Source organism: Populus nigra, chromosome 16, assembly GCF_951802175.1.
Source record: "Populus nigra chromosome 16, ddPopNigr1.1, whole genome shotgun sequence".
NCBI lineage: Eukaryota > Viridiplantae > Streptophyta > Magnoliopsida > Malpighiales > Salicaceae > Populus > Populus nigra.
The window spans coordinates 9800071-9924829 of NC_084867.1; the positions used below are offsets into that span (position 1 = coordinate 9800071).

At 33.1% G+C, this 124759-nt stretch overlaps 15 protein-coding genes, 1 long non-coding RNA gene and 1 pseudogene across 27 annotated transcripts; 12 read left to right on the forward strand and 5 right to left on the reverse strand.

The window, feature by feature from the left end:
• Positions 1-2045: 2045 nt before the first annotated feature.
• Positions 2046-7987, forward strand: LOC133675751 (probable boron transporter 2). Its single transcript, XM_062097228.1, has 12 exons — positions 2046-3423; positions 3606-3688; positions 3780-3972; positions 4063-4201; positions 4399-4564; positions 4940-5106; positions 5228-5401; positions 5527-5622; positions 6054-6191; positions 6277-6596; positions 6879-7149; positions 7473-7987. The coding sequence occupies exons 1-12, from the start codon at positions 3320-3322 to the stop codon at positions 7782-7784; spliced, it is 2163 nt and encodes a 720-aa protein (XP_061953212.1). The 5' UTR covers positions 2046-3319; the 3' UTR covers positions 7785-7987.
• Positions 7988-12471: 4484 nt separating this feature from the next.
• On the forward strand, positions 12472-14272 carry LOC133676071 (transcription factor MYB98-like). The gene is made up of 3 exons (XM_062097644.1): positions 12472-13037; positions 13149-13275; positions 13677-14272. The coding sequence occupies exons 1-3, from the start codon at positions 12472-12474 to the stop codon at positions 14265-14267; spliced, it is 1284 nt and encodes a 427-aa protein (XP_061953628.1). The 3' UTR covers positions 14268-14272.
• A 972-nt stretch (positions 14273-15244) lies between these two features.
• On the forward strand, positions 15245-15955 carry LOC133676072 (agamous-like MADS-box protein AGL103). Its single transcript, XM_062097645.1, has one exon. The coding sequence runs from the start codon at positions 15245-15247 to the stop codon at positions 15953-15955; it is 711 nt and encodes a 236-aa protein (XP_061953629.1).
• Positions 15956-16297: 342 nt separating this feature from the next.
• On the reverse strand, positions 16298-20170 carry LOC133676123 (phosphoenolpyruvate/phosphate translocator 1, chloroplastic-like). The gene is made up of 9 exons (XM_062097708.1): positions 19601-20170; positions 19237-19359; positions 18978-19130; positions 18729-18814; positions 18516-18600; positions 18219-18338; positions 18045-18113; positions 16940-17069; positions 16298-16824 (listed from the first exon to the last, which is right to left on the reverse strand). The coding sequence occupies exons 1-9, from the start codon at positions 20006-20008 to the stop codon at positions 16748-16750; spliced, it is 1251 nt and encodes a 416-aa protein (XP_061953692.1). The 5' UTR covers positions 20009-20170; the 3' UTR covers positions 16298-16747.
• A 5834-nt stretch (positions 20171-26004) lies between these two features.
• On the forward strand, positions 26005-28112 carry LOC133676331 (heat shock 70 kDa protein 10, mitochondrial-like). The gene is made up of 5 exons (XM_062097995.1): positions 26005-26170; positions 26665-26741; positions 26833-26911; positions 26997-27224; positions 27402-28112. The coding sequence occupies exons 1-5, from the start codon at positions 26096-26098 to the stop codon at positions 27789-27791; spliced, it is 849 nt and encodes a 282-aa protein (XP_061953979.1). The 5' UTR covers positions 26005-26095; the 3' UTR covers positions 27792-28112.
• A 3340-nt stretch (positions 28113-31452) lies between these two features.
• Positions 31453-35416, forward strand: LOC133675350 (uncharacterized). Its single transcript, XM_062096704.1, has 6 exons — positions 31453-31891; positions 32279-32392; positions 33460-33540; positions 34261-34433; positions 34589-34685; positions 35067-35416. Exons 1-6 carry the CDS (start codon positions 31610-31612, stop codon positions 35175-35177), a joined length of 858 nt encoding a protein of 285 aa, XP_061952688.1. The 5' UTR covers positions 31453-31609; the 3' UTR covers positions 35178-35416.
• Positions 35417-39934: 4518 nt separating this feature from the next.
• Positions 39935-43712, forward strand: LOC133675547 (uncharacterized). Its single transcript, XM_062096960.1, has 8 exons — positions 39935-41113; positions 41452-41485; positions 41595-41822; positions 42372-42461; positions 42656-42721; positions 42807-42898; positions 42985-43032; positions 43258-43712. Exons 1-8 carry the CDS (start codon positions 40746-40748, stop codon positions 43373-43375), a joined length of 1044 nt encoding a protein of 347 aa, XP_061952944.1. The 5' UTR covers positions 39935-40745; the 3' UTR covers positions 43376-43712.
• Positions 43713-47507: 3795 nt separating this feature from the next.
• Positions 47508-53402, reverse strand: LOC133675864 (uncharacterized). 2 transcript variants are annotated; one of them, XM_062097386.1, is made up of 5 exons: positions 51517-53401; positions 49776-50753; positions 49063-49288; positions 48220-48362; positions 47508-48006 (listed from the first exon to the last, which is right to left on the reverse strand). In XM_062097386.1, the coding sequence occupies exons 1-5, from the start codon at positions 53092-53094 to the stop codon at positions 47734-47736; spliced, it is 3198 nt and encodes a 1065-aa protein (XP_061953370.1). In that variant the 5' UTR covers positions 53095-53401; the 3' UTR covers positions 47508-47733. The 2 variants fall into 2 exon arrangements, with proteins under 2 accessions (XP_061953370.1, XP_061953371.1); XM_062097387.1 differs by having other exon boundaries at positions 47865-48006; positions 48255-48362; positions 51517-53402.
• Positions 53403-59975: 6573 nt separating this feature from the next.
• Positions 59976-61716, reverse strand: LOC133675158 (uncharacterized). 3 transcript variants are annotated; one of them, XR_009835354.1, is made up of 5 exons: positions 61579-61716; positions 61298-61438; positions 61090-61145; positions 60478-60561; positions 59976-60343 (listed from the first exon to the last, which is right to left on the reverse strand). It is a non-coding gene; the product is annotated as an uncharacterized LOC133675158 (long non-coding RNA). The 3 variants fall into 3 exon arrangements; XR_009835353.1 differs by lacking the exon at positions 61579-61716 and having other exon boundaries at positions 61090-61169; positions 61298-61568; XR_009835355.1 differs by lacking the exon at positions 61579-61716 and having other exon boundaries at positions 61090-61193; positions 61298-61568.
• Positions 61717-64656: 2940 nt separating this feature from the next.
• LOC133676364 (M phase phosphoprotein 10-like) lies at positions 64657-69730 on the forward strand. Its single transcript, XM_062098035.1, has 13 exons — positions 64657-65470; positions 65822-65877; positions 66247-66349; positions 66486-66596; positions 66753-66890; positions 67802-67870; positions 67972-68013; positions 68162-68230; positions 68415-68486; positions 68583-68636; positions 68716-68857; positions 69062-69124; positions 69221-69730. The coding sequence occupies exons 1-13, from the start codon at positions 64769-64771 to the stop codon at positions 69235-69237; spliced, it is 1638 nt and encodes a 545-aa protein (XP_061954019.1). The 5' UTR covers positions 64657-64768; the 3' UTR covers positions 69238-69730.
• Positions 69731-71423: 1693 nt separating this feature from the next.
• Positions 71424-74186, forward strand: LOC133675445 (uncharacterized). Of its 2 annotated transcripts, none has more exons than XM_062096815.1 (5): positions 71424-71638; positions 71903-72010; positions 72905-73160; positions 73364-73441; positions 73784-74186. In XM_062096815.1, exons 1-5 carry the CDS (start codon positions 71609-71611, stop codon positions 73906-73908), a joined length of 597 nt encoding a protein of 198 aa, XP_061952799.1. In that variant the 5' UTR covers positions 71424-71608; the 3' UTR covers positions 73909-74186. The 2 variants fall into 2 exon arrangements, with proteins under 2 accessions (XP_061952799.1, XP_061952800.1); XM_062096816.1 differs by having other exon boundaries at positions 71906-72010.
• Positions 74187-77285: 3099 nt separating this feature from the next.
• Positions 77286-79788, forward strand: LOC133675725 (uncharacterized). The gene is made up of 3 exons (XM_062097186.1): positions 77286-78310; positions 78552-78605; positions 79427-79788. Exons 1-3 carry the CDS (start codon positions 77494-77496, stop codon positions 79456-79458), a joined length of 903 nt encoding a protein of 300 aa, XP_061953170.1. The 5' UTR covers positions 77286-77493; the 3' UTR covers positions 79459-79788.
• A 2096-nt stretch (positions 79789-81884) lies between these two features.
• LOC133675726 (anthranilate phosphoribosyltransferase, chloroplastic-like) lies at positions 81885-84069 on the forward strand. 3 transcript variants are annotated; one of them, XM_062097188.1, is made up of 4 exons: positions 81885-83054; positions 83248-83495; positions 83593-83822; positions 83910-84069. In XM_062097188.1, exons 2-4 carry the CDS (start codon positions 83256-83258, stop codon positions 83920-83922), a joined length of 483 nt encoding a protein of 160 aa, XP_061953172.1. In that variant the 5' UTR covers positions 81885-83054; positions 83248-83255; the 3' UTR covers positions 83923-84069. The 3 variants fall into 3 exon arrangements, with proteins under 3 accessions (XP_061953172.1, XP_061953171.1, XP_061953173.1); XM_062097187.1 differs by having other exon boundaries at positions 81888-83137; XM_062097189.1 differs by having other exon boundaries at positions 81888-83137; positions 83593-83735.
• Positions 83925-87175, forward strand: LOC133676073 (anthranilate phosphoribosyltransferase, chloroplastic-like; annotated as a pseudogene).
• A 231-nt stretch (positions 87176-87406) lies between these two features.
• On the reverse strand, positions 87407-88516 carry LOC133675727 (glutaredoxin-C1). The gene is made up of 4 exons (XM_062097190.1): positions 88262-88516; positions 87971-88059; positions 87749-87847; positions 87407-87625 (listed from the first exon to the last, which is right to left on the reverse strand). The coding sequence occupies exons 1-4, from the start codon at positions 88366-88368 to the stop codon at positions 87540-87542; spliced, it is 381 nt and encodes a 126-aa protein (XP_061953174.1). The 5' UTR covers positions 88369-88516; the 3' UTR covers positions 87407-87539.
• A 4064-nt stretch (positions 88517-92580) lies between these two features.
• Positions 92581-100089, reverse strand: LOC133675283 (uncharacterized). Of its 6 annotated transcripts, none has more exons than XM_062096616.1 (13): positions 99530-100089; positions 98923-99058; positions 98477-98610; positions 97636-97837; positions 97059-97297; positions 96835-96946; positions 96483-96627; positions 96176-96318; positions 95877-96046; positions 95202-95504; positions 95067-95122; positions 94603-94817; positions 92581-93864 (listed from the first exon to the last, which is right to left on the reverse strand). In XM_062096616.1, exons 1-13 carry the CDS (start codon positions 99737-99739, stop codon positions 92687-92689), a joined length of 3243 nt encoding a protein of 1080 aa, XP_061952600.1. In that variant the 5' UTR covers positions 99740-100089; the 3' UTR covers positions 92581-92686. The 6 variants fall into 6 exon arrangements, with proteins under 6 accessions (XP_061952600.1, XP_061952601.1, XP_061952605.1 ...); XM_062096617.1 differs by having other exon boundaries at positions 97636-97742; positions 98978-99058; positions 99530-99571; XM_062096621.1 differs by lacking the exon at positions 98923-99058 and having other exon boundaries at positions 97636-97742; positions 99530-99653.
• Positions 100090-110426: 10337 nt separating this feature from the next.
• On the forward strand, positions 110427-118356 carry LOC133675515 (homeobox protein knotted-1-like 6). The gene is made up of 5 exons (XM_062096920.1): positions 110427-111335; positions 111928-112053; positions 112381-112516; positions 117595-117833; positions 117974-118356. Exons 1-5 carry the CDS (start codon positions 110952-110954, stop codon positions 118130-118132), a joined length of 1044 nt encoding a protein of 347 aa, XP_061952904.1. The 5' UTR covers positions 110427-110951; the 3' UTR covers positions 118133-118356.
• Positions 118357-124759: the final 6403 nt, after the last annotated feature.

Sequence of the window (124759 nt, forward strand, 5' to 3'; positions counted from 1 at the left end):
ATAAAAAAAAATAGTCCAAGATGGAATGTATTTGTTTTTTATTGTGATGATAACTTAATTATTCCACATTAAAGTCAGAACAACCGGTCTTCTCATGTTAAATTTTGTTTAGGATTGCGGCTCAAATAGAACCCGGTTAAAATTCAAGTTTTTTTAAAAAAATAATTTTTTTAATATTTTTTATTGTTTTAATATGTTAATATTAAAAATAAATTTTAAAAAATAGATATATTTATAAGAAAAAACACTTTTAAAACCAACAACTACGGTACTCTAAAAAAAAAACTCCTTGAAGAAGATGATGGATGAATAAAAATATATATATTGAGTATCCTTGGTCATGAACATAATGAAGTAGGTAAAGCTGATTAAAGAATCTAAATTGAGCTCTGCAGTTGATGAATGGGCATGGTGATAATACTAAATAAAGCTAGGAGTACGTATTATATATGCAGATCAGTGAGGATGTTGCAACTTTTTACCTGAAAGGATTTCCTTCCTTTTTCAGTAAAGGTTCCTTTCTCTTTCGTGAAAGTGTTCAGAACTCACGATACTGCGTTCTAAATGACCTTTTTTTTAAATTTTAATTTTTTTATTTAAAATTAATTTTTTAAAATTTATTTATAATTTTAATGTGTTGATGTTAGAAATAATTTTTAAAATATAAAAAAATAAAAATACTTTAATATATTTACAAATAAAAAATACTTTAAAAAACAATATATATCGGACTCTCGAGCAACATTCTCTTTCTCCCGGCAGTAAGGCTAGTTTTGGTATATCATCTTGACCAAGTTGATCCTTAATCCTGGTGTTTTCAGTCCTTTTTCTTGCTGGCAGATGCATCACTGTTTTGTCGTTCTTCAACCTCTCGAAATTTCACACCCAAGATTCAATTCTCACCTCTCATGCATGATGGCATGCAATAAGATATATATATATATATATATATATATATATATATATATATATATATATATATATTGCAGTCTGGGTGCTGTTCTTCAACCCAGTGGTAATTAACAAGGCATAACCATGCGTTGGTGTTTAGCTTTTCACTTGTCTCATTAGGGAAAAAGCAATGCGTGATGTTAGGATAATTGTAGTTTTGGAAAAATGATGGAATTGATGCTATTTTTAGCCACTACAAATCGCAGTGGAAATATGAGATTCATTAAAGAATTTATTTATTTTTTGGAAAGTTGATTTATGTGATGGAACCAAATTCACCTAAAAAAAATCTGAGAGTAGCCATGTTATGGATTGGGAGAAGAAAGTGTGGATGATTTATCATTCATCTAATTGTTTAGATGACAAGAGAGCAAAAGGATGAGAAAGGAATCCAAATTAAAAACATTGAAAATTACAAAAAAATAAAATAAAATGAAAGAATAGAAATCATTTAGGCCAATTTTGGATCGAAAACTACACGCAATGGAATGTTATTTTAATTTTATCGTGCTAGTTTGGTATTGAGATTGAACTTTTTTTGTTAAAATTTAAATTTTTATACTTTAAATTATTTTTTAGTGTTTTTAAATCATTTTGAAGTGCTGATATCAAAAATAAATTTTAAAAAATAAAAAATATATATTATTTTAATACATTTCAAAATAAAAGGCATTTTGAAAAACAATATCTACCACACTTTCAAACACATCCATCCTTTTCTCCAATTTCTATAGTAAAGATATCTACATTCTTAGTTATTAAAAAATAATATAAATCATATTTTAGTATCTCACCTAATAGTTTAAGGCTTTAAACTATAGGGTTGAGTTAATTATTTTATATGGTATCAGAGTTTTAATGATCAAATAGTTATAAGTTTGAATTTAATTATTTTTTTAATAAAAATTAAACACAAGATTGAGATTTAGAAAATTGGCATTATTCACGTCGATGTTGTTTTTTTATTATTCCAAATATTTCTCTCTTTATAATTATTTTTATTTGAAAATTAGGCCAACCGTTAGCGTTAAGACTTGAGAGTATTACTCTCTCTCTCTCTCTCTCTCCCTCTCTCTCTCTCCCCTACACAGTCTCTCTCCCTCTTACATAAGTCCCTCATATGTTTTTGTTTTATTGTGGAGGACCAGGAAAAAGAGGCTTCTATATTTATGCTTAGTCACCACACATTATCTCAAGTCTCAACTCATTCACCGCAGAGTCCTTCCATTGCTTCTTCACCTTCTCTGCTTGCTAAAACTCTCTCAGCTCTCTCTCACACACACACACGTCTGTTCATTTTACAGCCCTCATTTCTCTGTAGCTGTTCCCTCTGTCGTCGTTTTCTTCTTTTGCTCTCTCAGGTCATGTAACTGTACCCTGAAACTGCAATCTTTGAAAGAGTTTCCTTTGTTGCTTTAAAGGGTCTTTTTTTAATAATGTGATCTTGATTAAAGTCTTGTTCTTGGTTCTTTCCTTCTTTTGTTGATGTCCATTTGCTTACCGCTGTTCTAAATCAGTTTTCTTGTGATTTTAATCATGGGTTCTCGTTAGTACAATCTTTTCTTGTGTAGTCCATTTTCTTGGATTCTTAAGGTTGATGTCCCCTTCTGTTAATGCCCATTTGCCTTAAATTTGTTTTAAAAAGTTGAAAGATGCAGTATTTGGTCATGGGTTTTCGTTAGTTTGGTTGCTCTTGTTGTCTGAGCCCCTCACCATCTAAAATTTGTTTAGTTTTTCATAATTGTAACATGTAATTTGAATCTTTCAACTGCATTCTGTTATGTTAGTGTGCTTTTTGTTGGGACTTAGTTGATGAACAGGAAGCTTTTCTTGATAATGAAGTAAAGAAATCAGTGTTAATGCATCCAAATCTCATTAAAATCAAACGCTAAGAAGATCTGTGCATATGGAGAGTATCTGTTCTTTCCGTTAATTCAGAGTCTTTTTATTTCACTATGGATTCTGTTCGCTAGTATCATTGATTCTTAACTAACTAATTAGGTGATTTGACTCATTGCTAAACGATTCTTTTGTTCTTGATTGCAAATATACCAATATCATTCTTTCTATATTCCTAGAAATGTAAGAATCTTTTACTCTATATTTTACTTACAGAATTATATATACATACATATATATATCTCCAAAATGTTTAGTTCAGGATTATGTTCCTGCTTTTGTTACTTGTCTTTCTGCCCATAGGTTCTCATTTTTACCTTCTTCTATGCAAGTTTAGCTACTCATAGTGGCCTCTCGAGTAGTAAATCCAGATGGAGTCTTGTGTTTCGTGTTTTATCATAGATTAGTTAGTTGAACCAAAACTCAATCTATCTCACTGCTTTTATATTCACCAAAACTCTGAGTTGTCATGGAGGAGACATTTGTTCCTTTACGTGGAATAAAAAATGATCTTAGAGGAAGGCTTTTGTGCTACAAGCAAGACTGGAAAGGTGGTTTACGTGCGGGCATCAGGTTTGTGACTCTTATTACACATATTTAATCACACACATGAGATGCTATGGTTGTGATATTTACTAATAGAGTATTTATGTCAATATGAGCACAACAGAAGCTTTTGTCTTTGATCAATGTAACAGATGAAATCTTGAATCCTTTTTTAATCATAATCAACAATATTATGTCCTTCCATTTAGGATCCTTGCTCCAACAACATATATATTCTTTGCTTCGGCAATTCCTGTGATATCTTTTGGGGAACAGCTAGAAAGAGATACAGGTTGGCTGGCTTTTTTATATTGCCACTGTCCTCTTCCATGAGTATTTCAGTAGTCATCTGCTGAGACTTTATTTTTGGTTACATGTTACAGATGGAACATTGACTGCAGTGCAAACTCTTGTATCGACAGCGCTTTGTGGCATCATCCATTCGATTGTCGGAGGACAGCCCCTACTCATACTGGGGGTCGCTGAGCCAACAGTGTTGATGTATACATTTATGTTCGACTTTGCAAAGGACAGAAAGGATTTGGGGCCTAATCTCTTTTTAGCCTGGACTGGATGGTATATGACCAAAACAAACTTTCTTAGCTGATATGCGTGGTGGGATTTCTGGTGATATTCAAGAATTTCCTTCACTTTATGTGTTCTCAGGGTTTGTGTGTGGACAGCTTTGTTGCTCTTCTTGCTGGCAGTGTTGGGTGCATGCTCTATAATCAACAGGTTTACGCGTGTTGCTGGTGAATTGTTTGGCCTGCTTATTGCAATGCTCTTTATGCAGCAGGCCATAAAGGTGAACGCTCTTAATGAATTCACTTCGTTTTATCATAAATCCATTTAACTTCTGAATTAAATGTTTCCAAATGACTGTATATCGGATTTTTCAAGAAAAATTGATTTTTTGGAAGTTCTTATATTAGATAATTCAAAAATGTAGTAGAGTTTGCATAGACTGTCTTCTCATCATAACTTTGGGGTTTGATACTATAGGGAGTTGTTGAGGAGTTCCGCATACCCCAGAGGGAAAATCTTAAGCAGACTGCACTTCAACCTTCTTGGCGATTTGGCAATGGAATGTTTGCATTGGTTCTGTCCTTCGGCCTTCTTCTGACTGCATTAAGGAGCCGTAAGGCTAGATCCTGGCGCTATGGTACAGGTATGAAATAGAGGTCCAAAGGCAAATAAACTTTTGTTGCATCTTGTAGGTTGTGTTTTACAGCAGTCATCTTCAATTAAGAACTTGTAGTTTTATGGTTAGTTTACCTCTTTTCCATAAGTATCAGTATTAGTGGTACCCGTAATGGCCATAAGCCCTGCCCTCTTTCTCTCTCAAACCAAGGCCTCTTGAAAATAGTTTAAAAGGGGAGGGATTCATGTCTATCTTTCTATGCGTCTGAATTTTTTTTCCCTGTGGTGAATTTAACATGTCTATGAAGAAAAAGTTTCCACTGTCCCCATATACTCTCAAAGGTCACTACATGTGTCTCATAAACTTTACTAACAGCCCTTCTTCATTTATTTTTATTCAAAGGTTGGCTACGAGGATTCATTGCAGATTATGGAGTTCCACTTATGGTGCTTGTCTGGACAGCCATATCATACATACCAGTTAATAATGTTCCAAGAGGGATCCCAAGGCGGCTTTTTAGTCCAAATCCATGGTCTGCTGGTGCATACTCAAATTGGACAGTTATCAAGGTGAATCCTTGAACAAAACTTCCTTGAATATTAGATTTGCAATAACTTGATTCAGAGCTTCACCTGTGCAATAATTCCTCCAAGTCCTGGAATGGTACTGATACTTTGTTTACTGGTGCAGGAAATGGTGAATGTGCCTACTTTATATATAGTTGGAGCATTTATTCCTGCAACTATGATTGCTGTGCTTTACTACTTTGATCATAGTGTTGCATCACAACTTGCACAGCAAAAGGAGTTCAATTTGAAGAAACCATCTTCCTATCACTATGATCTTCTTCTTCTCGGGTTTTTGGTAGTGTGTTATTCAGAGACATCATTTTTTCTCATCATGATTCTGCTAAAATGGTTGAATCACAGCAAGCAGGAAGAAATGTAGGCACTTCTTTTTTACATTTCTGCTGAATTTGTTTTGGACAGGTTATATTGTGTGGTCTTATTGGCATTCCTCCTTCAAATGGTGTAATTCCACAATCTCCAATGCATACGAAAAGCTTAGCTACCCTGAAACATCAGGTAATAGCCTTTCAAGTTCTAAATTTGTATAATACATATCTGGTTTTGAGAATAGGAGTAATCCAAGTTCTTTACTCTAAATTTCTGAGTTTGGTGTTTAATGCTAAAAAATAACATGACTGAAGAACATATCACACCTGCTCCTTTGCATTAACGTGTACATACAAGATGAGTGTCCAACCATTTTTCCTTTTATGATCTGAATCATGGGCGAGGGGCTTAAATAATCAGTATTTCTAGAGGAGGAAGTTTATGAGAAACACTACTTACGTGTTATTGGCTTCCTTGCTTGTTTTCAAACTCCCTTTTGTTCAACACTGGATGTGCATTTAAATGCTTCTCTTTTTTTCCTTGACACTGATAAATGTCTCTAACTATGTATCATACACGCTGTTGATTCTCATCATCTTTGTTTCTTTGCTTTCACACAGCTTCTGCGAAATAAACTTGTTTCAACCGCCAGAAAAAGTATGGGTACAAATTCAAACCTGGGTCAATTATACCAAAGCATGCAAGAAGCATACAATGAAATGCAGACTCCATTAGTCTATCAACTGCCATCTGCCCTGGTAGATTAGCCTGCCTATGACTTTTTATTTACAAAATATTTGTTTAGTTTTCCTTTTCTTCTTTCCTTACCTTTACTTGAAACAGGGACTAAAAGAGCTGAAAGAATCTACAATACAGCTGTCCTCAAGTACTGGCTACATTGATGCCCCTGTTGATGAGACTGTTTTTGATGTGGATAAAGATATAGATGATCTTTTACCAGTTGAGGTCAAAGAACAACGTCTCAGCAATCTGCTTCAGGCATTGATGGTTGGTGGTTGTGTTGCTGCTATGCCTGTTCTGAAAAAGATCCCGTCCTCAGTACTTTGGGGTTACTTTGCTTTTATGGCCATCGAAAGCTTGCCAGGAAATCAATTTTGGGAGAGGATATTGTTGCTTTTTACTGCTCCAAGCAGAAGATACAAGTGAGTGCATGCTCGTACAGCCATATCCTGTTAACTAGGCACTCTTATATATTCTGTTAATTATCCTCATCTGCATCTCCCATTTTTTATTTGTTTTGTCACTGTGTTTTGACTTTTAACTTTTGCATATATTGATTTTGTGTTTTAAAATCTACTGGAAGAAGATAATTCTATAACTAATAAAACCATATTTAATAACCATATTATGATGATGATGATGATTTATATGCCATGGCAATCTTCAGAAGAATTTGACGTCTAATCCAGGTTTCTGTTTTCCAGGGTGTTGGAGGACTATCATGCTACCTTCATTGAGACGGTTCCCTTCAAAACAATTGCCACCTTCACTTTGTTCCAGACAGTTTACCTGCTTGTATGCTTTGGCTTAACATGGATTCCAATTGCTGGTGTCCTTTTCCCACTGTTGATCATGCTTCTTGTTCCAGTGCGGCAGTATGTCCTCCCTAAGTTTTTCAAAGGAGCCCATCTTCAAGACTTGGATGCTGCAGAATATGAGGAAGCTCCTGCTGTATCTTACAACATGACATTTGAAGTAAGTTCATCTCATTCGTTCTTCATTTCATTTTTCAGCTAGGCATGCATACAGCTCAGGTTTGGGCAAAAGCTGGTTTCCTGATTAATGATAAATTGTTCTGGATCTGCGCCATGCCAAATCCATTTGGATTTTGCAATTTGCTAGCAATTCACTAGGTCTAAATTATCACAGAGCTTATCAGACACAAATTATTCTGTGCATTCAAGTATTTGTCTTCCAGGATCCACTCTTCTTGGTGTCCGACTACATTGATATAAATTGGAGTTCAAATAGTCCTGAAGTTTGGGGTTCTAATATACAAAGCTTTATGTATCTGACAGGATCAGGATCCACAAGCCAGAACTACTAATATTGATGATGGGGAAATTCTTGATGAAATTATCACACGAAGCCGTGGCGAGATCCGCCGCACACAAAGCCCTAAAGTAACAAGTTCCACTCCAGGTTCAGTAGAGAATATGAAATCTTCATATAGTCCACGGCTTTCACAAAGGGCATACAGCCCACGTGTTAGTGAACCAAGGGTTGACCGGAGCCCTAGATTTACTGGTAAGGGAGCTGAATTAAAGCAAACTCCTAGTCCTGGGCTTTCTAACCTTGGTCATAGCAATCCTGGTTCGTCATCATGCTAAATTCATATTTCTGGTGAGTCTAGTTGTCAGTATGTCGCTCGAGAGGTCGTTTGTCAAATTTATGTAATTAAGTTTCATCTTATAGGTTTGTGTTTGTCTTCTTGGTTCTAACCATAGTATGTCTGTCAGTGTTCATTGTTCTCTATCTCCCAATAGGCTGGGCAGAAGACACATATGATAATTAAAAAATGTCATTTGCACTATTGTTTCTTGGCTAGAATCTTCCTCTTCCTCCCTTTTATTTTCAGTGTTGTTTACTGTTTTTTGTGTTGGCCGGGAAAGCATTTAGACGGTGTCGAAGTGGAAACTAAAGGAAATTATCTATCAAAAGAGCCTTGTTATGCATCAATAATTTGTGGGTAAATGCTTCAACCATGATCTAAAATGCCGGAAAAAGAATTAGAAAAGGTCATTGCCCAGTTGCAGGCCCGCAGAAGAGGGTTCTTGCAAGGGGGAATTCAGAGACAATTCTTTCAACATTTTTGCATGAAGTGACTTATCTACGAATTTGAACTTTCAACTTTGTGGTCAAAAGCACTAGACTTGAGAGAAAGCACTTAAGTTATGCATGTGAAAGTAAAACTTGAGCACGAAAAAGACTGTCCTGCTTTCTCTTTTAAGATTGCAATGGTTGTTAGAAATTACGCACTCCTTGCTTTGCATCATATACTTTCTTAGCAAGGAGACAACTTCTGCACCAATAAGGAAAAAAAAAAGAGGCTCTTCTAGTACCAGCATCCTTCATCTAATTACTGGGAATCCTTCTTTATTTTCTTTATGGAAGTGACTCCATTATTAGATTTGAATGTTTTATCTTTTCCAACCCGACGACCCCTTCACCACAGCAGTTAATATTGAATTGGTAAACGTGAGATTTGATTGCTTTGAGGGTCTTAACTAAAAACTTTTATGATCTAGTTTCAAATGAGCATCCTGATTAGCATCGTTTGACAGCATAACCATAGAGAACGGAGCATGTTCATGTAATAGGGCAACGCAAATATACAGGTGTTGGATTGTTTTGTTTGTGTGCTCTCTTTTTTACTTCCTTTTCCAGGTTGTCATCTAGGGTGTTAAAATCGTAGACTAGTGTAAAAAGCCATGCAGTATGAGTTTGTGATTCAGATGAACAGTTGTGGCCCGGGTGTTCATTTTACAGCTTCGGAATGGAAAACAGGTGCGTTGTCTTGAGACTAACTGCTTTACCGAGTAGTCTTTTTAAAGTGCTCCCCTTTTTTCCTAGAAAATAGTCTTCTCAGAGTAAGTTCTGACAGCTATACGGATTATGTTCATGTTTATCAAGATTCCACCAATGGTTCAAGAATTTGTTTGGGGGAATCTCATCCAATATATTCTCTCTAGCTGTAGAGGGGAAAATCGACTTTTGCATCATGCAACTTTGCGTTAACATTTACAACTTGTAATGGCTCAAGCCCATATATAACTAGGTGGGAGCTATCTTTTCCATCCCTTTCCATCTTTTCTAACTGATAACATTTTATAATCTTGGAATTGATCATTTCCAGATTATCATATTTTCCTCTTTGACCATTTCTTTTCGATTAGGTAATCTTTTGCTTTCGACTTGTGTAAGTCATAGGTGCTATCATCGTAGAACTATAATGTGACTCTAATAAATCAACTGAGTTCTTCTGCCCTAATTAGTTACTTTCTTAATTCTCAGCCATCATCTCTAATCAGTTCTAGTTAGCTGTAATTAGTTCTCTTCATCCTTTTATGTATGGTGCTTTATTATTAAGACTTCAGTAGTGTATGTCTCTTTGGATGTCACTAGATTTTAGCACTCATGTCCATCTGCCTCGATGCATCATTTACCTTGGGATACAGAATCAAGGGCCATTTAGATGGATTTCCTAGGACTTTCTGAATGATACTGCCTATGAGCTAGGGTACAAATGCTAGTGCTAAGCATATAATTTCTCCACTATATCTACTCTAAGCACAAGAGGGCCCAAATAATGCTTCTTTATTAGTCTTTTCAGTGTTTGTTTTCCTTTCTACTACACAAGTTGTAAAGATGGAGATTGATGATATATATCCACTCGGGTCCCATAGTCTCAAATGGAGATCCTATCCATGTAGAAAAAAATTACTAGTGAACACTTTCATTAAGAAACAGATACTAAATCTGTGTCCTCAACTCTGCTTTAATCATAAGCAACAACAGTGTTATCTCCGTTTAAAACTTCAGATGAAGTCAGATAGTTTGGTCGGAGTTGTGCTATGAGAATATCTTTTGTTGGTTTTATACCTTGTTGGGTGCAGGAGGAATGGTTTCTGCATCATTACTTGTTCTTAAAAGGGAAAGGATTACGAAGTGGCTGCACTGTGTATAATGATCAAGACATCTTCAGATTGCACTTGTTATCGCAAGACTGCTCATGTAGAGCGTAATTTGTTTTAGCACAACAACAGTATAGAATGATGGACCAGAACTAATTGTGGAACGCAAATATCAGAGCTCAGTTGATTGACAAGTTAGAACAAAACAAGCGGCCCAGGAAAAGTTGCCTTCAAGAAAATCATCAGTTAATACTTCATAGTTGCGTTTTGGACGTCTGATTCAACTTCATATTGCTTTTAAGTTTTAACAGAGAAGCCAAATACTTCTCCGTATGCCTGGATTTAAGCTTTATGAGAACACAAGCTTAGAAATAGCTGCGGATTCCATATTTCTTTATACTCGTTTCCTGAAAATGAATCCTTCTCTTCTGACTGCCAACCGACCAACTAACAACTTACTAACTACAAACAGCCACGTGTTATTACATTTATACACCCAAAAAATTTGCATAAAGAAAAGAGAAAGTAAAACTATTTTTTTTATAGATGGTAACAATCCTACCACTTATTTAATAAGATAAAAATTGGTTTAAAAATATTTTATTCTAACACAAATTTTCACAGCAAACAAGCATAAACATCTACACATAAGTTTTCAATACCATTTATTATTTATTTTTAAAAACAATTCATATTTATTTATGGTATTTATAGTATCCCCATCATGTATTCTAAAAATTATCATTTGATTGGTTTCTTTTTTATTTAGTTTCTTAAAAAAATATTTCATAATAATTTTTTTAAATGCATAGTTTGTCTCACTTATATTAAAAAAAATTATAATTGCAATGTAGATTCAAAAGAAATGGTTGCATCCTCTTATTTGAAGCATTTGCCTTCTCACAGCCATATTGCAATCTATATCTGGGTTGTGGGCCATTTTAGGTTAAAGAAAACTATGAGTCGAAAACCGGGTCAGGCTCAAATTGCAAATCAAAACTAATAATAATTAATTTGGAAGAAACATTTTCAAAGCCCACTTGAGCCAGAACACCCAAAAACCGGGTCCGGTTTAAAAACCTTTCATAGAAAATAAAAGGCCTTTTAACTTTCGAACCTTTTGATTGCCCGAATGATGAAATCTGACTAGGTCGGAAAATACAAACGTTTTCTTACGACCCGGTCCATTAATTACATTTTGAAATTGCAGGGATAATGTTATACCTTAATCTTCATCATCATATTAAATTACTGTCCATATATATATATATATATATATATATATATAGGGAAAAAAAGAAGGGAAAAAAAGAAGCTAATTTCTATGCCATATAGAAATTAGCTTCTTTTTTTTCCTGCAACTCAAGTAGTCTACGTCAAGGGCATGTACTGATTAGAGAATCACTGCATTAAACTTGTAGTAAGAATTTGTTTGGGAATGTGGTTTGTATTTTATTTTTAAAAAGTTTAATATTTTTTTGTTAAAAAATAATTATTTTTTTGTGTTTTGGATTTTTTAATATGATGATCTCAAAAAAAAATAAAAAAAATATTATTTTTATGTATTTCAACACAAAAAATATTTTAAAAAATAATCGCAACCACGCCCTTTATAACCTCAAAGAATAAAAGAATTAATATCGATAAATAAAGAGACATAACTGTTACCATTTTCCACTGTTATTACATTTGAGTTTATTACATCCTTTTCGCCTCAGATATATAATATATCCCATCAAGCAAAGAGAATTAATTAATTTGCTAAGCAAAACGCCTTGGAGTAATTAATAAATTCTTCTTTTAATTAATTCTCCTCCTCAATGCAGTAATTAAGAGATTCATCTTACATTATGCAGCTTGAGGACCATGCATTAATTGGCATATATCTAGGTTGACTGGAGAATTAATGCATTGACTCATTAATCTTGAACGCTAACCAATAGTGCACTGCCACGTATCCGATTAGAAAGGTTCCCATCTTATCAGTTAGATTCTACCATTTGAGGCCATTGACCAACTTGATCATTCCTACAAAGATGTAAATATTAAGTAATTCCAACAAGAAATTAAGAATTATGAGAGAATTTGTAATTAATAACACCCCAGAGAGAAGCTTAATGGTCACTAGTGTTAAGCATTGGTATGCAATGTCAACCATTGGATCATTAGAAACCAGTGGTCAAGATCTCAACTGATCTTGTCATAAGAGCATTTTTGCCTTCTCCTATTAAGCAATAACAACACTATATATTAAGGTGGCAACTCCTACACTAGTTAGTACTCGTCTCAAACCCAGACTATTGAGCCTCAAGATTTCTTGGAGCTTGAGAACAACAACCTCAGAAGAGTTTCTCAACCGATGTTTTTGTCAAACAAACCATACATGAAAGAAGACTACTTTCCCTTTGAAACAGTACCTGCTAGCCCATCATCAAAAGGCTTTCTTCAAGATTTTGACCATCTTGATGATGATCATGACAGTCAGTTTCATGCTAATGGCTCAGCATCAAATCCATTTTTTGGTGTCCAAACTGGGTCTAACTTCGATTCTTTTGATGCTTTTCCTTACGGGTTACCATCAGATATTGATTTCTATGATTATGAGTGCAAGCCATTCGTAGGTAATATCAATGGAGGTGGTGGGCATGGACATGGTCAAGTCAACGAAGATTTACAGAGTGGTGCCTACTTAAACATGTCTAGTCAAAGGAATCCCATTGACGATATCGGATCCAACCAGGGCCATGTGTCCTTGAATTTCGAAGAAATAAAGCCTGTGAGTTTTGTTGTACCAGATGAAGTCTCATGCGTGAGTGCTGCTACGAGTGAGTGCAAAAGGAAAATGGGTTTGAACAAGACTAGGGCACTTCTACCTTCGGCAAGAAAGGCATGGAAAGGTCCTAAGAAGAACAGTATAGTAAAAGGGCAATGGACTACTGAGGAAGATAGGTACACGCATATATATCTTGTTCTAATTAGGCATGCATCCCTGGGGTTTTTGTTTTCATGTTAATTAGGTTCCAACAATGGCGTTATTATATATGTTGCATGTTTACACAGGATTCTGATCCAGCTGGTTGAACAGAATGGAGTGAGAAAATGGTGTCATGTTGCTCAAATTTTGCCTGGAAGGATAGGAAAGCAGTGTAGAGAGAGATGGCACAACCATCTAAGGCCTAATATCAAGGTTAACGTGATGGGGAGTGATTTCCCAATTTCCCTTCTGTTATTTTATGTGTATTACTGATATCTATTTTGATATATCATCACTTGTTTTAAAAAGAATCGCACATAAAATTTAGGGCATTAAAAGCAGTTTTTGCGGGAGTTTATTTCATGTTTGAAGTTATGCCCCAGAAATACTGCATTGCTAGCAGATCTTAGATTCTTAATCAATTCTTGCTGATGCATGAGCTAAAAAAGGCAAATAGAATACATCCAAGTTCTGTTTGTTAGAGAAAGTAAATCAACAGCTCATGAACCATGCATACATGACATGTGTATATGGGTGTCTTGGCATTATATTCATAAGCTGGACAAGGATGCCAGTTCAATTTCTTATAATCTCTTTGATTATTCTCATTACAGAAGGATACGTGGAGTGTAGAGGAGGATAAGGTATTGATACAGGCACATTCAGAATTAGGCAACAGATGGGCAGAAATTGCCAAAATGTTGCCGGGAAGGACAGAAAACTCAATTAAGAACCATTGGAATGCAACCAAAAGGAAGCAATACTCAAAGCGAAAATGTCGACCGAAGTATCCAAAAGCCTCCCTTCTGCAAGATTATATCAAGAGCTTGAACTTAGATTCGGGCATTACTGGGAGAGGCCTTGGGATAACTACTGCTAGTACTGATATCATTCTAGGTAATGATACCAGAATGAAAGCACCAGAGCTGCTGCCACGGGACTTGGTCCTTTTCAAAGATAATGATGATGGATTAGTTCCAAACTATAGTTTTAACGAGATCCCGGATTTTGATATTCGTGAGAAAATATTTCGGGGGGGCTGCAGTGTTGATTCTATTCTTGATGAGCTACCTTGTGATGATTCTGTTGCTCATGAGAAGAGATTGGAGATGGATGTGCCAGAACCGGATGTGACTCCATTCATGGGTTTTGAAGTGAAGAAGGAGGTGGATTTACTAGAAATGATCTCTCAAAGCAAAATGTAAGTCCTTAAGAGCCATGGCCATACATTATTTTGGATAGAGATAGTACGGAAAGTTAACTTAGGATTAAGATTTTCTTATAAGCAAATTTAAAGGACCAGTGAAAGAACAGAAAAGGAGGCTTCTTGGTTGCTAATTGTGTTATTCAGAGCTTGAGGAACAAGAAGAAAGGAAAGGAAAGTGAAGAAACTAAAGATGTTATAATTTATTGTGAGATGACAAGTTTTGCATTTTATGTTAAGGCTTTGATTACAGAATTATTCTCAAGATTTGCAAGGGAACCTTGAATTCTTGAATAAGACTAAAAATCCTTCCTTTTTCTTTTTTATACTCATTTGATTTTCAGTTCAATACATATCCACATTTTCTAAAAACATTAGATTATATAATTAATTTCTTTCTGATTGTTAGTTTACAAGGTAAAATCATTCTAACTCTTGAGGGATTTATAATGATAAAACCTCCATGGAAGTACTGAGATGTTTGTTCTCTAGCTTTGGAATTAAGAATCTTTGGATGTGGCTTCTGTTAAATCTCTTGAAGATCTTCTCATGCAAGCACTGATTAAATGTGGTAAAGACATGGTAATAAGTAAACATTAAAAAGATTAGCAGTTAGGAAATTAATGGCAATTATGAGTTAATTAATCCTTAATTAACCCTAAGTCCCAATAAATATGAATTTAGTTAGTTAATCGGTTGTTTGAGAAAAAATCCGAATTCATTAAGGAAGAATTATGCTGTCTTTCCTTGAGAAAAGCAAATAAGCCAAAATCTAAAGCCAATTCAGTTTCGAATTTTCTTTTTCTTTTCTTTTCTTAATGTCGGCAGGAAGCTAGAGAAACCCTAATAGAAACAGGAAAAAAAAAAAGGCGGATTTCAGTCTTTTCCCTGACCACAAGTCTGTGATTTCTCTATTTATTCGCCAGTGCTATTGCTCTGATCAGCTCTACTTTGTCTTTGTTTCTTTTCCAATACGCAATGGCTACAAAATCACAGAAAACGGCTACAAGAAGAGAGAAGTTCATGAAAAAGATTAATGAGGGTAACAAAGAAACCCAAGCAGTGAGCTTCTCAAAGCGAAAGCCAACCTTGAAGAAGAAAGTAGAGGAGCTTAAGACCTTGTGTGCTGTCACGATTTGCATGGTCTGTTTCGGTCCTGATGGCACCGTCGAAACATACCCAGAGAATGCAGCAGAGGTTAAGAGAGAAATCGGGTTCTACAGAGGACTTCATGCCATGCAGAAACGTGAGTTCAACCTCCTGGGTTATTTAGAGAATGTCAAGGGAAAGCTTGGATTGAAGAGACAGAAGGTGAAAAGGAAGAAGCTCGAAGCATTGGCCGAGAGTTTTTCAAATCAAATCGAGGGGTTAAGTGGGGATGCTTTCTTGCACTTCGTTGAAACTCTAGAGAAAAAGTTGGTGGGTTTGAGGGGGCAAATCGGAGATCTGTTAGGCATCCGCGGTGAGAAAGGACAAGCAAATGCTCATGGCAATGATAATACTGATCATGCTTTGGTCCCTTGTGATCGTGCTGTTCCGGAGCCAATAGATGCAAATAACTGTATCTTCATGGTTGAAAACATGTGTGCAAACCCCATAGTTGATGAAGATTTAGCAGAGTACTTCTGGGATTCAGAGCTATTGAAGTTAGCAGGATTCGAGTGCCAGCCCATTACTCCTGAGCAGTAACGTTGTCAGCCACCTGAGACACCAGGTCTTAGTCAGTGGAAGCAGTTTCAGGTGAATCCCCGATTGTGGTAGCTCAGGGGTTTCTTTCTCGTTTTTTCATTTTTTATTTCAGTGTAATGATAGTTATTTTCAGTCAAAGCAAACTGATTTATGATTTGAAAAAGTGCATTGAAGTGGTTGATTTTGTGTGTTTTGCCCAGATGATAAAAAGCTTGAGGGAAACGAAGAAACCAAACCAATTAGTGAGACAATAGTGGCCATTTTTCTCTTTTTTTCTTTTTATGAATGCCTTAATTTTGTTTTTCATCGAAGATAACACCTGATTAAAAATCCAGGATCGGATAAACCACAAAGGCCGGCATTTCATGTTCAGCTCAGCTATCATAAAATAATTGTGAATCATTTGAACACTCCCTCACCACCAATGAACTGGATTTTGCACAAAGCTTCCAGTCTGCCTGGAAAATCCATCGAATGCCACAGGCGGCCAAATGCTTATTTCTTAAAGACAAGTTTGGCAGACTTGAGTCAGGATATATAGCAGGGGAAAACTATAAGTTCTTTCAGAGACGACAACAATTTCTTAACGGCAACTTGCTTGCACCCTGCAAATTTTTGATTGGGTGTTCACAAGATAGTAGAACCAGCCCGGGGAAAAAAATAAAAAACCAAAGTACAGAAAAAACCTAAATGAGTTCCTCGCCTGATCTACAAAACATGTTCTTGAATGCAATAATATGGATGCTATCATCTAATGACCCAAGTGTAATAGCAGAATCTCTCCCCGGAACTTCAAGCTGTCTTTGGCTTTGGCTTAATGCGCTTCACTCTTGAATACAGGAAAACTCCAGCAAGAGCAACGCCAGTACCTGAATGGAAATCATGGGAAGAAATCATAAGAAAGGAGGAAGGCGTGATACAATGAAACAAGCATGCAAGCAAATTAAGGAATGAATTGCTGTGACATCAAAACATGAATTTTACCAAGTGAGTTGATAGGCGAGACAGGTGTCTTGAAGAAGATGACGGAGCTCACAATGACAACCACACGCTTCACGCAATTACCAACTGAGTGTGTAACAGGGGATACCCTTTGCAATATCATATAGGAAACCTGCAGTGTATAATCCCAAAAAGATCAGACTTGGCTATTTTAAAAAAAGAAAGTTATTTACAAAGCACAACTTCCTTTATAATGGCACACATCACTTGGACAAACAGTGACCTCTTACAGCCTGTATTTTATAGAGAAACAGGGCCGCAACCATATGCATGCAGTTGCACACACTTCTTATTTTAATTTCAAGTTGTTTAACCTCCTTAACTCCCAACACCACCCCAGCAGGGATCAATTGCACTGAGCACATGAAGAGCGATTTTTTTTTTTTTTTCATTTTTCCTTGCATAACTAGTTGAACATAACAGGTAGACAAAAATAATAAAATAAAAACAAATACAAGGCATGTACAACCTTTTATATCATGGTACCAATACACTAATAGCAGTCAGAAACTTGAAGAGTTCAATAATCCCAGAACAAAGATAGCAATTACAAACAATAGAGGAGTTCAATGCCTAAAGAAAGTTTGTGAAAACCTTTTTTGGCATAAACCACTATCCTATGTTAAAAAGGCAAGGACAACAGCGATTTCCCAACCTCTCTCACCAAAACAACAGATCATAGGTTAGAAAAGAAACAATCAAGAACCTAGAAAGACTTGAACAGCATAGAATTACTACTTTTCCAAATCAAGAGGGGAAATTTCGCACATCTGGGTGTCTTACGCAGTGACATGTAGACATTTTCCAGCACATAAGCAATGTTATCCAATTGATTTTCCACAAATATTTAGTCCAATAAAACAACCCGAGAAGTAAAATGCTCATAAGAAGGCAAATTTCCATGGTGAAGACAAATTAAAATATAAAGATGATTACTTTCAAAAATACAAGATGAAAGTACTACAAAGACAGAAAAACATAATCGACAAAACCCTAGAAAGGTAAAAACAAAATATTCTTTAGGAATAGATGACCTATGAGTTAGGAGAAAAAAAAGATAAACATCAAAAACACAAAGCAACCTTACCTGTTGATAGGCATGGAAACACAGCGCAGCAATAAGAGACCTGGTGTATACCTGTTTAACATTCAATCCCTGTCACACAAAAACAGATAAGCATATCAGACAAGGACTCATATCGAGTATGCTTTTTGATTAACCAAGAATTTTGTTACAAATTTTTTCTGCAGAAGAACTCACAGCAGATTGGAGGTATGCTGGAGTAAACTTGACACCTTCCATGAAGATAGTCACAGGGGCTAATAAGACAAGTGACATGATTGTTATGATGGAGAAAAGAGTAATGTTGTCCATAGATTCCTGTTCATGAACAAACCATTAGTCATGCACCAATCTAAAGCAAATTGAAGTACCAGAATATTGCAATACGAACCAACTATGGAAATGTTTAGTTCAATTGAGAAGCAAAACCAAAATGTTCAGTCCAACATGTACCAAAGCCATGATGAAGTTGTGAATATGGGAAGGCAGAATTACCTCATTCTTAACCATAACTTTTTTGCTGAGGACATTACGAGATTGGTTTGTCAAATTAGAAGCCATTGCACTCCAAAAACCGGCCCTTTTGAAATACACAATGATAAATTCGTAATAGCTTGCATCAGTAACAGCTCAAAATAAAGTGCATCCCTAAAATTTTGAGTGGCTGTGACTGTAATTATATAATGACTAGACATAAGCATCCCTTACCAATTGAAAGAGGCCTCGGTGACTGAGGCAAGCGCCACTCCACCAACAATTGGTAAAAGGGAACCAACCACCCAGAGGGTAGGCATCTGGTACAGAAAGATAAAAATTAGAGCTAAGGCAACTTAACCAGTATTTGACAGAAACAGTAATCATTCAAACCGTAACAGCAACATTAGCTACTAAAATGAACATAATAGTAAACTCCCTATCCAGGAGATGCAAAAGATGAGAAAAAAGAAAGAACTGTACCTCCCCTAGAAACATAGCGGAGAGGACAACCGAGAAGAAGGGCTCCATAGCTTTGATAGTGTGAGTAAATGAAACAGCCACCTTTCCAAGACTCATATTAGTGAAAAGGTTCCCTAGGGTGTGAACCACCGCCAACGGCAGAATCATAGCAAGCTACTCAAATTAAAATAATAATAATAATAATAAGTCTCCCTCCCGACAACAGAAAGAATGAATCACGCATAAATTAGACGTTACAGCTGCATCATAAATCACATACCTGCGCACCACTAATTTTCGGCTTTTTATATAGATTGAAAGTCCACATAAAAATAACTAATACCGTCCCAACAGCAAACTGAACTGCAGTAACAGTTACTGGGTTTGGGAATACCTTCAAAACCTGTGAAAAAGTAGCATAACAAAATCGTCTTTATCAATCTACATTAATCTAAGAAAAACTAATAATATTTTCATTTTCATTTTCTTTTTCTGAATAATCAGTATGGTTAATTTGAATCAAAATTAAAGAAAAAACTTAATATATTGCTAAATTTGAAAAATGATCTAAGCATTTCCAGTTCATAATTTATTCCAATATAATTTAAAAAAAAAACAAAGAGAGAAGAAAGGAAAAGACGAACCTGCTTGTTATAAATATTGAAGTAGATATTAAAAAGATACCAAAGGCCAAACAACAAACCAAGCTCTAAAGTCTTGACCAGACTACTCTTCTCCTCTCCCCCGCCAGCACTCTCTGGAACAGCCGTAGCTCTCACTTCAAAACGCTCCGTTTTACTCTCGGAGACCAAGGGAGGCAACGGGTTCCAGGGCCGTGAAAGAGACGAGTTGGAAGCAGAAGACAAGGACCAGGATCGGCGTGGGAAAACGACATTGTTAGAGTCGAGATCGTATCGTTTTGAAGACGAGAAAGCGCGAATTGGATCGAATCGAGGAGGAAGCGAATAGGTAGTAGTAGAAGAAGAAGAAATTAGGCGTCGTGGTTTGAGGAGAGAGGGAGAAGGAGAGAAGGTGAAGGCTGTGCTCTGCATTTTCGAGATCCGAAGGAGCAGAGACAGAAACAAGAGATACAGAGTCTTATGTTTGGTGCGTTAGAGAGGGAGAGTTGTGTTTGGTTTTTGTAGTTGGGAGGGAAGCGTTGGAGAGTCCGTCGAGGGAGAGAGTTTCTTCTCTTTTAATTTTTTTTCTTTTCTTTTCCTTTTTATATATAGGTTGGAAGGAAATGTTAGGTGGCTGCATCGGGCAGCACAAGGAGAGGACTGTGATCTTTCTCTTTTTTTTTTTATTATTATTATTATTATTATTATTAATGAAGAAAATAGATCGGAAATGGTGGACATTTTTGGGAATATTTAATATTTTAGAATTTATACTGGTAAATAAAACAGAGAGAGATTCTGGTAAATTTATACTGGTGATTTCTCCAACCTCACAATTAGTCCCCGATTTATAACCCATTTCGCAGCTAGATCCCTGATTACATAGAAATCCTCAATTTGGTCCTTCTGTCGACCAATGTGCCTACCATCATTGTCTAACGTTGTAGATAGGCTAATATATTTTTATAGACGAGGCCTTGTCGCCAAACTAGTATATTAAATAAGAAAATTTATAATTTTTTATTTAATTATTGAATTAAATTTAAATTTTTGCACAAGATCTCTGAGATTCAATTCTACGAAGGACCAGTATTCTCGATCCATCCATTACATGAATCTCCTCAATAGGTTGTTGGAAGTGAGGGCCAGGAGCCCCCCATTATTCTTCCAAGATCCAAAACACTCCCCAATTTGAGTGTAGAGTGTGGACAAAACACTGCCCAAGTGGGATGTAGAGGGTGGACAGAACATAAAATAAAAACTGGTCAGGTGGGGACTGTATTTTGACGTTTAGTGCTGGAAACTTTAGTTAAGGGTATTTTTTAAAGTGTTTTTTATCTATAAATATATTAAAATAATATTTTTTTATTTAAAAATAATTTTTAATATCAATGCATTAAAATAATTTAAAAAATTAATTTTTTTAAAAATACTTTTCAAATTTAAAAACAAATATGGGAAAGGGGGGAAGGGCTTCAGAGATCTATCTTTGTTGCCAGATTTGAAAGCTATTTCCACCAACCGGCATTTTGATTAGGAAAACTATCATTTAGTGCTCGGTGACGTTCACTGGGCACGTGAGATCTCCAAGATTTTGTCGAGGGAGTGAAAATGGTGAAAATGCTTCTTGCTTGGTTGGTGGCATGGTGCTGCCTGCTCTCCGCCTCTACCACTTGCTCGGGCTCACGATTTTGTTAAGCATGGCCTGCTCCGGCGAGCTTGGAGATTCTAATCAATTTTCATACCCATCTAAAAATAATGTCAAAGATCGAACAAAATCTGAACTTTCGCTCACCCAAATTAGGACACTACTAAAAAAACTGGAAACGTGCAGTCCTCAATGTGGAGAAAACTAGGAGATTTCAGAAGAAAGACAACATAGAAGAAAAATACTAAGATAGAAGGCTTAAAAAAAAAACTTCGCTAGAATGGGAAATCATGCATGAAAGAGAGGGTTACATATCGTTATGACGGTGATAATGATAATAATAATGATAATTAAAATTTTAAAAAAATAAATATAAAAAATTAAATTAGAGATTTGTGCAGCAATAAAAACAATTTTTTGATCATCAATTTCATTTATTAATAGAATTCAACAAATCAAACTTTATGCCTCATATGTCAAACCCTCCAAACCAAAAAGGTGTGCTCCCTTAGCTATCTTTTAAAATTTGACCAAACAAGGCAACAACTAATTACTAGCACATATGGTACGGTGGTGTTAATATCAATAAAAAAAAATATTCTTATCATAGGTGGAGGTGAAATCCACCTAAGTTGATTGAAAATAATTAGGTCTTTTAATGACATAATGCAGATGATATTGTCCTCGAAAGCAAAAAAAAAAAAAAAATTTAAAAGGTTATACGAGGACAATTTAGTCTCATATAAAAGTACGGTTGAAATTGTTTTTAACTCAGAAATATATTAAAATAATAATTTTTTATTTTTTAAAAATTATTTTTACATTAAAATGTTTTAAAAACATCAAAAAAATATTAATTTAAAGTAAATAAAAAAATAAAAATAAATAAATTTTTTTCAAAAACACTTTTAAAACGAAAAAACAAATAGGATTAAAAACTCTTCAATACAAGAAAATATTAAACTTATATAAAAAGGCTTTATACCTTTTCATATTGATTTTTTTTATAATAAACAAGTTAATATGGGTAATTTGGTCTTTTAACAATATACATATTATTAAAAGAAATTGTTAGCATACGTCAATGAGTGGGATGCGTGTGCGGCTTCACCCCACCACCAAATGTGTTTTTTCTTGATTTTTTTTTAATTTCATCATTTAACATTATGTTTATATTAAGTTTTTTTATTATTATTATTTTCAATTTCATCATTCAATATTTAGTTCATTTTATATTAGTCTTTATAATTTATTTCAGTTTGCTTTTTATGATGTTATTTCAGTCTTAAATAAACATCATGATATTTTGCTTATGCTTAATTTTACGAGTATATATTTCTGTTATCGTATTATTAAGCAAAAAATAAAATTATCAAACCCAGCAAAGTTCATAACCAGGGTCACGGATTTGTCAAGTTAAGCCATGAATCTTGAGTCAATCCAATACATTAACGTCCTAATATTAAAAAAAAAGAACTTTTTAAGTTTTTTAAAACCAAACCATATTATCTTTTTTACTTTTTCTTTAGATTATTTTTATACATATCAAGTCGGCTAAGTTATGTTGGAGAAATTCTCATATAATTTAATTTTACATTAAAAAAAATTTAAAAATTAAATCAAGATATTTTAAAGTTAACCCGCTAATTTGGATTTAATAATAATGCTAGACACTTTTCTGATTTATTTATTTATTGAAGTTCAATTTTTATTTATTTTTTATTATGTAACATGAAGCATATATAGCGCACAGAACTATAAACTAGTGACATCTAAATTACGAGGTATTAATTCATCAAACAACCGACTGTTTTCCATTTTTATCGCCGTTGGAACAAGCACAGCCTCAGGATACGAAGAAACAAAGTTCCATGTCCATATGGATTATCGAAGAGAAGATGAACAACAATGCCTGGACTTGTCTTCTTTCTATTATGTGCATGGAAGTTGTAATACTAAATTAACAAAAATCTAAGCAGTGTGGCAAACCTATTATACAAAGGCGTGATTCATTCTCAATCAAAAAACTAATGAATTTATATTTTTATTATTGATAAAAATAAATAAATTAGATGAACTGGTTTTAAAAGATAAAATGGTCTTTTCATGGAGTCAGTGTATTATTTTATAGCTATTAAAGGGTAACTTGGTTATTTTTTTAATTTTTTGCTTAGTAAAATTACTTTAATATTTTTAAAAATAAAAAAATAAACACACTTAACTATAATTTAAGCGCATTTTAGTTTGTTATTTTTTAAATGGAGTAAAATGACCCAATTGTCTTTATTATTAAAATTCTTAAAGCATGGCTTTATAGGGGTTTGTGTAATTTCATAAAGTTTTTGTTGTAGTAATTATTTGGTCATAAGAAAAATACGATAATTTGATAAAAAAAATAAAAAAATTTTATATTTTATAAACATTGCACGTGACAATATATCAGTTGCTTTCGAGTTGCATGTGCAGCTAACTCTAGCAAAGAAAAACTTTATCTTGTCATGTCATTTGACTCCCTCGACGTTCTTTTTCTCTAAAGATGGCGTGTGTTCGTTGATTCTGAACAGATAGTCGCCACCGACATTTTTTATATTTTCTTTTCTCTCTCTCTTTTCTTAAAAATCATATTAGCCATTTAAAATTCCTAGGTAGTCTCTTTAGTTGTGCATATTTGAGTATCGATCCTTATTCTGTTGATTTTGAATTTTTGTCCATTACTCTTTTGTAAGTTTTTGATTTTTTTCTTAATTTTATAATTAAATCTAAATTTTTTTTTATTTTTTTCAATTCTAGTCCTAATTCTTTTTATTCATTTTCTTTTTCTTGCTCTTTTTGTAAACTTTCAATTGTTTCACTTTCTTCTTTTCATAAAAGATTCTAATTTGTTTTTTTTTAATTTAATCTTTTTATGGTTTCTTTCTTTTATTTCTTTTGTGAAATTGATTTTTTTTTAGCTGAACCCTTCAATCCAAAATTACCTATCCTCTCATTTTTTTTTTTTAATTTGATACTCATTCTTTTAATTACTATTTTTTCTTTTGAATCCTTTTGTATAATTGATTATTTTTTCAATTTCATCATTTGATATTTTATTTATTGAAAATTAAGTTTCATGGTTTTTCCAGACTCAGTGCTTCTGATCAAAGAATCTGGATCACAGGTTTTATAAGCTAACTCGAGTTAATGCTATTTTTTTACTTATTTTACTTTTTGATCTCATTACTCAACATTGATTATTTTATACAATAGGCTTCGTGGTTTTCTTTGTGTTTTTTTCTATCAAGTTATCTTGATTTTATGACTTGGCTTGTGGGTTTGACGAGTTAGTCATGGTAGACTTGTGCCTTTTCCTTTTTACTTCTAGTTAATCATTCTTCTTTTTGATCCTTTTGTGTAGTTTATTTATTTATTAACTTTATCCTTTAAAATTTAGTTTGTTGGGAATTGGGCATTGTGATTTTTTTATATTTAGTTTTTTGATCAAACGACTCAGATTACAAGTTTTATAAGTTAACAATGTTTTTTTTTTAAGTTTTATAAGTTAACAATGTTTTTTTTTAATAAAAAAATTGGGTTTTATGATTTTCTTCATCTTTCTTTCTATCCAGTTACCTCGAATTCATAACACATCTCGTGAGTTTGATAGATTAACTCGGGTGGATTTTAGATTTTTTTCTTCTAATAATTGTTATTTTTTTTTAATTCTTTTGTATGATTAATTTATTTTTTAAAATTTTATTTATTAAAATTTAATCCGTTAAAAATTAGATTTTAAAGTTTTTTTAAATTTAATATTTTATATTAAATAACCCGAGCCACATATTTAATAAATTAACATATATTAATATTATTTCTTTAATATCATTCGATAGTGGTTTTATGTCGCTAGGTTTATTCTCAAGAAACAAGTTAGAAGTGTCTTTGATTTTAATATAAACATCTTAAATATTTTCATCCATTAATTTTTTATTTGTAATAATTTGGTCCCTATATCAATTTCCACAGATAAATAAATAATGGATGACATAAACATATATATAAAAAAAAACCAAAACCACTTTGTTCTATATCCAATAACTGTATATAATATAAGGGTGGTATCATGTTTTTCCCTCGGTATGTTAATCTTACTCTATAATATACTTTTATTATTTGGATATACCAAAATATCTATAATTAAATAATAATATTATTTTTTTCTTAAATAATGATGTGTATTAAATGCTGGTGTTAAATTTGTATTTAGAAAGTGTTTTTTTATTAGAATATTGAATTTTACTTTTATTTTCATCACCTACCATAAAATATAATTTTCTCAAAATAAAAGTCATACTATTTGTTTTTGTTAAATAACTTTTTTAGTGTTCCACCTATTATACACCAATAAAATATGAATTTAAAAAATATATAGTAATAATTTTTTTTATTTTTTTATTTTTATACACTTGTTTTTTATTTTTAATAATTAAGAGAATATCAATAAAATTTAATTATGTTCAAGTAAGATATTAAAGATGATGGGCGATGTAGTATATTAATAAAACTTGTAATAAATATAGAATGAGATTAATAATTTGTGAGGCGAGGATAACATCTTTCTAATAATATACAATAATAATTAATTTTTTAAGCATAGGAAAATGATTAAATTGGGGAAAAAAAGTAAATAGAAGATAAAGAGGATGATAATGAGATATATAAATAAAAATAGTAAGAGAACCAAAGTAAAACAATCAAGAGAGTACAGGGACCATTGAAACCATTCGGTGTATTTTGCCGTCAGCAAAGCCTGTAAATCCTTTTTGACAAACCTCTACAAGAGTCTCCGCGTCCTTCTCCGCCTCCAACCCGTAGATTCGTAGATCTCTTCACTTATGGCCACCGCTGCTCTCCTCCGCTCTCTACGACGCCGTGACGTCGCCTCCGCTCCTCTTTCGTCCTACAGAAGCGTACGTCTCTAAACATTTCCGCTCCTTTTCTTCTTCAGTTTTATTGATTTGGTTATTTGTTAGAGGAGATCAAACCGATACTTTAAATTGATGCTTGAGGGGATAAATAAATGATTAGTTTTTTTTTGTTATGGTATTTCAGAGAGTTGGGCCCTTCAAGGATTTATCTGTGTTGGGTTTTTTTCATTTGATTTCTTTACATAATCACTGTTTTTTAGGATATTAAAGCTTTTATTTTGTATTTATTTTCGTGTTTAACTCTTAATGATCAGCTGAGATGTTTTATATATGTAAGTTTTAAATGCTAAAGCTTTGGACGCTGTTAATTTAATCGTTTTTCATCTATACTTGTGAGAAAAAAAAAGATAATGATTGTGTAAATGCTTTGTTTTTATGAATCCATAGTCGTTTTTGGTCTGGCTCATTAAAATCTGTTTGAGAATTGAGGCTGAGATTGTGAAATGGCTGAGTTTTGGTGTTCATCCCTTGTGCAGTTGACTAATGATGTGAGTCCAAAGTGGGCTCCTTCTAATTTCAGCCAAAATTGGGCTGGTTTGTCAAGAGCTTTGAGGTAGCTTATTAAGTTTTTGGTGGTTGTATATGTTTCTATTCGCCGTTCTTTTCTATTTGCTGAAGTATTGAGTGTTTCCTATTCTGTGTAGTGCAAAACCTGCATGTGGAGATTTTATTGGTGTTGATCTGGGTACTGCAAATTCATGTGCTGCTGTTATGGAAGGGAAGGTAAGAATGGCTTTTGTTCCAATTGTTTATCTGTTTGGTTTTTATTAGGCTTTCTTTTCCTTATTAATTCCATGACTGTGTACAGAATCCCAAAGTTTTTGAGAATGCTGAAGGATGTAGGATAACCCCCTCAGCTGTTACCTTCTCCCCAAATATAGTAGCTGGGATCTTTGGAAAGAGCCCAAGCAAGGGAGTAAACCCAGTTGGGGCAGTGGCTATGGGAGCTGCAATTCAGGGTGGAATTTTACGTGGAGGTGTCAAAGAATTGCGTCTCCTTGATGTTGCTCCCTTGTCACTTGGTATCAAGACACGGGTGAGTCTTTATTGCCAAATCTGTGCTCAAATATTTATCTTAAAAAAATTTAAATGTGGGAAATAAGTTGCCATGCCTGTGCTAGTGTCCATGCGGCCCTCTGTTTGTGATATTTGTCTGTTCTATGTGGCCCTGTGCCCAGTTATACTTCTCTGATTCATTTTTTTGGGACCCCAGGTTTTCTCCACAGGGACTGACAACAAGACCCAGGTTACGGGTATTCCACCACCTCCCAGGGGCACGCCTCAAATTGAGGTGACCTCTGACATTGATCAACCTAATACCTCACATATCCTTCGCCCATTATCTCCTCATCTTCCTGTTTATAGGCCCCAGGTTCATTCAACATTTTCCATTGTCAATAGAATCTCCGGGGCTTACCTATCTGCTCTAGTTTTGTTTTTTTGTCTTATTTGTCTGAAAGCGGGTTCGATTTGCTTCACCTATTATAATTTCTACCAGTTCCTCTTTTATTCATCCAAGCTGATCCTACCTGTCGTCGATGTTACCGCCGCCCTTGCCCTGACCTATCATCTGTTTTATGGGGTTCGTCATTTACTGCATTGAAGGATTTCTCTTTATTCAAATAAGGAGCCCTCAAATCAAAAAGCGGTCCCTTTTCCCTTCCTTGCTGAAAGGGGCAACCCTTCTCTTGATATCCGTTGTAGGGGGGGCTTCTCCTTGGGAGATTAATTTGAATGTATTAAGTCTTTTTGGTCATTTGTAAATTGAATGTGTTAGTCTTTTTGCTCGTTTGGAAACCTCCTATGGATGCTGAGGCTGAGGCCCTTTTTATTGTATCAATAACCAAATTTTTTTCTGGAAGGAGATTGTTTGTTCATTTGACAACTGCCTATCAATATTGAGGCTGAGGCCCTTTCATTGCCATTGTTGCTCACTTGCTCCACTCCGTGCTGCTGTTCTTAATCCTGTGGAGAAGAAACACTGTTAGTTTTGTTGACTTTTGTCTGGTCATAAAGATATTTACAAGTGTTTGAGTTCATTCTGGTCATATATTTGCTTCATATTTCTAGTGACCCTAGAGGGGCAACTTTTTTAATTTATCTGGAAGGATTATTCGTATGTGCACTTCATGCCTCTATGTTTATTCAGTAGTTGTGCATCCTTATTTGGACGCGTTCTATTATAATTTTGGAAAATGGCAATCTCTTAGATTCAGACCTTCTTGCGACAAGTAGCGAACAAAAATTAACAAAATATATAGGGTGTGGGAAAAATACTACAGCACTAGACATAGAGAAAGAAATAGTGAAATGATGATTTTATTTTTCATTAAATTAGCCTAGAAGATTAAGCGAAGGGGTAAAATTGTTTTTTCATCTGATTTATTTGTTATTTTTGTTTTTAAAAAGGGTATAAAGGTTTTTTTATATTTTTTTAGAATAGTAAAATACATTTAGTTTTGAGATTTTATATTTTAGCACAGTAAAATTACTAATTTACTCTTGAAATCAAATTTGATTTAGGCTTGATTTTGGGGGTATTTTTGTTTCACATTAGCTTTTATGTTATAACCAAATAAATAGAGGGGTAAATTAATATTTTACGATAGTTAAAAATTATTAAATATTTGAAGCTGCTTAGATTCTAGCGACATCCTCTTTCTCTATCAAGACACATGTTTGGGGAAAATTATTATTTTTTAATTTAATTATTCAATTCAAAATTATTTATTCTTTTTTTTTCTTATTTTTTCAAACTTAATTTACATTCTTTTAATTTTTATTTTATGTTTTTAATTTTTTTTAATTTCATCTACATTTACTTCTTTTTTTTTCAAGGTTAGGTTAGGGCTTCGTGGTTTTTTTTAAATTTAATACTTGTAATCAAACGACTCAGGTCATGAGTTTTATGAGTTAACACGGGTTTTTAGTTTTTAATGGATTTATTTTCTTTTTCAATCTCATTATTTGATGTTTATTTTTTTAAAAAATAGGCTTCATAGTTTTTTTTTTGTTTTTTTATAAGGTTATCCTGATCTTATGATATATAACCCATAAGTTTGATGTATTAATTTATATAGATTAGCTCTTTTTTGTCTTTTAATTACTTTTTTTTTTAAAGATTTTTTTATGTTATTGATTTTTTTTTTAATTTTATCTTTTAATATTTGATTTGTTGGGAATTGATTTACATTTTTTTTTTTTTATATATGGTGCTTGTAATTCCTTGGAAAAACAGTGTACTGCAGTAATTGTTTCTGTAGTTTGTTTGTATGCGGACGTTCTCTTCTATTCTGGTCCTTTCCTTGAAACATGTCGTATTTCTAATTTTCTACCATGGCAGTTAAAATCCGGTGTATTTTTGGCTCAAAGACATCTCTGTAATTGCCCAATATTATGACCATCTTAATTGCCTTTCTCTTTGGCATACTGCAGTTCCATGTTCCTGAGGGTGTAACGTTTTAAGTTGTGTCAGCAGAATTTGTCTGTGTGCGTTGGATTTAAAGTATTTTTTATTTAGATATATATTAAAAAATATATATTTTTTTATTTTTAAAAAATTATTTTTAATATTAGTATGAATTTTTTTTTGTTTTTATCCAAGTATTCCAACATCTTTTTAAAAGGTAAGAATAGTTTCGTTCGGGATTCGTGACTATTCTTCTTAATAAGTGTTTTTTTTAGGAATCGAACTTGTATTCATCCTTGCAGGGGTATAACAGTGCCTTAACCGCTAGACTAACACTGTATTGGAATTATTTTTAACATTAGTATGGATCTGAAAACATAAAAAAAATTATTTAAAAAAATCAAAAAGTGTGTTTTTTTAAGTATTTTTAGATGAAAATTATTGGAAATTAGATTTTTTTTTTAAAAAAAAAACACAACATGGATTTTTCAACCATTTATTATATAATGGCTAAAAAGTGAGTTTGCAAATGACACGTTAATTTATTTATTTTTTGTTAAAAAAAATAAAACGAATTAAGCAAACGACGACGCATTTAGATAATTTTAAAAAATATTCAGGCCTAGGAACACGTGCCTGGACTGCCAGTATCATGCTGTTAGGCCCATGCGTCAGCCTTGGATTTCAGTGGGCCAACAACACGTGCATTTTGAAATTCCTTCAATTTTTCCTCTTTGTTTAACAAACTTGCAAAAAAATGACCCTATAAATTTATAAAGTTTAAAAGAAAGCAAAGTCAAATTGCAAGCAAGAGATGATTATTTTCTGTTTGATTTTTATTAAAATAAAATAATTAAATTAAATTTATTTTTAAAAAAATCAAAATGGGTTTAAACTAACTAGTTTTGATTTAATTTGATTTTTTAGAATAAAAACTGATTCAAACTAATTTGACTCGGTTTTTTTAGTTTTAAACTTATAAAACTGAAATCAAACTGAACCGGTTAGTTTTTTCAAAATTTAAATCGTTTTAATCATTTTTTTCACAATTCAATTTTTTCAATTATTTTTATTCAATTTTCTCAATTTTTTTAATTTTCTAACTCACCTCTAACTAGTACTTTCATAACACAGGATTCTTAAATGATATCATTAGCGTCGTGGAGAAAAGAAACGCTTCGTGCTAACTAAAACATTACCCTCCACAATTTTTATAAATTTTATTTTTTATAGAGAATATTCTATAATTTTCTAATCAACAACTCCTCTGGACATCTCTACATGTGTAAAATATGTAGCGAACACGTGCATGGAAATGTAAGAGATTTCGAACCATTGTTTATTCTTTGACCACCTCCTTTTCTTTTTCTTTTTCTTTTTTCTTTTTTCTTTTTTCTTGGACAGCAACTATTAAAAAAAAGTTTATTCTTTGTGACCATTTAAAAACTATATCCACCCGTAGGTTTTAGATTTATTCAAGCATAGCACCGTATCCTCTATGATAAAGCTAGCAAAGAAATTTTATATTATTTTATGAGTTTATTTTTAAAATACAGAAAAATTAATAAAAAAATCATCAAATATAATAAAAATACTTTCATCCAACTTAAGAAATAATTCTTTCATCAATTAAATTCTATTTGTTTTTACATTTTAAAAGTGTTTTTTAAAATATATATTATTTTATTTCAAATTATTTTTTTTGTATTTTTAAATAATGTTGAAAATAATTTAAAAAAATTTTAAAAAATAATTACTTAATGATTTTTCGTCTGTCAACCCAGCCCAAAACGTGTAAATTTCTCACCCATAATCAGCAACACAAAAATCTGATACACATAAATTAAAAAAGAAAAAAATGAAGGGAAAATCCCACAATAGCCACCATTTTCGCAAATCACCCTTCTCCTCTAACTCTCTAAACTACCATAACCCCGGCCGATTTAGTCACTTCACAATTAAAATTCTCGATTTAGTCACCAGCTGTCACCATAAAATTATTTCTGGAAAAAATGCAGTCACTCAATCTGAAATTGTTAACGGATTTTAGTACGGGTACGAGGAGGTTTGTTCCGGGTCGGAGCTTCGGTACGGAGTGGAGACAGTGTTTGAATTTGAGGAATTACAGCCGAAATTGTCGGATTGTAGCATGTTCTGTTGAGAGAGATGGAGGGGGTGAAGGAACAAGTTCAAGTTCGAGTTCGAGTTCGGACCAAAGTCCGAGTTCCTTTTTGTCTCGCAGTCAAACTTATGCTATGCTCAAACAACAAATGGAGGTTGCTGCACAATCTGAGGTAACATTATTATTATTATTAATTGTGTTTATTTCTTTGGAACAATTTGAATTTAATTAAAGCCAATTTCTTTCTTTTTTTTTAAAAAAAAAAGTATTCTGATTTGGCATTACTTTTTTTAATTGGGTAAATTACCTGCTTAATCACTGTTTGGTTTCTAGGAAAATGTAGGGAATATATATTGTGGGTTCAAATTTCTTCTTTGGGAAAAATGTAAGCTTTTTCTTTCATTTTGGTTTGGGTTGTGTTGAGTATAAGCAAAATGAATGTGGCATCAATGGTCAGGAAGCATGATTTTTATTTATTTATTTTTATTTTCGGCAATAAAATGGGTTTTGGGATAGTAATATCTTTGAAAATATATGAGTCTGTTTATTCTGATATTAGGACTATGAAGAAGCTGCAAGACTTCGTGATTCATTGAGATCATTTGAGGAAGTGGAACCAGTTTTGCGGCTTCGTAGGTTGCTTAAGGAGGCAGTTGCTGATGAGCGGTTTGAGGTAGCTGTTTGTGGTGTCTCATTTTCCAATTTGAATGTGAAATTTTATTATATGTAGTGGTTTTATCCGTGCTGCTAAGCAGTTGGAGAAATTTCTATTCATTTTAGATGGAAACATACAATATTTGTATTTTGGTTTGGTCAAAATGGTCATCTTGTTTTTTCTTTTTTCTTTTTTTGAGCCTCCATGATTCTTCAATTCTGCATCTTTTTCTAATGTTTCAGCTTGTCAGTTGTTGCCTATTTTACTGTCAGGTGTCTCATGTCGCGATGGAAAAAAAGGGTTAACTTTACAGATGCTGTTGTCGAAAATAATCATTTATCAGTATCAATGATTGGATTGGAATAAACTACTCTGTTTTATTCGCTAGGATTTATAGGTTTTTGGTTTTGTTGCCCAATCATGAAGAGTTCAGAAGAGAGAATAGAGTCCTAAAACTATGAGTGTTCTTAAACATGGGTCAAACAAAAGTTATAAATCTAAGATCCTAAAATAGTTGGCCTTTCGTGCATGGACAACTTGTATTGAACTAAGCTTTTATCTATCATGTCTTGTGTAGAAGTTCTTGCACCAACCACCTTTCTGCAAGCTTTGGCAGTTTAGTTTCTTAGAATTTTGTGAGTTTAACTTAAGATATCCAATCTTTTCACTCTGGCATTTGCCTTTATCTGGTGACTGCATTTGTTTATTTCTTAAATAATCTATCAGCACAAATATGAGCATAAAACTCCAATAGTGAATTCGATATTTTAGTAAAGGGCATGGACGTTGTATAACTTTCTGGAAGCCTAGATATCGAATGTAGTTTTTAATGATATACATCATTCTATAAATTATTATAGTACAAGTAACAGTCTTCCTACATCTTACTGTCTTGGAATGAGGCCTATATAACTCAATGGACTTGAATGAGGTTGCACTTTACAGTTATGGTGTCGGTTTTTTTGATATAATGACTATTTTGCCTAAGTTATGCCATAAAACATGATTTCATATTATTCCTATGCCATTCTGTTCACCGTGGATGTTTCTGATAAACTTTTATCCATCTGGTAAATTTTTGGCAGGATGCAACTAGGTATCGCGATGAGCTAAAGGAAATTGCACCGCTTTCTCTCTTGAAATGTTCAAGTGATGCAACTACCTTGGTATGCTAACTATCTGGTCAGCGTGGCAGTTCTTACTGTCTTATAAATCTTTTGTTTTCATAGAAACTGATATCATCTTGTTCATGTAACTCCTGTTACCATCAGGCATATCAACTGATTTAAACTTATAAATCCATGTTTTTATCCTATCCATTCTTCCTTGACTCTGTTATGCTACAATTTGACCTGTGTATAAATATATCTGGCCTTTGCAAAACTTATTTTCAGCATAATTAAATTAGAGACCCATATGATGTCCTTGAATAACCAGTTTTGATCTCCTTGTATATGATCTTTTCCATATGGGAAACATGTTCAAAATTGGAGAATAAAGGGGGTGATTATGGACGGGGCTGTTGCAATATGTGTGAGTCGGCAATAGATAACACAAAGGTGCATTACTATGCATGATCATTTCGATGATAACACAAATATGATTGAAGTTGGGAGAATAAATGGGTTGAGTATGGATGGGGCTGTTGAAATATGTGTGAGTTGGCAATAAGTAATCCGAAGTTACTCTAGTATGCATGCTCTTTTCCATGTGTCAAAGTAAATACCCACAATCTGGTCTAGGTTTGAGTTTTTAGGTATCATCCTGTTGCTTTACTCTGCATAGATAACATGAAGTTGCTTTAAAAGGAAGAAGCCAAATAAAATGCATATTAGAAATGGTTTAAATTGATTTGAGTAATCATAACCAAATCTCATGTATTTCAGGGGATAAGGGTTCAAGTTAGGAGCGTGTACATTGAGGGCCGAAGTCAGCCTTCAAAGGGGCAGTACTTCTTTGCATATAGAATAAGAATCACTAATAACTCAGATCGCCCTGTTCAACTTCTCAGAAGACACTGGATTATCACAGATGCCAATGGAAAAACTGAAAATTTTTGGTGAGTTAAATTATCTTATTCTGGTCAGGAGTCTTCTAAAATGCTTCAGTTTATATGACTTGGTTTTTCTTTTTCTTTTTTGGTTCCATCAGCATGGGCTGCAGTTTGCGTTTCATTGACTTCTAATGAATTTCAAATCATTTGTCATGCTGCAGGGGAGTTGGAGTTATAGGTGAACAGCCGGTTATACTTCCCAGGACAGGATTTGAATACTCATCTGCATGCCCACTTTGCACTCCCAATGGTAGAATGGTAAGTCGTGGCGATGTTCTTTCTCTTCCTGAAGAGTGATTGTTGGCTTTTGCCTTTTCTTCCCTTAATTTGGAGCAGATGAGGACAAGATTTGTGCTTATATGTCAACGTCAAGTCATCAATAGGTCCTGTGAATATTGAAGTGAGAGCATGATATGTGGCCAGTGTTCCTATGGCCTCAAAGCTTGTTTTTATCATGTATTGAATCCTGTCTTAATCATGCCCGTACTTAGGGATACGTAGTCTGGTTTACATTTCACCACCCAACAAATTCCAGCAGTGTATTAATGGGAAACGCCTTGTGCAAATGATTTTGAAAATTATGAATATTTCCCATTCATAGGCACGCTCAAAAAATCTATTTCTTTCATACAATTGCAGGAAGGTGACTTTGAGATGAAACACATTGACAAAGCTGGCTCACCCACGTTCAATGTTGCTATTGCGCCGTTCTCTCTCTCAATACTAGGAGAGGGAAGTGATGCTTTTTGAAATGGGAAATGTGGACTCACTTCAGAGAGGGTGGGGGGCCTCTGCATCCATTCACGTTTGTCAATTGAAGGTTTGAAAAACTGTAAAACAGTGTATTTTATCTGGCAAGTGTGAAAATCATCTCCTCTTTGGTGGGATTTTATGCTGTTATCAATTGGTAGACTAGATGGATGTAAATTGTCAAAGTTGTATGTAACGAACTTATCGAAGAAATATTATAGTAGAAATGATTTTGTTAAGATCGAGGTGAGAATCCGAGGAGTGAAGAATAATTTACTCTTCACAATTTCATGAACCCATTAACACTTTGTGTCCACAATTCCAGTTGCAGATTCATACATGCTCGCACGCATTTCTTTTCTACCGGACATATATAGCGGCAAATGCATGATATATATATATATATATATATATATATATATATATATATATGTTTTGCATGTACTGATATACTAACCTTTTAAAATACCGAATACCACAGCTTGTGGACTACTTGATCACTGTCTATGCCATTTATACATGCCACATTTCTGCTTGTTGCAATATTGCCTAAAAGCAGCTCGAGAGCAAAATCAGGAATTCCTCATCACCAGAACATGGAAGGTATACTCTCTGCCTCTCTGTCTCAACTAGTATAAATTTAGTAGTAATGTTTCAATAATTAGTTTCTTAAGATTTTGATGTCAACGTTTGAGCTGTTTGAAAACCTTTATCTTGCCAATATTTCCCCAGGAATCTTCTCATACCTCCTGATATGATCAAAACCACTGATCCCAAGCTATATAGCATAAGTAACCATACTCACTTCCATATAATTGCAATAGAAACATGACGTAAGTTAGGAGAAAAGGCTATGAAACTAAATAAAGAACCAACATATATTGGTTCTGTATATGGTATAATTTTGTCGTACGTGTTTGTCAGATTTATCTCCCTCTGATTTTTCTTGGAAACCAAATGATGGATTAATTCTGAAATATGCTACGCATGAACATAATTTTTTAGATTAAACAAAAAAGAAAACCCTCAATTTGGTCGACCTGTGCGCGTATTGATAAAATGCTGATATGAACAACTGCTGGCTGTAGCTCAACTATGAGAAATTCATCTCCTAATTTGCAAATAGATGAACAGGGATTACCTCTGTTTTCGTTTTCTTTATTTTCAATATCAAGCAATAAATTCCTAATCGGCAGACCATGCAAAGAAACTCTTAGCTTCTTCATCTGTTTTTTCATAAAATATAGACAGACTTCCATATCAAAATCCATTAATGAAATTTATTATTATTATTATTATTATTATTATTATTATTATTATTATTATTATTATTTTGGTTTCTACCCTCTTCTTATTTGGTGTCATGACTCATGAGCAACCTTAACTACCTCCAAGTACAAAACTTAAATTTATGGGATCCATCCTTTCATACAAAGTTCAGTGTCAATCTCTCGTACTCTTGTTTCTTGCTGGCTGTGCTTGCAATTTGTAACCAACTCGGAACCTTCCCTCCACTTGTTACACCACTAAAATTTACCAATAAATTGTGTTTAGGATCATATATAGTATGAATTAGATTTTTTTTTGGTCATGCTACAATGCACGTAAAGTCAAATTTTATCTAACAAAAAAAAAGAAGAAGCTCAAACAATAATAACTCGGGTTAACTTTACTAACACGTGAGATATAAAATCAGATACCCTGTAAAATGAAAAACAGAATAAATAACAAAACTCAAAGTTCAACAATACTCAAAGTCCAACAATCTAATCTCAAATGATAAAATTAAAAAAAAACATGTAAGAAAAAAACTCGACTCAACTCGGGTTCACACTACTAACCCACCACCTGCGACATGAGATTAGGATAAAAAATGACCTTGAAAAAATGATAAAAGTTAAATAATAAGAAAACATTAAAAAAACACTCGAGTCACCATTGGTTAATCTGACTAACCTGCAACCCAGAATAATCCCATAAAAAGGAAAACATAAAAAAATCAGAAATCTCAAGACCCAATAGTCTAACGTTAAAGGATGAAATTGAAAAAAAAATTAAAAACATTGAAAAAAAATATAAAACAACTTAGATTAACTTGACTAACCTGTGAACCGAGATAACCTTAAGAGAAGAAAAGAGAAGAAAATTAGAAAGCTCAAGGCCCAATAGTCTAAAGTCAAATAATGAAATAAAAAAAAAAGACTGAAGTTAATCGAGCTAATATTTAAAACATGTGACTTGGGTTATGAAACCAAGATGACCTCGTAGAAGGCAAAAAAAATAATCTCAAATAAAATTCTCAACCATTAAAAAAAAAGAAAAAAAAAATAACAATCACAATAATAAGGATTAAATCTAGTATAAAAACAAATGAAAGAAAATAATGATGAACTAAATTGAAAAATAAAATAGAAAAGAAAAGAATAAAAAAAGGAGAAATTAAAAGAATGAGGACCACAATTGGATAAAAATATTAATGAAATAAAAAATTGAAGGAAAAAATTGAAAGAAAAACCAAATTAAAAAATGATTAAAAAAGAGTAATTAAAAGAATGAGAACTAAATTTGAACAAAAAAATAAATGAAATAAAATGTTGAGGGATAAAACTGAAAAAAAAATCAAGAAAATGATAAAAAAAACAACAATTAAAAGAATAAGTACGATATTTGATATAAGAACTAAACAAAATCAAATAAGAAGGGATGAAATTGAAAAAAAATCCAAAACATATAAAGATCAATCAAAAAAAGAAGGACCATAATTGAAAGACAAAATAAATAGGAGAACAATCCTGGCTTTGGGATGACCCGAAGTGTATTTTAAGGAGAGAAAGAAGAAAACAGGAGGGTCTCGTAGCTATCAAACCAATAAAGAAAAAATAGTTAATACCCTATCTAAATCCACAATATTTTTCCTCATGGCTTGCTTCTCCTACAATTTTTTAAAATCATAAATAAATAAATAAATAAATAAAAGACATTAATACATATATAAAAAGATAGTACCTCACGTTGCTAGCTAGGTGGACATGTAAAGGAAGGATTGGCTGCTTCCCTTCAATCACCAAAACCCTAATGTTTTTTTCAATAATTAATACGTCGACATTATTGTAAAGTTAAATTGTAGCGTGTGGCTAATGTATTGTTCTTGCTTGGCAACCAAGTTTGTCCGAATCTTAAATGTCTTAATATCCTCTACTGTCTTCAAGCTTTCTTCCAAGAACGTGGGCCCCTCCTCCTTCCCCCTTCCACCTCCTCGTTATTACAACATTATACATCACAGGAAACCTAGGAAAAAAGAAAAGCCTCAGGCATGAGTTATGAATGGCGCACAAAATTAAAATTAAAAAATAAATAAATAAATAAATAAAAACCGTGGAATATTTCCCTCCCGACTCATTTCTTTTTCGTTCTTGCTTTTGGTCCCGTTTCATTTCATTCCTTTTTCCTTTTTTATTCCTCTCTCATGACTACTTAAATAGTAAAAGTTTAGGGAATTGTTTATACAGCACCGTAGTTGTTTTTAAAGTATTTTTTACTTGAAAATAAATTAAAATAATATATTTATTTAATTTTTTAAAATTATTTTTAACTTTAAAACGATTTAAAAATAATTTTAAATAAAAAAATATAATTATTTAAAAAACACGGTTTTAAAATAATTATAAAGAGGAGGGGGCGAAAAAGCCGGTGATGTTGGGAGAGGGCATCTGAAAGTTAAAAAGACAATGTCGGTCACCACCTGCGGGTAATGCAAATCAAATCACCCCTTTTATCACCCAAAAACAATCCCGTGCTTCACGTTTTATTCTCAGCATTTGCAACCTCATTTACAAGCCAATCAAGATTCTTCCTAACAAGTTCATCTGCTTCCTTGACCACCACTCCACCCCTCAGTATGAAAGTCAGCATCTTGTGCAGGAAGCTGTGACCATTTTCCGGTCACACAGCCCAGCAAAATCCAGGTCAAGGTGGGGCCAGGGGTCCCCACTCAAAGACCACCCGTCAAACACCGATCTCTTGCTTTAACTGATGGCTAAAAGATAACATCATGATTTCTATTTGTATTATATTATATGATTAGTAAGGCCCAATGTGCCCGTAATCACCCTAACAAATGTTCCCAAAACGAAGGGTTTTCTTTGTTTAGGCTGTTAATCTTCAAGTTAATTATAGCTCAGATGGGTGCTTACAAAGTCATTAGTCAACATTCAGAACTCAGAGAGACAACAGCTCCAGTCTCCAGATCTGAAGCTGCACTCTCCAATGTCCTTTCCAAATACAGGGTCGCTTTATTCCCTTGTTGGCAATTGGCATCCCACGCACAATAACCATTCTTGTACTCGAAAAGCTCATGCAGTTCAACACAGTATCCAAATAATTTAGTGTCTTGCCCCTGTCTCTCTTTAAAAAATGGTTGTAATTAAGCAATATCAAGAAAATCTTGAAAAGACCCAAAAAAAGGCTGGAAATCCAAGAAAAAGGTGACAAAAACCTGAATGTTTTTAACAATTTTATATTTGCATGCATGTAAAGAGGATGATGCTACTGTGCAAAGTGTCTGGTCTATTTTCAAGATTTTTCTTTTCTTTTCTTTTCTTGAAATAATAATAATTGAAAAAGAGAGAAGCTTATGCTCAAAGCAGGCCATCCTTTCATCCTCTCTCTCTCTCTCTCCATATATATATATATATACAGACACATTTATCTCCTCTCTTTTTCTTCTTTTTTCTTTTTTATATTTAGCTCCTTTATTTAGTTTTCTTTCCAAAGTTAAGAAGCAAAGAATCTTCTTGCAGGCTCTTACACACCATCACATTGTCCTTGCTTTCCCCTGTAAGCATCAACCTTTCCTTCCCTTAGAATTTAGCCGCTTCTTTCGTGTATTTATATTTTTAATACAATAAGTATGCATTTTATCTTTCTTTAAAGTTTGGAATCTCTGGTTTGTTTAAGGCTTTAATGAGGTCAAAATCAAAATGGGATTTAAGATTTTTTTGAACTTCCCCATTGGGCCAAATCTTCTCTGGTTGTTGTGATGTTGATATATACAACCGACTATAACAACTAGGAACTCTTCTCATTCTTCTCTGAAGTGTAGTCTATTTATGGCATCCACAAGCTCTGCTTGGCTTTCAAGTTTTGATGTGAACTCAAGAGTGTTTGCGTGTTATGAAAGTGGATTTGCGCGTTTCAGCTAGCTCCTCCACCGACTTACTCTTCTCGCTTTATATTCATAGAATTGTAGTTCCAATTCGTGTGTTACCGGCAATAGCTCAAAGCTTTAATTTCACAGAACTGCTCTGTTATTCACATTAATTCAGTCATTCTTTTTCTTTACCCTTTGAATTGATTCTCATAACAATTTTCTCTCTCCCCCTTTCCTCTCAGGAAATCATATCAATAAGCTTTCTTTTTAATCAAATTTCCATTCTTCAGCATTCCAATCATTCTTTGGTTGATCACTTGATTCTCTATCTCGTTTCATTCTACCTACAAGAGTCCAAAATCAGCTTCATTCCATTCTATATACAGTTATTGAACATTCAGACAAGTACAAGCGACAGCATGAGTTTTGTAACAGGATCACCCAAGGATACCTGGCAACCAGTCATGACTGCCAATACAACCATTGCCAGTTATTGGCTAAACTGGAGGTTTTTACTCTGTGCTATTTGGGTCTTAATCTTGATGACGATAGCATCAATTCTTATATGGAAAAATGAACATCGGTGCGAAGTGGAACGTGATAGTGGAGGGAACAGGCAAGAAGCAGAAGCGCCTTTTTATGATGATGAAACTTGGAGGCCATGCCTGAAAGGAATCCACCCTGCCTGGTTGCTAGTTTTCAGACTTTTTGCTTTCTTTTCTCTCTCAGTGCTCCTCATCATTTCTGTATTTGTGGATGGAGGCAGTATATTTTACTTCTATACTCAGTAAGCTTTACTTTTTTCTTGAGCTCATCTCTTTCTTTAGATGAATTTCTTACTTTGATGTTAGTGTTTAGTTCTTTTTTTGGCATTTCAATTAGGATTTTCTTGTTTATATTATTACCTTTCCATTCTATATGTGAGAGGGAAAAAAAAGGAAAGTTTTTTCTTTCTTCAATGAACTGACTTTTGTAGCACAATGGACATTAGAAACATCAAGGACCAAGAAATATTTGAGTCACCTTCATGATCAAGATATCCATATTAGTTGATCATTTGAATAATTGATTTCAACAAATTATCTTCAATGTTATTGATTGGTGATGTTTCTTGGTCCTGAACAGGTGGACTTTTACTTCAGTCACAATTTATTTTGGGGTAAGTTCTAGGTCATCGATATACCTCCTCTCAAGTTTTTTTAAAGTGCCTAATTGTCTCGTTTTTTCCTATGTCTGTTATTTGCTTAACGATGATCTCATTTCTGTAGCTTGGTTCCTTACTCTCCATACGAGGTTGCTATCAATATCACAAAAGAGCTGGTGATAAGAGGGTTGATAATGTAGAGGCAGATCCAGAGCAAGGAACTTGTGTATCTCCATCAGTTGGACAGAGTTCTAACACTTCCATGGCAATGAAAAGCTCAAACTCCCACGAAAGACTTGATGTTCGCCAACCTGCAGGGAAATTGGCTTTCATCTTTCAAATCATTTTTCAGGTAACTTGTCTGAAAATCAAATTTGGCCAAATTTATTGTGCTTTTATATCTTATTCAAATGAGGAAGTTTGAAGGCAACTAGCTTATTTTCATTCGGAACCTCTAAAGAGCACCTTTCATTGTCCAGGATTAGAACATAGAGTGTCTGCTTGCGTTGGCGCAGTAACTTCTAGGTTTAAATATGCATGTACTTTAGTTTATTGTGGCATGAAAGTTCAATTTTCAATCCCATAATGATAACGAGTAGTTCCCTGTGAGGACGGGGCCTCAACTTTTCATTTGTTAATGATAAATTAAGAGTTCCACACCAAGGCATACGAGCTGAAAAGCAGGGTCATTACTCATTTACCAAGGGACTACTCTTTCTTAACATTCATATTTGATTTTGGAAAGTTCAGTTAGGACCCAGATGAGGAAAGACAGTGCATCAAGGAGATACAAAACTGTGCTTTTCTGCATTTTCCCTTTTAATTCGTATATATCATTGATTATATGGATTCATTTATTTGCATATGGTAAGTTGTTGACAATTATTTTTCGTGATTTCAGATGAATGCTGGGGCTGTTATGCTCACAGACTCTGTCTTTTGGTTCATCCTTGTCCCGTTTCTTGCAATCAAAGATTACCACCTAAATGCTGTAAGCTATCATCACTGCTCCAATTTGTGTTAATTTTGGAAGTAAAACCATATACTACTCTTAGATATGAAGGTCACGCACACTCTCATATCGGCATCTCAGTAGAAAAAGATGAACAGCAATCCAATATTTAGTTACTAATTTTCTTGTTTTCTTGGTTTTCTAAACAATACATTGTTCTTTTTTATTGACAGTTGATCATCGGCATACACTCGCTCAATGCTGTTTTCCTACTTGGTGATACTGCTTTAAATTCGTTGGTAAGCTGTCCTGGCTTGAACCACAAATCATTTCCAGCTCTTTCAATGAAATTATTCACAAAGTCTAGCTTGTTATTTCTTTCAGAGGTTTCCTTGGTTCCGGATCGCATATTGCTTCGCGTGGACAATAGTATATGTCCTATTCCAGTGGATTGTCCATGCCGCTTTCAGACTTTGGTAAAATCATTTCCTGTTCTCTTTCTATGATGAAATCAAATTTATCATTGTTTTCTAACAGTAGAATTCTGTTATTGTCTAAACAGGTGGCCATATCCATTCCTTGACTTGTCATCTCCGTATGCTCCTTTATGGTATTGACCCTTGAGCATTGAACCCTTTAATTCTGCTACAAGTTATGTTCAAACTGAAAAAATTTAGCACAGAACGATAACAACACACCGCTTAAACCTGTGATATAACTTTGCAATCGGCTTTCTGTCAATAATCATGTCTATTAAGCATTTATATCCAGTGTCTACACTCTAAAGAAGTAAATACTAATGCATTTCTCTTCTCTGAAATTGAAATATTTGCAGGTACTTCTCGGTAGCAGTAATGCACATCCCCTGCTATTGTGTTTTCGCTTTTATTGTAAAGCTGAAACGCACAGTGTTTTCAAGATGGTTCCCAGACTCCTATCAAAGTCTGAGGTAGCTGGACTCGGAAACTTGGAGAGCCAACACAGTTTCTAAGAAAATGTGAATTTCAGTGTAGAAAGTTGTGGTAGCAGAATAGAAATGAACAGAAGACCGCCGGTAGACATCCTTGCCTTGACTAATCAGTCAGTTAGTAAGTTTTGGAAGATTAAAAAAAATGGTCAAACAAGACAGCGATATTCTTAATTTGTATAGCCATTGTTAGAGGAATGGTAGTTGTAACTACATAGTGATACTGGGAGAAATTAGACGAGAAATTCTTTCTCTCATCTATTCTTTCAATTCTATTATTTTTTCAATGATTTCCTTAATTTAATTTAATTTAATTTAACCTATTCTATCTCCTTGTTAGATTTTAATATTTTACCAACTTGGAAAAGTTCTAACCAGGGTTTACAGTAGCCACAATTATAGCAATGTAAGGGTGGGATAGGGGAAGGAAATTAGAGAGTGTTTGATATTGTGATAGTGGTTGTGATTTAAAATGTTTTTTGTTTAAAAATACATTGAAATAATATTTTTTTTATTTTTTAAATATTATTTTTAACATTAGCACATGATCTAAAAATATAAAATAATAATAATTTTAATTGAAAAAAATTAATTTTTAATGAAATGCGGTTTGAATTGTGTTCCTAAACAAGACCTTAGTAAACTGATCCACCACCAACAATATAACTTCTTTCCCTTTTGATTTGGGTAATTCCTACACAAAGTCCATGCTTAATATCAACAAAAAAATCCTTGAATTGAGAGAGGTTGTAATAGACCAGGAGTTAGAACATATGCACCCTTATTCTTTGACAAGTATGGCATTCCTTCACTTACTACCTTGCATGTTTTTATTATTTGATTAAACTGCCATAAAGCTTAGGATCATTACATAACATCAATTTTCCCTTTTTATTTAGGTGCCCATTCACTCATATGTAATTAGAGTGTGAGTTAGGAATTTTTTTTAGAATGGATATAATTTCTTATAAAATTTTGTCATTGTTCTAGGATGTTTTGATCTCTTCAAACATATTAGTTGAGATAATAAACATTGTTAGGAAAATATCTTATCACTAGAACACCTAGATAGGGCATTAACATCACGTTTTCTTTTTGTCTTTTGTATTCAATACCATAATCAAAGCCCAAAAGTCTAGCTAGCTATATATTTTCTAGGAGGTATTTGAGGCAATATTATTTATCCTAATTTTAAAAATCTTCCCTAAAGATAATGCTTCTATTCGGCCATAACATACAAGATTGTTGTCATTTCTCTTTTATAAGTTGACAAGACTTGTTATCTTGCCCCAAAGATTTACTAATGTGTGTTATAGGATGCCCTTCCTACATTAGAACTGCATCAATACCAACTCATAAAACATCTATTTCAATCATAAAGAATTTGGTCAAATCATGTAAAGCTAAATTGGAGGTTCAGTTATGGTTTTTTTTAGGCATCTGAAATCCAGCTGATTCTTCATTCCAAATAAATGCATCTTTCTTCGATGGTTGAGTTAGAGCTTTACTAATTGACTCATAACCTTTGACAAATCATTTGTAGTAGCCTATTAAGCCTAGAAACCAACTTAATTGCTTGACACTATTGGGTTCAAGTCAATCAATAACAACCTGATTCTTTTTAGAATTAGTGGATACTTCTTCCTGAGATATTACATGACTCAAGTATTCCACTTGGTGACTGCCAAACACATATTTACTATCCTTAGCAACTAGTTGATGTAGCTTTAACAACTCAAACATTATTTGCAAGCTTCCTAAGTGTTTTGTCATTGAATGACTATAGATTAAAATCTCGTCGAAGAACACTAGTATAAATTTCCTTAAATTATTTCTAAATATTTCATTCATCAAACTTTAGAAGGTGGTAGAGGCGTTAGTTAACCCAAATGACATTATCAATAATTCATAGTATCCATTATGAGTTTGAAAAGAAGTTTTAAACACATCCTAAGGTGTCATCCTAATCTGGTGGTAACTAAACCTGAAACCCACATTTGAAAACACAATTTCACCCGTCAATTCCTCTAGCAATTCATCTACCAAGGGTATTGAACACTTATCTTTAATTGTAAGTTTATTGATAACTCTATAATCTACATAAAGTCTCCAATAACCATCCTTCTTCTTAACCATTACAACTGGAGAAGCAAAAGGGATATTGCTCTATTGAATGGTACCTGACTCTATCATTTCTTCCATTATTGTTTTCTAAAATGTCTTTTTACACCCTCAAAGCATTTATAGGGTTTGAGGTTAACTCATCGAGCCTTCTTTTTTAAAGAAATAGTGTGGTCATGGGTTCTGATAGGGTTTGAGTTACTTCTAGAAACTCCTTTTAAAGCCAAATTTCCTTCCACATTACTTGATAATGAAGTTAACATAGACCATATAAAGTTATCATTGTCCTTCATTATCCCAGGCTGCAGAAGTTTATATCTACCAATTATGAGGAACATGGTAAATTCAATGGTTTGTAACTTGGTAAATTCAATACCTCTCAACGGTACATCTTAACCTTGCCATTTCAAAGACATCCATTGTTTTTTATAATTAGACACAATATTGTCTAAGGTAGCCAACCACCGAATGCCCAATACCAAGTTATAATTATTTAAATCCATAATGAACACATCAGCTATGAAATTAATAACCTCTTACATCCTCCATTTAAAGTCTTAACATATGGTTATACAAGTCATAGTTCTACCATTGGTTGTTTCCACTATTAGAACTTTAATTAAAGCTATATTGCATTGAAGTTTGGTTGCTGATTCTATGTTGATAAAATTATGGGTACTGCTAGAATCTATCAATATGAATAGAGTGTTCATTAGCCTTATCAGTCACTCTCAATGTATGGAAATCTAGTGTACCCTTTAATGCATTGAAATATATACGAGGATAGATTGATCCATACTCAATTTTATTTCCTTCACCACCTATTTCTTTATTATCCTCTTCATCTTTCATAATGCATAATGAATGCAACATTTTGTTCTTGCATTTATGACTTAGTACAAACCTCTCATTATATTAGAAAAATATTCATTTAGCTCTTTTTTCCTCGAGTTCTCAAGTTCTTTATGATTTGGTAGGTTGTAGGGTTGAATTGTACATTGATATATAAAGTAGGCTATTTTAAGGTGGTTTTGAGTTATTGGTGTTTAAAGAAAATGTATTTCTAGGATATGTTTATAGTGCATGGGTTTTGACTTGAGCAATTTAAGTAATGTCATGGGTAGAGTATTAGTGGTGTTGTTGATGTTTGGTCTTCTGTGGGCAAAGTATTATCTTGTAGAAAAGCAAGGTTGTAAGCCTGCTTTACAGTGTTGGGTTCAAACATCTTGACCGGATTCTTTATTTCTACCTCCAAACCTCTTATGAAATACATCATAGCTTGTCTTTTACTGATTTTTATCTTGTTCCACAGTATATTGAAATCTTAAATGTATGTTTTTATGCAATCAATTTGCCTAAAATCCTCTAATGGATCATTTTGTCCTTAAAAATTAGCACACAAAACTTCAACATACTCATTCCAACTTACCTTTAGACCTCTCAAACTTCTTGTATTGTTTTGATGCTAGTATAGAGCAATATCATCCAAATATAAAGCCAACTTGAGTTTCTCTTAATCATCTATCTTTTCCGTATCAAAATATTATCTTTTCCGTATCAAAATATTATCGCATTTATATAACCTTGTGCACATCTTCACCATAAAGTAGGGAAAATCACGTTTAGGTCTATGAGTCCTGTGATGTAGCTACCCTTCTTCACAAGTTTCGCATGTTTTAGCAGCATAATCATCCTTAGCTGTGAATTTATCTCTGTCAGCACTAGTCTCACCAGCTGTTTGTTGCAATGCCTATAGGATTGATGTTTGCTGGTAGGAAAAACCAGCAATGAGATCCTTCAACTCACCTAGTTTGATTTCATGACTAGACTTAGAATTTTCCAGTTTTTTATTACAAGAGTCTAGCATTTTTAACATCTGCTCACTTTTCCTCGTTTGTTCCCTATTATTTATAGTTTCTCTCGTTACTGGTTTGTAGAGATAGAGGGTGATGGTGCTGCTGCATTAAAGCAAGGTCCAACGAAAAAAAGGAAAAAAGTAAACAGAAATCATTATTTCGATTCCATAAGTGGGTTAATAATCAATCATATGAATCGTGTTATATTTACAAAGAATGAATCAACAAGAAACAAAATCCTCATCCAACCTCAAAAATTTTGATACAACAACATAGGCCACTTCCGCTAGTTCAGCCAACACCTCGAGGTGCCAGGCCGCTTTACAATAAAGACAATATACACAAGGTACACTACAATCACATGTGATTAAAGAAAATTGCTTGGCAAAGAACCCATTAAAATAAAAGCATCATTATCCTTGTGATCCTTTACTTTTTCCGGATTTGCCTTCGAAAATAATTCAGAGAACAATCCTAGACCCATAGCAGAGCCCGATCTCCTTCCCAGAATGAGACCACTGGTTGACTCCATGACCTCGTCTGTCCTGAAGTGTGCCCCACAAAAGCAATTTGTAAGCTTGCTGAAGCAGGGCTTGTGGAATACTGATTCGCAAGAAGCACACCTTTCAATTTCGCCTTCCTGTTTAAGTTGTTTTCAACTGTCAGAACGTATGTATGATAACTTTTCAGTTATCAGCTACAAGGACCATATAGGAGACTACTTTCTGGTGCTTGAGCTGAAGGGCTATTCACTAGATTATGATATAAATCACTACCTGGAAATCTTAAATTGTTTTCCATAAAACATTCATCATGCTAACGCTAAACAAAGCTATTCTATGCTAATGCCTACCTGAAAAGGAAAAATAAGTGAGGATGGATCATTACAAGCTTGACGGGCACTGCAGGGGACTCCCACATCACAGCATATGAGGCATTGCTCTGTTATATGCTCCAGGATTTTCCTTGAAACAGTTTCCACCATCACTGGTAGTGCTGCAATAGAAATAGAGACGAGTTTAAGAATAAAAAACAGGGTTGCACAATTACACAGAGCTCAGATATCTATATCTATGTACAGATCCTTAAGGCATGTCACTTACACTGACAAAACGAAAATGTAGGGTTCGATAAAGAAGTATAAAAGTGATAAAAGGAGATTAAGTCTTTAAAAAAATTATATTAAGCAAATTGCAGTCGTTGGCCTAGCAACAGACTCGAAGCCATATGAGCATAATCAATGGCACATGATTACTATTTTATTTCACATGAGAAACAATAGTTGAGGCCTATTTGACTGAAAAATTTACAAAAGTGAGATTCCTGTATGGTTAAGAGTCAGTTAATGCACCAGAGAAACACAAGCAAAAACTGCCCCATAATGTTACAGAAATTGATGATATCAAACAGTGGAATAAAAAAATAAAACTTCACACCCAGAGAGAAAGGAACATTCAATGGAAGGGCATGCCAAAAGTTAGGAAAAGAAAAAACAAAATTAGACCAGCCAATTACAAAGAAATGTTCAAATCCGGCCTAGCTGCTTGCAAAGAAATCAACATAGATATATAGTAGTATTGGAGACTTCTGCACTTGTAAACAAGGGCGGAGACATAAATGGATTCAACAAAGCATAGCTTCGATGAAATATCTTCTCACCAAAATACTAAAATAGAAGTTATGACTAGATGTTAACCTGCAAAAGCCCCTTTTGAGAGATCTATGAGGTCTCTAAGGGCAAAAAAATCATTGCCTTCAAGAAGATATCTTCGAGAACCGAGTCCTTCATTGATGGTCCTGCAGAATGGACATCGAACATATGAAAGCATAGTTCCAATTTTTTTCCTGACGTCCATGATATGGTGCAAGGCTGGGACCTTGGAGAATAGGAAAGGATTGACCGCACTTACACAAAGCATGGGCTGCAAAAGAAAATTCATTAAGGGCATCTTGCAACTTAGACAAGAACTGTGCATTGAATAGAAAGCTTAATATGAAATCTAAAACACTTTTTAAGTTGTAAACCATCAATAAACATGAGTGTTTATTATCTAAATGAAGAATTTAAACAAGAACCACAAATTAGATTGAATCTCCCAGTATATAGGCATGTAACAGATACCCTGGAATGGAGTGCACATCTATACTCATTTTTACAAGCATCTTAAATCTTACCAAATACAACCAGGGAAACGCTAGACAGTTGGAACTTCTATCATCAGTTACTATCGACTTTTTGCCCATTGCATTTATGTAAGCAAGTACAGGATGTGCTTGGCAAACATACTTTCATGGATTTGGGTCAACCATTTCTCTATCCCTTGAATTTAACAATTTCATCCAATCTAGAAGCACCTAGTTATGCAGAGATTGTGCAAATGACAACAGAAGGACAACTTTTCAAATTACCTGTTCATGGATGGAATCCAGGTATGACTTGGCCAACTGAGAAACTGGGTATTGAATAAAATCCCAATAATGTAGAACTCTTGCTGGCAAAACTGCAGTCTCATTTGTATGGCATGAAGAACAAAATAACTGACCAGTGTACTCGCAAAGTCGAGGCTTTCCCCACCCAAGTGTCTGTACAAAGTCCCGCATTAATGTCATCCCATCATCAAAATGGTTGTGGCATCCGGCACAAGTATAATGTTGTGCTTCTAGCATCTGTTTAGTAGATTTGAATGGCCGAATTTCAACAATAAGTGATATTGTCTTCCCTAAAGTGGAAATATTTCCTGTATCTTCCCCTCTGTTAGAAAATACAGACTGAGGAACTAGTGTTCTTGCCGCTGGGGAACTAGGAAATGAATCTCGAGGAAACAAGAACCAAACCAGTGCACTTGGGGGACTGGAAAAGAACCCGGAATGGATAGTTGAATGTAAACACTCCTGAATAAGAACACTTCTCTCAGAAACAACATCTGGAGATGCATTCCCGAATATTTTTCTAGATTCCTTTTCCACAGAGGACCATGGAGAAGGAAGAGTCCAGCCCTGGTCAGCAAATAATGATTTCAGCCTACGATAGAGTGTATAGAAATCACGATACCTGCGTTCAACCTCCCACTGGTTTTTGCCACTCCATACCCTTATTATATATGCAGTATATTCCTTCACTCCAACCAACCTTTCGCTAAGTGAGACATCTCCCTTCTTCTGCTTTGCACCTACTACTTCAACCCTATCAATTCTCTGTGGCTGTGTAATTAGCATATAAGCCTCATCAGTACCAGAAGTAGAAGCAGTTGACATTAATAGCTGTGACTGAAACATGTGATTACCCCGAGGAAACCTGGCCCCTGGAGACTCAACAGAATCAAGTAAAATTTCTTCCATTTCATTAACAATCTCATCGTAAAATTCAATGAGCTCAAAATTCTCTGCCTGCCAAGAAAATTCAGGAAACAGATAGGAATATAAGCATCTTAACAAGCAACTTGAGAGCCACGATGGAGAGAAATGTGCAACAGTAAAAAAGAGGCCGTTAACCAGTGGAAAACATAGATATTGAAAAATATACTCTTGCAACAGATGGTTTCTGTGTTGCTTAAAACTCTTCCAGACACATACTAACATGATGAAAACTACAAAGATTCTAAATTGCCAACATGATGCTATTTACTCAAAATGTAAAAGAAACACCAATTATAAATTGCAACTTGATGCTTTATGAGATCATGGGCCATTCTAGAGCTCACAGGTTTGGCAGGGAGTTTGATTTTCCAATGGAGCTCAGTACACATACTCACATGCAAACACTGATAGAAAGTTTGACAACATCAGCAGTAAAGCATATATAGATACTTAAAACATAGCCGTATTCCTAAATACACACAAGCCAGATTCTGGAACTGAGTTTTGATAGAAGAACGAACATGTAAAACATGTTACTTGATACATTGCCATGCAGATAATGAAAGTCAATTTGTCAAAAGCATCTGTGCTTCCCATTTCCATCCTTGAAAGATTATTTTCTGTGTGCTATATATGATTATCAAGCATCCACAACAAAACATCTAATAAACATCTACAAATCGATTTTATAGTTTATAAACTTAGGAGAGTTGTTGAAGAAACATCAGTAAACCAGCAATAAGGATGCGAACCCGTGAAGAAAATAATCACTAAGTAACCTTTGGAGACAAACCTTAACCACCGCAGGATGGTCTTTGTAAGGAATCACAGAACCAGGAGCATTTTCTGATGCTTTCTTCATGTTATTTTCAAGCATTGACTGAGTTGAATTTAGTTTTTGGTCCACAATGAATTCTGCACTTGCATTTTCTGAATATTCAGCTGTGCGGGAACAAAGATGATTGGTTGTATCAGAAAAGGGGTCTGCCTCTACTTTTAAATTCCCAGCCTCTTCATTTTCCAAAGTTACGTTGTCATCAGTGCAAACAACTTCCCCGGATTTCACAGATGGATTTAGATCATCCACATGATGATCTGTAAAATCCATTCCTAACCCTATGGGAGATTTTTCTAGCAGAGGTTCCTGCTCCACCTCAAAGACACTACTGACAGGACAATTTTTATAAAGCTCTGTTGTATCATTAGCACCTTGGACTTGATTGCAGTTAAAAGAAATATTTTTAACATCTTCTTCCTGTGGTTCACAATAGCCTGGAAAACCAACTGGCACGATCGAGGTACCTTTATCATCTTTGGCTAATTCATGACCACCTTGCACCTGACAACTGGCTACAGGAATGTCTCTCACGTCTTCCACTTGGTCCACGACAGAATTCTGTGCACCAAAAGGGACCTTAGTAACAGAATTGAGCTTCTCTCCTGAACCATCAGCTGCACTTTCTCTGATGCCAGCATGTTCCTCCATCAAACCTTTCCCTATTTCTGTTTCACCAACAACTGGTGCCACAGTCAAAGCCACAGAAGTAGAACTAAAAAAGTTTCCATCAGTCTCTTGACCCTGCTCCGGCTGCTGAAATTTATCCAAGGTAAAAGAAGCTCCAATGCCTCCCCTTGTTTCTAGCTCAAAATCATCCCAATCCTCCGACCCAAAAGCCACAGATGAACTCATAATCAACGGGTTCGCATCACCAACTTTCCCTTCCAAACCAAGCAACACATTCTTCCGAAAATTCAAATTCTTCCTATTCTCATCATCCGAACCACACCCATACATCGAATCATCATCTTCCGAATAGCCATATCTAGACGAACCCCCATCTTCCCCTCTCTCCACTTCCCCTCCATCAAACCCCAAACCCATCTCCACATCCAACCCACTTGAACAACCATCATTCTCTCCATTCTCAATTCCCAAACGAACACTCTCCCGCTTACTGTCCATTTCACTACCACGAATTTCCAACCCATCAATCCCATTTTCTTCAAAACTGCTATCTAAACAATCAATACCCGAATTTGAAAGCTTTTGATCCTCTAAGTTCCTATTATCATCAAACCCAAAATGGAAACTTTTCGGCCCCAGGCTAAAATTATCCAAACTTTTTAAGGACCCAACATCAGACTTTATACAATCATTAAAAGAAGGACCAAACGAACCACTACAAATACTAGGTGTGCCCATAACTGAGGTGGCGCTACAGTACCGCTCAAACTCCGATTCTCCACATGAGGAATGCTGTGATGCTGATGCAGGCGATGCATCACCACCGTCCGGTTTGATAGAACCGAACGGATCAGAAGAGGTGGGCCTCGGGATGGTGTCGTGGGTCCCTTGTCCATTATGAATCATCTGATTATTGTTGTTGTTGTTGTTGGTATAACCGTAAGGGTTTTGAGCCTTGATATTGAAGAGTTGAGAAAGAGAAATGGAAGGAACGTGTGGGATTGGAATTGGTATAAAAAGTGAGAGAGCGATCGTAGCTGACCTGATAAAAGAGCGACAAAGCAGAGAGAGAGAGGAGGGAGTGAATGAATGAATGGAGGGTGGAGTCTCTGAGAGATTTGAGAGCAGAGGGACTTTCGGCTTTGTACAGAGAGAGACAGGGAGAGGGAGAGGGAGAGGGAGACTTTGCAAGTGTTTATTTTAATTTTGATTAGATGAGGTGGATCGGATTTTATTACCTTATTTTGATTTGACGGGTGGATTGAATGAGGTGGATTGGATTTTATTACTTTAATTTAGTTTGAGGATATATATGGGTGTGTAAATGATTATTTTTTAAAATATTTTTTATTTAAAAATATATTAAAATAATATTTTTTTTATTTTTAAAATAATGTTTAATATTATAGGTGTGTGTTGTTATTTTTTGAAGTGTTTTTTTTAATATATTAAAATAATATATTTTTTTATTTTAAAAACATTATTTTTGATATCAATATATCAAAATGATCTAAAATTCATAATAACCTTGCATAAAGTAAATTAAAATAAATTATAAAACTTAATTTTCATTTAATCTATTATTGAAGAATAAAATTTTAAAAAAATCAAAAAGATAAAGTAAAAAAACAATTCAAGTTAACCCCAATTAACTTGTCAAATTTAAACCCGAATCATGATACTAGGATAACCCTATAAAAAACAAATTAAAATAAATTATGAATCTCAATAAACCCATAATAGAATGATAAAATTAAAAAAAAATCAATATAAAAAAGATCATTATAAAATGACTCGAGTCTATCTAGGTTAAGCCGCAAAACCCATAACTTAGATCATGAGATCGGGATAACCACTTGGAAATAAAACTAAAACAAATCATAAAACTTAATTCTTAATCAATCTAATGTTGAAAACTAAAAAGAAAAAAATATCAATTAAAAAAGAAAAAAAATAAGTCAACCAGATTAATCTACCAAACTCATGACAAGAATCATGAGACCGAGTTAACCACATCAAAAATAAATGATAACAAATCATGAAATTCAATCTTTATTAAACAAAATGTTATTGGATACAATTAGGGTAAAAAGCATATATTAAAAAATACAAAGGTAAAATAGAAAAGAAAAAAAACATCACTATAATGAATAATGTTTGTGTGAGGTGGTGCATAGTAAAAGCACCGCCCTTTTAGTTGTTGTTAATTAGCCCATTGACCAGTGCTATGCCATTAGTTTGAGAAAAAAAACTAAGTGCAAAAAATAATTTGTTTAGGCATTGGTGACATGTCTTCTAAAAAATAAATTTTAATCATAAATTGAACGTGATTTTTATCTAAATGGAAAAACATTTGATCCAAGTTAACTTGGATTAACATGCGAAATTCACAGGGATAATCTTGAAAAAAAATATATTAAAAAGTTCAATTCCGAATTAACTCAATATTAAATGATTAAATCGATAAAAATACCATTTAATTAAAAAAAACATATGAATGAACTTAAGTCAATAAAGTAAATTCGTGACGCAAGTAATGCATGTTATCAGATTCAATAAATTTTTTATTTCTTAAATTATTTTTCATTTAATTATATGACAGTAAAATACATGATAATTGTTTTATATAAAATATCTTTTAAAAAGTAAAAAAAAAAACATGATAAACACTTGGGGTCAAGATAGAAAAAATAAATTATTGGTAACAAATGGTGAAATTGCATTCTTTTATATTTGAGTTAAATACAAAAATAAATAATCGATAACAACGGGTAAAATTATATTTCAAAAAAAATTAAGGAGAAAAAAAGCATTAAACCAAAAAAACAAAAAAATAAATATTAGTTTGGATGTTACTGATTAACCCACTAAACATGTGACTCCACTCATGGATTTAATTGTATTCAATGATTTTTTTATCAATTTTTTCTTGGGGTCAAGATAAAAAAAATAAATTATTGGTAACAAATGGTGAAATTGCATTCTTTTATATTTGAGTTAAATACAAAAATAAATAATCGATAACAACGGGTAAAATTATATTTCAAAAAAAGTTAAGGGAAAAAAAAGCATTAAACCAAAAAAACAAAAAAATAAATATCAGTTTGGATGTTACTGATTAACCCACTAAACATGTGACTCCACTCATGGATTTAATTGTATTCAATGATTTTTTTTTTATCAATTTTTTAACTATAAAATTGCAGCATAAATAAAGGAATAAAAGAAGCCCATGAGTGTGGGTTTAGTGGTCTAATGTGCCTAGGCATTGAAAAAAATCATGCATTCAAGCTCAGCTTGCATGCTTAGACTTATCTTTAAATTTTTTTTAATTTTTTAGAATGCGGTTGTCTGTCTGTTTTTTGTTTTAAAAAAAATAGTAGAGGACAAATCATCTTTTTTCTGTAGAATCCAATGACCAATGGTGACTGGAAAAACAAGGCCTCGATTTTTTGTCCAAAAATCTATTTTCAACCTACTTTTTACCCTAAATACATTTATAAACCTATTTATAGCCTCAATAAAACCCAAAAAGAATCAAAAAACCAAAATCAACATGCACCAGAAAAACATTCATGCAAAAAAATCCACTTTATCGGGCAAGGAGATGGAAAAAAACACCTAGGTGAAACTCGCCTCGTGAAACGAAACTCATTGACACTGATCTGTATCATTTTTGTTGTCGAAACTGTCGTTAATGATAACTCTCTTTATCTACAATAGAATCCAACGATCCTCACTTTTCCCTTTTATAAAATAGGACTGAAAAATAGGGAAATGGACTTTGGTACCAAAACTAATTTTTTGACAACTAAAAGGACCGATTACTAATAAAACAAAAAAGATAGGGGACCAAAATAAACTTTTCGTATGAAATTTAAAGTCATCATCTATTTTACGCTCCCTTTTTACTTTGATCCTCTATCTTTCAACCCAATTCTCTCTTAAAAAATACCATGCAATTGAGTGTTAATTTAGACTAAAAAAACTTAATTGTGCAAAACAAAAAGTTAAAGGATCAAATTAAAGATTTAGACAAAATGCACTATTCTAATCTACGATAATTTGCGAGAGTGAATTATGCATTTCCAATAGTAAAAATACAACACAACTTAGTTTTTTTTTAATGTTCACATTTTATTGATTAAAAGTGAAATTACAAAAGAAAATGTCTTGAAAACACTATGGACCACCAAAGGAAACATTGTTTCTTCTCTTTCTTTTTTTCATTGCGAAAGCATTATATGTTTTGGTCACTGATTTTTTTTCCAAATCTTATCCTTACACATTGTGTTATATGGGATTTGAAGCTAATAATTTGTTTTAATTAACTTGTTATGGGGTTTTTAAGGTCTAAAAAATATTGACACTAAATTGATGTTATATTTGGTATAATAGAATTCAATTTTATTTTTAAAAATAATTGAAATTTCAAGGACCAAATATGACACTAAAATAAAAGGCAACTTCCTTTCTATTTTCTTTTTTACTGTTCATGTGGCATGCCTTGTAATTTTGGTCTCAAGAATTTTGTGTGTTTTTTTAATTTTTCATCCTTTTATTTTTTTGAAATTTCAGTTCAAATCCAAAACTTTATTTTGTTCATTTTGTAGTCTTTTTAGTTTGAGAGAAGAGATAGAAATCATTGGAAAATGGAAAAAGAGAGGGAAAATCATTGGTTTGCCACTTTTCGACAACAAAATACATGATTTTAGTATCAATAGGTTCCATTTGACAAGAAAAATATCATTTAGATTTTTTGACCTTTCATCTTGCCATAATAAATAGATTGAGTTTTAAAATTTTGTTAGATTTGGGTTAAGTATTTTTTTTATGGATTAAAGGGCTATTTAAGGTTTCAAATGAGTTTTTTGAGTTTTTAGAATGTTTTTTTATGTGTTTTCAAGTGAAAAAAGAGTTGAAAAGTAGTTTTTTGGATCTTAAAAGTTGATCATTGATTTTTTGGTGGCTAAAATCTAGATTAGCAAATGACACGTCATTTATTATTTTTTTTTAAAAGTAGGCAAATAATACTTGGTCCGCCTAATCTCATCCTGCCTAATTTAACATAAAGAATAATAAAAATAATAGAAGGCCAAACATACGAGCTTGGCCTTGCAAGCCCATATGCATTTCGCTTTCTCCTTTTTAAGCTAGGAGCTAGAGTGTGTTTTAAAATGTGGTAGCAGTTATGATTCAAAGTGTTTTTCGCTCAAAAATACATCAAAAAAATATTTTTTTTATTTTTAAAAAATCATTTTTGACATCAACACATTAAAATAATTTAAAAATATTAAAAAAATTAACAAAAAAATTTAAATTTTTTTAAAAACACAATTTGATTACCGCGTTCTCAAATACACCCTTAACTCATCAAAGCCAAGTACATGGACTGAAGATCCTCCTCTTTATTTTTTTCAAAAAATGATTAAAATTCTTTAAAATAGAATAGTTATGATTATATTTAGAATGTTATTCCATTAAATAACAATTAAATTTAAATTTGTTTTCATATAAGATTATTATATTTTTTTATAATATTAACAAATGCCTTTTTTGTATTGCTAAGCACGAAAGTAGATTGATTTTAGGTTAAAAACTAAGGCTCCATTTATTTGCTGGAAAATAATTTTTTTTGAAAAGTGAATTTTGGGAAAGTAAATTCCGGGAAAATGAATTATTTTCCGATATTTGGTAGTGTAATGGGAAATAAGTTGGAAAACACTTTCTAATGTTTGGTTATGTCATAAAAAATGAGCTGAAAAATAACTTATTAATATTTTTTTTTCAAGTTTATTAAAATAATGAGGAACAAATCTTACAAATTAAAAAGTTAAATGGAAATGAAATTGAAAAAAACTATAATTTCATAAATTATCTCAAATAAAATAAATAATAATCAAAATAATAGAGATCAAATCTAAAAAATAAAAAAATTGAAAGATGAAGAAATTGAAATAATAATAATTAACATTTCATAAATTATTTCAAATAAAATAAGTAACAATCAAAAAAATAAGGACCAAATTTGATAGATAAAAAATTTCAATTAAAAAATAATAAGGGAAAAGCAAATAATAATTATAAAAATAAGGACCAAAATTAATATAAAAATTAAATTCTAATGGATGAAATTAAAAAACAAATATTCAATACAAAATATATATAGCAATCAAAAGTTTGAGAATCAAATTTAATATAATCAATAAATAATATGACATTTCTAAATTTTTCACAACTACCGGAAAGTGTTTTCCACTCAAAATAAAAAGAAAATATTTTCCTAGAAACGAAGCTAAATTTTTCTTTAACCGGAAAATATTTTCCATTGATCAATTTTTCTAATGGTAAACAAACACATAAAAGTTTGGAAAATGATTTCCTGAAAACTCATTTCCAGAAAACAAACACAACCTAAAACAAACCAAAAATCTTATTTTTCTTAGGTTATGAATCAGATATAACCAACCAACCAACCAAACAAACAATTTAATCACGTATCAAAGTAGTCTAGTCAAAGTAGTCTAGAGAAAAGGATAACAAGCACAATAAAAAGTCATAAAGAAACAACTACTTCCCCCTCCGAAATTTAAAAAAAAAAATCATCTTGCATTATAAATTCAACCCAAAAAAAAAAAGAAAAAAACAAAGTTCAGATGATCAACATACAAAATTAATGATTGTTCATAGTTTTGGAAATTAGGACCAAGAGATAAAGAGATTATCTAATGTGTTTGAGAAGATGATAGTAATTACAATTCAAAATTTTTTTTTGTTTATAAATATATTAAAATAATATTTTTTTTATATTTAAAAAATTATTTTTAACATCAGCACATCAAAACAATTTAAAAATATAAAAAAATAATTTTAAACAAACAAAAAAAATTAAATTTTAAAAAAACACGTTTTGAACCGTATTCCTAAACAGATTTATAGAGAAAAATAAAGGTGGGTGCGGTAAGAATTTAAGATTGAGGGTTTTAAAATAATTGTACCTTTTATACTTTGATTTAGTTTAAAATTCAAACAAAACCGATTCGGTTTAGTTTGATCAATTTTAAACTTTTAAAACAAAAACCTAATCAAATTGATTTTTTTTTCGAGTTTTCTCAATTGGTTATTGAATTATTTGTTTTCGATTGTTTTCTCTCTTGCTTGATTTTTTTTGCAAACCCCTAAACATAATAAAGCAAAGAAGGAATATTACCATCGTGAGATTTTATTTAGATAGATTAATCAATAGCTTCCACGAAAGAAGTTAAATCCAGTGGGGATCCATGGATTCCTTGCACTCTAGATGACAAGAAACGGAGCGTTGGTCAGTTGACACGTTGCAAAGCTTGGTCAATTGACTATTATTCACTAGGCAGCAAAAATTATTCATATAATTAGTGTGAACATGTTTATTTTTATTTTTACATTTTAAAAGTATTTTAAAAATATTAAATTTTTTATTTGTTTTAAATTATTATTATTTTTAACGTTTTGATGTATTAATATCAAATTTAATTTTTTAAAAATAAAAAAATATTATATTAATATATTTTCGAATAAAAAATACTTTGAAAAACACCGTAAACACACTCAAAAACATCCTCCAAAAGCACCCGCACCAATATTCTCTAGATTTTAGTTAAAATAGCCAAAAAGACATTTTAGCTTAGCTATATAAAAACAGTTATCAGAATGAATATTCTTTTTATTTTTTGTTATTCAAATTATATGTAAGATGAATATTCAAGTGTATCTATCCAGCATTCTCTAGCCTACTAATATCTGAAAGCTTTCTAACACAGGCATCCTGCAATTGATCATTAACTAAGATGAGAATTACTTACATTATCCTCTAAGGTAGTACTGTTCTCGTCCATGGAACATTTCAATCTGCTGTAGTAAAACGAGGAGTAGAATATCCAGTATACATAAAGAACATGTTTCTCACCAAGACGCAAGCTCATCACCCGATTACACATCCTTTCAACATCTGTTTCCCATATTTTTAGTGCAAGATCATCTCTGCAAAATCATCACCCGATTACACATCCGATTACACATCCTTCAAGATCATCTCTGCAAAATCATCACCCGATTACACATCCGCTTACACATCCTTTCAACATCTGTTTCCCATATTTTTAGTGCAAGATCATCTCTGCAAAATCAATCCAAAAACACCAATTCAATTCCCTTCCACGAGCAACTCTCTGTTTCTTCCTTAGATTACTTAACGAACAAAAGCCCTCCAATCAATGATCATCAAAATGAAGGGAAAAAAGTTTTGCATACCTACAGGTAATCATTCTGTTTCCTTCAGCATCAAAAGCAAGTGCCCAGACAGTAGAAGAGTGGCCAGTGAGTAGATATCAACACCTGGCCAATTAGTAAGTAAAATGTGATTTTCCCATTTCTTTAAAGTTCTGAGTAGAAATCAGCAAGCTAAGCCAGACCAGTTCTATTTATCACATCTTGCAATCATTAAAAACATTAGCAAGTACTATGCAGCTTAACCATCTGCATGCCCTAACAAAAAAGCTTAAGCTCAGTTAGTGTCGCAATGAAGCTTCAACAACATCACTACGCCCTTACAGTTTTAAATTTATGGGGGAAAAGTGAAAAACCAACCTCAACTTATTAGTAAAAGGTTATATTCGGCCTTCAATGCATTTGATTTCCCTATCGTCCCAAGAGGCATACCATGATGATAAAAGGTTTGAAATCTTTATAACAGGTCTCGAGTTCGAGTTAAGGCATGCATCTTTTATACGAGCCTGAAACAGTCAAGGTTTTATTTGTTCACCTAAACCCACAAAGTACATTTATTCTTCCAGAGAATAGGGTTTCTTCAGATCCAAAAAAAAAAAAAGATTTCCATATCAGTTTTTGGTTTTCTAATAACACCTTTTCCCTCTCAATTGGTGTCGTTATTGCGTTCACTACCCCTTCCAACAGTGCACCTGCCATCAAGAAAGGCAATTTGCCTTTCAAAATCCACGCCAAAGCCACTACACATGTTCATTTCTTTAAATTTTGACTTAAGTCCAATAAATTTTGAAACTTTAAAGTACAAAATACCATTAAAGAAAAAGAAAAAGAAAAGACAAGAAACCTGTGTTCTTAGGGAGGCTACGCCAGCAACCAAGACCAGGTTTTTGAATGTACTAAACCAAGAGTTGGTCTTCTTCAGGAGTTCAAGGTGCTTTATTTACTCCATCTTTACCATAACAAGGTCCCCTCCCCATCTTCTCTACTGTCAGACAACAAAACCCACAAAGCTCTGTTAGTTATATGAGATATGATATGACACCGAGTAGAAGAATTTAAGAACCACAACTTTAATAACTAGAAGTCTAGAACTCATGGTGGTTTAAGATTCAGAATTTAAGTTACCCAACCAATTCTCTACAGTAACATCAAAGAGATTAAATATACGCATGCTAAGCCAGGGGAGTAGGGAGAGAAATCAGGATCAATAATTGGAAAATTTCTCATGCGACTGCGCATGCAGAGAGAGAAATCAGCATAATTGCCAATTAGTATATTTGGTATTGTGATAACTGTTGTGGTTATAGTTTTAAAAAAATTATTTTATAAAAAATACTTTTAATTGAGGTTGGTTTAGAAAAATATATGTTTGGTTAAAACTACGGTTGAAATTGAGATTAAACAAAAAGTAGTTTAATTTGTTTGGTTAAAAAAATATTTTTCAAATTGAGATTATAAAAAAATTAAAATATATATATTAATATTGATGGTTTTTAATTTAAGTATTGTAAATTTAACTACTGTTAGTACATAATGAAATAAATAATACTTATATGAAATATTTTTTATTGTTCCATTGGTTTTTTAAGTGCGCAAAAACATCAGGTAAAATATTATCTGGAACAAAATTGGGATTGTAATTAAATTCTACAAATGCTACGTCATCAAGCGATCTCCTTCTAATTTTTCAAATAAAACACAATTAAAAATTAAAATTAAAATTAAAATTAATTTTTTTTGAAGTAGGTCGGATTCGTTCCAATGCATTTAGTTAGTTTTGGAATTCAATTATAGTGTTTGATTTAAATTCAATTCATAAATAAGTTGAATTAACATGTTTAAAAAATATAAAATTCAATTCATTTTATTTTTTATATTATCTTTATTTTATTTTTTCAAAGGTATTGAAAATAAAGGCTAGATAGTTTTTTTTTTAAAAAAAATTTAATATTTTATTTTTATTTTTATGATATTTCTAGAGATTAAATTTATTTTTTTATTAAAATTTTTAAATTAAACTTTATTTCAAATGGTAGAATGCCGTGTAACTTTTTCTATTATCAACCACGTGCCATGATCTCCTACTATTTTATCTTTCTAGCCCCACTCAAGCAGGTTTGACTTTTGACAAATCAAGTATTTTTATGAAAGAGAGTAACAACAGTTTGTGGAAAGCAGCTCTCAGCTGCTTTCCGCAAACCTGCGGTTTGCGTGGATCTCATATCAATAGTAAAATGCATTTTATCATAACCAAACATTTATTTTGTACAGTTTGTTTTGAAAGCGGAAGCTACCGCATAAACAAACGGGCACTAATAATTTAGTGTGCAGGTAAAAAACCCAAATCAAAAAACAATTTATAGTCATACCCAAATCATAACCAAAACCCATAAAGTGGATAAATCAAACAAACTCAGCAACCAGATTCTTGAACCAAACAACATATAGAATGTAAATAATGAAATGAAAACATACACATCAAAAGATTCTCGAACCTCCTCTGCAGCATAGAAGAAAACATTTTTTTGCCATAGATTGAAATTGTTTCCTACCATCTTCTTCACTTCAAATTCAACAAAGCCCACAAAAACAAAGACTCCCTCGTCTTCTCTAAGCTCATGTTCAGGTCCTGTGCTTGCCATTAGATTTTATGCTTTTGGCTGGAGAAAAGAAAAAAAGTGTGTGCCTCCTTGAATTTTAGTGTTAAAGATAAAAAAACCAACCTTGTTACTAAAGATAATATGATCTTTTCTATATTTTTTTCATAATAAAATTATTTAATTACCTTTTAAAGAAAAAACACTCACATAAAAGTGTTTTTTTTTATCTTTTTAATTTTTAACATATTAAAATAACTTAATTATTTTTAAAATAAAAAAATTCTTCAACTTACGTTCAAAAGTGTTTTTGTCTTTTAATTATATATATATTTTTTGTTATAATTAGATTTACTTAAAGATTATTTAATAATTTAATAAATAAAAATATTATTTTAAAAGAATGAATAATGTGTGCATTGCACACATCAGCATGTGAACTGCCCTCGTACCCTTAAAGCAATTTGTGCAGCATTATGAGATAACCAAACACCACAGGCACTAGTGATATTTAAATTATCTTGGTGGATCCTTCATGATGCAACAACACATCTGACCGATGGATGTCTGGTTTGATGTTAGTGATCTTTTTATTTTTATTTTTTAATATTTATTTAATTAAAAATTATAATTTATTATCTTTTTTTATTTTTTATTTTATATTGGATTTTCCGTTAATTTTGAAAATATTATAGGATATCTTTTCTTTTAATATTAAGTTGTTTGATAATTTTATTGAATTTATTTTTAACAAGATTATTTTGGTATCATAACCAGATCATCAATTTTGTATGTTAACTCGGCTGGACTCGATTCGAGTTTTTTTGACATTTTTTGGATTTTATTTTTTTCTTTAAATTTTCCCTTCAATATTTTGTTCTTCAAAGATTGTGTTTTTTTTTATAAAGTTATTATGTTCTAATTTATTTTTTTCTTTGTTGTCAAATAAAATCTTTCAACATTTTATTTTTTAAAATTAATTTTTTATTTATTTTGATTTCATCCTTTATTGATTGGAAATTAATTTTTGTGTTTTTTTAGTTTTTTTATGAAATTATCCTGATTTTATATTCATGATCACAGAAAAAGATTAACTTAGTTTGACACATGGTTTTTTTATTGTTTATTTATATTTAAATATTTTTTTCTAGTTTGTTCTTGAATTGTTTGATAATTAAATTTGATGATTTTATTCAATTTATTTTTAATAAAATTATGATGGTATCATGATTAAGTCACATATTTGACGTGCTAACCTAAATGAACTTGGGTTGAGTTTTTTTTTTTCATCATCTTTTTTTTAGTTTATATGTGATTTTTATATTTATGTTATTATATTAGTTGAGTTTATATATATATATATATATAGAAACGTTTACACCTTCGTATAATTTTTTTACATCTAGGACATGGTTGTTTTTAAAGGGAAATCGTGCTTCTAAAAAAAATTAAAATTTTTTATTTGTTTTAAATTAATTTTTATATTTTATTATCATTTTAATGTATTGTTTTTAAAAATTAATTTTTTTTAAATATTATTTTTAAAAATAATTTAAAAAAACAAACAAAAACAGTACCTGCATTTAAACACGATAAAAAAAAAAAGGCCGTGTCTAGTTTTTTTACTCAATTTGCTCTTGTTGGCGCTCATAACCCGGCCTCCAAAACCCTAAATCCCACAAAACACACCCAGACACAGGAACCGATCACATTGCGCCATGGCAAAACCAGTCGAAGCAGAAGCAGCGGGCATGGAAGCCTTAAACCGCCTAAAATCCACTGACCCACCACTATGGCTAGCACCATCGCCCTCTCTGTCTCAAACAGCACGCACAGCTTGTAAACATCTCTTCTCGTCAATAAATCCCCATGTCCCTAAATCCCCCTTTGATCAACTTCTAATTGATGGGTGTGATGCTGAGCAGATTTGGCAGCAAATTGACTTACAATCACAGCCCTTGTTGTCCAGTTTACGCCGTCAAGTTTTGCACTTTCAGAAGAATCCAGAGGAAATTAAAGTAAATGGTGACAAGGTTTTACAAGGGAAAAAAAAGGGCGTAGAAGACAAGGAGGTGAAAAAAGTTGATGAGTTTGATAATAGTGATGATGAGGATATGTATGAAATTGATGATGAAGATGACAGTGATGATGATGCGGACGGAGGTGAGGAGGAAGAGAGTGGAGAAGAGGAGGGAGAAAAGGGAGTGATCGAGGATAAGTTTTTGAAGATAAAGGAATTGGAGGATTTTTTGGAGGAGGAGGATGCCAAGGAATATGGATTGGATACAAGGAAGAATAATAAGAAAAAGAATTTAAGCGATGAGGAGGAGGATGAAGAGGACGAGGAAGATGATGATGATGCTGAAGGAGAGGAGGATGAGGATGAGGATGAAGATGATGAGGACAAGGAAGATGATGAGGTGATATATACTTAGACTGTTAAATTAGATTTGTAGATGCATGGGCATTTTTTTCGTGTGTGATTATGGTTATTTGTTTGGTTTGGGAATTCTTAGATATAATTCTGAATTTGGGAAGTGTGAAATATGGCTGGTTTTACTGTTTGTTGTAATGGACGTAATATTGGAAAATTATTATCAAATACAGCTTTTAGTTAGTCTATATCAAGTATCAATCTGGGATTCTGCATGTTGTAGATGTGTTTTTTAGTTGGGTTAGCATAGATTTTTCCTTTTTGCATTTTCAACTCTTCCTTTTTTTTTTCCTCTATGGTTTATGTTTTTGTACTCACTGGACATCTAATCATACAGCTTGGGGTTTTTGGTAATGGCGATGATGAAGATGAGGATGCAAGCAAGCGTGCCAGGTTATTATTTTGTTGTCTTTTTTTGTTCTAGATGAGTTATTGGTTATAGAATCATAACTGAAGTCACAAAGTGATGGTTAAAGCACTTCTTTTCATCTATTTATTTGTTCAAGAAAAATCTCACAGAAACTTAGCAAGGCAACCATTTGCCCTGTTCTGATGAAACTGTCACTTAATGGTCATGATGATTTGTATTTCATCTTCTTTTGTGCTTTTTAGTTCACTACTGTCAGTAATTGTCCATGTTCATACTGCTTGTACTGGTGCCACCAGCATCTGTCCTTTCCACCATCCTTAAAAGTTTAATATATTTATTTTTAACATTGAGTCACTGATTCCTGGTTTCTCTTGTGGATCTCTGACATTCAGATACGAAGACTTCTTTGGTGGTAAAAAGAGAAAAATCTTAAAAAAGAAAACAAAAGAAGACTCAAGCTCAGATGATGAACTTGATGATGAAGCATTGAATGAGGTAGTATGATGTTTTTGTTATGTCTGCACGCATTCAACAAAGTTTCTGCTGTCTTTCTCATGGTATTATAATTTATATTTTAAGAAGTGAATGCATGTGAAAATTTAACTAAGTTGTTCTTATTTGCATTCTGCAGAGAAAAGGTAGACTTTCTACCCATGAAAAACAACTTCAGAAGCTTCAATCTGAGATAGAACAGATGGAGAAATCAAATTTGGAGCCCAAAACTTGGACCATGCAAGGAGAGGTAACTTTGGTCTTTCTTTAATGTTTAATTCCGAAAATGGATTTTATAGCTCTATGCATTCCTATTTTCAATTTTTTATGTGTTTCTGGATATGAAGCCAATCCAGTCCATGTCAAGTTGTGGTTTTGATGTCACATGATATGGACATTGCAACAGGTAACTGCTGCAAGCAGACCCAAGAATAGTGCGTTAGAAGTTGATTTAGACTTTGAACACAATATGAGGCCCGCCCCTGTAATCACTGAGGAGGTTACTGCAACACTTGAAGATATGATTAAGAGTAGGATCATTGAGGTAAACTTCAAATTTGAATGGATTTCTGACTTATCTAGCTGTCTTGTTAACACATCACTGTTTTACTTTATTTCTGATGTTTAATCCAAATTTTCTTGTTATGTGTTGATTTCTTGTAACAAATTGATTATGATTTATGATTCCCATGTCCTGCCATTCTTCTTTTATTTTGTATTTGGAAACAGAGTAGAATCTTTTTCTCAGTTGCTTCAAGGTAAACTCAACTATATCGATATGATGGCCATGTGACAAGCTGATGCACCTCAGATCCACGCACTCACATGCGCACGATCCCAGCCTTGTGTTGGAGTGACAACAGTTATCTTTGTTTGTTTCATATGCAAGTCTTCTCTTACTATGAGAACACTGCTTTATATTTGGTTGTTTTTGTTGAGAGATGTTGGTGAATAAATTGTGCTTGGAAATATGCATATTTCTTTATTCAAAGCCATGGTACAGTTCTTCAGATAGTTTGAACAATGTCTGTCTTGAATTTTTGGGCCTTTTAGATAAATAGTGAACAGTTGTCCATATACTCACGTTCTTAAAGTTGGCAGAAGCATGGATGGTATTATTGGCAGACCAACTTTCCTTCTATGATTTTGACTTTTCCAAATTGCTTTACATGCAGAAAAAGTTTTCTAAATCATTGGTCAGGCTTTCAGAAAGAAATTGTCTATGTACCTGACAATATCAATAGCTTCATGGAGTTTTCTGCCATCTTGGGAAAATTTTGTTTATCTTTTGACCTTCTTGTTTCTTATTGTTGAATCCATGCTGCTAGTTCCCTAGTTAAGATGTTGCTGCTTCTCATTTTGCATTGGACACTGCTTGGTTGATCACTATGCTATGTTAGACATTGTTATCTGTGTGGGTGCACTCAAGAAACAATCTTGCCATGATGATTTTAGGGGCGGTTTGATGACATTCGGAAGGCTCCCAGTTTACACTCTAAAGCACCAAGAGAACTGAAAGAGTTGGTAAGCAATATTGCCGGTAACATAGTACAGTGTGGTTCCCACTGTTCCTTGTTATGATATAATATTAATTCTGGAAGCTGAATTTTTCATAAAATCTGCAGGATGAGAATAAGAGCAAGAAGGGTCTTGCTGATGTTTATGAGGTTTGTCTATCTTAACTAGCATGCTCTGTCAAGTTTCCAATTTTGTTCTGGATCCTATACTGTTTGTTATTGCTTCGGAGCTTGATTGTTTTCTTCTGTTGCTGAGCTCTTGCATATTTAATCCAAATTCCTATATGATTATTTACAGGAAGAATATGTTCAAAAGACAAATCCAGCAGCTGCTCCATTATCTTTCTCGGATGAACAGAAGAAGGAGGTAGATGTTAACAGTAGTGTAATCATTGTTATTATTTCTCCTTTGTTGTTTCTTCATTGCATATTTTCATATCTTCAACTGGACTCCAGCACATGGCATTTTAGTATGTTTTCTGTATCCATCTGTTTTTATTACATTTGTGTCTTTGATTTGTGTAACCTTGTTATCTTTTCTTTTTTCTTAGGCAAGTGTCCTGTTCAAAAAACTGTGCTTGAAGTTGGATGCTCTTTCTCATTTCCACTTTGCTCCTAAACCTGTATGCTTCTTAATCCTTAAATGGTGGATTTTTTTCCTTTCTTTTGGCCACTTTTTGATTTTTTTTTTTTAAATTGATCTCTTGTGTGATTGATAGGTCATAGAGGACATGTCTATCCAAGCAAATGTCCCTGCTCTTGCTATGGAGGAGGTAAAAAGATACCTCCATATTCTCTCCAGTCTGAATTTTGTGACTCTACTTGCTAATGCACATTGTCTTCCATGGATAGATTGCACCAATGGCAGTTTCAGATGCAGCTATGCTGGCTCCTGAGGAAATTTTTTCGGGCAAAGGTAATATCAAGGAAGAATCAGAACTTACACAGGCCGAGAGGAAGAGGAGGAGGGCTAACAAGAAAAGAAAATTTAAGGGTGAGATCTGATAAGAAGGTTTATTATTCTCGCATAAGGCCTGTTGCTGCTTTTGGTTTTTAACACCATGAAAAGAACTACCAATTAGTAGCTTAAAGCATCCAGTTGAAAGCTGCTTAATTCTTCATTTTCTCCATCTCATCTAGGTTTTGCTTGAATGTTCGATCTTTCCTTTCTTATTAACTATTAGTTTGGTGATCACAGCTGAATCAGTGAAAAGGATGCCAAAGAAGGCACAAGAGAACACAACACTAAACCACGATAATGGTGAATGTTCATCTGAACTGGCTGGTGTCATTATTTCTGGAAGTTGAAATGAACCCAATTTATGGTCGTTAACGTCAAATTTTGATTAAATTGCAGGCAAGGAAGAATCGTAACTTGGTTCCTGATTATATCCACGCATAAGGAACTCCCTGAACCTTTTCAAGTTATGGTTTCCAGTTTAGGACAGCCATACACAGAGGAGAAACAGGAGAAGAGCGCTATCTTACAACATTGTAAGGTGCGTTCATGGTTTTGACAAGCGGTGCACTAGCTATGCCAGAAGAACTAGAAAGATTTGGGATCTAGCTTGAAAGAAACTTGGTGGGAAGTTTGCAACTATAAGCTATACCTTTACTCTAGAAATAGAGGTGAAATTTTGTTCTGTGTTTCATTAAACCTCCTATCAACGTTTGACACATTAATTTGTCATTTTATTCTTTAATTGGGCTGGTTCAATCATGCAATGTAATATGAATCAGGAGTTAAAAAGCAAGGACTAATGATGAAAGGCATTCCCTAGAAGAATATGCCTAACTAGACTAAATGCTCCTTTTGGGCAATTTATCAGAATGCAGCTATCCATGCTAAGCATGAGTCCTATATCCATATTTTGTGTTTAAAAAATATGGTAAAAAATGTTTTTAAAAATGTTTTTGTATGTATATCAAGAACCTTCTTACAAAATAAAATTTATGTCATAAGAAGATTTAATAGTAAATATAGTAATTAAATTTTGTGTGTGTATATATATGTGTGTGTGTGTGAAATACATCATATTTATATTATGTTTACAAAACTTTTTATGTGATGATGTCTCAGACATAGGATTTCAAGCCTAATTATTTCTCTGTGATGATGCTCTAAAAAACTTTTTATAAATGAAATACACCATGTTTATATAAAAAATTTTAGCCGATACTCGATACATTATCAAGTCCAATCAAGCTTGAGTCTGACTACCACTAAACCCAGCAAGCCCTAGGCTTTGTACTTTGTAAAGATGAATAGTATCCGAGTTTGGTTAGTGTTAAATCTAGTATACCGGGATTTGATACACTGCCAAATCTAGAGTGTTTTTACTGTAATGTGATTGTTTTTTTTTTAAAAAAAAACACTTGTAAATCTTTATTGATTCCATGAGTTCTTTATTAAATATCAAAACTCTTTATTACTTTTAGATTTAATGCATGGTTCTAATTAACAGTAGTTTCTTTGCCGCTCGTTGTTGTAGGTGAAACATCATCCTTTTATATATATATATATATAAAACATGAAGGATACTAATTAAAATTTTAATGTTGAAGGTATTTAATTCATGAAAATTAAAAGAAAAGAATGATTATAGAATGTAATTATATGAGATTACAAAGATCATTATTCTCCCTCAAAATGGATAAACATATATCATGAAACTCATAATGATAGGGAAGAAACAAGTTTTATATTTATTTATTCATCTTTTATTATATTCTATTTTATATCCCAATTAATTATTAGTATATAATAATATAAAAAATAAAGAGAGTTTTTAACTCAGCTCATTTATAAGGGTATTAAGCAATCTTAGCAGTCCAGGTTCGATCTGAATTTTAAACCTAACAAGGAGGAACTCATGAGAATCGTAATTAATATTAATGAGGTAATTATTATTCCTGAAAAGCAAAGATTTTCTATGTATTATGTGTGAATAAAATATTATTCTATACAGTTTTTTTTTATGGTAACATTAACAATCATTTTGTAAATTATTATGCGTGAAGTAAAGTATTTTTTAATATGTGATTATAAATACTTAATGAAAATAAGATTTATATTTTGTTATTTTTTATTATAAAGTTTTGTATAATTTCCTTGGATTAATTATTCTTTTTAAATATCATGACATGATTTTTCATTTTTTTAATGAAATTTGCTTTTCAAATAATGATAAGATTTTTATTTTTAAAAATAATGCTCAATAAAATATTGTTTTTTCATTAGAATAACAAAAAAAATACATGGATAAATAAATGAGGTTTAATCTTTAATTCTTTGATCTTGAAAAATGTTTTGATATTAAAAATAAATTTATTAATAAATATTTTTTTTATTATGATTATTTTTTTAGTTGAGTATTTTTAATATTGTGAGATAAATAAATTTATTTAACTAGTGAAATCTTTCACCTGAATTTTTTTTAAAATTTTTTAAATAGGCTTGTGGTCTCTTAATATATATTTTTTAATGATAACATTTTTTCAAGCACACCACGTGGCGCGGGCCATGGGATTAGTGAATTTGTAAGTAGGAAGGTGTAAGGGTAGTACGGTCATTTAGAATTGAACTCGATCCCCTTCACTTTACCGCCTGAGAGAGAGCTGCTCCTACGGCGGTCCTTCCATAACGCTTTGATTTATTTATTTGTTTATCAGTATCACCTTCTGTTTGGTTGCAAAGAAACTCAAGGAAAAAAAAATAGTAATATAAATAAGAAGATTTTTATTTATGGGAGGCACTGAAGAAACAGTCTCCACTGTAAGATCTCTTTCTTTGAAAATCCTCTCTTTCATCGAATACTACATCTCAGATCGTCAATTGTTTTCGAGTATAAGTTAAGTGTATTCCTTTAAAGAAAATGTGATGTTAATTCACATCCTAGAAACCCTAGCTGGTTAATTCATCTTCTCAATTTTCTTGGTAAATTTTCTTGGAAGAGAGCTTCAGACCCATGAATGTTTTGAATATATTATTTATATCTGGTGGTTAATCTGATATTTTGAGAATTTTTTTTATGGAAAGCAGTATGCTCCAAAAATGGCTGGAACTGTTAACTGGGGTACGGCGACTGTGGTTGGAGTATTTGCAGGCATGTTGTATGGAGGTAGCAAGGAGGCAGCTGCATCTGTGGTTTGTTCTCTTTAAGATTTGTCACATTTTTTCATTGCCTTTTCTTGCTCTAAAAGGAATTATCTGTGAAATAAAAAAGAAAATGGGTATTGGAATTTTCATGTGTGCTTATTAAAAATCATCTAGAGTTTGTGACTTTGAGATTTTACCTTGGTATGTTAAGACTTAAGGGTTAAATTGGGTTCCATCAGTAATATATGCTTCTGTATGGGAGAAGGGAAGAGGTAGGAATTCACTGTTTCCGTTCTAAGCAGAAATTGAAGAGGATGGATGATAATTTCGTCCAGTGTAATGCATAAGCGTTGGTTTATAGCCTTATAAGTGATAATACTCATAATCTTTGCGTGTTCTTATAGGAATTTACTTGATATGGGGATATATGTGAAGTAAATGACATTTTGTATGTAGATATTTTGAATCTCAGTCTTCCATAATTTTGGTTCGCTCAAAGCTATTTTCTTATATTATGTTTTTTGAGATTACAATGCTCTGGGTATGTGGCATATGGGAACCTCTTTCATAGCATTTGACTTGACATGAGGATATTTATGAAGTAATTGGCATATTGTATATTGAAATTATGTATGCCAATGTACCATAATTTTGATCTTCTGTACCATATACTAATGGAAAAAGACTTTTTGCCTCTGATTGTAAAAATTGGCTGCCTTTGCACTAGCATAATGCCTTCTTTTTTTTCCTTTTTTTTTTATCTTGTATAATTCTGTTTGTTCTTAATGTGTCCTATTGATGTTTCTTCTTCTTCTATGATTTTTCTGGATTTGTTGAGGTCGATGTTTTTTGTCCCCCATATATTAGCTTTTCTCTAGTTGTCTTCATATCTTTCACATATACCACATGTACTGAAACTCAGGACTTTTGTCATTTCGGCAGAGCAAGGATGCAGAAGTGATGTTAAAGCTTGGGAGCACTCCAGATAAGCGTGAACAGCATAGATTAATGAGAGATGCAATGGAGAAAAGGTTTATCCGAGTGACTCGCGGTTCCATAGTTGGTGGAGTACGACTTGGAATGTTCACCGCTGAATTCTATGGATTACAAAATCTACTGGCTGAGAAACTGGGGGTGCATGGTATTTATAATGTTGTCGGAGCTGGATCTGCCACTGCTGCAACGTTTGGTTTAATTAGTAATAATTCATATCTCATGCATGAGAATGTTTTTGCCCTACCTTTTCTTTTCGTGGGTTTAGTTCACTAAATTGATTTAAATTTCCTAATGGTTCTGTACAGGGGAAAGAATTTGTGTTTTTCAATTTCAGCTCCTTATGGAGTGTGAATTAGGAGCCACGAGTATTAACACTAATGCTTTTGTGTAACCTTTCTATGTTAGTGCCTGGCTCTCTTCGGTGGCGTGCAAGGAATGTGCTGCTTGGATTATTTATGGGTGCAGCATTCTGTTTTCCTCTTGGTAATCGATCAAATCTCAAGTATTTAAATTTTCCCTTGCTAAGTGGGTTTTGTTAAATAAAATGAATTCAATTTAAATGACTGCTGATATGTGTTTTACTTGATATGGAATCTTTACAACTTCCTTTCCTCGTAAGAAATTGCAATGGAAGAAAAAACCATCCCAAATTTCTGTAGACTGTTCTTGTAATCTTTGGCCTCTTTATGTAATTGCAACATTATTTGAGCAGGCAGCATTGATGCTCTGAAATGATAACTTGGGGTTAAAATGAAACTAGAAAATGACAAATAAAATTCATTGAGAAGAAGGAAGTTTCTAATGCAAAATTGCATTTTGCAACAGGGTGGATTCATTTGAAGCTTGTAGAGAAAGCAAATGAAGGAAGCTCGGGGGAGAGGGGAGAAGCAAAAAGTGGTGTTGGGGCTACAATTGAGAGGCTTGAAGGAAACTTGAAAAAAAAAATCTGAAGGTTTCTAGATTTCTCATTTCCCATGTAGATTTACAGGAAAGCTTTTGCCGTGTGCCTAGTTCCCTGATCTTGTGGCCACCCTTTAAAATAAAGTAATGCTCAATCACTATGTATATATGAGAGATGTTTGGAGGTCTCTTTTTCGAGATCTTTTTTATTTTGTTTTTTCAATTGCTTAGGAAATTAGATTGACTTCATTTTTATTTTACTTCTGAACTATCCTTGGATTCTGCTGATATAAATGCATCATCAAAGCTGGAGATTCTAATTTTTTTATGAAGGCGCCAAGCAAGTTTCTTGATACCAGTGAATATTTCTCGGAATTCTATTTAGTCATCTTTGTTTCAACTCTCTTATATCTTCCTGGAGGAACTCTGCTTGGCTTCAAGAGCAACTAGAGAAATACTGAAGCAACAATATGAAAATAACAAGCGGGTAAGGTGCCTTGAAGAGTCAAGAATACAGAGTTGAATTCTGATAACTTGGTCAAAATAAGAATGAACGTATCAGTCTTGTTCACGCACGTTGTTTCAGTAGACCTCTTTGCCCTAATTTGTTCCTAAGAAAGTGTTTCTACATCATTCATCCTTGCTTTTAACTTTTGATTGGAAGTAGCTCATGAAAGAATAAAATGAAAAAAAATAATGTGCTAAATGTTGATCAGAGCTTATATTTGCCAACTTCCCAGTTCCCGCCGAGCTTCTTTGGTGTTGTATTCCCAAACCTAACTACTATTGTTCAAGCATAACCTTCTCAGATTGAAAGGGGTACCAGCAGCAATGCTCTTTCCACACTGCAGGTTTTGTTTTGCCACCATTTGGCATGCCAGCAGCGGCAGAGTACCAATCCTTTATTGCAGTAAAGTTAAAGAGATTGTTCAATTCTCTTACTCACAGGAAGCTGTAAGCTACACACCAGCTACTGATTTGGAGCCTGACAATGCTGATTAAGCTCTTATATATGCCAAAGAGGTTCTGAAGTGGAAGCAGGAGGAACCTAACTGCCCCAACAATGAGTTACCTTCAATTAACATAGAGGCAAATTCGTCCTCATGATTAACAATTGTTGTAATCTCCAAAGAGTTGCTGCTCAATTGCCATTAGAGTTCATAGGCGGATTGGAAGGGATTGCAGTCTATGATCAACGGCAACACATCATTGGAAGGGAGGAGATCAATGTACTCATGATAAGTTGATCTTGTTGAATCCAAGCATGGCATGCTAGTTTTTCTTGTGCTTATCCATCGCTTGATCCTGGAAGCAGCATGGGGGAACACGACTTAGTGCCATCAATAAACCCAAGCACTCCTTGCCCAAGTAGGAAGAGTTTCATCTGGCATCGCCAGAACAATTTCGAAATTGTCGTTGGTAAGTTTGATGGAGAATACATGATAAGCGTTGCTCAATAGAATGAATGGAGAATACAGAACAATTTATTCATACAGACTCAACAGCAATGTCAGGAAGCAAGGTGAGAAAATTCTCAGCCGTAAAAACTGCTCCTGTCCTGTAGATTGCTCAAACACCCATGATTTTACTTGTTATTTTTGAAGTCAAAACAATTTCTAATCAACATGGATGTTTTTGCAGCTTGCTGGACCAATTGGTACTGCTAGCGAGAACGCTGCTATAGCTTACTGTATGTAAAAAACAGAATAAAATAGTCGAATAAGACACCATGATTGACATATATAGAATTCTAATGCATGTTCTAAATATTGGTGTGATGTTTTGAAAATAAAATAGAAAATTAATAGGAAATGGCAACAATACCTTTAAAGGATTAGATTTGAGGTATAAATGAACGAGGTACATGAGATAATTGCACAAGAGAATTAATAAATATGAAAGGGAGAGAGAGACAGAGAGAGACAGAAAAGAAAAAAAGAAAAAACAGGAGAAGGAGAGATTAAGGGAGGGAAGACACGTTAGAAGAAATTTAAGTGTTAAATGTAAGGTTTAAGTTTAAATATGTATAATTGTGGTTTTGAGCTTTGATTTTGGATTTGTTAAGGTTTAGGTTTTAAAGTTGTATTTTTAGAGATTAATTGATGAATTTGTTATTTTGTGATGGACAAATTGATTATAGTGTGAGTGGTTGAATTGTTATAAGTTGATTATATTATGTTTTTTTGAGATTTTAGGTTGAAATTTGGATATGTCGTTTTAGGTGAAGCTAGTTTGAAATTTCTAACCATCTAGTCGATTAGTTGAGTTGAGCTGATAGACTGGTTGACTGTTGGATTTTGATAGGTCGATTGGGTTGAACCGGTTGGTTGTTGGATGAATTAAGATCAAAGTTTAAATGTGTATAATCATTTCTTTTAGGTTTGTTCAGTTTGAATTATGTTTGGAATCGATTAGGTAAATTCATTTTGCTTTTATAATTATGTTTTGAATATGCCATTTTAGATGAAATTAGCCTGGAATTCCTGATTAACCGGTTAGATTGAACTAGTAGATTGGTTAGCCGTTGGATTTCGGTAGACTAGTTGGGTGTGGATTTCAGTCCACTAGTTGGGTTGAACCAATAGATCAGTTGATTATGCAGTAAGGTATAATCAGTTCTTTTAGGTTCGATCAATTTAGGTTATGTTTAGAATCAATTCGGTAGATCCGTTTCGCTTTTGTAATTACTTTTTGGTTCCTAAATGTACAAGTTTATGAGTTAGATCCTAAGTTAAGTATATTATTTTGTATTCAGATAATCTTGATATTTTACCTGCAGAACATCAGTAGGATTTCTTTCGATATATACTTTTATATTTTTTTACTTTTGAATCAAGTAAGTGAATAATATTCCATATATATAAGAAATAGCATAAATATTTGAATTATTAATATGAAATAGATCATGCTTCTTGAATTTGAATTTGGTAGCTTTTTATTTGATAGATATTATGAGTTGAATTTTGAATTTATTTGAGTAGAATATCTTGATATGCAAGATAGAATACTAATACTAATGATAGAGTAATGGAAATCTTTATTACCCTTTATATTATTAAAGTGCAATATGTGATTTTATTGAGCGGAAAGATTGATGACCAAGTCAAATCGTATCGTAGATCACCCTCACTCACATAAAATCACACACTACAGATTCCCAGGAATCATCAGCATAACCCAAAAAACCCTGCCATGCCTTGTGTCATGCAAAGAAATCATTTCTAGTCCCACCATTATAGTCATAGACAAGCTTGATATCAATGTCTACATGATCATAAAGCAAACCCAGCAAAATCATTCGGTCCAGACAGTATTTATTCACTCCGCAGTCCATAAAGCAAACTAAAGCTAGCAGACCATGAAAAAGGCAGCCGGGCCTTGGAACCAATTCCTTGAAAAAGATAACAAATAACCCTTAAACAATACATCACATAAGATTCCTGGACACTACATGTGAATAAAGCAACCCACCAAGATCACCCCCACAACACCAGACATTTCCTCAGCTATCCAAGCGAAGTATCATTACTTGATCTCCTTCACTATCCTCCTCCTCCCCCCCACAAGACACCAACCCTCTGTTCTCTTTGTCACGTCTCCACCTTTCCCTTCTTGAAATATCACCTATCACAAACATGAGCACGCTCTTCTTAATCATCCTTTCAATTCTTTCATCTTTAGGCCCCCTGAGTTTTGCCAATAATGTGCATGTCAATAACCCTTGCCGATCTTATTGCGGTAACATAACTATTGATTACCCTTTTGCACTCCAATATGGCTGTGGCCATCCAGGTTTCAGGGACCTCTTATTTTGCATGAATGATGTACTGATGTTTCATATAAGCTCAGGATCATACCGAGTGCTAGAAATAGACTATGCATATCAATCTGTCACAATCCACGAGCCTCACTTGTCAACCTGTGACACCCTTGTGCTAGGTGGCAAGGGTAATGGTTTCGCAGTCGAGCAATGGCGGTCTCCATACTTCAACCCGACCGCTGATAACGTGTTCATGCTAATAGGTTGCTCCGCTCAATCATCACTGTTCCAAGGATTCCCCGGGAAGCACCTGCCTTGTCGAAACGTTTCGGGTATGGGTTGCGAAGAGTACTATGGGTGCCCAGCATGGAGTCTAGCGGGCCGTGGACAAATGGGCTCGATGTTCGGGTCAGGTCCCCCAGAATGTTGTGCGGTGGCATTTGAGGCTATTAGGGCTATAAATCTCAGTAAACTTGATTGTGAAGGTTATAGTAGTGCTTATAGCCTTGCACCATTAAGGGTTGATGGGCCTAGTGAATGGTCTTTTGGGATCCGAGTGAAATATTCTGTTCAAGGGAACGAGTTCTGTAGAGCCTGCGAGGCAACTGGTGGAACATGCGGGTATGGCTCTAATGGGATTAGGCAGCTGTGCATGTGTGGAGACATGAATTCCACGTCAAATTGTGACTCAGGTAAGGACATAACTCTGCAAGTTTTCCTTTAGCATTCAGTTCAAGCTATGCGTACAAGCTGGTACCATTTTACCCGTACGTCCTCCCTACATGGGAACCTCTAATGCCCCTCATCGGCACTTTCCCCCCGCCATCACCATCTTTAGAACTCATCGCTTGCATTTCATGGTTGATGATACCATTTTATCTTTGTGATGCTGCACTCTCTGTCTAAGCAAGTAATGGACATTTAAACGTGCAGTTACCTCGGCAACAGATAGAAGAAGAGGGCTCGGGTTGGTGACAGTACTAACAGGTACCCATTTCAACTCCATTATTAATGTCTTTTTTCACCTACTAAGTGTTTTGACACTGGCGAGCCTACATGGGGAGTTGGCCACCCCATACTTCTTTAGAGTTTCATGTATATATATCTAGCCCCTCAAGTTCTTTTTGAATCTCTTTGTGCGAATGAGACTTGACTCTCTTGGCCATCCTAAAAGATTTTACTATTATCCGCCACTGGTTCTGACTTCTGAGTCCTTGTGCTTTAAGCACGAGTCTCGAGTATAGAAAAGATATTCAATTATTGATATAGAGTAAAAATGCCAGTAATTAAGTTCTTACTCTTCCCAGCATAAGCCTCGTTCGTCCCTACCTCCACCCCAAATTAATGATGAATAACAGAAAAGATATTCGAGTATTGGTATAGAGTACTATAGAGCGGTAGCTAGTATTTCTCTCAATCATAGGAAAAAAAAGTGAAGTTCATGCATTCTTAAGCCTATTTGCTTAACTGGGCATGTGTCTTACTGCCCAGAATTAATAATTCTTGACTACAGCTCAAACCAGGAGTCTATTGTCCACTAGCTCACCTCCAGAACAAGGAAAAAGTTGCCACGAGTTCCCATATAATATCCATGCCATGACAATTGACGATTTCGTGAAGGGTAGCGCAAGCTCATTATTTGATTTCTTTATCAGCACAGTGGTGCTTAAGAGCATTCCTAATCTCTTATTCAATCCGAAAGCATTCCATAGCCCAAGAAAACATACAAGAATGACCATGATGCATTTTCTTTGAGGAGAGTATATGCCAATTTACTTACTTTACTGTTGTTTCTTAATCATCTGCAGCAATTTCTTTGAGCATATTAGCATGGATATGATGACTGACAATCACAGTTGAAGGGACGCGCGATCCCACACCAATATCTGAAGTGTTTGTAAATGACGTGATCACTATATATGAATGCATTGAGAGAAGGAGAGAGATGGAGCTAGCAAGCTCATTTTTCAAATGTCCATGCTATTATCAAATACTGGTTGATCTTTGCATTACCAACACTTCATTTTTTTTTTGGTTTTGCTGTAAAGAGGGAAATGTAAGCATTAATCTAGAAGTCTATGGGCTTACATTGCCAACAGTACTTTCATTTTGGAGGTTTTTTTCTTTGCCGTTGTCATGAATGCTAGATTTTATTTTACTTTTTTTTTTATTCAAAGAAAATTCAGATTTATTCTTGAACCTGTATCTTGTGTACGTACTTCTAATGAGCGGCTGGGAAAAAGAAAGAAAAGAGAAGGACCTGCAAATTAAGCATGAAACATGATTGATGATCCAAGTTCCTATTTTCCCCTAGCTAACATTACGATGAATTCGATAAAAACCTCATGAAATATCTGGGTTTTTTTTTTTGGTTTTTTCTAGTATCGGACTGCTCTTGTATTTTTGTGGTTAGGGTTATCTGTAAAACAAAAACTCAAGCTTAAATTCATTTTAGTTGTTTTTGTTAAGATGTTAAGTAGGGGGAGAGAAAAAACTAAAAGATTGATTAAATTGAGAAAACCGGAAAAAAAAAATAACTGAAAAAACAAACCTTGAAAAAAACTGATTAGAATTTTTAAAAGACCAACCGGTTTGGTTTGGTTTTATAAATCTGAAACTGAAAAAACCGAACCGAACCCAAACCGAAAAATAAAAAAAAACCAAACCAAACTAAAAAACCAGTTTGAATCGGTTTTTATTCTAAAATAACTGAATCAACACCCGTCAATTTGCACCAGTTTCATTTAAAAAAACTAATTTAATTATTATTTTTAATAAAAACTAAATCAAACTGAAAATAATTATCCATATATAAAAGATTTTCTCTGCGAAAAAAGAAGAAGATGATTTGTGTTTTCTTCTTCGGTCCCACGTCCCCTCACTGATCCTTGACTTTATATATATATATATATATATATTCCAATGAGAAAAGCCGGACATGGGGTGGGGAGGCACAACAACAACAATTCATAGCATGATGTGGGAAAGATTATCGTGAAATAATAATAGATGAGTTTTATTGGTTTAAAGTGTAAATTATCCAATCAAATTACTGGAATTGTATTTATTAAATTGTGTGATAAATTATACCGTGAAGTAACCAATAATAATTTTATGGGATTACATGAAAAATATTCATTCAAATAATATATGAAAAACTATACAAAAAGAGCTGGAAAAACCTGATGGCGTTACCCAGCTCGCCTAGGCTGACCCACACGAGCGGCGCTGCTCACCTGCGGCCCAGGCAAGCAGCCTCGCATTCTGCCCTCTGCCCTCGTTCATCATCCACAGTGAAATAACGACGCGGAGGGTTTTTTTATTTTTTATTTTTTATTTTTTATTTTTTATTTTTTAAGAGGGTGCTTAGGCTAACGATTAATGTATAGTTTTATAGCATATCATCAAGGTTTGAGATAATGCTCATATAAAGTTGTCTGTCTCTCCTGATCAATAATCAGCTTGAAATTAATATATTTATAGTATGGCTGTGTTTGTTTTTTACTGGTTTTTATATTTGTGGTGAAATAAATATAATAAATTGTTTGATAACAAATTAAATTGTATTTTGTATTACGAGGTCTATTAAAAAATTAAGTTTGAAACGTAGTTTTTGTGAAGCAGTTTTTATACGTATTTTTAACTGAGTTTCATAAAACCCTGTTATTTTAGCTCTTCAAAAGCGCTTATGAAAAAAATTAAATTTTATTTTTATTTTTATTTTTTTCTTTACTTCAAATTGATATATTTTTGGTATTTTCAAATCATTTTAATCCGCTGATATAATTTTTAAAAAATAAAAAATTATTATTTTAATGTATTTTCAAGTAAAAAACATTTTGAAAAATAATCGCAACTACACCTTTACCAAACATTTTATACATATTTTTTGCTACATATAAATTCAATCATAATTTTTATCAAACACATATCTAAATCCAACTAATTATAATTAAATATATTTTTTTAAAAATTTTATTTTTTTAAATCGTAACCACAAAAATTATCTAAAAAACAAACCCGCTGTATATCGTTATTATTGGTGATTCATGTTTGGATGTTTATACGTTATATGGTATACACGCAACAACATTTAATAAACATATATTGAAAAATTATACTGATTACTGCGTAGTTTAGTCAATTTTTTTTATTTTATCTTTATTTTTTTAAATTATAGTTTATATGTTAGATTAAACTACTATCATGTATAATACATATGAAAAATAACTTTTTTTTTTATCACACCACTATTCCTTTTAGCTAAATCTGGATTTTCTTTTTTCTGTTTTCTTTATGTTAGCTCGTTCAAACCCGAGAGAAAGTTACATGTAAAATAAAAAGCAATAGGCACAACTCGTTCTTTGAAAGCCTTTTCTCTTACACTTTATCATATAAAAAGAAATAACCCAATTTGTGCATATCATAACTCATAAGGTCAAGATCTGCGATTGTTGGGGCGGTTGTGTTATCGACAAAAGGAAAAAAAAAGGAGATCATGGGGTGGCTGTCGGGGCTGCTGTGTTGATCGGTGCTGCTGGTGGAGGTGGGGGCTGCAAAAAATTATGCTCAGTAGCTATATCAGGAATTCAAGAATTGCTTTAAGAAATTCTGTGGAAAGAAACCCCTTAGGATTATTTATGAGATGCCACCACTGCACAGCTAGAAGAGCCCTGTTGAAATACTCCATTTCTTTAAAACCCATATAAATGCAAAGTATACATTTATTTTTTTATTTCTTTTATGTTATGTTATGTTCTTTTAATGTGTTTTAAGCTTATTTGATATTATTAAAATTTATTTTAAAAGTTTTGCACGGCTCTAAAATTTTATGAATTAATTTTTAAAAGATAAGAAATTTGTATTTTATTTCAGGTGTTTTTTTTTTAATGATGTTGGAGTTTGGTATATTAAAATAATATTTTTTATTTTTAAAATTAGAATGTTAAAATAATATAAAAATATAAAACAGTTAAATAAAAAATGGAAACACCGCAATCCCTTACCTTTGATGTGCTTGGTTTCCTAATTTAATTAACTAGCGAGCATTAATTTAGCCAAAAATGGTTTTTTTTTTTAATTCATCTCCTTGTTCATATCTTTCTATGAGGTTTGAAACTGAATGTATTGCCTAATATAGGCTGTATTGTGCTGGTGGTGAAACTGAATGCTGTGTTGAGTTTGGCGGCCACCAATATTTCAGTCATCAAACCCAGAAAACAACCACCTAATATATCTTTACTTCAATCCAATACAAACAAATCCCTTCTCATGCCAAATTAAAAAAAAAAAAAACATCCGGTTCTTGTCCAAGCCTGAAACCTCTGCTCTCCCTTTGTGCTGCATTCAGTTCAAGTGTTTGTCAATCTGCTTATTACAATAATCAAAAAGAAAAAGAAAGAGTCTTTTTTATTCAACAATTTCTCCTGGTCTAAGGTAAGAAGAGTTCATTCAATCTCTCCACACAAGTCAAGGCTTAATCTTGGGAAAAGAACGACCTTTCCCTTTATAAAACCACGGTAAAACCCCAAATTTCAATCCAAAGACCTTACCTTTTCTCGATTTTAAGCCTTGAGCTCTTGTTTTTATTGTTCTTGACGAATTGGGTGTTTGTTATTTTGGTTTTTAGTGGCAACAATGGCAGCCAGTCTGTCTGCCACTTCTCTTTCTATGATATCTCAGCGACCCAAATCGCCAATTCATGATTTTGAAGACAAAAATTGCTGCTTCTGGACTCGACCGAGTTGCCACCTGAAGCAAAGAAACATAATCAGAAATGTAAGTGGAGGTACAAGCAGAAAAGGTACGACTCTGGTCTCTGCTTCACTGTCTACTATTTCTAGGAAATCAGCTTCTACAATACCTGCATTCAATGAGGTCTGTCTCTCGCATTCATTTTTTAAAAGTTATGGGTGTTATACTTTTTGTTTAGTTATTTTTAATTTATTTTTGTGATTCTTTTTTTTTTTGGCAGTTGATTGAATCCTTGATTAATAAGGTGGATTTGTCAGAATCTGAGGCTGAAGCATCATTAGATTATTTACTCGATGATGCTAGTGAGGCCGTGATCATTGCTTTCTTGGCACTGCTGAGAGCCAAGGGAGAGACTTTTGAAGAGTTAAGTTTAGTGCATTTATTGCTTTTCCAAGTAGGCAAGTATATTCCAAGCATCTCTCCTTTAAAAGGTAGGGATAATGTGACACGGTAACTATTGCTATGGAAAGTGCTACTTCTGACACAATTTGCTGTTGTGATGAAATGAAAGTAATTATTGTGTTGCTATGCTATTAGATTGTTGGATTAGCAAGGGCAATGTTTAAGCATGCTATAAGGTGGAAGGGTTAGCTGATGTTGTGGATATTGTTGGAACGGGCGGCGATGGTGCAAACACCGTTAACATTTTTACAGGAGCATCAATACTTGCTGCTGCTTGCGGTGCTAAAGTAGCCAAGGTCAGAATTTCTCTTCCTCAAAATAATGCGTAAAATTTGAGGATTATGTCATCTGGTTGGTTGCGTGTAATGTGCTAAATGTTATTGTTTGCTTTGCAGCAAGGGAATAGATCAAGTTCTTCAGCATGTGGAAGTGCTGATGTATTGGAAGAACTTGGGGTAGTAATGGACTTGGACCCAGAGGTAGGTTCATCATGAATAGAAGTCATTAATGGCAGCAGTTGGTACTAGTATAGCCTGTTTGTTTTCTACCAGTATGGTTTTTCATGTGTCTTTGATGTGGCTGTGGGCATAAAAGTGGCCTTTAAAGAACACTGGTCAAATGCTATAAAAATAATATAACTTGTACAGAGCTCTATCAAGCTTGTGGTTGCCATATTTTTATAATCGTGCTGCTCCTTTCCTCCATTCCCCACTTGATCGTTGGTAAAGTTGTTAACCAGGCAGCATTTACTTGGTAGTAGGGCTACCAAAACCTATAAGTTGCCCGTTGATCCAAGGTGTATTCTTTAGTACATCAAAGCTTTAATGGGGTTGACTCGTTTCCTTTTGATATTTGAATTTTAGGTCTAACTCACTTGAGGGCATAATCCATGCCCTTTTCCGAAGAAACTCATTTGTGTACAATTGGTTTGTTGAACTCTGGAATTTTGGAAGAGTTTTCTTCATTTGGGCTTCATTCGGCTCCAGAAGTAACAATCAGCTCTTTCCTGAAAAATTAACCATTCCAAATCCATGTAATATTATCAGCTATGCGTGTAGTGGGATTAGTAGACTGTTGTGTTATCTCTCTGCTAACACACTTCCTGACCTGCTTCAACCTTTTCTTCACTCTCTTTGTTCTTTCTTGTATGCCATGTCCATCTTTTGCACCACCTCATTCATTAGAGATGTCATGGACCATATAGCATCATTAAGATGATTTTGTTCTTTTGTTATTCATTTATAAGGAAAAAGAAAAGAGAAGGAAAAGGAAAAAGATCGGCATGAAATCATTGCATCTTTTCTTAATACTGTAATGTTTTATTTTTCTTAAATTCCGGAAAGTTTCTGTGATGCCAGTCATGTTGGATTACTATGTCAACTGTAACTCATCAAGCATAACTCAAATGTCAATTTCATTTCCGTAATGCCAATTGTGTTCTTTTTGTTAGTACTGTTCCAATAATAAATCAAACCACAACTTAAGAAGGTAGATGTACTTAAGAAGTTAGATGTCAAATCATATGCAATTACTTTCACATGTTCTATGCATATAATTCAATTTATTCTCAATTTTCATGAAATCAGGGGGTATTAAGATGTGTAAATGAAGTGGGAATCGGCTTCATGATGTCGCCAAAGTATCATCTTACTATGAAGATTGTTAGCCCTGTAAGGAAGAAACTGAAAATCAAAACCATCTTCAACACATTGGGTCCTATGCTGAATCCCGCATGTGTTCCCTTTGCCGTTGTTGGTGTATTTCATGAAGACTTGGTGAGTGCCTGTATCATGACTTGCAACAACTGTGAAACATAATCATCTATCCAACAATCATACTTACCAATTATCACTTTATAGGAAAGCTTATAATTTATTTTTATGCATTCTAAGTTTATTCAGTTAAATTACTTAACTTAAAGATCTTAACTTAATGATTGGATGCAATTCTTATATCTGCGGTTCCAGATGGGTTTTGATATCACTGTACTTGGTTTTCCATAGTTGTAACTTGATGTTGCTTTATTAACTGCAATGCTGTCTCTCATGCTACATTGATATCCATATGAACACATGAGATATCTTAATTGTGGAATGGGGGCTTGCTTGGGCTGTAGCTGAAATTCTCACATAAAATTCATCTCTGATATGCATTATTTATGTTTCTTGGGTAGGTGCTGAAAATGGCTAAAGCATTGCAAAGCTTTGGCATGAAGAGAGCATTGGTTGTTCATTCAGAGGGCTTGGATGAAATGAGTCCCCTTGGTAAGATTTCTTCCTTAAAAGTAAGTACCATTATGCCTGAAAGGAAGATATAGCTGGATTTAGCTTTCTTTAGCTGTTATCTTTTGGTTATCCTACATTTGCATGTTTAGATCTCATCTTCTGACAATGATCGGAATACAGGACCTGGAGTAGTGTATGAAGTCAACCCCGAAAGATATCAAAATTTTCATTTGATCCATGTGAGCTCATCACACACTTGTATTTTGTTCTTCGTCTTATACAGGAAAGTGACTGCGTGTTTGTTACTTTATATTAATGAGTTTCCTCAGATGTCTATGATTACTTAAATCTCTGATATGAAGTGCATTTAATAGTGGACTTTGGCATTCCACGCTGTACATTACATGACTTGCGAGGCGGAGACCCTGATTATAATGCAGAAAGTTTAAGACGTGTATTGTCAGGTGAGAAAGGTGCCATTGCTGATGCCATTGTGAGTTTCTTTGACAGAGCGTTTTATTTCAAGTGACAGTTCTTTAGTTCTTTGCATATGCGCCTGTGCGTAGAAAGAACCAGTACTTGTGAACAGAGTTCTAATGCAAGAGTAATCTTTCAGATCCTAAATGCAGCAGCTGCACTCTTTGTCAGTGGCCGTACAAATAGTTTAGCAAAGGGAGTGGTTTTGGCTCGAGAGACGCAATTATCAGGGAAAGCTCTTGTCACGCTTAATTTATGGATAGAGACTTCTAATGTAAGTGGGACTTGGTTTTAAATTGGTGGGAATTTTAGAATTTAACTTTTGCCAATTCTCATATCTACTCCGGCTGTCAACTACAGAAATTGAAAGAAGATTCTGGTGCTAAGGTCGCCTGAAATTTTTACCGAAGCTTAAACATTTTGAAGACCAGAAAAAAAAACCTTGATACAGGCACCCCACTGGCAATTCTACAGTGAACAAAAGAAGTATCTTTGTGATTCCCCTCCGTTTTACACAGCCAAATTTTAGATGGCTTGTTACTATGTGTTGTATTATAGCACGAGGAAAATTCAAACATGCTGAGATTATACTCCATCAATTTAAATGATAGCTTCTGTTTTTTTTATTCTTTTGGAAATTGTCAAAGAGTTCCTGTATGACTCGAATTAGTCAGATAACTGAATCCATTTGTTGGTCAATGTGTTGATTTATTTTGGCAAGTTGTTTCTGAACATTAATGGCAAGGTTGTCTGGCTGCATGACAAAGTTCTCATGAATTTTCATCGAAATTTCTTTGACTGGTAGGTTTTTGTTTAATGCTACCATCCATAGCACACATCCAAAAGGTAGGTTTCGGGCCAAGAGGAACTACAAACTCAGGAGCTGGAGAAATCAAAATATAGCAAGAAAGAAAAAAAAGCATCACAACAGATAAAAATACCAACATTATTGATGTTAACACCTCGTTTAGTTTGGTGCACGATTGGAATTCAGGTACATTGGTAATACGGGAAACATTTTTTCAACTTTTAGTACAAGATTCATCAAGTCTTCGATATATAATCAAAGCTGGGCAGAGTTTTTAGCTGTGGCAGCAGCATCTTGGAGAAGAGGCAAGAGTTCGTTGCGTTGGTGCTTCTCCACAACGGCTGCAGCAACAAAAGTGGACGTACATTGAAAAAGATGTAATCGTTGATAAATTTGTATGTCATATCAACAGGGGCCATGAAAATTAGAGAAGCAAGCAATAAAAAGAAGATGAGGGAGCTTACTGTCGCAACCACCAATGTTTTTCCCTCCGATGAACACATTAGGCACTGTCCCTCGCCCAGTCCACTGTGCTAGTGCTGATTGAAGTTGAGATCCATCACCTTCAAAACATTGAAAGACTCTTTTTTTATATGCTGTAAATCGATATGAAAACTAACAATTTCATCAAAACACAAATACCAACTGGAACAAAGGATCAACCAAGAAAGGTATTGTAATCTTACTTATCTCATCCAGCTCAACGACTTTGTAAGTTGCTCCTACCTGTGTCAGCAGCTGCTTCACCCTATTGCAATAGCCACAGTAGGTTTTGCTGCGTGAAGAAAAATAAAACTCAAGACTTGAATCTAATCTCCCAAATCATAATACAAAAACAAACAAACCCAGAAAGAAAAATACAGAACTGAAACAATAATAACAGCAGTATCTTATAAATTACAGCTTAATGGGGATACTAATCATAAAGAAATATAAACAAAGAACCCTGTAATTGTAAATTTTGAGGGTAATAAAACCTGAAAACAACGACAGGAGCAGAGGAGGCGAGTTCCTTGGCCTTTTTAAGCGCAGCATCAAGTTCTTGCTTGCTCATCTTGATTGAAGAACTTAACAGCGAACCCATTTTCTGTATTGGTGATCTGGTTTTGTTATATAGGAGAAGGCAAAGAGAAAACGCCAAAAAGCAACCGAGAAGAGAACAGGTGTAATTGGCAAACGATAAACACAACTCACTGGTGGCTTGAGCTCGTCTTAACTACACCTTTGCTTATCGTCATATTCAGAGCCCGTTTTGTATATTTATATTGATATTGGTTGTTTTTAAATTGTATTTTTATTTAAAAATATATTAAAATATTTTTATTTAAAAAATTTTAATTTTGGTATTAATATATTAAAATAATATGAAAATACAAAAAAAATAAAAATAAAAAAATTTAAGGATGGTTAGAAAAGGTAATAAAACTTATTTTTTAAAGTAATTTTTACTTTTGAAACATATTAAATTAATATTTTATTATTTTTTAAATTTATTTTTTATATCATCACATTAAAATAAATTAAAAATTAAAAATAAATTAAAACATTTTAAAATCACGGTTCTACCAAAAAAAAAAAAAACCAAATAATATCTTACAATCAAATCACAAAGCACGTAGAGAGATGGGTGTAAGAGAGATCAATCAAGCTTTTGCTTTTGCTTGTATTGATTCTCTCTTTTTTAAAAAAAAAAAATCAACCAAGAAAGCAGTTTAAGAATAAAGATAAGAAAATTAAAAAAAAAAAAGCAACAGACTGTTATGTTTTATTTTTTATTTTTTTATTAACATGTGTGTCTGAATTAATTTATATATATCTTAATTAATTTCACAAATCTATAAATTAATAATTATTTAAATATTTATAACAAACATATTAATAATTATAGAGTTTAAAATTTAATTTTAAATAATTCATAAATTTTTTAATTCCAATCTTTTATCGATGCATATCTATTAGATACTTCTGTGCCTTTTCTACAGTTTCATGGTGATTGCTAGTTTGAGCTATCCTGTGCAATGCTACGGATTGAATTAAATGAAAAATTTTAACCTAAAAAATATCCAGCTATTAAAAACTATATCATTATAAAACTAATCCAGCTGGTTAATTTTAAATTTTTTCAACCTTACTCTTCATTTAATCTTGATTTAAAATTTAATCTTATAAAATTTATTTTAATATAACTTAGTTAATTTGAGAGGTCTTAAACAATATAAATAATAAAAAAATGATTTGATTTAAAAAAATTAAAATAATATTTTTATTATTATTAAAATATCAAAATATTAAATCAACCTAGATTTCTTCTAAATTTATGTATATTTCATTAGATTTAATAATTTTATTTTTTAAAATTATTTTTTATTTTATGATATAATAATAAAAAAAAATTACATTACACGTTATTTTTTTAATTATTTTTTACTTCATAATCAAAATTTTAAAATTACACTTGACAACATTAAATATTAAGAAAAACCAACAAAAATATACATTTATTTACAAAGTTATCATTATATTTAAAATAACTATTAAAGAGCCATTTCTTTTCAAAACTAAATACCATACTAAAAAAGGAAAAATATCAGAAAACCTCAAACCCCCATTATTTTCCATCTTCTTCCCCGCTCTCTTGTACACAGCCGCCAGCCCCTCTGGCCCAGCTCTCCTCACGACAACAAGCCCTTCGTCTTTCTCTCTTAATTGACAACCATCAAGCTTTAACAGAGACCAACAACATCATCTCCCTCACCATCCAGACAAAACCAAGATCTGTAGTACTAAAAATTGATAGCTTTTGCACATCAACCCAGAACAGCAACAACTAGTTCCCTTCCTTGGACTATTACCTCTTTTTTAACATGGAACATCATGTTACAATGATATTGTAATAATGTGTAGTGCTAAAAATTGTTAGCTTTTGCTAACAAATCATACCACTTCCGTTCTTCGACCCCACACCCCCCCTGTGTTTTTTTTAATGGAAGAACAAGAACTCTAGTTGGACTTCACAATGGAAGCCAAAGGAGAAGATCACCAAAAAGATACCTAAATCTAAAACAGAATCCAAAATTCACCAATAAGAGAAAGACACTCAATCTTTAATAGTATTTTGAATATATACTTAAAAAACAAATTTAAATACTACGAAAAGAACAGGCAAGCATTCAGTATAGCACCAAACTATTAGGGTATTTATTAATTTTATATTCAAATTATTTCTTGTATCAATATACTACTTAAATTATTTGATTTCTCAATTAAAGGTTTTCCCTGGTGCTGCTCATCTTGAAAATGTGCAATAAAACCCCTTCGTGATTGAAAGGACAAGGAAGGATACTTCAAATGTGGTTGATGTTGATCTTAATTCTGGTTTTGTGTTTTTTGGCTTGGAGAAGAAGAAGAATCATCTGAATTATTCAAGTCTAGTATTACAAGTGGGGGCGCTCGGATTATGCAAATAAAGTGTGTTTTTGGTATTGCGATAGCTGTTATGGTTATGATTTGAAAAAAATTGTTTTATAAAAAGCACTTTTAGTTGAGGTTAGTTTAAAAAAATAGGTGTTTGTTTAAAACTGTGGTTAGAATTGAGATTGAACAAAAAGTAGTTTAATGTGTTTGGTTAAGAATGCTTTTGAAATTGACATTATAAAATAATTTAAAAAATTATATATTAACATTAATGGTTTTTAATTTAAATGTTATAGATTTAATTATTGTTATTACATCATAAAATAAATAATACTTTATATAAAATATTTTTTATTGTTCCATTATAATATTTACAATTCCATCACATATGAAACACATCTGACAAAGATTACAGTTTTTTTGGTTTCTTAAGCACGCAACAACATCAGATAAAATATAATTAGAAATAAAATTGAAATTACGATCAAATTCTGCAAATATTACGTCATCAATCGATCTTTGTTTAATTTATGTAGTTTTATTGAATAATATTAAACACTAGTTTTTTAAATAAAATACAATTAAAAAATAAAAAATAATTTTTATTTTTTTATTTTACTAGTCAAACCTATTTAAATACATTTTAAATTTTAAACCGGAACCGGTTCAGCGGGAATAACACAGCATGCGAACAGTGCAGCAATCTGCACTCTTCCTGCTAATTAATTAGGAACAGTGCAGCTATTCAGTTTATGCAGCACTGTTCATGCTAATTAATTAGCAGGATGTGCGCATGCCAGGAACGCGACGAGAAAAGCAGAAAATTTCTGCTTCAGCGAAATAACGTTTTCGATGCAGTTAATGGTAGGGTCCATGTACAAAAATCACGATTAATTTTCTAACCAAATACTAGATTTTTACTGTTATACATAAAACACAGTTATAAACGCGTAGACAAACGGAGTGTTTGATAAAAAGCTTGCATGAAATACCGATTACCAACCTTTTGTTCTTTTTTAATTTCTCGCTAATTTGTAATGTTAGTTTGATAACAATCTGTAATATTAGTATTACAAGGCTTTTTAGTTATTAAATAAAAAATAATAATAATCTTATAAATAGATTTTTTTATTTGTTTTTTTATTAATGTGGGTATCCGAACTAGCTTGCGTGTACCTCGACTAATCCCACATGTCTTGAAGCTAACGACCATGTAAGCTTCCAGTGATCATCATATTAGCAACTACATGGCTCGAATTTAAGATCACAGGAAAAGCAAATCTCTTAATCACAAGTTTTTACCACTGAACCACCTACTAGATGGTTTTTTAAAAAAAACATTAAGCGCTAGCAACTGTATAAAGTTTAGGATATAAAATTTAATTTTTTTAAAGTGCAATGAAAACCCAATCAAACTTTAAAAAGTTATTTTTGTAATAATTTCTAAAATATATTGAAATACTTAAATCACCAAACCATGACCCATATGAGTTTAATAAAAAAATTAAAATTATTTTTCATTTAATTATATAATAAAAAGAATTAAAAAAATAAAGAATGAAATTAGAACAAAAATAAAAGATAGAAAAAAGAACAAAGTTTATTTTTTAAAATAAAACAAGAAAAAAAAAAGCAAAAAAAAGTTCAAAAAATAAAATAAAATAAGAACTAGCAAGAAATCCAAGAATGCTTGCCTATTCAAACTTATTCTTTAACCTAAATCAAATAAAGAATTCTCCTCTAGCATGAAAAAAAAGGGGGTAAAGAAACAGTAAAGATCAATGTGTTAGAGTCCACCCATTTTGCAGAGAATGACTTCATTAAAATATATATATATATATATATATATATATATATATATATATATATTTGAGTAATCCAATTTTGCAAGTTCTAAGCTTTACATTCAATAAATTTTAAGGGTATACACAATCACCCATGTGAAGATTCTCGAAAGCTAGTGTCAAGGATACATCGATGCTTTAATCTCATTTTGATGCAAAAATTTCTTCTAAATCTTCGTACAACCACTTTGTTTTGGACTTGGAATCCGAAGAGGTCTTTTGAGATGAGCTCCCGCTCCTTTTGTTTGTCCAAATTCCACTCCATTTAGTTCGACTGGTCGAAGGATCATTCCGTGATCCACCTCTTTCTTTGGTAAAGCTAGCCCTTGCTAATTCTCTTAGTTGTTTCTGCCATGGTTTATCTGGCGTGCCAGGGCTCCCTGAGCTTTTGTTCCTGTCAACAGAAGAACCAGCCTCTCCCCCAGTTCCTCCATCGCTTCTTCCTTTAGCTGGTAATTTGCTTTCCAGGTCTTGGCTCAGTCTTTTTGAAATGAAAAGCAAGAGAAATCCAATTGATGCGGTTTTCAGACCTGTCAAGAAATACTTCTCGGAGGGATCCAGCCGCATTATCTGTCTATACAATGCATACCATTCGTTGGCCATTTGCGCGAGGAATCCGATTAAGAACAGTGCAATCATGAAGATTCCAACCGTGGTTTCTTCTCCAGTTGATAATTCCTTCTCCAAGAGAATGAAACAAGTAGCAAAAATACCTACTTGGCAGGAAATAGAGATGATCTCAACCAGTTGGACCTTTTTCTTAATAAAAGGCTTCTTGAGGACAAGGAAGAAGAGCTGAAAGCAAGTGATGGACAATAAGACGACTGTTGGAGTTTTAGAGGACCAGCTATCTAAGTAGACACCAGCCAGAATGCCCAAAGAAACTCTCTTGACTGACTCAAGCAGTGTGTAGTATATTCTAAGAACTCCGAACAGCTTCTGAATAAATGGTGCTTCTGCATCTTCTGTTTCGTCATCAGAGGCAATGATACGATCCCCTTGGTTGCGGGGAACCCCAGCAATTTGCGAGAGCATGTATTTAGGGGGGCCTCGTAGATCTTCAAATAAGGCACCTAACCTGACTAGATAAACAGACTTCGGTTGATTCTTCCACGTCCACTGGCCTCTCTTACCAGGACCTAAAGTTACTCGGATAATATCTTGATACCAGTGAAAAATCTGTCCTTCTTGATGGACTTCCTTGTACTGAAGTAGCTTTCCGAATGTGATTCCAATAGACAGAATCAGGAACAAGGCCAGCAGTATGAACCCCACCACACCAAGCAGCAAAATGCCAACTATAATCCCTGATGTTGTTCCTCCTTGAACCATAAAAATAAACATTAATTAAATGTAACGAGTTGTATACTTTCGAGTTAACAGGTATGACAAGAGTGTAACACAGTTAGATGCTGTAACAGATACACATATCAATCGATGTGATGGATCAACACCATCTCCAACAATGAATGGAAGTTTACAACACGGATTCTCAACCTTGTACGTAACTAGTATATAGCAGTATATGCAGCAGTGGTTATGTATAGTCTAAGGAATAGTCTATCGGAGAAAGGCACTAGAAGAAAAAAATCAGAGGCGGAGCTGAGAAAATAGCATCAAAGAGTTTCAGTTTCGACATTTGTGAAGAAAACTACTCTGACCTGTTGAGATAATTTGTGGGATTCCAAATATTCATTTAGAATCCTCAGTAGATCTAAGAAGTTCCCTTTAAGGGTTTCCATGCTGAGGTATTATGTAATAGTTGAACAAGAGGGGGCTTTAATCACATAGGGATTGCAAAAGGCATTGCGTGCTCAATGCTGAGATTCTGCTACTCAAATGATAAACTATTTCTTATTCAGCACCTCAAACAAGCGAGAGTGAAAGAAGTTTTTTACATTTCCCCTGCTTAAAAGCAATGGTTGCATAAGTGCATGATCATGATATAAACGATTTGCTTGGAAAGATAACAAGAGCGGAGCTGGAAGCTTATATTGCTTCAAGTGGAATGCATAGACAAGGTGATATATTAAAGGAAGAAAAATAAAAATGAAGGGTACCTCTAACTAGAGAAGCAGAGGCCACACAAATACAAGGCAAAGCAAGAAAAGTGAGAAAAATCTCAAATCTTGGGAGGGTCAGTGCACCATAGTCCCTCTGCTTTTCTGTGTTTCCCTTCCTCAATTTTAGAATAAATAAGAGTATGGCATGGAGCAGTATCATACTGCCACCAATTACAGCTAACCAGAACATGCTTCTGTCAAAATCCCTCCACCTACAAGAGAATGAAAAACAAAAGCATCAAGCAATCACATAAATGTTTTGATAATGAACACCATTTTGCAATAATGCAAGATAATTAACAAAAAAATTCGGTAGCACCAATGCAAAATGATTGAATAAATTAGCATTTAATATGATATGTTCTAGGATTCTTTTTTGTTAAACATGAACTTTCATCATGTCTCTGGCATGAAAAGGCTGAAGGGCATATTGAAGGGGAAAAAAAGAAGCAAAACCTCACCCGTTCAAATGTTGTGGATCCAAAATATGCTCTGCTTCGGGTTTAAAACTTTGGCTCTGCAGATGAATAATGGAACCTGTCATATAAAAGAAGTATTTGAAGTTGAAAACAAGTATCTGGAAAATGGTTCCTGACCTCAAAAAATGATAAGTACTCCATTGGAGAAAGGGGCAATCCATACACCGGTGAAGACTTGTTCACGCTCTTCCCTTTTAGTTGCATGCTCAGGGATATATCGTGAGTTTTAGATATATAGGAATGTGCACCAGAAGAAGAATTTGATTTCACCATGATTGGTTGAATATCCCCAGTTTCCCATGGGAGACTGAAGTAAGGAATACTCCACTGTAAATTTCTTGCAAACTCATAATATTCGACTGGCAGTGTAACAGCCAACCATCTAGACATTGCAAAAACCTGAATATGGCATGCAGTTCTCTGTGTATAAAACAAAGATATAAATTTCTCTTAATTTTCATGATGATGGAAATATAAAGTTTATGATTACACTTCATAATTTTCATTCCACTAATTTCAACACCAATTCATCTCTTGCAAGTTAGAATTAAGAACTGTACTCTTGTGCATATGAAAGACAATTGGGAGTTTATTGAAACATGTGTACAGTATCTTAACATCATTTGAATTTGAGGTGCAGACTGGTTGGATTTTAATCATCAGGAAGTGCAGAAAATAAATTTTAGAACAGCACAAAACCTTTCCAGCCCAAATGTAGAACTGTTAGAAATTGTAAAATGTCATGAAATAACCACGTGAAGGAGATAACTTTTCTGTAGGGTAGTATCATACAAAAATATTCCTTGTAGGTTCAGCAGTCAGCAAAGAAGAAGGTCTTGAAAATGCCCCAGCAGACAGAAGGCTTGCAGTTGACAAAGTGAGCAGCCCAGCTGCAAGAGATGTAGCCAGGAAACAAGCAGTTGCAAAAGCAGAGATTACAGAAGATATCGTGGGCACAGAATCTGAAAATATATTTCAGAGCATATATCAGTGAAACACCCAAAAAGACCCAAGGAAATCACCTGCAAGACTTGGACACTATACATCAATAGAACACAGAACGAATAGTTGAAGAAAAATGAATTTCTTACAATGTCTCACTTGTAAAATATTAGATGCTAGATTTTTATTTCCAGCAACATCTCCAATTACATTTTGAGGAATGCTGACAGATAAGATATCATCATCTGCTTTTATCTCTGCAATGTATTTGCTCGTACTTATTTCATGAAAGCTGGATTGCATTAAAACAAAAGAGTAAATTGTTTTGCAAAACTATTCAGCAGATTTTGTTCAACTATTTTTACTGTTTTTGTGGTGTGAGTGAGGGTGTGTACCTGCGATCACTTTCGTGTAAGTAGGTAATTGTAACATACAAGTGGGTGAAAGTTGGCTTACCCCTGCAAATGACCCCCTGAGATTGATAGAAAAGAGGAGTTGAAACCAAATACTGGCTTCACGAACTTAATTGATATTGGAATGCTATGTTCCTTTGTCCTTGTATTAGAAGATGTACTCAGTCTCACAGCTGGCCTTTGAGAATCTGAAACTTGCATTAATAGCCATGTTGGAAGAGTATAATGATATCTCAAATATCTCATATGAATATATTTAGCCCAATTACTTGTAAAGGGAGCAGAAACTTATCAATCTGAAAGTATTCAATTTCAACAAGGGAGAGTATGAAACCTAAATGTTTTAGCATTTTTTTTCCTTTTTTATAACCTCTTATAACTGTGGTAGATTGTACCGTAAAGGAAAGTAACTGGGGCAATCGGAGAAACTGAAGTCCCTGGCCTGCTTATTATTGAATTTGAAAGAAGGCCAATTGTAACAACTGCAATGCTGGATAAATTTGCAACCTGAAAGAAGACAGCACAAATGCAGTAAGCATCAAAACATAAGAGCAAAAAATGGTTCAAAGACCGAGACATGTCATCCAGACAAAAAATTTAACTGCACACACAAACTGACCTGGAAGCCAAATTTTCGGTTCCCAAGGTTTTCTCCACTTATAGGAAGAAGAACTCCCTGACTTGTGTTGAGAGAATTTAGAAGTTCTGCAGATGAATTCAAAATAGGTTCTGAAAAGTACATGTAAAACTTCAAGTTATCATCATTATTAGTTGCCTTGACCGTTCTGATTTCATTATTAAGTTGAAGTAGCTTCTCTGGAATGTGAATCCTCAGGTCAACAAACACACTTCTTCTATCTGTAGAATAAAACATATGAACAGGGCAAGATAAGAAAACTTCAATAGAAACAGGAAAAAAAAATCAAACAGAAAGCTGCAAGATCATGCTTAATTAAAGTCTTCCAGTAAGTTCAATTCTTAAATGAGAAATACAGAAACAACCTGCTTCTATATAGCTATGAATAAAGTCTTATAAGGCAAGAACACAATATAAAAAGCACGCAAAATTTTAACAGTTTATTATTTGTTAAGCTTCTTATTGAGCTCGAAGTAATAAATACAAAAAAGTCTTCAATGAAAAGTGCTGCACACAATGGTTCTATAAAAAAAATTGAGGAATGAAAAACAAAACTCACCAAAATGCACAAAGAAACTTGAATTAGCAGCTCTTGTAAATCTGTTTCCAGCAGTGTCGGTACAGAAGTTCTTATCCATTACCAGTATCACACGTCCATACAGAACACTAGGAGACAAACCCACCAGAAGAGTATATTTCAGATTTGGTTCCAGAACAGTGAGTGAGGATGGTATTACTTGGCCAGCACCATAGACTAACAGCTGTATATTGATGCATAGAAATCTATAAGAACTAATTTCAGTCAATACTTCACATGAACAAAACGTATGTAAAAGCTTATTTACTCTTCTTCATAGACCTAGGAATACTATTAACTGTCAATTGATCTAAGCAACAACAACCACGTCCCACTTCCAAACTAGCTGGGGTCGCTATATGTATCCCTTTGAACCATTCCATGCAATCATATACCAAATCAGCCTCAATACTGAGATATTTTAAATTCTATTGATCTAGGAGAACCAAAATACTCATGTTAAGTCTGAAAATCATAAGAAATTTCAGTGTAAACGCATCAACAAATGAGCGCGCAGCATTTTCAACAGTGCTTATCTACTTATGTTTGTTTATTTCTTGCTGTAGAGTAGTCACTGGAGAAATTGCAATCCTTTGAAAGAGATGACTCACAATCAATATTATTTGGGATTTTCTGGAATCTATATTCAAGACACCTATGTGAATCAAACAAAACTATTTTTCAACAGTGGGAAAGATCGAAGGTAGTTTCTATCATTATGTTTCACAATTATAAATGACAATAGCTAATATATACCGATAACATTGAGTGCGCACATGAAAGGAAAAAAGGAGTTTAATATATTTTCATTGAAGCTACTCACGTTGCACGCATTCACAGACGAACATCCAAAACCTCCTCCAGTGCAGGGTTCGGTGAAAGAAATATTTACAGAGACATTCAAAGCATTCGTAAATAATTTTGATGCAGTTATATATGCTGTTGGGGGGATGGTATCTGCACAAAGTATAACTAATATTAGAAAAAAACTCAAAGTCTCTATAATTGTTTCCAAGTGCTAAAATCCCAACTGTAAATTTACAAGGAATTGCATGCTCAGTTTCAGTTTTGCAACTTCATGAACCTAGCCTTCTTTATAGACAGCATTTGTTTATAAGCTAGAACTCATTCAGTATTTGTGTTTTGTGAATTTGAGCTGTGATTAAGCCTTCCCAGAGCGCATATCAGCCAAAACATTTATACAATTACGAAGAAAATAAAAGAATTTCACAATATTTACTCAAAAAGAATGAAGGAAGGTTTCTTAACCAACAGTCCAGTTATAGGTAGCACAGCCAACTCTTTGAGACCCATTGATGCAAACCTCAAATGTATGATTTCCATCCTGCAAGCCCTGGTACGAAATCTTACTAGCACCACAATCAGATTCAGGGCCACTATCCAGCTGCACGCATGTTATTCAGTTACAAGGAATGAGCAACCAGCTAAAAGGAAAAGAAAATGGCCAATTGAATGAACTAGCAGTGCCATTAACCAGAAAATTAAAAAAAAATTAAGAACAAATTTTCTAATATTTTCTTCAGATTCCTTTTCTGGATGAGTTTTCTTCAAATGATTGATAAGAAGGTCTTAGTTTTTCTGTCATAAGAAGTGCATTTACAGGTATGGTGCTTTCTCAGCACTCGCGAAGACCCAACAGCATACCAGCAAACCCCCAAAGCAGATTAACCACAGAAAATCAATAACTTGCCCATCTTTGACAGAATAAAATGCATATGATAATAATTCAACTATATGAAAAAAAAAGGAGAATAAAGAAGCACCGAAAACTATTAATCAAAAAAGAAAAACAGGAAGCCCCCAAAATAAAGTACAGCAAAAGCAGCAACAAGTGTAACTTGAGAGATGAACTAACCTTGCAACTGATGCTACAGTTTGTGCAGGAGTTCACATGGCCACCCACCAGAACTTGAAACTCAAATGTGGCTATGTTCAAGTGTGAAAATGCATGAGGAGCCTTCAAGAAGTTCACAGACGCCTCTGCATCATCACCGAGAGCTCTAAAGCACGGAAATGAAAGAACCCAACAAAGCACAACCAACCATGAAAGCTTGGGCCAACCCATTCCGAATAGACTCTAAATTGATGGCTGAACCATATAGAGGCTAAAATCTACAAGACAATGAGAGACATTTGTGGGGTTTGGTACAGTGTTAAGCTACAGAGAGAAGGGCATTGCATGGAAAGAAGACTGAAAAAGTGTGGTAAAGAAAGACAGAGAAGAGTTAATGGAAGTAAGAGAGTGGATTAGAATAAAATGTAAATGGTTGATGAAGGTTGTGTTTTAAGGATAGTGCACATGAGACTGACACTGCTGGACAAGACTGTTTTAGCAAAAGATAAGGGGGAGAGAGAGAGAGAGTAGTTGGAAGAAGACAGGCTAGGCAATAATAAAGAAGCATCCTTTCTGATTTTGCCATAAAATCTTGTCAGGGACTGAAAAGCTTAAAGATTAGCCAGTAGCTCTCTGTTGAAATTTGGCTCCTCCAGGATTCATAACGTCATCTGCACTCACGACAATGACAACAAAAAAATGTAAGGCCCGTAGTAGATTAGCCATCCATTGAAAGAAGATTATATTGAATTAATTTCAGCCATTAAATCTTATTAACTCCTCTGCAATTGTATTCCAAATACCAGCAACTATTTTCATATTTCTTACAGTAACCTTTCGTTTATTAGTGGGATTTATTCGAAAGTCAATGAAACTTACACCGGGATATATATTTCATTTTTAAATAAAATAAAATAAAAAGGGACAAGGCACATTCTTTCAAATTTCAATGTCTCATAAAGCATGTGTTCATAGTCGAGACCAATCAATGTTATATATATATTTTGATTATTTTCTTTTCTGTGAAAATTCACTAGTAGAGGATAGATTGATTTTCTTCCTTCCATCACAAAGAAAGAAAGAAAACAGTTCCACGTGCATGGACGACCTTCCATGGACAGAGACCATGTTATTCTTCCACTGCAGTTAATTCTTTATCATCCGTCCCTAACAAACATGTTGTTTGCATTGCTAGCAGATTCGAACCACCAACCCCACCTTTTGTTATTTTATGTGACTCAAACCAGCTAGCTTCCTTGTCCAGAATCTTTGCCATTGATCATACTATCAATCATTCATATTTCGCTTGTTGTTGCTATGGCCATTGTTACATTAAAAACTTGCCATGCTGAAGGGTTCTCTTGACCAAGTTTCTGTAATTCCTCCCAAAGAAGGGAGAATCCAAGAAGTCAAGAATCAATTTCTCGACCAACTTGTTTCTTAACTTTTTCAGGGATATAATTATGAACTTCTTGTGAAATGGATGAAGGGTCTATGTGCAGTTAATTGGAAGCATTTACTATTTACCTCGAAGATAAATGCAAAGCCACAACTATTTCGTTAACCCTCGAAATGTTGTCCTCTGGTTGTTCAGGCCCTACACCAGTAGGGGGGGGGGGGGGGGGCGGGGGGGGCGGGGGGGGCGGGGGGATCCAAAGACAACAAATTATGAACTTCTTTACCCATCTCTCTAGCGACATATGAGCGGCGGTGGTTGTCACTGTGAGATAAACCAACTGTCTTCAAAGCTCAACCTCAAAAACATTATCTCTTTAGTTCAAGAATAGCACCCTCTGTCTTAGGCCATGGTGTCCAATTCTAACTCTTTCCAAGCAGAATCAAGAAGAAAAAACAAATAAAGAATAAATAGGGGAATAGAAAGAATAAAATACAGGACAACCCTGAAGAATGTACTAGTAACTAAGGATAGAATGAGCTAGCTGGCCTCAACCACTGCAATACACCCATGTCTCGACATGGGTATTTGAGGTGCCTGACTTTATTGTCTGTGGTAAAAAGATGTTCTCTTGGACAAAAAACGGGACAGAAACGTTAAATCCCAGTCTAGGACAACACGAGTCACAAGACCTTGGATAACTGGACCACAATCTCACTCAAAATGGAGGCACACGAGTGAAATATCATCCCCAGTTGATGACAAAACATGAACAGAACAGCCCATTAAAGTTGGTTAGGCACGAGACTAGGATAAACCAGGCCTTGATCACGGAAAGATCGACAAAAGCCCGAACGATGCTTAGGTAAGGGCCACAGGGAAAGAAGACTGCAATGGTGGAACCCAGCCCAGAAGCTCTTCCTACAACCTCCAAGTGTTGAAAGTGCACCTTTTGTTCTCTCTATACAAGGTCAAAACTCGAACCAAAGTGAACCAATCTAAATGCCCATTGACAGGGTTGGATGATGTAGCAAAGGTTCTTTCTGTTTCCAATACAAGGAAAGCAGCATCCGCCAAAGCAATATGAAGTGCAAATATTTTACCACCGGAAATTTCGATCGCTTTAACACCAATGATAGGTCCATGCTTTGCTCTCCAATTCTATTATTAGATGATGATGATGGAAGTGACGTGATCATAAGAGTTTGTGGAGTCCACAAATTATGCCAGAGCTGACATAACATACAGACCAGGAATAAGTGAAGAAAGACCCACGACCATAAAGAGATCCTAGCTAGGAATTAATAACAATTTCAGTAGTTGAATAAGAACAGATGAAAAGCGACGTCTGCTACTCCCATATGCGTAGGCGTCATAATGAAAGCTCACAAAGTAAACATTGAAGCATACCAGGACCCTTGTTTTAGGGATGGCTGCCTGAGCACTACTTTGAATAAACAATCACAAATACTGGAAATTTTTATTCTTGGTTATTATACTAACACGAAGGAGTAAGAGTTTGATGGCATGAATGATCCACACCCAACAAAATATGATAAAGCATCCCCAAAAGTAGCAGCAATAAATCTATCCAGAATTTAGTACGAAGATGTACTCAACTGTATCAAATTCATTAAACAAAACTGTTTTCTGGCATCTGTATCTGAAGAAGCTGCTCATAAAAGGAACAAGTCAGCTTCATGGCTGTTTTGTTTAACCTTCTGAGAGATAACTCCCCTCTCTTCCATTCTGCTTGATACAGGTTTCCATCACTTCACCTTTCTCCTCACCAATCTTGACAACTGCAAAGCCTTTAATGTGCATGCAAGCTCCCAAGACCCGCGCCTGGTACTGTCTAAACTCCTCCCCCTCAACAAACTGAAGTTTCACTGACTGGTTTTGAAATTGATCTTACACCCTATACTAATCATAATTACTACCAGTGATTAAGATATTTGGACTCTCTTCGCAATGCAACAGACACCCATCTTATAGACCTTAGAATCCTAAAATAGCCCTTAGAAAGGACCATCCCTTAAATCCCAACAACTAGATTTAAAATCGTCTGAACCAGTGTATACCAACTCAAACGAAGCAGCCCGTAGCTCAAAATCTTGTGCTTTCTACTCTTGAATTATATCTAATAGGACTCCAGAAAGGTGATTACAGATACAGGACCATCTGAAAGCCTCACTATTGGACGGACCACCCTCATTTGTTTCTAAGAGTATCCATGTTAACGGACACTAACACTTGTAAGATTAACTTTTTTTATCAAGAATTTCTTAATCAATGTTTATCATACTCAATCGAACGATGCTTTTTTTCTCATAAATATTTTCATATTAACGAATTATTTCTTTCCTTTTTAATTTTTGTGTAACTTGAAGCAAAAGTTCAAAGTAAATTGAAAAGAAAACACGAAAGTCATGGGGGGGGGGGAATTAAATTTTGAATAAATTTAAGAATACAGAGATTAAAATTTTTAAAATATAAGAAATAATTAATTAGTTTAATGAAATCCAAGACTAAGTTATAATTAACTTCTTGTGGTAGGGTATGCTCGTGCTCCATGCGTAATTGAAAACATTAAAACATATAAATATTTAACCTCTCAATTGATATTCAACACTATTATGCACATAATTTAATAAAGAATCTAACTAACTAGTAAATAAAAATCTTTAACATAACTTTTTTTTATCAAGAATTTTTATTACACTAAAATTTTAATTTATATATATATATATATAGCTCAAAACTTTGAAATTTTATTTGCTCCTCCAAGTGGGTTATATATATATAGCTCAAAACTTTGAAATTTTATTTGCTCCTCCAAGTGGGATATTGTTAGCCTTAATATATATATATATATATATATATATATATATATATAAAAGATGGTATGCGAGATTGAGAATGTGTAGGGTTTTTTCTTTTTCTTTTCCTGCTCTAGTGGGCAACTAGTTATCATTAGAGAAAGGGAACATTGGAGTTTGGGCAGATATTCTAAGGTTTGTGGGGAATCGGTTCTATTCTTATTAACATTAATGGTTTAATTTACGTTTGTCGGCCCCAAATTCAGCCATCTGCTTATTAAAAAGTTTAAACTTCCACTGCTACTTTACTGTCGTAAAATAAAGTTCACAAGTATTGCATATTCCTCTCATAAAGGTATGGAGAAAAAACAAAAAAGAAAAGAAAGGTTGCCTCCTGTGATTTTCATACATCAATGGCTGCTAGATAGCTACTTTAAAGGAGAAGGAGACGTGATGATAGCTTATTCACTCAATTAAGCTAATATCAAATACAGCCGAAGCTTCTCATCTCTAATTTCTTGGGCAACCGACGGTCTTAGCATAGAAGTGATGTTGATGATGTTTTTTGATTGTTTAATGGAAAGTAAGTTCCACTATGTGCATGAAGCAGCTAATGTAATGATGCAGGTATTCTTTTCATCAGCAGCTAATGTAGAGATATATTGTTTGAATATTTGTAATATATTAATTTGATTTATAAATGGAATTTAAATCATAAAAAGTTGATAAAAATAAATCAAATGAGAGATCTTACCTTCTATTTGCAAGTCAATTTCTCTAAAAATTAACACTGAAAATAATACTTTAAAAATACCTATCGACACCCGTAATCTTGTTCATGGCTAGCAACGAGAGTTCATCTGCGTATTTTTCCTCCGACTCCCAAAAATGAGATTACAGGATCCATCCAAGCATTGAAGAAGATGATTTATAGAAACTAATAAAAAATACATTTTAAAACCCTAAACTTTTTCTTTATGTTAAATATGTGGGTACACATGCATGAGTGCCTATTTATTTAATATTTTATTATAAGTAAATCTAAAAGAAGTGGGGAATTTGCAAAATGTACTGTAGATCTCCTTAAATGACATTGTGGATGAACTGCTCACAACATTTTTTTTTTGTGTTTTTGTTTCTTGATTTAGATATTATTAGACCAAATTATAGATTAATTTTGACTAATTTGTTAAGGAATGGTGAGATTGAAAAACAGGAAGTGAAAACAAAGGATTGAATGGATGGCTTTTCTAATTTTTTGGGTAAAATACCTATTCTGTCTTTAAGAAACAAAAAAAAAATAAACTATCTATTAGAGGTAATTTAATACTTTCAAAAAAGCCTATTTTACATACTACAATTTAAAAGAGGTAATTATATATTTTTGTTTTATAATGCACATTTAAAAGACCCTGATATCATTGAATTCTAATTTATGTAAAGCTTATAATCAAGGATATTTTCATCTTTTTATTTTTTAATGAACAATAAATAACTCACATGTCCTTTTAAGAGGATTTTTTATGCCTTACATTCAAGGGAATTTTTTGTATTTGACTTTAGGTATTTTTATAATAATTGGATTGATTTATAGGTAATTGTGTAACACCCTAAATTTATTTACACAATATATCATCTATACATATTTAATTGTCATTGAAAGTACATGATTTTTATTTTAATTATTATCAATAGTAACGATTAACCATTTTAATTTATAATCTAACATTTTCCTTACTAGTTGGTCAACTGATTCTATCGACTGATTAAGATAATAATAAAATTACTTGTTTAATCAACCAAATAATCGACAAAATCAGTTTGTAAAGATATTCCGTCGATCGATTTAAATCAAGAACATACCCTATTTGTTATTTGACATTTTTTTGGCTATTAACTTTCTCCTTAGAACTCAATTTCTTGACTTGGCTATATTACTATCCAAATCTCAGGTAGAATCTTCCTTTACCCTTAGGTTTTATCAAGTTATTCTTAACTTCCAACATACTACATTTCTCAGCGTGATTATAGTCCAATAATCCTAGAATTTATCCCATACCTCATAAGTCAATTTCCACAATTAATAAATAATTACAAAGCATGATACGTAAAATATAGGAAAACATTATGGCTTAGATTTTATACAATTTAAGTTCTAAAGTACTAAACAAAACGTAACATATTAAAAATCTATTTATAAAGAGAAATATTTAACCAAAAAATATAAATATTTCCAATCTAGATATTAATTGCATACCAACTTTTACATTACCAAATGATTAGGATATAACAAAATTATATTTTCATTAATTAATAAAAGAAATTCTTAATCATCTACTCATTCTACACGATGCTGCGAGGTACCTGAAAATTTATTTAATACCAAATATAATTAGTTTTATCTACAATGATTATCTACTATTATCTCTTCTATGTATTTACCACATCAAAAACTAGACAATTAATTTCTTATTTTACTCTTAACTATACGAATCAATGCGATCAACACAATTTAAGGGCATACCAATGTCCTCACTAGCCTAATCCAGACATTTATTTCATTACTAAATTAATTGTTTTCTTTATTCACCCATTAACTAGGGCACTAATTATATTGATCAAGGAACCATTTTCTATAATTACCCATTAATCAAGGTAATAGTTTCGTTAACCAGTGAACTAGTTTCTTCCATTGCCTATTAACCAGCGAGCTAGTTTTTCTAATTACCTATTAATCAGGGCACTAGTCAAATTAATTAACTAGGAAGCTAGTTTCTCTGATTGTTCATTAACCAAAATACTAGTCTTATTAACCAGGAAATTAGTTTCTCCAATAATTTATCATTTTTCAAATAAAGTTAAGATGCATTTTAAGAAAATTGTGAATTACAATGTAAATATTTTATATTCAAGATGTTAAACACCTACCTCATATTTGAGTGCATAAAATAGTCATCTGCTGCTGGGTAGGTCCTATGACCTTCCCTGTACCAGTAGAAACAATATATTATTTTCCATCGATTTACCATAAAAAATCAATTTCATCATCTCTATATATTTTAAATTTTCAACAACATATACCCATTCAATCACAATCCTAAACACACAAATAAACATACAATTACTTAGATTTCCACCATTAATCATTCTTTTTTTAAAACAGTCGGTCATATCATTTATAGAACACTAATTTCTTTTCTTAGGTTTTTATACAATTTTTCCTTCATACATATTCATTAGATACTCCATATAACACAATCACACAACAGTTTAAACTAGTAAACTGAAACCCTTCAATTCCATCTTAGCTGAAATTCACATGCAAAAAGGAGGCATGATTTTTTTTTTCAATTTTGTATCAATTCCACTTGACCCAATCTTTTATTATACTCAAGAATTCATTTCCAAAGCAAAACTATCAATTAAAACATCCTAAAACATTCAACTCAACTTTCCATAACGAAATTCCAACATATCAAATTTCAAAACACATTAGAATTACAATCAATCAATGTAGGAGTGATTCTTATCTCCTACTAACACGAATTTAAGAAAAAGTTTATAAGAAAAATCAAAGTTTTCTTTACATCTTCTCTTCCTCTATTTAACTTTCATTTTCTCTTTTTTAAGAGTCAAAATCCTCAAAAGACTTGAATTTTTTCTTTTAATTCACAAAACTCCCTTACCCTCTTTAATTTATTTATTTATTATGTTTTCCTAATGAATTTGGTGAAAGAAAATAAAAATAAAAAGCCCTTCTTTCTCCCATGAACAATGGTGTTGGCCTCAAGGAGAAGAAAGAACATGTTTTTATAGTCTAGAGTTTATGTATTTACAACAATGCCTTTATATTTAGTTCATGTATTTTTTGTTTAATTAAATACCCTGTCTCGATCCACTTTTACCATATCAAACACAAGCATTTTTATCTTTAAAACTTTATTTCTAATTATTTAGTATGATGTCATTTATATTTTTTAGTTGACCCATGCCATCTCCAGGTTAAATTTTGAATATTTCACTAATCCCACAAAATTAGGGTTTACAAATTATGTAATTTAAAATATATAAAATTATTAAAAAATGATTGCCGACGCGTGCAAGCACGGGTCAAACACGTGGTAGCGCCCCACCCTCTGAGTGGCTCGTGTGGTGATGCTCGTTGGTCAAACACCGTTTTTCATGACAATATTTGATTCGCCTTGGTTTCTCCTCCTTTCAGAGGCAGCGCGTGTGACTAAAGAACATTGGATTTAGCGTCAACAACCTTTTCTTTTTTTCTTTTCTTCTTCTTCCCTCTCTCCTCCCTCGAAAACCAAGCTTGGCATTTCAAATTTAAGGGTAGTCCCTTTCTTTGGGAATATTTAAGTATTAGTTTTCATTCTTTTGATTTTTAATTTTTATCCTTGACACTTTTATAAGCTTTTAATTTGTTTTTTAATTTTATCATTCAATAAAATTTTATTTTTTATGTTCTCAAATTTGATTCTGATTCTATTTTTTTCTTGTCTCTTTAATAAAGTTTCAATTGTTTTCAATTTTATTATTTAATTAAAATTTTTAATTTGTTATTTTTTTAAGATTTAGTCCTTATTTCTTTGGTGGTTTGTTTTTTTAAGTAATTAATTTTTTTTTCAATTTAATCATTCAAACTGAAATTATTCATTTTTTTCTCAAAATTTTTTTTTATCTAACCTGCAAAAGGAGTACAAGTTATATAGCTAGTATTTACTAGATTTTGTACATTGTAAAATTTAAAATTAATTTAAAATATTCATCATTTCTTAGTAAAATAAAAACACAAAGTGACCAATTCAACTATCTAACGACTCACTATATCAATTAACTTATTGGTTTACTAATATTTGTTCATGCATAAAGAGTTTTTTTAAAAAATATATATATTAAAGCATCAAGTGGATTGTATCATAGCTTTCGATTTGATTTGATAAAAATAAAAACTCTTGATTTTTTTATCGTTCTATATATAATATAGAAATATATTTCAAAAAGCTTATCATCGGTATGGGAATTACAAATTTTATCCCAATAAATAAATAATAATGATAAATAAGACAACTTAAACTCAAACTATTATTTAAGCACATTAGACAAATCTCACACATATTATTTTGTCATAGGTATTGAATTAAGAACTCTTGTATAGAGTTCTTGTCGAATCTCACGATCCACCTTAAGCAACAAAAATCCTCTTAGGATCTTCTGTTTTCTGTCTCGGATAGACAGACCAAGGGAAAGACTCGCAGTCTTCCTTGCAACCTCACACGCACCACCGGTGCAACTGAGACTGGGAGGTCATCTTCAACCTCCAGGAATCCTAAAATTCTGTGATTTTTTCTTAACTTGGAACGTTTATAACCTCTTTGTTTCTTAACTTAGAAATTCATATAATATGCCATTTTAAAGCTTTATATGTCTACTTTGTAGTTATACTAAGTATACAACCGAGTTCATTATGAAAAAGGAGATTACCAGCCTCGAAGAACACTCCATGAACATGGATTTTTTACAGAAGTAACTTCGAAGTATTCATGGCAGACCTTCATTAATTATCTTAAATATATTTTATACTATTCATACATGTCAATTGGACTAGAAAACAAGCAAAATGTCTTTCATACCAATGTTGGAAACCTTTAAATGGATCAAAACTATACTTCTTTGAAATCACAGCCTAGATGAACCTTTGTTGTAGAGATGAATCCCTTCGAGAGTTAGAGAGAGGTTTTTCTTTTACACAAATTCTTCATCTTTGAATTCAAAAAATACGTATTGTCTTTTTATCCAATAAAAATCATGTACTGGATTAATTAACTCATCATGGATGGCCCAATATATTTTCCTTCGTATTCAAACAAAGCTAAGTTAAGGTTATATTTATTTTCTGAAAATTAATTTTTTATTTAGAAAATAACTTCAAAAAAAGTGGGTTATTTTTTTATATTTAACAGTATTATAAAAAATAAATTAGAAAATACTTTTCAGTGTTTAATTATATCATAAAAATAAGTTGGGAAATATCTTATTAATATTTTTTTTATTTTATTAGAAAAATAAAAATCAAAACTAATAAACGAGAAAGTTGAAAGATAATAAAATTAAAAAAAAATCAAATTTTATAAATTATTTTAAATAAAATAAATAACAATTAAAATAACGAGTATCTAATCTAACAGATAAAAAAATTAAAAGAGAGTGAAAATAAAAAAATTAATTTCATAAATTATTTCAAATAAAATAAATAGAGAAATAAAATCTGATAATTTAAAAAATTAATTAAAAAATAAAAAAACAATAATCATAATAAACATATTTTTATTTGATTGAAAAATACTTTTTATTGATTAAATTTTCTAATACTAAATAAATTTCTAGAAAATCATTTAACACACTACAACAGCTATAATAGACTTAAGACGTGATTTGAGAAAGAAAAAAAAAAAACGACGTAATTAAGGAGCGTCTTAAGTTAATGGGCTTTGTCCAAACATGAAGACGCGAGCCCAAAACGTGCTACGATTCGGGTCTCTATGACTGGTATTGGAGTTGATCGGCTAGAGAGAGTTGTTCGGGTTGGAGCCCAGAGCAAAACATAGATGGTCCCATCCACTATTTGTCTAGAGGATCCCAAGTGCTGCTACAGAAGAGCTTATTACCGTGTATTCGTCATCTACCACCACCATGCAGGCGGCAGGTTTTTTTTTTCTTGCCAAGAGTGATGCTGTAATGGGGAATTCACTAGCAAGTATATATAGAAGTCTCTTCGGCAAGTTAGGGCAACGCGCGCCATAATAGCGTGGAGGTTTATGCAAACTGGCCCTGGGCCTGGAGGGAGTGGAAAGAAGCAACTGAGGCTCGAGGGTCCACCATGCCTCAGGAACTTCTCTCTTTCGCTGTCTTGTTCTGATCATCATCATCATCGTCAGTTTAGAGTTCTTCTCCATTAATTTAATTAATTTCAAGCACCTGAGACTGAAAGTTATATCCCATAAACCCAGTCCTTATTTTTATTACGTACTGTAAGTCTGTAACTACACTCTCCTCTCCTCTCACTAGCTCAACCACTACAAAACCACACTTGTTTCTCTATTTCAACACAGTTGAACCCAATATTTTTTTTTTTAATCTCTGTTTCAAGGATCTACTTCCACGGCTGCTGCTAACCAGTAGAAAACCCAGTTTGCTAAACCTGATTCTTTCTCTCTCAATGATGGAGCAACTGCACGGTCTTCAATCCACTAGCACTGATTACTCTTTGCAGGTGCCCTCAGAGAACGCGGGTGCTCCAGTAGTGGCTAATTACTACCATCATATGGGGTTCCCATCTGCAGCTGGGGAGGCATCATTTCCTTTCTTTGGATCGGAGCAATTGTTTTGTGGTTCTTCAGTATCTGATGCTGCTTCAATGGTGGTGGAGTTGCATCATCATCATCAGCAGCAGCAGCAGCAGAGAGGTGGTGGTGGCGGTTGTGTTGGTGATAATAGTAATAGTAATAATTCACAGGAGGAGGCTTCTTGTGCAATTAGGGCTAAAATTGCTTCTCACCCTCTTTATCCTAAGTTACTCGAAGCTTATATTGATTGCCAGAAGGTATATACACTAATCTTTTTGGTAACCAAATGATTTGGATTTTGAACTACATGTAATGTTCTTTAAAATCAAGCAAACTAGAACAGTTAGGCCAAGTGACAGACGGAACTCGAAGCATTCGAGACTCTTTTCTAAATGAGCCAAACTCAGTGTGAAGTTCTTGAAAAAAACTAAGAAGTTTTGAGACTCTTGATTTCCATCATTTGAGTGGTCTTGATTTGAAGGATGTATAAGAGCCTCAATTTGATCCATGAAATGTATTGTGCGACGATTTCTGAATGTATTTTATTGCTATATCGTTGCAATTACATGTGTGTTCTCCTGTAAATTTCTTCTTTGATGCCCAATATATTAAATTGATCAATTTCTTTGACATTTTGTTATTATGTAATACAAACTTCTGTTATCAGCTAGCCTAAAAAAATAGGGAAGCTGTGTAGACCATATATGCTGTTAGTCTTTTGAAAATCCTGGAAATTGGAAAGTTCCAATATTTATTGGTTAGTGCTCCATAAAGGGTATCGATAAGTCTACTGTAGACTGTTGTTTTATTTGTTTTCTTACTAATTTCTTTTGATTTCTGTGTTTTCAGGTGGGAGCACCGCCGGAGATGGCTTATTTGTTAGATGGAATCCGGGAAGAGAATGATGTTTCCAAGAGGTCCGATAATACTGTCGCCTCTTGCTTGGGTGCAGATCCCGCGCTTGACGAGTTCATGGTCTCTTTTTTCTCTTAGTACTTCCTCTCTTCTTGAAGGATCCAAAACCCTAATAACCTATTTTCCCCATCTCTCTCATCTTCTTCTAACTTTCTCAGTTTCCATATTTGATGGCCTTATTTAGTTACTTATTTAGACATGGAAATAAAGTCCCTACTTTCCTTTTCGGGACTCCTTTGTTTGATTTCTTGATTTCAAGTGGAATATTTCCTTTTTCTTCTAGGTTTTCTTCTTCAAAATGGATTTTATCCTTTTCTCCCTCCCCCCCTCTCTCTCTCTCTCTCTCGTTTCTTGACTGACATTACATGATGTTTTTTCTCTTTGTAGGAAACTTACTGCGACATTCTGATGAAGTATAAGGCGGATCTCTCTAGGCCTTTTGATGAAGCTACCGCTTTCTTGAATGATATTGAGGCTCAGTTTAATACGCTCTGCAATGGTGCTTCCAGAAGTCAAGTTCATGGTCTCAATCTCTCTCTCTCTCTCTCTTTTACTACTCAGTATGTTAACTAGTTTGTTGATGTTTGTGCAGTAGATTTTATTTATTATAATATTATCTTCTATGTTATGGGAACATGTGATAGCAATCACATAATGTGAAAGAGAGTGAGGCGCACGCTAGCATAAAACCTAGTGCATTTTAGCAGAACAGCCTGATCACACGAGGAATAGTGGGAGTGGCTGTTTTCATGGCCAATTTCCCATATTGGTTCTGGACAAAAACCCTGCACCTCTAAGAACATTTATTCATATTCTTGCTGTAAAAACCAAGGTTTCAGATTTAGAAATGTCAAAAAAAAAACCTAGAAAAGAAAGACCCTTTTGGCGGTAATGGATCTGAATTAGTACGGCAACATGGGAGAACATGTAGAAAAGTTATCCATTTTAGGGTTGGGGGCATTAAGCTTTCATTTCTACTTTCCCTTTCCTTTCGTTTCCATCTTAAGGGAGTATTCAAGAATCAGAATTATTAGCTTTAAAGGTAGAATCCATGGAGGCAATAGCTTTTGTCATGGATTGCATCGAAGGATAAAAACCAATAGAAGCTTTTCTTTTCAACCAATATTAGATGCTTTCATTTGGTAAAATTATAATCTTAGTTTCAAACCACCTTGACGCTCCAAGTTCAGATTGTAGCTAGGAGTTATTGCTGATCCTGATACTTACTGATTCCGTTGTTACTTGTAAGCACTCCCTTTTTCCTTCTTATTTTAGCATGGGAGAAAGGGAATGACAACACCTAAATATTGGAAAATGTTCTAGAAAAGGAATTATACCAAGGCACTTCTTTTTCTTGGGAAACTAATATATAAGAGCCTATGAGTTGTGAGTTGTTCAAGTGAGTCATGAATTAAACTCGCTTTGTTCCTCATAATTGTCCTTAGACAAGGTTGAGGCAATACTGAATTGTGTTTGATTAAATGTTAAACGTTTCTGGTGAGTGTTTTGATGCTAATCCTTAGTGGTGTGGAAGCAAATGGGATTTGGTAATTCCCTTTTAAACAACTGGCTGTCAACTTTATTTGTATTGTGATTAGAGATTTAAGTTTCAATAAAGCACGAGTTGTAGGGCATGCCACGGGTGGGAATTAAAAACTATTCCTTAGGAAAGAAGGTCAGAGGATTGGATTGGTTCTGGCATCCATAGAGTGAAAGCCTTGGAACCGCTGTCATAGCATATTAAGAATTCTTTGGGAAGAGTTGCAGGCTGTTGGAAATATATAAAATATAGCCCGAACTGAAAGCAAACCCCTTTTCTGCTTGATCATACACATTACTAAATATATTAGATTCCCAACTGAATCTCCCAATGAACTAGAGATATCATGGTAGACTTAAGTACAAGGAGTTTGGTTTTCAAGATATCATCATGTTTGCTTTATGGCAATTGAAGTAGAGAAGCACCTGCTGCTCGTGTTAGGATGTTCCTCTTGTCTTCCTTTGTCATCTATTCCTTCCTTTTTATGTACCAGATCACTGTTGATCTCCTGCTTTTGAGGCTTAATGTAATTCAATAATGGTTGAAACTACTGGCTTTTTTCTTTTTTTACTTTGTACAGAATACAGATGGTCTTTGTCGCCAAAATTGTTATTTTAGTTGCATTCCTCTGTGGTCAAGGCTACAAGCCCACACATATTATAGTTGCATGCTATTTTTAGAATCATTTTGAAAGAAAGCTGCATTTCGTACACTGGAGGTTATGGATTTTGTCTGGGAATAAGAGCTTTAGATATGGATTGGTTGAATTATTATATTTCTGCATTCGTGAAGCTAAAGTTCTGATTTTAATAGAGTGCATGAAGATCCTATAGTGGGGCTTCACACTCTTTTTGGTTAATTGCCTACCTGTACAGTGCGGATTTGCATTTTCCTTGGTGTCATTTTTATGCTTTATGTATGCCCTGATTAGAGACTTTGTGGTATCAAAAGGGATTCTTAATGCTGGGCACTGAATAAGAAATGACTTCACTTTTAAGCTGTTAGTCTGTGGATATCTTCGAGTATCTTTTGGTGCGTAGACTAGCTGGATTGATGACTTATGTTTTCACGGTGTTGTGTTCCATATGAGATTTCCTCTCTTTTTTATTATTATTGGCTTGGTTTGCTAAAGGATGAAATCTTGGTCAGTCTCTTGTTTACTCTATGATTCTATGACTTGATATGCATTAACTTCTTGTGAGAGGCTCCTCTATTTCCCATCGGTTTATTGTAGACCCTTCATATGAATTAGCTTTTGTGTTTATTGAGCTATTTTTCTGCTCTTTATTCATGACCACAGCACAGTCTCATGGTTTGATGCATCATCGTGTCATTGGGACATTAGGATACAAGTAATTTGAAAATAAGCTCTCCTTGTTCTTAGCACCTTCGAGCATGCTTGCTCATCGTGGCTGGAATGCTTTCGTGCAGCTTGCTATCAGTTTATATTCATGAGTTTTGTTATAGATTAGAAGAGCATGGGCTTGAGCCTGTATTCCTTGTGCACATCAAAAAATTATTTTGCTGTCCATAAAGAGCTCAAGTATGTGCCAGAGCCCTAAACATGGGATAAGAAGAGTGCGATAGTCAAGAGTCATATCTTAGTGTCTCCATCTGCTGCAGCTGTATGCTAATATCTGGTCGTTCCCAATGCTTTAGCCATATTATTTTCCTTCTATTCCATCAACTCAAGTGTTTTCCCTTTTATTTTCCTTTTATCTCAACAATCGACACTCTTTTTCTGAGTGCTGAAAGAAGTAAGTATAGCTTGTGTGCTTAACATTTATTGAACAACATTGCTGGCTATATGATAGGCCTTCACACACAAATCAATCAAGAGGAGGCATGAAATGCCCCCAGTGATGTTTCATTTCATGCTCAAAATGGAATGGGATTTGAGCTGTGGCCTTGTCGTGTGAATGCTGTGAGTGATCATGAGGTTGTATTTTCGAGACTTCCTAATCATGTTTTTCGAATGTTATTAGTATTGTAAATCATTGGATTGAGTCCCCTCCGTCCCCTAGTCTGTGTCTGCTGCTTGTTTTCTATGTTAAAAATTCTTGTTGCTCTAAGATAGTGTTTTGGCATTGCTTTTTTAAAATGTTTTAGAAATAATTTATTTTAAAAAAAATTCATCACTCTCTATTTAAATAATGGATGATTTTGCAGTCTCCTCCCTTTCTTTTGTTTTCTTGTTAGTTTCTTTTGATATAAAAGGAGTTCAAATTAACTTTAGTTTTATAGGGATTTAATCTGGCAACATGCATGCTCTTTTCCTGTAATGGCCCAATTCTTTGATACTAAGGAAGCGTTTATTGGCAAAAACTTGATTTTTTTTGTTAAATTTTTTTTTATTGTTTTTGAATTGTCAAGGAAAAAAATAAAAATATATATATTATTTTAATATATTTTTAATTTAAAATTACTTTAAAAAATATCCATTAAAAAAACTGCCTAAATAAATCTATATTTTTTTACAACTTTCTAGCTATGGTGTTTGGGTTTTATCAGGGGTGGATTATGAATTTTAGGGTTTGATTATTAGCCTGGAATATTATTATTTTAAGAACTTGGGCATGTTTGGGGGTTAGGGTTTGGAGATGGAGGGGCATAAAAGGGATTTGGTTGGAAGCCACATTGGACGCCCGCTGCAAGCGCTGCAAAATCAGGTTCTATCTAGTAATTATGAAGCGCTCACTCTTAACTTTCGGTGGCTCTATCTACGATTCTAGCACTACAGTATCTTTCTAGTCTCCCGTCCACTTCACTTCCCAAGGCTGTATGTTCCTTTCTGCTGCCCTGATTCAGCTCGACTCATTGCAAAAATATTAAATGCTGAACTGCAATTCTTCCCTCTGGTTACAATACAGAGTCAGTCCTTGTGATTTCTTCTTTATATATATATATATATTGGGAGAAAATAGTGGTGCAGAAGACCCTTAAAATTCCCCGCCATTTCCTCTGTGGTTTTTCTTTTTTTATTGTAAATTTTGGGGTTTTTCCAAGGTCGAGGGAAGGCACTGTGACTGCACTTGTGAGAGGGTGAGGTGATTGAAATGAAAGTATCGTAAGGAGAGAAGGGAGTGTAGTCTAGTCTAGGGCAGAGCGTGCGCGCGTGCCATGCGCGTTGCCTCTTTTTTAAGGAGCCGTACTCTTTTAAAGGCGCCACCTCTTCTCTGACTGCGATACGACACAACGAACCTCTCAATCTTTCCTTCTTCCTCACGCATTCCTACTTTTAACCGCGCGCTGTGTTGTATACTGTTCTTTTCTATCCAAATTTCCTCGTGGGTCCCAAATTCTGAGTACAGCATCCATGGAGACATGGGATCATGCCTCCCAAGTGTTCATTATCCTGTGCCCCACTTCCCTCTTTTTTTTTCTTGTTTCTTTTCAGTTGATTTTCTGCAGACCCATCAAGTTGATTTTTTTTTAATTTTTTTTTTTTTTTGATCACCCCCGTGATGGTTTGTTGGGTGTGTTAGTCCAAACGTGACACTTTAGGACTTGTCCATCTTTCTTCTTAAGAAGCCTAGCTAGCTATTGGATTCCTCTGGAAATGTAAGGGAAAAAGAAAGGCGGTTTAGTTGTATGGTTAAAATTAATGTAGCATAGTAAGGACCGTCTGTACCTTGTGGTAATGATAATACCAGAGCGCATAAGTGCCGTGTTTTGAAATTTTTTTCCTCCATCTTGTATTAGGATATTGTTGCTATTAATTTGTTATCTATGGAGTATGCTGTCTAGCTATGTAAAAACAAGATGGTTCTGAAGGCGGTTTGGGGTATCTTGGTTCAGATAGGCAGTGATACTGCTCAAAAGCAGTGGTGGTTTTGGCTGAAACTTCCATGCAATTTGTAAAATTGTGAACAGTGACAGTGAATTCGACATTGTAAAGTGAAGTCTTTCTAATGCACCTGCTCATGCATTTGTTTGTCGTAGGCAGCTGTTTATCTCTGGCTCCTCATTGAACACACGCACACACATGGATTCTCTTTAAACAGTGACAATGAGTTTGGTTATATGTTTGTTGGCATCCTATTAATTCATTCTCCTGCCAGATGAAGCTGTTGGTTCATCGGATGAAGATGCCAGTGGAGGAGATGCAGAGGTGCAAGATTGTACCCGTGCAAACGAGGATCGAGAGCTTAAGGACAAACTGCTATGTAAATATAGTGGTTACATAAGCACCTTAAAGCACGAGTTTTCGAAGAAGAAGAAGAAAGGAAAACTGCCGAAAGAAGCAAGGGAAGTCCTACTTAACTGGTGGACCATTCATTACAAATGGCCATACCCAACGGTAATTATTTCTTTGAAGCAAATATCGTCGCCAACTGAAAACCCTAATCTATCTCTTGCTCTAATGTATAGCATTTTGTTGGAAAATCTGAATGCATGGTCAAGCCCTTTAATCGCATTTTATTGTTTTTGATATTTCAGGAAGCTGACAAGGTTGCTTTGGCTGAATCAACTGGCCTGGAACAGAAACAGATAAACAACTGGTTCATCAACCAAAGGAAACGTCACTGGAAACCGTCAGAGAACATGCAGTTTGCTGTTGTGGATAGTCTATATGGCCCGTTTTTCATGAATGATTAAGGTGGGGTTTTCACTTTCCCCTCACTTTGCTTTTGTACATTCTTGGACAAGGCCTCATGCTGATGCGCCTAATGAAATGCTTACCGCTTCAATTATCTAACTACTTTTCCATTCAATTTTGTTTGCTTCCTCTTTGCTTAAGTGTTCTTTGCTGGTTGTAAGATTGTGGGAACTGAATCTGACTTCATCAGAATCATCACAATTATAAATAACCATTAAAACGATATGCTCGAAGGTCATGGAGTCTTGTAAGGCATGCGCAACCCTATTGAGGTCCTGTAAGGCATGTGCAGTACTGAAAAGAACTTGAGAGAGTGAATTGCACTCCCTTGCACGTTTAATATATATATATTGTTTGCCATCTTGTTTCCCTATTGAAGTTAATGGGAAAAAATGAGTCAAAGCAAGAGAAAGAAGATTAACTAGTCTTCGGCAAAATTAATCAATAATTAACAAAAACCAAAAGAAGGTCAGATAAACATTGTAGATGAAGACACAAAATAGCATGGATTAGAACAATATTTTAACCTTCTTAAGAAAAAACCAAATGGTCTTGCTGATGGGTTAATATGGTTTTTCTTAATCACCTATTGGTTATTGTACATATTTTTTTAAGTATTTTTAAAGCATGCTAAAATGACTAGATTGGTTTTAAAAGCAAGGTTTTTTTTAAAATCGACGTCTAAGGCTTTTTTAGGCATTTGATTTTTTCAGTAAAATGATTAAATTATTTTTATAAGCAAAAATCATTTAACTAGAATCTAGGGTTTTTTAGTATTTTCATTGCGGTTTTTTTTATAATAATCAATTTGATTGGGGATATTTTAATAATTTAATAAATATAAATTTTATTTTTAAAAATTAGCTAACATGTACATTGACTATGTAAGCGTGTGGATTGTTGTTGTGTCATTCGGGCAGTGCGGGTTTTATAGCCAAATGATGGCTTCCAAGAGTTACGTTCAAATCGTTTTGTGGCCTCTCTATCTCTCGATACAACATATAGTCAATGGACCTCTAGTTTGTCACCGATTATTTTTTTTTTCTTTATTTCCTCTCTCTTTAATCTCCATAACTACTTTTAAAATTTTCAAATCAACCCTCTAATTATTTTTGTCCTTCATATTTGGTTCATGTCATTTTAATCATTATTTATTTTATTTGAAGTAATTTATACAAATTTATTTTTTAAAATCTCATCCTTCAATTTATTTATTTGTCAAATTTGATCCTCATTCTTTTATTTGCTATTGTAAAACCCTGGATAATATTATTGATTTTCATAAAAGTCAGGTTTTCAAAAAAATAATGGAAAGTGATAAATTAAATTATAAGAATGATGATATATTCGAGAATCTGGATTAAAATGTTTTGTTCAAGTGTTAATATATATAAATAAACAAACATGAAAATGTGAATAAAATTTTTATAGAAGTAAATTTCATGAAACTAAAAGTATCAACGAATAACTTAGTGAAATTCGATATAACCCGGGCAAGATTTGGTATAAACAGGTATCAGGATTCAGGAAATTTTACCCAAAAATCATAAAAGTTATTGTTGAGGGATATAGAAGGCATTTAAAAAAAATAAAGAAATAATATGTGTGCGCGGGAAGAAAACGTTTAGGGACATAAAAGATATTTTTTAAAAAGTTAACTATATATATATATATATATGAGTGCAAGTGAGTGTGCTGTAAAGAAAAAAAAATATACTCTTATATGACATTTGATGCTTTTGTCAATGGTAGCATTCCAAGCATATATATATATATATATATATATATAGAGAGATCGAGAAGAAATATACTCTTATATGACATTTGTTGTTGTTGCATTTTGGAATGTAATAATATTATTAATCTAATACGATAAAGAATATATTTATATAAAAATTATGGTAGTGACTGAGCAACCTCCGGTTAATTATACATTTGAAATGTTTTTTTTTTATTGTTTAACATGGATATTTTAGTCAGTTTTCGCACACCTCGACTAATCTTATAAGTTCTAAAATTAACGATTATATAAGTTTCCAGTTGTCATTATATTAACAATTACAAAACTCGAATATGAAATCACATATATTTAAAATGATTTTAAATAATCATACATCAAACGTATGAGCTTCAATTATTATTTAGCCTCATGGGTTCTGAGAGCTTGAAATGTTTTTAATTTAATTATGTATTGCCTACAATACAGAGCTTGAAGTGTTTTCATTGAGCTTTTGCTATATTCGCTTTTAATCTGAAATAGCACCAACATATGCATCATCCGTTGATGCTCTCAATGTGATCCGATCAAATCACGTGGAGAATTTTATGCACTTGTCGACTATGTGATTTGATTTGAATTTTGTCTAATCATGTGGAGAATTAATTATACTTTCTAAATAATTAAAGTTTAAAAATTAATTAAACTCCCTAAAAAATAAAAATAAAAAGTTTATGGTGATTCAATATTAGTATAATAGTGAAGCACCTCAATTTTGTTTCTTTTTCTTAATTCTACATTTTAAATTTTTTCCCTTCTAGTTTTATCTTTAAATATTTAATTAATTTTAAATTAATCATCGTAATATGTTTTAATTTACTTTTTATGAGGTTATTATAATTTTAAATAAATATTCTGATATTTAGTTAGTATTTAATTTTTAAAAACATATATTTTTGTACTCTTTATTAAAATAAAATAAAAAGGTTATAATGATTCATTGTTCATATAAAAATAAAGCACCTCAATTTAAAAAAAAAATTGAAAAAAAAATTGCAAGCTAAGATTTATAAAAATAAAAGGGAACAAATGATTTTTTTCCTTTTATATATAAGTTCTACTTTTTCTTTTATTTCATCATTTAATATTTTATTAATTTTAAATTGGTTGTTATAATTATTTCGATCTGCTTTTTATGAAGTTATTATAGTTTTAACATAATCGTTTAATATTTTATTAAATTGGTTGTTATAATTTGTTTCGATGTGCTTTTTATAAAATTATTATAGTCTTAACATAATCATTTTGATATTTGATTAGTGCTTAATTTTTACAAATTTTTATTTTTTTATCATATTATTAAATAAAAATAATTTTTTTAAAAAAATAAAAAATTTAATGAATTACATGAATCAGGTTATTATAAATCAGGTTATGAGTTTTGTGAGTAAAACCATGCAGGTTATGGACTTGAGGACTTGAAGATCTACAGCTCAAATGACTAATTTCACTTTATTGAATGGAAACAGTTAGAAGATTGTTTAGATACAATTGAAGCTAAAAATGAAAACAAGAAATGACAGTTCAGAGAGAAAACAGAAGAAAAAACCAGAAAGAAAGAATGATCACACAAATGCATAAGATGATCTCTTTTTCCAGCAGTTCTTCTCTTAAAAAGGGATTACACGAACATGTGCTAAACTTTCTGCCCGCTGATACGATCCATAGCGGCGGATTGACTCGAGAAACATTAAGGAAACATCAAACTCAGTGCACTGTAGCTGAAACCAAATTAAGCAACTGAAGTCTTGACTGAATTATGATCAGCTTTCTGGACGTTCCACGCGATAACCAAGAAGATGGAGGCAGCAAACTCACAGCATTTTATGGCAAGGCGGACAAAGCCAGTCTGTTTTAGACATATCAAGGGCCCAATAATTCACAGCAAAACTGATAGCGAGGACATATTTGATGAGCGAAGCTCGAAACTTAAAACAATGACAGATTGATGAGCAGAACAGAGCTGCAAACTTAAATTCGTAATTCGTAATTTATTATTTTGAAATAAAATCCAATAGTATATGTCTTCTAGAGAGGATTACAATATTATTTTATAGGCTAGAAACCAACATCATCATAATCCTAAACCGTAAAAGAAAATAACATGAAATCCAGTAAAATTAAGGAAAATTAGCACAATAGGATCTTAATAGCCTGATTTTACGAAATCCATTAGCCGAAGAGGGTTCTCTACGGAACTGGATCTCAAGAATCTCTTGTAAATTTGAGTTTGATTTAATGATTAAATAAAAAATTATGCAAATTCACACCTGACAATGACAAATCTCCGTATAACTGTTCAAACATCCTATCACTATAGGTTACAAAACCAAACATGTTGACTATTGATGTTTGGTTTGGCTCTAACAAGCCATTATTTTTCTCTTTGTTTTGTTTTTCTCTCCCTCTTCACCTTAATTTTTATGTCTAACACTCTCAAAAAATAATATTGGGTTCTCAAATTTTATTTTATCTCAAATTTGATTTTTATTTTTTTTATTATTATTTTTATCAAAAAAAATTTAATTTAATTTGATCTGGTGTGTACAAACAACTCTGACTTAAGGGAGAAGCATAACCATCAGCACGTACCCTACACAAATTGTTTTCATTGTCAAGAAGAGCGTTCTCCAAGTGGTCACTCTAAATGTGGCAAAAGAAAATCCATAAGAACAAATTAGCATGCAATCATAATCATAGAAAAAAATAAGTAAAATAAAAATCCTTAATTACTGATATAAATAGTGATGGAAATTTTCCATCCTTAATTACTGATGAAAATTAAGTAATTTCTAACATGATAGAAAAAATAAAAATAAAAGAAAAATCACATTGATAATTTCCATCAGAAATATAAATATATTTTTTATGAACATTCTACCAGAAAAATTAATTGAAATAAAACCCAACAGTTTCCCCCCCTTCCTTCTTGTTCATCTTCCTACCCAAAAACTAGCAGTCCCCTCCCTTTATTTTCTCATAAATCTAGTCATCATCCTTGTAAATTCAACCATCTCGAATTGTCAGCATCAACCTAAATTTATAAATAATATTTATTTTTTGGTTCAATTTTTATAATTAGTTATTCATTATGAAAATCAAACCTAGAAGCATTATGAAAATCAAAGCTAGAAGTCATTTTCAAGTTGAAGTTGTTGAAAACGTTAATAATAAAGTAATTAGAGGAGATGATGTATTTTAAATAGATGAGTTAATTGAATCATATCAAGTTACTTAATTTATAAAGTTAAAAAATTTAAATTTTAATGTGACCGGGAATATGTATATTGATGTTGATGAGTTAAATATAATATTGAGTACCAGTAAATATAGAAAAGTAAATAAAGATGATGAGATAGATTTTGAGTTCACCGAACAAAAAAATATTGGACATGACTATGAAGATAATAAAGAGGAGGATTATAATTAAAATATGTTTAATTAATTTAGATATGATGTTTCATTATATAATAAAATTAAAATTATGTAAGATAATTATTGGTAATTTATAATATATTATGGTTAGTCTGACAATAAAATTGTAACAACTAACCGATAAATCTAATATTATTATTTTTTTAAACAGTGTAAATGTATTATTAATAATAATAAATTCAGTATCATATCTACAAGTGATTAAATGCTTGTCGTTCAAATACAAGATCACTCTTGGGTAAAAGTTTAGTTAGATTTAATGAATAAATGTATTATATATAAGTGAAAAGCTTAAAGTAGATGAACGATTAAATATTAATTAAGTATTTTTAATTATGCAAATAGTAATATAAAAATGCTACTTGCATCAACGTGATAAAAGTTTTAGCTACGAAAATATAATTATAATAATCATGACAATACATAAACGAGATTGTGAAATATAATCAAATCACTTAAATAATCAATAATATACGAATAATCGAAATAATTCCGCCCCTTCACACATCAGCAAACGACTTTATGCATAATGAACTTAATAATAATAAAAATAATGTAGCAATAATATTATTTTGCGTGAACAAGTTATATTCATCACCAAGATTATCAAAAAAAAAAATATATATATTTTTTTTACACGACATGAAAAATATAATATAAACTCAGATTATAAACTTAAATTGTAAAATTATAAGTGATTTTTTTAATTAATTATATATTAATAATTCTAGCCAAAAAATTAATTTGCATTAAGATATGATAAAATGAGTTAGTAATGTTATAATCAATGAGTGATCTAAAAAAAATGAGAAAGATAGATAGTATGGATCAATAAATTAATGACATGAAAAAATAAAAAGTCTCAGAACAAAAATTTTCAATACGGGAGAATCACTAAAAGGTAGGAAACACACATAAATCTAGTGACAACCTGATTGTTCCCATCACAATAAGTTTTCATAGATCCCTTTTAGGTTGCGAGCTAATGAGTTTAAATTAGTAATTAACTAACATAAATTCAATAATAAAATAAACACTTAAACAATGTCTAATGCGCTAGAAAAAAATCAAATTGCAAATAAATATTTAAAATAAATAAATAAATAAAATAGAATAATAAAAAAGTCTTCATGTTAAAATTTCTCCATGTAGCCTGAATTTTCAATTTTTGCATATTATTGGCATATTTGAATCCTGATTTCAAATATGTCGTTCTCTCTCGTTTAGATGAATTATTGGGCCTACGATATATAGTTGGAAAGTTTAAGATGCTTAGTTTCTATCCTAACTTTAATCGAAGCAAAATTCCACCGATAACTTTAGATATGTCCCAAACAGTACATGAAGCCTTGAAGATCTTGTTTGATATTTTTGACAATATTAGTTTACTAACTTTGACCCTCTAAAATATCAT

Coding starts and splice junctions, on each gene's coding strand:
- LOC133676331 (XM_062097995.1), top strand. CDS start 26,096: ATGGCCACCGCTGCTCTCCTCCGCTCTCTACGACGCCGTGACGTCGCC. Junction 26,171..26,664: donor CTCTTTCGTCCTACAGAAGC/GTACGTCTCTAA, acceptor TCCCTTGTGCAG/TTGACTAATGATGTGAGTCC. Junction 26,742..26,832: donor GGTTTGTCAAGAGCTTTGAG/GTAGCTTATTAA, acceptor TATTCTGTGTAG/TGCAAAACCTGCATGTGGAG.
- LOC133676123 (XM_062097708.1), bottom strand. CDS start 20,008: ATGCAGAGCACAGCCTTCACCTTCTCTCCTTCTCCCTCTCTCCTCAAA. Junction 18,815..18,977: donor CCGCTATGTTTCTAGGGGAG/GTACAGTTCTTT, acceptor TTTCTGTACCAG/ATGCCTACCCTCTGGGTGGT. Junction 18,601..18,728: donor ACCGAGGCCTCTTTCAATTG/GTAAGGGATGCT, acceptor GTATTTCAAAAG/GGCCGGTTTTTGGAGTGCAA.
- LOC133676364 (XM_062098035.1), top strand. CDS start 64,769: ATGGCAAAACCAGTCGAAGCAGAAGCAGCGGGCATGGAAGCCTTAAAC. Junction 65,471..65,821: donor AGGACAAGGAAGATGATGAG/GTGATATATACT, acceptor CTAATCATACAG/CTTGGGGTTTTTGGTAATGG. Junction 68,858..69,061: donor CAAGAAAAGAAAATTTAAGG/GTGAGATCTGAT, acceptor TGGTGATCACAG/CTGAATCAGTGAAAAGGATG.
- LOC133675864 (XM_062097386.1), bottom strand. CDS start 53,094: ATGATTCATAATGGACAAGGGACCCACGACACCATCCCGAGGCCCACC. Junction 50,754..51,516: donor ACCATCCTGCGGTGGTTAAG/GTTTGTCTCCAA, acceptor TTTTCTTGGCAG/GCAGAGAATTTTGAGCTCAT. Junction 48,363..49,062: donor CTCAAAAGGGGCTTTTGCAG/GTTAACATCTAG, acceptor TTTCTATTGCAG/CACTACCAGTGATGGTGGAA.
- LOC133675725 (XM_062097186.1), top strand. CDS start 77,494: ATGAGCACGCTCTTCTTAATCATCCTTTCAATTCTTTCATCTTTAGGC. Junction 78,311..78,551: donor CACGTCAAATTGTGACTCAG/GTAAGGACATAA, acceptor TTAAACGTGCAG/TTACCTCGGCAACAGATAGA. Junction 78,606..79,426: donor GTTGGTGACAGTACTAACAG/GTACCCATTTCA, acceptor AATCATCTGCAG/CAATTTCTTTGAGCATATTA.
- LOC133675751 (XM_062097228.1), top strand. CDS start 3,320: ATGGAGGAGACATTTGTTCCTTTACGTGGAATAAAAAATGATCTTAGA. Junction 5,107..5,227: donor CAAATTGGACAGTTATCAAG/GTGAATCCTTGA, acceptor TTACTGGTGCAG/GAAATGGTGAATGTGCCTAC. Junction 6,192..6,276: donor ATCAACTGCCATCTGCCCTG/GTAGATTAGCCT, acceptor TACTTGAAACAG/GGACTAAAAGAGCTGAAAGA.
- LOC133675726 (XM_062097188.1), top strand. CDS start 83,256: ATGGCAGCCAGTCTGTCTGCCACTTCTCTTTCTATGATATCTCAGCGA. Junction 83,496..83,592: donor CAATACCTGCATTCAATGAG/GTCTGTCTCTCG, acceptor TTTTTTTGGCAG/TTGATTGAATCCTTGATTAA.
- LOC133675727 (XM_062097190.1), bottom strand. CDS start 88,368: ATGGGTTCGCTGTTAAGTTCTTCAATCAAGATGAGCAAGCAAGAACTT. Junction 88,060..88,261: donor GCTCCTGTCGTTGTTTTCAG/GTTTTATTACCC, acceptor TTCTTCACGCAG/CAAAACCTACTGTGGCTATT. Junction 87,848..87,970: donor CGTTGAGCTGGATGAGATAA/GTAAGATTACAA, acceptor AATGTTTTGAAG/GTGATGGATCTCAACTTCAA.
- LOC133675547 (XM_062096960.1), top strand. CDS start 40,746: ATGAGTTTTGTAACAGGATCACCCAAGGATACCTGGCAACCAGTCATG. Junction 42,462..42,655: donor AAGATTACCACCTAAATGCT/GTAAGCTATCAT, acceptor TTTTATTGACAG/TTGATCATCGGCATACACTC. Junction 43,033..43,257: donor TCTCCGTATGCTCCTTTATG/GTATTGACCCTT, acceptor AAATATTTGCAG/GTACTTCTCGGTAGCAGTAA.
- LOC133675283 (XM_062096616.1), bottom strand. CDS start 99,739: ATGGGTTGGCCCAAGCTTTCATGGTTGGTTGTGCTTTGTTGGGTTCTT. Junction 96,628..96,834: donor CCCAGTTACTTTCCTTTACG/GTACAATCTACC, acceptor TGCAAGTTTCAG/ATTCTCAAAGGCCAGCTGTG. Junction 95,123..95,201: donor AGTACTTATCATTTTTTGAG/GTCAGGAACCAT, acceptor ATTCATCTGCAG/AGCCAAAGTTTTAAACCCGA.
- LOC133676072 (XM_062097645.1), top strand. CDS start 15,245: ATGGCTACAAAATCACAGAAAACGGCTACAAGAAGAGAGAAGTTCATG.
- LOC133675445 (XM_062096815.1), top strand. CDS start 71,609: ATGGGAGGCACTGAAGAAACAGTCTCCACT. Junction 71,639..71,902: donor CTGAAGAAACAGTCTCCACT/GTAAGATCTCTT, acceptor TTTTATGGAAAG/CAGTATGCTCCAAAAATGGC. Junction 73,442..73,783: donor AGCATTCTGTTTTCCTCTTG/GTAATCGATCAA, acceptor ATTTTGCAACAG/GGTGGATTCATTTGAAGCTT.
- LOC133676071 (XM_062097644.1), top strand. CDS start 12,472: ATGAAAGAAGACTACTTTCCCTTTGAAACAGTACCTGCTAGCCCATCA. Junction 13,038..13,148: donor TGGACTACTGAGGAAGATAG/GTACACGCATAT, acceptor ATGTTTACACAG/GATTCTGATCCAGCTGGTTG. Junction 13,276..13,676: donor ATCTAAGGCCTAATATCAAG/GTTAACGTGATG, acceptor TTCTCATTACAG/AAGGATACGTGGAGTGTAGA.
- LOC133675515 (XM_062096920.1), top strand. CDS start 110,952: ATGATGGAGCAACTGCACGGTCTTCAATCCACTAGCACTGATTACTCT. Junction 111,336..111,927: donor CTTATATTGATTGCCAGAAG/GTATATACACTA, acceptor CTGTGTTTTCAG/GTGGGAGCACCGCCGGAGAT. Junction 117,834..117,973: donor ACAAATGGCCATACCCAACG/GTAATTATTTCT, acceptor TTGATATTTCAG/GAAGCTGACAAGGTTGCTTT.
- LOC133675350 (XM_062096704.1), top strand. CDS start 31,610: ATGCAGTCACTCAATCTGAAATTGTTAACGGATTTTAGTACGGGTACG. Junction 32,393..33,459: donor TTGCTGATGAGCGGTTTGAG/GTAGCTGTTTGT, acceptor AATTTTTGGCAG/GATGCAACTAGGTATCGCGA. Junction 34,686..35,066: donor GCACTCCCAATGGTAGAATG/GTAAGTCGTGGC, acceptor ATACAATTGCAG/GAAGGTGACTTTGAGATGAA.